General features: G+C 40.0%; 1 protein-coding gene across 1 annotated transcript; it reads left to right on the forward strand.

Annotated features, from left to right (window-relative positions):
* The first annotated feature begins 29,916 nt into the window (after window positions 1-29,916).
* On the forward strand, window positions 29,917-113,746 carry LOC121390537 (G-protein coupled receptor dmsr-1-like). Its single transcript, XM_041522370.1, has 3 exons — window positions 29,917-30,094; window positions 92,056-92,097; window positions 112,502-113,746. Exon 3 carries the CDS (start codon window positions 112,591-112,593, stop codon window positions 113,707-113,709), a length of 1,119 nt encoding a protein of 372 aa, XP_041378304.1. The 5' UTR covers window positions 29,917-30,094; window positions 92,056-92,097; window positions 112,502-112,590; the 3' UTR covers window positions 113,710-113,746.
* The last annotated feature ends 12,406 nt before the right edge of the window (window positions 113,747-126,152 follow it).

Consider the following 126,152-nt stretch of genomic DNA (forward strand, 5'->3'; position numbering starts at 1 on the left):
GCACATTGATTTATTAATCATCGTCAAACATTTGGTAATTTCGACATATAGTCTTAGAGAGGAAACCCGCTATATTTTTCCATTAGTAACAAGGGATGTTTTATATGCACCATCCCACAGACAGAATAGCACATACCGCAGCCTTTGATGTACCAGCCGTGGTGCACTGGGTGGAGCGAGCCAGACTGACTGCGCAAAAGGCGAGCACTATACCACTGGGCTACGTCCCGCCCCCGAATATCAGACCAAGCCAAAGGTCAATATCTTAAGTCTGGTGCCCATAAACTCTGTAGAAGGTAGCCGAGCAGATGCAGATATATTACATTTTCAACTTTACCAACCCACTGCAAACATTCAGAAGTTTTGTTCCCATAAAAGATCTAGTTCGAGGCAGTTCAAGAATTACGTGTTGCAAAACTGGGCATTTTTGAAATCCGGCCTCCCACCCTTGTGGGAATTGTGTAATTATGATGACCCCCCACCCCCCTACAAAAAATACGTAAAGCTCATGAACCCTCACACTGTGACGTACTTTGATGAATAGTATTATATTTTAGTTTATTTTTATATCTTTGTTTGGTTTGGTAATAAATTGAAACTATTTGTTAAAAAAAAACAATCAAACAAACAAACACAACAAATGGCAATGACTAACTGCATTTTATATCATAAATGTTTTTTAAAAATCAGACTTTGTTTTTTGGAAAACGTTATATAACTCTTAACAAATATCCCTTCCCTCCCCATAACGCTTCCTGTGACCCCCATCACCTCCGGGGCGTTACGTAATTGTTGAACAGTTACTTTGTGTTTTTTACGTTCCGTGAACCGGTCTCACTGATGTCGTGTGTTGTGGTTAAGTCATCGGATATAAGGCTTATAAGGTACTGAGATCGCAGCCCGGTACCTGGTCCCACCCAGAACGAATTTTAACGACTCATTGGGTAGGTGGTAAGACCACTACACCCTCTTCTCTCTCACTAACCACTGACCCACTGTTCTGGACAGACAGACCAGATAGCTGAGTGTGTGTGTCCAGGACAGCGTGCATGAACCTTAATTGGATAAAAGCGCAAAAAATAAGTTGGAACGAACGTTCTGCGATGTGTTGCATATTTTATGGAAACCTGCCGCCCACACATGTCTACGCTTCATACCGATTAGCAACAGGAGTTCTATTATATACTGATAGAAATAAATAAAGGAACACATCAAACTGTAGACCATATTTAATTCACAACTAGCGTAGTAATGTCTTATTTCATACCAAGTTGTAATGTGGGATTGAATGTCTGTAGTGTTGAATGTGCTGCCTATAAGTTCCCAGTCAACTTCTGACAATATGAACTGATTTTTGATGCAGTCATTATTTCTTGTTGCTATCTGTGTGATCATTTATTTATTTCCATCAGTATATATAGATTACAACTCGGTGCAGGAAGCTTATAACATATGCTGTCTTGTCTGTGGGAAAGTGCACACAAAATACCTCTTGCTGCTTTTAGAAACATATAGCGGGTTTTCTCTGAAGACCACCCCTGCGTGTGCTGTAACCTCACCGTGGTGCAGGGGTGTAACATTATCTTAGAATGGCCAATACAGCAAAACATTGAAGTTTTGAGTAAAATTCAGTATCCGTAAAATTCTGTGATATTTGTGTTTTTGCACAGTTCTTTACACTGTTTTTGTTTAGGTCTTGAATTTTTATATTGATGTTGATCATCACTTTATTTATTTGCATTACCATAGTTTGACACCCAATAGCCGAGGTATTTTTCGTGCTGGGGTGTCGTTAAACATTCATTCATTCATCATCATTCATTCTCTGAAAACTATGAGTCAGAATTAATGAATGACTAAATGATTGACAACACCCCAGCACGAAAATATACATGGGCTGTTGGGTGTCAAATAAAAGATAAAACATTTGTCATCCAGTTAGCCGATGATTAATAAATCAATGCTCTAATGGCGTTGTTAAACAAAACAAATATTTAACTTTTCTCCAATTTATGTCACATATGTTGTTGTTGTCGTTAAACAAAACCAACTTTAACCCTTTTGAGTTGCGAAGTTACGTGACATGTGGACCTAATCCAAACCAGGCAATGACCACTGTAGCATCGATCGCATTTCTCCCAAGCCAGTGGTATCCCTTCTGTCGGTATTCTGTCTGTGAATACAAAAGACCCCTTGCTACTAATGAAAAATGTACCGGGTTTCCACACTAAGACTATATGTTAGAATTATCAAATGTTTGACATCCAATAGCCGATGATTAATAAATCAATGTGCTCTAGTGGTGTCGTTAAACAAAACAAACTTTCACATTTTCCCCATCATTGTACTCATTAGATGTAACAACAATGACAACAACAACAAAACCAACATCAACAAAAGATACATCTGTTTTAATAACAACGTATTTTTAAGTCAGATAGTTTAACCACTACACCATCACCAGCGTCGGTTGTGAGCTAAGAATATAATATCGCAAGAGGTATAAGGACAATACTAAGCAAAGGTCCATCATACCGCTTAATCGCATAGCTTTGAGCATCTCTTCTGGCCAGCTTTCATCTAAAAGACAATTTTATACAAGTACCCATGTCCAATATGGCTATATCAGCATGACCATTTACACAAAAAGTCCATTATCGTCTACAACTACTGCAATAGCTGAAGGCAAGGGATATTCTAAAAAAAAATCTTTACTTAGGACATTTTTTCTCTCTTTTTTTAATTGTAAATCGGCATTTACACTTGTAATCTAATGAAACGAATCAATTTCCTAGCTTCACCGTGTATGCTTTGGGCTACAATTTCAGGCGTTGTTAATTTTGATGCAAATCGCTGAAACCTGATTAACGCTTAATTGAATATAATTGTAGTTCCTGGACCATGACATCAAAACTGCTCTTTAATTTACAACACTGAGCTGATCGATTTCATTTTAATAATATCAATATTATAAAAAAGCTATTAAAAAAAGACATTTGGGTTAAAGCGATTGTGATTTATGCTTAAAGAGGCCACTACATGATAGCGAATACTAATGCAATCTCAATTGGAAGGCACAGTTCTTTACATTAAAAATAGACTAGGGCGCATCTCTATAAACGTTACTTCTTATAGGTACGTGCGTTTTCAGAACTATGAAAAATGCATTTCTAGATATTACAAACACCAGGATGACCAGTGACACTTCAGATGTTCGACAATGGATAATCTGAACAATGAAGTGTAAGTAATGACTGATTTCAGTTATCAAAACACGACCCTAATAGTATAAAAAAAAAAGTGTTAAAAGAATTATGGTCTGCTACTTTAAGAAAGTAAAATAGACCCCCGAAAATAAAATACCTTCAACATAATTGTGATCAGGCGATCCATATGACGTCAACAGTGTTCCGGTATAACTAGGACACGGAAATTAACGGAAATTGTCGAGAATTATCTATCGGTGTAGTATTTTAGAATAAATTGTTTCTTTGATTTTTAAACAACACAACAAAAACAAAATGATTCCAGTCAACAAAATAATTTAAGGATTTAGCTGAAAATTTACTTTAAAAAAAAATAAAGAACCCAAATTGGTCGATAATTTGATCGAATAACATAAAAGGAGTCGGACGGGGAAAAAAAGAGTTTGTTTTCTTTAACGACACCACTAGAGCACATTGATTTGGATGTCAAAGATTTGGTAATTTTGATATATAGTCTTAGAAAGGAAACCCGCTACATTTTTCCATTAGTAGTAAGGGATCTTTTATATGCACCATCCCACAGACAGGAAAGAATGCCACGGCCTTTGATATACCAGTCTTGGTGCACTGGCTAGAAAGAGAAATAGCCCAATGGGGCCACCGACGGGGATCGATCCCAGACCGACCGCGCATCAAGCGGACACAAACAACTAAAGATGTCATAAACATATAACATAGAGACAGACATTTTTTGGTTGTTAGGACATCACAAACATACTAATGAAAAGTAAAACTAATTTTGACATATAGTCTTAGAGAGGAAACCCGCTACATTTTATTTTCCATTAATAGCTAGAGATCTTTTATATGTATGGCAGACATGATAGTACATACCATGGCATTTGATATACCAGTCGTTGTACACTGGCTGGAACTAGTAATAACCCAATGGTTCCACCGACGGGGATCGATCCTAGAACGCTGTATCACTGAGCTACGTCCAGCTCTACACTGATGAAATAAAATAAAAAAGTTTTATTTAACGACGCACTCAACACATTTTATTGAGTGTTATATGGCAAACGGACATATGCTTAAGGACCACACAGATATTGAGAGAGGAAACTAATCGGAAAGAGTAGCCCATGAAGTGGCGACAGCGGGTTTCCTCCCTCAATATCTATGTGGTCTTTAACCATATGTCCGACGCCATATAACCGTAAATAAAATGTGTTGACTGTATCTGTATCGTTAAATAAAACATTTTCTTCTGTCGCGTCGCGCGCGTGCAGTTAGGATGCGGCAATGGAAATCAATGGTTTCTAAAATAATCGCTCGCATCGCTCGCATCGCTCGCGGCCGGCCGGTTAGGATACAGCTTTAGCGAGCATAATTGTCCAATGGCCGTCTAGCTCTGACGATAGGTGCACTGACAACCCACTGAGCTTCGTCATCATCATGCATGAAGTAAGGAAGCTCATTTCCATTTTACATAATCATAACTGTCGCCGATAGTACCGAGATGACAGCATCGCTCCTACAAGATATTTCAATATAATATCTGCTTCGTACAAAGGCTTTTCCGCTATCTAAATGCATTTGTCAACAGAAAACAAAGGCGAAGATAAAGCATGAAATAAAACCAATGTTTTCGATCGTAAAGATCAGAGAGACAGACCTACCGAACGAGTTTTTTTTATAATCCGAGGACACATCAAATGGAAGTTGTCCATCTGTGTTTTATTATTATGAGGGAATGGTGTTGTAAAGTTCCATCACTTCCGCTTGGAAAGGAAGTGAGAATTTGTTTAACGTCTGCACAATATAAAATATGGCAGTTTGGTGTGTAACGTTTTATTATTTCGATATTTTGTTGAGATAAACAATGTGAAGAAGAGAAATATATATATATCTATATATATATATATATATATATATATATGTATAAACCTGAAACCAGCACACTAAACTCCAAGAATGAACTCGTATCAGCATGTCGACACAGACGCAAATACCTTCTGTGCGCATACCACACATCACCTATTATAGACCTGCATAGTGACGTAACCTCGACGTCACAGAGTCCATTACGTCATCAGCTTTCCGTTGACGGTGTAATTAAATCTACATCTGATGAGTGAGAGCAATAATTCAACTCTCTCACGAAACAAGCCTGTCATGTAGAGAAAAACATACACTTTTTAACGATATATATATATATATATATATATATATTGGAAGGATCTGACATTTTAATAATATTATTATATTAATGTCGATAAACAGTAGTACAGAATAGTTGTGTATATTCGCGTGGACCAGTATTAATTAATATGGTACACACCTCAGTTACAAAACTGAGTAGTTGGTTAATTACGTAATTTGTTTATTTAGCGGTATGTATAATGCTATTAGTAAATGTTAACTTATGAGTCAGTTTACACACGGTGCGATTTCGTCATGGGGCGAAAAGGAAACTTCATAACTTTGAACATTTGTTGTGATATTCACGCGTGACAGTTATTATTCGAAGGACAGTTTACCTGAAAAGACATGTTTGTAATTGTTTGCCAACAGAGGAACAGAGGATTCCACATCGTATTGTCCGTGGTGAAGATGAATAAACTGTGAGAAGACACGTTTCAATTTTGAACGGCCATCATTAGCGACGATTCGTGTTACGGCAATTATTGTCGTTTAATATAGTTATTTACATATGAGATTTTACCGATAAAGTATTAACATTTAGTTATGCAATGTAATTAATTTAAGTAGATGTTTAATAGAGGTAAAACATAATTAATTACCTATTTCTACTTATTAATTATCTATTTAGTAATTAGGTCGTTTTACGGCAACAACTATAGACAAAAAATAGGATCTCCTTGTATGAAGAAATGGCAAAATTTGATAATACCAGCGCATGTGCGATAGCCACGGCATGTGCTTTAATAAGGCTGGGTCAGGTCACCCGCATTGCTGGAATTCCAGCCAGAGCTGATTATTCAGCTGTGCTGGGGTCGTTTTGCATATATAAGCGGTTGTTTGACCAGCGCCGGCAGTGAAGCCACAAAAGTTTATCACGGGTACGTGGGTGTATTTTTTATGTTACAAACTAAAAAATTATTTTAGCAAAGTTACAAAACGAATTATAACGGCTTCACTAATTTTTATAAGATTATGTTAAAAGTAATTTTTTGGTTAGATTACAGGTCTTACGCAATCAGTAATAACGGAGTTCTTTACCGTTTGACAGTGTTCTATTTATAGGGACTAAATTCGACACGCGTGAAGTAAATACAGTACACCCAGAAAAAGTTGTTGTATACCAAAACAAGCATTGAAATTATAGAATGCAGTTTAGAAGATTGACATTAAATACTAATGCCCAACATTTATTGTTCAAATCCTTAATGACAGAAATGATTATTTAGAAAAGAAAGAAGTATAAAGAAAGGGATAAAATACACGTTTGGTATAAAAATAGCATGCAAATTTGCATATTGGGGAAACAACTTCAGTGGTATAGTTTGAAGTAGCTCAGTGTTATTAATTAGTGATAATGTAGAAATTAGAATTAGTTATACAGAATAAGAAAATTTGTTGAGAATACACCAAGATTGAAATATACTGTTTGTGCAGAAATAAATAAACAAATATTATTTATTTACATCTTGTTTGGTTACTCATTTGCCTTTCAAATCATTTATGATTCATCCTAACAAAATGAATTATTATTTCTCTAATGAGAGTTGCTATGAATGTATGGCCACGGTCGTTACAATATATATATATTTCTCTTCTTCACATTGTTTCTCTCTCTCTCTCTCTCTCTCTCTCTCTCTCTCTCTCTCTCTCTCTCTCTCTCTCTCTCTCTCTCTCTCTCTCTCTCTCTCTCTCTCTCTCTCTCTCTCTCTCTCTCTCTCTCTCTCTCTCTCTCTCTGACAGTTGAACTGCATGCTGGGGAAAATCCGACCTTTCCTTTCAAATACCACACCTTCTTCTCATTCTTCTCTTAGCCTTTCACACGAACGTAATGGTTATCTTGATGGTGAGCGCCAATGGAGACATCTTTAGTGCAAACTAGAGATTGTTGATGTCTGGGTTTTCCCTACGGGAATAAAGAATCTCGAAACTCGAGTCGTCTTTTGTCATGAACTAGAAAGGTTTACAAATACAGTAGAGAGAGAGAGAGAGAGAGAGAGAGAGAGAGAGAGAGAGAGAGAGAGAGAGAGAGAGAGAGAGAGAGAGAGAGAGAGAGAGAGAGAGAGAGGAGAGAGAGCTTAAATAGTAATATTTGCACAAATAAACACTGCCACGAATTAGTCTTTATGGGTGTATCACCAAACTCTTGAAAGTGTGTGCCCTACTAATGTTATACAGTGGCGGATCTCTCTCTCTCTCTCTCTCTCTCTCTCTCTCTCTCTCTCCTCTCTCTCTCTCCTCTCTCTCTCTGCTCTCTCTCTCTCTCTCTCTCTCTCTCTCTCTCTCTCTCTCTCTCTCTCTCTCTCTCTCTCTCTCTCTCTCTCTCTCTCTCTCTCTCTCTCTCTCTCTCTCTCTCTCTCTCTCTCTCTCTCATATTTTTGTTCCGAGTTGTCATCATGCGAATGTGCTTTAACGTTGTTTCAATGAAAATGGCCTTGAAGCTGTAAATGCTTACTGCGTATGTAAGTATTAAATGCTCACTCTATATTAGTTCCACTTGCTCCGAAAATAAACCAAATGAGGGCTTTCGAAAGTCCACTTTTCACACAAATTGATAGCTGAAGGCTTGGTAGCGATGCAGCCAGAACTAAATACCATAGTTAATTAATTTTATAAGCTAACCAAATTTGTATGTATTTGTTTAAGTGTATCTGAGCCGTAGGTTGGTAAATGCGTGCGCCAATTTCTGACCGCTTTAAAATGGCGACTTGGTTCAGGTGACGTCAGAAGCCTTGTGAATATGTGCCTACAGACTTTTGTCAAAAACTACTATTACTACTGTTACTTACTACTACTACTACTACTACTACTACTACTACTACTACTACTACTACTACTACTACTACTACTGCTGCTGCTGCTGCTGCTGCTGCAGCTGCTACTACTACTACTACTACTTCTACTACTACTATTATGTCTGCGAATTACTACTAGTACTACTACGATGATGACTGCTACTGCTACTACACTGGCGTAACCAGGATTTTAGATTGTGGGGGGAACCCACTATTGGGGGGGCCAACTAACACTATGTATGTATGATTTTATAAAAATTAATAAAGAAAAAAAAATAGAAAAAAGGTTCGATTTGGGTGGTCCCCGTGCAACCCTACCTCACCCCCCCCCCCCCCCCCGCGCTACGCCACTATACTACTACTACTACTACTACTACTACTACTACTACTACTACTACTACTACTGCTACTACTACTATTACTATTACTACTACTGCTATTGCTACTACTACTACTACTTCTACTACTACTACTTCTACTACTACTACTATTACTACTACTTCTACTACTGCTGCTACTACTACTACTACTACTTCTACTACTACTACTACTACTACTACTACTACTACTACTACTACTATCTACTAACTACTACTACTACTACTACTACTACTACTAGTATTACGAAGAATGAATGAATGAATGAATGAATGAATTAATGAATAAATAAATAAATGAATGAATGTTTAACGACACCCCAGCACGAACAATACATCGGCTATTGGGAAGAAGAAGAAGAAGAAGAAGAAGAAGAAGAAGAAGAAGAAGAAACAGAAGAAGAAGAAACAGACGGGGTATTACAAATCAACAACAGCTAGATTGAACACAGATACATTACATCTTTAATTCACATCAATGTTTTCGTATATTTACCTTTATTTGACTCCCAATAGCCGATGCAATTTTTGTTCCGTGCTATCGTTACACATTAATTAGAACGTGGTTGTTTGCCCGGTGTTCTTTCAGCTGGTTCATTCTTGGCTCAAATTGACATTAGATCCGTCACAATCCATCTAAATGCTGGATCAGGTTCCAAAACAAATTCTTCAAAAAGGCGGAAATTATAATCAATCGGAACATTCTTAATTTAAAAACACGCAATTAACCGAGAAGGCACGTTTTTAATAATTAAACAAAAACAAACAAATCCAATTGTTATTGATGAGTTAGTATGGTGATAATGATGAGTACAATAACTAGCCGCGGAGGTCTTAATTAGATGTAGATTATCTAGCGACCTGGTAAGTAAAGTATTTATTCAAGTAGATCAAGACTGTTTATTCATTAATATAGACTGTATTCCATACAGTTTATATCACATGTTAGTTTCACGCCTTCAAAGATTCACTTTTAGATTGAAAAAAAAAAGAAGAAAGAAATGTTTTATTTAACGACGCACTCAACACATTTTATTTACGGTTATATGGCGTCAGACATATGGTTAAGGACCACACAGATTTTGACAGACAGACAGACCACACAGATTTTGAAAGGAAACCCGCTGTCGCCACTACTTGGGCTACTCTTTCCGATTAGCAGCAAGGGATCTTTTATTTGCGCTTTCCACAGGCAGGATAGCACAAACCATGGCCTTTGTTGAACCAGTTATGGATCACTGGTCGGTGCAAGTGGTTTACACCTACCCATTGAGCCTTGCAGAGCACTCACTCAGGGTTTGGAGTCGGTATCTGGATTAAAAATCCCATGCCTCGACTGGGATCCGAACCCAGTACCTACCAGCCTGTTGACCGATGGCCTAACCACGACGCCACCGAGGCCGGTCACTTTTCGATTGTGTCATAACCGCTGATGCGTCAGATAAAGATATCTTCTTTTTCGCTCCATGTGTCTCTATATTCCTGTCAGTGGTACAGCGCTAGTTCGATGCGCAGTCGGTGTGGGATCGATCCCCGTCAGTGGGCTTATTGGGCTATTTCTTGTTCCCGCCAATGCACCACGACTGGTATATCAAAGGCCGTGGTAATGAGCTTCCTTACTTCATGCATGATGATGACGAAGCTCAGTGGGTTGTTAGTGCACCTATCGTCAGAGCTAGACGGCCATTTGGACAATTATGCTCGCTAAAGCTGTATCTTAACCGGCCGGCCGCGAGCGACGCGAGCGATGCGAGCGATTATTTTAGAAACCATTGATTTCCATTGCCACATCCTAACTGCACGCGCGCGACGCGACAGAAGGAAATGTTTTATTTAACGACGCACTCAACACATTTTATTTACGGTTATATGGCGTCGGACATATGGTTAAAGACCACACAGGTATTGAGGGAGGAAACCCACTGTCGCCACTTCATGGGCTACTCTTTTCGATTGGCAGCAAGGGATATTTTATATGCACCATCCCAGAGAGGACAGCACATACCACGGCCTTTGATGTACCCGTCGTGGTGCACTGGCTGGAACGAGAAATAGCCCAAATGGGCCCCCAAACCGACATCGCATCAAGCTGGGCTACGTCTTGCCCCGTCTTATCAATGGGAACGTCTTAACTGTCCGTCAAAGTATTCGGGCGTGTGCACTGTTAGGTTCAATGGGTACGTGTAAAGCCAGATACACCGAGTTACACCCACTCCATGGGTGCGATTAAGGGAGTGTCTTGCGACTGTATTATTCCCAAAAGGGGGTGATTTCCAGGCAGACACTGCAGGTCTAGCATATTCCGAGCTCGGGTGATTCCGAAATAGCTTAGCCTTGTAAAGTAACTAAATGTTTTTTAAAATAATTTAATGTATTATTTAACGACGCACTCAACACATTTTATTTATGGTTATATTGCGTCAGACATATGGTTACGGACCACACAGATCACTACATCGGCTACTCTTTCCGATTAGCAGCAAGGGATCTTTTATTTGCGCTTCCCACAGGCAGGATAGCACAAACCATGGCCTTTGTTGAACCAGTTATGGATCACTGGTCGGTGCAAGTGGTTTACATCTACCCATTGAGCCTTGCGGAGCACTCACTCAGGGTTTGGAGTCGATATCTGGATTAAAAATCCCATGCCTCGACTGCGATCTGAACCCAGTACCTACCAGCCTGTAGACCGATGTCTGTGGGATGGTGCATATAAAAGATCCCTTGCTGCTAATCGAAAAGAGTAGCCTATGAAGTGGCGACAGCGGGTTTTCTCTCTCAATAGCTGTGTGGTCCTTAACCATATGTCTGACGCCATATAACCGTAAATAAAATGTGTTGAGTGCGTCGTTAAATAAAACATTTCTTTTTCTTTCTTTCTTTCTTTCTTTCTTTCTTTCTACCTACATTTATCATATACTTAGAAAAAGACATAAGGGGACATTCGGTATTGTAGACTATCGGTACAAAGATGTAACTTGGGACTAAACAGACCAGAAGGAAAATATATCTGGAGTGTGGTGTGTGTGTGGGGGGGGGGGGGGTGACACAACCTCTAATGGGGGGTCACAGTTTTAGCTTTATATAGAGGAGGGGAGGAAGAGAACGAAAAAAACAAAACACAAAAACCACACCAAATACCCACCAAACAACGTACATTTCTTTTCCACTATTGGGGGAACACAACTCCCCCTAGCTTCCTAAGAACCTGCTGAATGTGAGATCGAATTTCAATAACACGGTTAACTTCCAGACACTATCTACCGGGTTGAGAGAGAGAGAGAGAGGGACAGAGAGAGAGAGAGAGAGAGAGAGAGAGAGAGAGAGAGAGAGAGAGAGAGAGAGAGAGAGAGAGAGAGAGAGAGAGAGAGAGAGAGACAGACAGACAGACAGACAGAGAGAGACACACACACACACACACATTTCACTTATTTTCGAGCTTATATCCAATTAAAATTTAAAGTTCAAACACGCTGTCCTGGACACACACCTACGCTATCTGGGCTATCCTTTCAGGACAGTGGGTTAGTTGTTAGTTGGTTAGTGGTTAGTGAGAGGGTGTAGTGGCCTTATACCTACCCATTGAGCCCTTAAGAATTCGCTGCGAACCATATACCTACCAACCTGTAATCCGATGGCTTTACAACTGCGCCAGCAAGGCCGGTACACACAGACAGAGAAAGAGAGAGAGAGAGAGAGAGAGAGAGAGAGAGAGAGAGAGAGAGAGAGAGAGAGAGAGAGAGAGAGAGAGAGAGACAGAGAGACAGAGAGAGACAGAGACACACGTAAATTGCTGAAAAAACTATACAATATAGTTAATAAAATATTAAAAGAAATAAACATTTATATGTAGTGTTATATGGTGTCGAACATGTGGTTGAGGGCCACACAGATAACCGTGAATAAGGTCAGCTTTTTACCACCAATTTATTAAAAAAAATTGTAAGTTTTGTTTAACGACATTACTAGAGCACATTGAGTTATCAATCATCGGATATTGGATGTAAAACAGTTGGTAATTCTGCCATATATAATCCTAGAAGAAACCCGCTACATTTTTTCCATTAGTAGAAATATCCTTTATATGCCACAGGGAACTATCCTAAACCGAACGCGCATCAAATTAGCACTTTACTACTGTACTATGTCCTTCCCCAATTTATATATTACGTACAGGAATATACTGTAACAGAAACAGACAGAGAAAAGGAATATACTCTTTGTGTATACTCTTCAAAAAAGATGGGGAACTCTAATAAGAATTTACAATTGACAAAATTGTAAGATATATTAGCTGTTTGGAAATGTTATATGATAATAGTGAATTAATTGGGCAAACATTACAACCGGTAGTTCAGTATTACAGTAGGTTTTATGACCACTAAAGATCTTGAAGGACGATCGGAGTCAAAAGTGAAATTTAAAAGTTTATCAGTAAATCGCAAATTCAAACAACAAAAATGACTAAAAACATAACATTAACAACTGTATGATGAACAGAATGAAAAAAGATTGACAGAAATAATGTTCCACAGTGATTAATCGACCTTCCTGGAAATGGTCAAAATCGAGAATGACACCCCACGCACGTGTACGGGGCATCTGCGTGATGCATGTGCAAACTATGGAATGTGTTTCAGTGTGTTGATAAACAGACCTGAACGTTCTTAAAAAATGTCTGTGGTCAAATAGTATCTTCAGTCTAATAGTTGATATTAACATTAATATTTCAGGTTCCCCTACTTTTTTGAAGAGCATATATATATATATATATATATATATATATATATGTGTATGTGTGTGTGTGTGTGTGTGTGTGTGTGTATATATATATATATTGTATATATATGTGTATATGGGGTGTGTATGTATATATATATATATATATATATATATATATATATCAATGGCGGATTCAGCTTGATGGTGGCAGTAGTCATTTTGCTGTGATAACTGCCAGGGGTGGATTTAAGGTGTGTGACGCTTGAAAAAAGGCATCTAGTGTATTCAAAAGTACACTAACATGTATATATACTACTCAAAAGAATTTAAGGGTCAAAAATTTATAACCAAATAAGTTTCAGAGTGTATTAGATTGATGATGTAAACTACACCAAATTTTTATTTATTCTTCCATATTTATAAAAAACCCACAAATAAACGTCACTGTATACAAGAAAGTCACATGACATACTGTCAAAGTTGAAGGTTGTCAAACATGGATTTTACACATTAGAACATTCGTTTAATAGTGTGTGAATCCACCCCTGGCGCGAATACACTCGACACATCGTTGCCTCATGCTGTTGATCAGACGTCTGAAGAACTCTTGGGGAATGGCCTGCCACTCTGCCATAAGAAGTTGACCCAGATCATGAAGGTTGACCGGAGGGGCATGGTTATCCCGAACTATCCTGCCTAATTCGTCAAAGGCGTTCTCTATTGGGGCCAAGTCAGGCGAATATGCTGGCCAATCCATCCTGGCGATACCTTGTTGTCTGAGAAAGTCCGTTACCACCCTGGCGCGGTTGGGTCTGGCATTGTCATCCTGCAGAACTGCCCCGCCGCCAATCTGCTGAAGGCCTGGGAGAACCAACGGCCGGATAATCTCATTCAGATAGCGGATTCCATTCAGATTGCCATCCACCACATAGAGGGGGGGTCCTGTGGTGGATAGAGATGCCGCCCCACACCATGACGCTGCCACCACCGAACCGGTGACGTTGTCTAACGTTAACGTCAGCGAAGCGCTCCCCAGAACGTCTGTAGACACGAACCCGACCGTCGTTGAACTGGAGACTAAACCTGGAATCATCAGTGAACATCACTCGACCCCACTGAACACGTTGCCACCGCAGATGAAGCGTGCACCAGTGACGTCTGGCCGTTCTGTGACGTGGTAGGTGTGGTGGTCGAACAGCCTGGCGACGGCAGCGTAGATTATTGGCTCTCAGACGATTGCGTATGGTTTGATCAGACACTCGAGTTCCAGTCGCAGTCCGCAGATTGTCGTGTAATCGGCGTGCAGTGGTTGTGCGTTGACGTAGAGCCATATTGGTGATGTAGCGGTCCTCTCTATTTGTAGTGCTTCGGGGTCTTCCCGAACGTGGACGATTTCGAACAGAATTCGTTGCTTGGTACCGTTGCCACAGTCGGCCAACGACACTCTGACTGACACCAAGTCTCAGAGCAACATTTCTTTGCGTATTGCCATCCTGAAGCCAAGCAATAGCCCTTCCTCGATCTTCGATAGTCAGTTGAAGTCGTACCATTGTCGAATTTGAAGTGTGCACCGTACACGAACGCAAGCTTCAATTATACGGAAATTCAGCATTGGGGACATGGAATACACGTGCAAAGCGTGCAAATGAAGCGCTTTGTGAAAAAGCAAGTCATGGGCACTTAGCAGACCTTTCGCTTTCGCCCTAATTTACGTGCAAATGTAAGCATGTTTTCGCCATTAGAACTAGTCGACAGCGTCAATGTCAGTGGATTTTAATTCATTTATGGGTTGCTTAGACCCACTTTCGTCAAAATGGAACAATACCATGCGTGACATTATGGTCTAGCTAATATAATTGACATTCAGAAAATAATGTCGAAAATATCGTCTGACCCTTAAATTCTTTTGAGTAGTATATATGGTTAAATCTATCAAAACTATCAAGCTGATCTCTGTAAACACTAAAATCCAATGAATGCATTAATATCCATCTGCTAATTACTGGATTTGTTTTAGGGGGTGGGGGTGGGGTGGGGGTGGGGGTGGGGGTGGAGGTGAGGGATTTCAAATTTCGGAGGTAGGAGGGCGCACCTGTAACACCTTCCTCCTGAATCCACACTTGTAGTCTCTCGAGAGCTGTGCTTGTTCTCATGGATAACTTGATGGAACAAACTGAATTGAATTTTAAATTGAATTAACCCCGCGAACATTTCATCGTACTTGGCCTCAGACCACAATTAATTTCGCTATATGTTTCTATATAGCCTTAGTGGCTATAACATTTTTATTAATATCAGCAGGCCCGTGAAGTTTTGTATGTACCTTTGCCTGCATGGGGGACACACACCCTGAAAAGGACAACCCCTGTTGTCCAGCTCTTTCTCCCAGCATATTGGTTTAAACAGACACACCCTCTAAACCAGGCCGGAGTACACCCATTTTACACAAAAAGCACTACTTTTGCATGGGCCGGAATTACCACAAACAAGTCTTCAATGTCAACAAGTTACACATGTTTACAAACTACATGCTATCCCCTGTCACTTCAGTCAAACAGTTGCCACTTCATAGCTGTCTGCCATGAAATAATCACAGTCAAACAGCAGACTACTTGCGCGGTGAAACTTCCGGATTTTGGACAACCAAATGGGAAGATAACTGTAATCTGAGGCCACTTGTCGTTAACCAGTACCAACGTGTCACGTGGGCACACACTATGCTCTACGTCACTACATGAAAGTACTGCGCAAGATCGTTTGGCGTGGAGGCGTCGGGTTTCATCGTGTAGCGTTGGCACTGGATAACAAAATATACATGTAATGTTATGACTGGACTCCAGATAAATCAAACTAATGCTGTGTGGCTTCAGTTTTAGGTATACACAGAATTCATCTGCCCCCCCCCCCCCCCCCTCCCCCCCCCCCGACTCTGCACTGTATACTAAAATGATTTATTTATTTATCTATTAACATTGAACAACAACATGTGCACAAATAAGCAATAATAATGATATATATATATATATATATATATATATATATTAATTAATTAATTAATTAATCAATCAGGGCCGCAGCTGGTTTTACTCCGTAAATATTTTTACCTCGGACCTTGACATGGAACTTTCTGCTTTGGTACAATGGAACCTAAACTTGCGCACCAACCACGATACTTATGCTAATGCAGGCCGGTTGCCGAAACGAAGCTCGGCGCCTTTAATAATAGCAGACTCATGCGGTACATTTAACAAAACAAACCGAAACAGTTTGACTCGGGCGGAAAACCGATTACCGGTTTTATGGACGTATAATAATGATCGGTTCAGTGTTGTCTATTTCAGCACTAACCAGGCTGCTGATGTCTGTTTCACTGATGACAGGTCTCGAGATGGGTCAGTGATTAAGTAGATCGTCTGCTATGTACAGCACGCTGTCCAGCTCCGGACACCAATATCGTGTTTAGTCTGGTGAACTTTTCGTTTAACTCCCAAATCACCCGCTTCACATCTGGTGTAGGCCAATTTGAAACCTGAACGAATATCAGAGGCGGATCGTGTGTGTGTGTGTGTGGGGGGGATGGGGGTGGGGGGTGGGGGGGTCCCAAGCCCCCCTAAATTTTGCGATAGTGATAATTTTATTATATATTAATTTTCATTTTTTTTTACGATCCCCTCCAAACCTCCGCCAAAGTTCCCTTGGCATTCCACCTCATGTCACTGGAGCCCCCCCCCCCCATGGATTTTCTGGTTCCCGGGCCCCCCCCCCCCTAAATTTTGCGATAGTGATAATTTTATTATATATTAATTTTGATTTTTTTTTACGATCCCCTTCCAAACCTCTCCCAAAGTTCCCTTGGCATTCCACCTCATGTCACTGGAGCCACCCCCCCCCCCCAATGGATTTTCTGGATCCGCCACTGAATATGTCATTAAAGGTGCCTAATGATTTAAAAATACAACCCAGTACCTAGAATTGAAACCTCCAATAGCCGATGATTAATGAATCAATGTGCTCTAGTGGTGTGGTTAAACATCATCGCACGGCAGTAACACATTTCATTTCATTCATATATACTTGTTTTCGTGCTTGTATCCAATGAAGATTCAAGCACGCTGTCCTGGGCACATACACCTCAGCTATCTGGGCCGTCTGTCCAGGACAGTGGGTTAGTTGTTAGTGGTTAATGAGAGAGAACAGTGGGTAGCGGTGTTCCACCTACCAATTGAGTCGTTAAGACTCGCTCTGGGTGGGAGCCGGTACCGGAAATACGAACCCAGTACCTACCAGTCTTTAAACCTGTTTTCTTTTGTTGTTATTGTTTTAATAGAATACAGCCCTAAGAACTATTCGATTGGTTACCGACGTGGCCATTTGGTTTAACGTGAAGCGCATAAACCAGTCTAGCGGACGTTTTTCTGCTCAGTCTGGCTGAACGCAGCTCCGCATTCGTGTCCGGTAGATCTTTTATCTTAAAATTCGTTCTTTTGTTCGTTGGATACGTTTTGAAACAACTCGTGTAACGGCCACTCATGCATAATAACAGTATGATAACAGTATGATAACAGTATAATAACAGTGGTTTATATCGAAACGGTGGTGTAGTTTTGACATAACAATATAGAGTTTTTAGATTTGCGGGTGTTATTGTCTATTTGATCCCGCAAATGTCATTTTTGACCGAAGCTTAAAACTTAAACATTTGCGGGATCTAATAGACAGTAACACGCGCAAATCTAAAACGAAATCCATATTGTTATATCCATTGTAAACTGAATCGTTTTTCTATGGAACTAACTGTATATTTGGAAAGAAAGAAATGTTTTATTTAACGACGCACGCACTCAACACATTTTATTTACGGTTATATGGCGTCAGACAGAAGAAAAAAAAACCATCAGGTGAATGGATCCACCAAGGTGGTTCGATCCTGCGACGCAAGTACATCAAGCGTGCACCAAACCGACTGAGCTAAATCCCGCCCCCAGTGGTGTAATGGTTAGATCATCGAAAATAAGGCGGGTAGGTTCTGGATTCGCACCCCAGTACCTGTTCCCAAACACAGCCGGTTTTAACGACTCAATGGAGTAACCCCTGCGCGTGCTGTAACCTCATCGTGGTACAAGGGTGTAACATTCTCTTTGAGAATGGCCAATACAGCACACAATTGAAGTTTTGAGTAAAAGTCAGTATCTATCTGTGATATTTGTATTTTTGCACAGTCCTTTACACTCTGTTTTTGTTTAGATCTTGAATTTTTATATTGATATTGATCATCACTTTATTTGTTTGCATTACAATAGTTTGACACCCAATAGCCGATGTATTTTTGTTGCTGGGGTGTCGTTAAACATTAATTAATTAATTAATTAATTCATTCATTCATTCATTCAATGGAGTAAGACCACTAACCACAGATAGCTGATGTGTGTGCCCAGGGCAGCGAGCTTTAACCTTAATTGGATATAAGCACGAACATAAGTGTAACGCCCCAAAGTGTAACGCCAACAACAAAACCCCCAAAATAAACCGGTGATATTGCATTTTTATCAACTACATTGGCGTACGGGATCACATTTTTGTATAGTGGTGGTGGGGGGGGGGGGGGGGGGGGGGGAGGCAGGTGTCTTTTGCCCTAATTAAACGTAAATAATGTCAGAATCTGGATAACATTTATTGTTATTAGCATTACTACCAAACAGCTATATAGTGTAGAAAACCAATCGATACGCATTTTAAAGGGACATTCCTGAATATGCTGCATTGTAAGATGTTTCCGACTACTAATAAAATATTTCTACGATTAAACTTACATGATAAATATATTTTCTTGCTTAGAATATCAGTGTCTGTATATTCAATGTGTTTCTGTTCATCTTAATATTTGTAAGAAGCCAAAACGTACGAAAAAACATATTTTAGGAAATAAAATGAAATTTAACATAGTACAAATATTAGAACGATCAGAAACACGATTTTATGCAGAAAAATATATTTGATATTTAATTTACAATCGTTATAAAGTCTGTTAGTCGATAACATCTTAAAAATTGCAGCAAACTCAGGAATGTTCCTTTAACGTGGAATACAACTAATTTTGAGGGTAGAATGATTGAAATGCAAGGTAAATAGAGGTCTCAGGTTTTGCTCGAATATATGTATCATTTCTGCCCGAATTTGACGGCTTGCTCCAGCACCCGGGAGGCAGTTGCTCCCCCTTCCCCCCTGTTTCGAACGCTTATGATCAACTATGAAGGGTAAGTTATTGCCTACCTAAGTTAAGAATACAGATGCTGATTTTATCATCACCACACCGACTAACCTAGATCGGCTCGTCAGTTTGACAGCAAAACGTTGCTTCTGTTCATATTACTGCACTTCTGGTATTTCTACAAACATACACCTTTTTAAACTGGCTTTCAGATTTCACACAATAAAACCCATAAAAAAAAGTGTACGAGCGTTTGTCAGTCAATGATAGAAAAACTCTCTTCTAGCTAACATAAACATTCACGCTAGAACAAAACGTGGAATTTTGCAAAAATAATAAGATCGTGTAACAAATAGTAGGTAACACGCCATTCTAATGTCCTAAATGTTAGCAATAAAAAAAAAAAAGTGGAAACTGAACACTGGTTGGGTATTTTTGTTTCCTATTTTGTAAGTACGTTGGTGAGAGAATCTGAAAGACAAAAACCACTAGTATTTTTAAAACCACATCTCTGCGAAAGACAGAGTTAAAAGGATGTTTTACGATATACTGACTGTTCCCGTAAATTACTGTCAAGTTTTGCGCAGTTGGCATGACTGTCACTTTACAGGACGAGCCGTCCTTACTAGTTCTTCTGTTGAAAGACTGCCACTTCTCATGACGATCCATCCTTCCTAGTTCTTCTATAGGAGGACTGCCACTTCTTAGGACGACCCATCCTTCCTAGTTCATCTGTAGGACTGCCGCATCCTGGGACGATCCATCCTTCCTAGTTCGTCTTTAAGAGGACTGCCACTTATCAGGACGACCCATCCTTCCTAGTTCTTCTGTAGGAGGATTGACACTTCTCAGGACGATCCATCCTTCCTAGTTCTTCTGCAGGAGGATTGCCACTTCTCAGGACGATCCATCCTTCCTAGTTCTTTTGCAGGAGGATTGCCACTTCTCAGGACGATCCATCCTTCCTAGTTCTTCTGCAGGAGGATTGCCACTTCTCAGGACGATCCATCGTTCCTAGTTCTTCTGCAGGAGGATTGCCACTTCTCATGACGATCCATCCTTCCTAGTTCTTCTGCAGGAGGATTGCCACTTCTCATGACGATCCATCGTTCCTAGTTCTTCTGCAGGAGGATTGACACTTCTCAGGACGATCCATCCTTCCTAGTTCTTCTGCAGGAGGATTGCCACTTCTCAGGACGATCCATCCTTCCTAGTTCTTTTGCAGGAGGATTGCCACTTCTCAGGACGATCCATCCTTCCTAGTTCTTCTGCAGGAGGATTGCCACTTCTCAGGACGATCCATCGTTCCTAGTTCTTCTGCAGGAGGATTGCTACTTCACAAGATGAGCCATTCTTCCTAATTCGTCCACTACCCAGGACGATGCACATCCTTCGTAGTTCGCCTGTAGGAAGACTTCCTCTACCGAGACTGTTAGACAAGTCTAAACCTGCCCAAGACTGAGCTCACTGGACATTTGTGATGTTCCAAAGATCGATTATAATCGAAAATTGATCGGTTTCGCTCTACTGATTTGATGATCGATTATAAAAAATCCATAATCGATTGTGTGGGGAAATGTTACCTGTAACTGTACCGCGAATTTAGTTGCTAGAATTGATTTAAATATGTTGGGGCTAGTGTTTATTTTCATGTCTGCATCAATAAAAATATATTTTAAATAGTTATTAAAGGTAAAATGTACCATTTGTAGGGTCGAGATCTCGGTGAACACGGCAATAGGTACATGGTCCTTATAATTCAAAGCCTTCTTATGTTCATATAATTCTAACTGATTGTATTATCGAAAGTTGTTCGTTTGGTGCAAATCGATTATAACCGATGATCGATGATGAAATTCCTATCGATTCTCGACACTGCTGTTGTGTGTGTTTGTATATGTATGTATGTATGTATGTGTGTGTGTGTGTGTGTGTGTGTGTGTGTGTGTGTGTGTGTGTGTGTGTGTGTGTGTGTGTGTTTCGTGAGAAGAGACACATGTATATTGTACCTAGATATCAGGGGTGCGACTTTGGGTCGTCGAGTTTTGGTATAGCCGTAGTGAATCGAAGTAGGGAGACAAGAGGCCAAGTGACCAATGGGCTCGGCTTTATTTCTGATCAATATTAAAGTTGCTTTTGTATAACAAATGGGCGGGATGTAGCTCAGTCAGTAAAACGCACATCTGAGGTACTGACGTCGTCGGATCGAATCTTCTTGGTGGAACCATTGTTTTTTTCCCATGCCAGCCAGTACCAAACGTTTGGAATATCAACGACCATGCATGGTAGGTGTTGTCCTATATGCACGAACGTGCCTATTAAAAGAAAATTATTCTGCTAGGTCTGGCTGAACGCAGCTCCGCATTCGTGCTATTAATGGAAAATGTAGCGGGCTTCCTCTGATACTACATGTCAGAATTACCAAATGTTTGACATGCAATAACCGATGATTAATAACTCAATGTGCTCTAAACAACCATTAAACTATTAGTATCACTGAACTACATTACATTAATGTTACGGACAACCCCCCCCCCCCCCCCCCCCCCACCTCCCATAATGATATATTAGATCCGCGCCTTATTTTCAGGTTCCTAGCCCACGTTTTGACCGACAGATGTGAGTCGGACATTTGTCAGTATTGAAGCTAAAAGCTTTTATTGTCTGCGAAAAGAATGACTGAATTATCATGTTTGTCATCATCACAATACTAAGGTCGAGATTTATAGGGCCGAATTTACGCAGCTTGTTTTTCTTCAACGCAGGTGTTTAAGCGTTGTAAATGTATTTACGCGTGTAAGACATAAACAGTATTTGTAAATTCGGCCAATAATTTCTATTTTTGCAATCGCTATACTAAAATTCTTCCTGCCTAGTATGGTCGTCAAAGAAAAAAGGTGATGATAATGAAGATGAAGATGACGATGACGATGATGATGAGGATGGTGACGATGATGACGACGACTATGACGATGATGATGATGATGGTGATGTTGTTGATGATAATAAAGATGATGATGACGATGACGACGATGGTGGTGTTATTGCTGATTATGATGATGATGCCGACGACTACGACGATGATGATGGTGTTGTTGATGTGTTGATGATGATGCTGTTACTGATGATAGTAAAGATGATGATGACGATGACGGCGATGGCGGTGTTATTGTTGATTATGATAATGATGATGATGATAACAACTACGACGATGATGATGGTGTTGATGTTGTGTTTTATTGATGATGATGATGATGATGATGAGGTTGATGATACATGAACCAGTCGTGTGAACCGTCCGTACATCACCTAAGGTGTACAGGGTCCCAGGATCGCTCGCTCTCGGCGGACTTGTTTTCCCCACACGCAACAACCAGTGTCACGTGACTGGTGCATCGACAGTCGTGGTATGTACTGTCCTGCCTATGGGAAGGGGTATTTTCTATGGCTGTAGGCGGTTTCCTTTCTTTCTCTTTATCAATGAAATGTTGAAGTAACTTCAGATAACCGTGATTAAACAGAAGAATATGTGCCGGTGTTTCGTTAAATAACCATTTCTTCCTTCCGCTGGAAATATTATGACCTGCACAAACTCACTGAATCTTGCAATCAACTTTCTGATAAGAAAGAAGGAAATATTTTATTTAACGACGCACTCAACACATTTCATGGGCTACTCTTTTCGATAAGCAGCCAGGGATATTTTATATGCACCATCCCACAGACAGGATAGTACATACCACGGCCTTTGTTACACCAGTTGTGGAACACTGGCTGGAACGAAAAATAGCCCAATAGGTCCACCGATGGGGATCGATCCTAGACGGACCGCGCATCAAGGGAACGTTTTACCACTGGGCTACATCCCGCCCATTTCTGATAACAGTGCCCACTGATAGATATATTTCATTTTCCGTTCCATTTTCCATACAATTTCTTCTGCAATAAAACATTTATAATCACTCATCCTCGCTAAACCCGTTAAGCAAATTAAGTGAACATTTCGTGATGTCTGCCACTAAACGCACTTATATTTCGTGTCGTCCGCTTGTGTACAAAAGACGAACGTCGACGAAACGTTGTTAAGTTTTACGATCGCTCCCCATAAGTTGGATGGGCCATCATTTCGTTTTCCCGCGACCGCACGGGCTCATTATTAGAATTGAATGTTGAACCTTGGCCAGTCAACAGACACTTAGTTGTAATGAAATAGATGACCAGCGGACGGTCAATAGTGTTGCCGAGACGAGTTTAGCACGTCATACTGCGCTTACGTGGAAAGAAAAGGAACGGTTAGGAATGGCGAAATGTAAAATAAAGCAAATGAGATGGAGGTGGGGGCAGAGCAAGGCAGGGCAAGGCAGATCAAGGCAAGGCAAAGGAAGGGCAAGGCAGAGCAAGGCAGCACAAGGCATGACAGAACAGGGCAGGGCAGGGTAAAACAAGGCAGGACAAAGCAGAGCAAGGCAGGGCAAGACAGGACATGGCAAAGCAAACCAAAGCAGGGCAAGGACAAGGCAGGGCAAGGACAAGGCAGGGCAAGGACAAGGCAGTGCAAGGCAGGGCAAGGCAGGGCAAGGCAGGGCAAAACAGGGCAAAGTAGAGCAAGGCAGGACATAACAGGGCAAGGCAGAGTAAGGCAGGGCAAGGCAGCACAAGGCAGGGCAAAGCAAGGACAAGGCAGGGCAAAGCAAGTACACGGCAGGACAAAGCAGGGCAAGGCAGAGCAGGGCAGAGCCAGGCAGAATAAGGCAGGGCAAGGAATTGCGTTAAGGAGACAAACGACAAAGGTAGGCAATTCGCGGAGAGGAGAGAAGAGCACGACAAGGCAAGTCAGTGTGGTACGGGGCGGGTGGCAAGGCAAATCAATATGGCAAGGGGCCTTCGAATTCACTCATTGCCTTACCTTGCCTCACCTTCTCTTCACTTATTGACTTGGCAATAACACGATCGAAAGGGGAGATAACGCATTACAAAGTAAAGAAGCAAGGGGATGATAAATGGCAGGACAGAACAATGAGTGAAAGTGACAGAAGACAAAGGGGGTGTAATAAGCGAAGGGAAGAAAGGGCAAGGCAAGTCTATGTGGCATTTGCCGGAATTTAAGGCAAGACAATGAGAAAAGGTAAGACAAAGCCAGGTAAAGCAATGAGCGAAGAGATGGCAAGGCACGACTAAGAAGCATAGCAATAGAAGGTAGAACAAGGCGGTGAGGAAAGGGAAGGAAAGGCAAGGCAATGGATGATGGGAAGGGAAGGCAAGGCAAAGAGCGAATTCGAAGTGGAGAGAAGGCAATGCAATGAGCAAAGGGAAGAAAAAGCAAGGCCACGGTCTAAGGGACGAGAAGGCAAGTGAAGGGGAAGGAGCGGCAAGACAAAGCGCCAATTCCAAGGGGAGAGAAGGCAAAGTAATGAGCAAAGGGGAGATAAGACAAGATAATGGGCTAAGGAGAGATAAGACAAGTCAATGAGCTAAGGCGGGGGGGGGGGGGGGGGGGGGGCAATGTGCAAAGGGGAGATAACACAAGGCAGTGAGTAAAGGGGAGATAAGGCAAACACAAGGCATTAAGCTATGGTGAGAGAAGGCAAGACAAGGAAATGAGAAAACTAAAGCCAAGGAAAGAAATGAAAAGTGAAGATGAAGGATGGATGTGAAGGAGAAAAAAGGGAAAAGAAAGTAATCGAAATAAAAGAAAGGGGTGGAAGGGGGAGGGGGGCAGAAAGAAGGAGAAGGTAAAGGATACATAAAAGACAGAAAGGTCGGGATTGTTAGAAGTGGAGAGTAAGGCAAGTTATATTTGTTTATAAACACCTGGGAACAATATTTTAAACAGTTATACACGTAAGCCTCTAATTGATAACCATTAACGGCCTCGATAGTGTCATGGTTAAGCGATCGGACATAAGGCTGGTAGGTACAGGTTTTAACGACTCGGTGAGTAGGTGTAAGACCACTACACCCTCTTCTCTCTCACTAACCACTAACAACTAACTCACTGTTCTGGTCATACAGCCCAGATAGCTGAAATATGTGCCTAGGACAACGTGCTTGAACCTTAATTGGATATAAGCACGAAAATAAGTTGAAATGAAATGAAATGACATGATAACCATTCCGACAATAGGAAATGAAAGAAAAACAAAATGAACAAAACAGGGTAGCCCATATATACGTCCTTTATATTTAAAGGGACATTCCTGAGTTTGCTGCATTGTAAGATGTTTTAAAGGGACATTCCTGAGTTTGCTGCATTGTAAGATGTTTCCGGCTAATAAAATATTTCTACGATTAAACTTACATATTAAATACATTTTCTTGTTTAGAATATCAGTGTCTGTATATTCAATGTGTTTCTGGTCATCTTAATATTTGTAAGAATCCAAACCTGGATTTTGTCTTCAAATAATTTCGTACGTACGAAAAAAATATATATTAGAAAATAAAATGGAATTTAATCCAATACAAATATTAAAACGATCAAAAACACGTTAAATTTACAGCCACTAATATTTTATGCAGAAAAATACATTTGACATGTAATTACAACCGTTAACAAGTATCTATTAGTCGATAACATCTTAAACATTGCAGCAAACTGAGGAATGTCCCTTTAATAGCTAGTAGCTGGCAAGAAATCTTTGCTGGAATATTGGGGACGCCACAAGTACTCGAGCACTTGAGACGGCTATGTCTCAAGCAGAAATGAAGTTAGTCTGACATTAGTTAAGAACCAAAAGGGGAGACTACTGTAATCAGCAATATCTGCCATTCAGCTGTAGTCACGAGTACCTGCTAACGAATCCCGTTCTGTCGCATCCATTTAACGTCAAGCACCAAAACCAGTCTCGTAAGGTCACGGAGCGCAAATGTTGATTGAACGTTCGCGTTTGTTTTGGACGCAATGGGTGCTCGTGACCTAATACTAGTAGCCAATCCACGGCCGGTGTAAAAGGAACAGTAGTCCTATTGGACCTCCATAGCTTAGGAACCATAGTCCTACTTGGACTTTCATACCTGATTTATTTTTAAGCTGTTTTTATCCTAGGACTTTTATTCCTACGGACTTGCATTCCGTTTACACCGGTCTCGGTAGTGCAGTGAACTTACGGGTGGTAGGTAATTGGTTCGCATCACGGTACCGGTTCCATCCCAGAGCGAGTATAAAGACTCGGTGGGTAAGTTGTAGGGCGACTGCGCAGACTTCTCTCTCACTGAATGCATTTTTTTCTCGTTCCAACCAGTGTACAACAACTTAACAAAGGCTGTGGTATGTGCTTTCTTGTCTGTGGGACCTTGCATATAAAAGATCCCTTGCTGCATTAGGAATAAAATGTAGCGGGTTTCCTCTGATGACTACGAGTCATAATTACCATATGTTTGACATCCAATAGCCGATGATTAATTAATCAATGTGCTCTAGTGGTGTCGTTAAACAAAACAAATTTCTCTCTCACTAACCACTTTAACTTAACCACAAACCCACTGTCCTGAACAGACGGCCCAGATAACTGAAGTGTGTGCCCATGGCAACGTGCATGAACTTTTATTGGATTATAAGCAAGCACTTAAGTAGAAATAAAATGATTATGCGTACAGTGACTTCTCTTTCAATAAGACCAACACTTCTGGAATAACAGCTCAGGGCCATACGCCTGAACATAAATTGTTAATCTAGAAATGGCGCGAGTGCATAAAACCGCAGACCCTAGTTTCAACCCGTAAAAATGGAGACAGGTTTAGTTAAAGGCATATTGTCACAGACCACTGACCTATTACATGGCCTAACAAAGTATTACTTAAAAATATATATATTTGATTTGTCCCTGAATGTACTTTATTCAACCATTTACGTAACCACCATACTCCATTTATTAATGATATTTTGTAATTGAATTATGGCAATGGTCCATAATTCAAAAACTAACATTGCTGAGAGGGTTGACATGGATTTCACTCCATCATTGTGTAGTTAAAGTGATGCAATCGCTAGATTTGGTCAGTAAAAATTAATGTAATTTTAATTTTTTTATTCTTTTTTTTAGAGAAATAAAGTCCTTAAATCTGTGACAGTATGCCTTTAATCTACACACCTGTAACACATTTGGATAAAGTTTGTTTTGTTTAACGACACCACTAGAGCACATTAATTTTTTAATCATCGGCTATTGGATGTCAAACATATGGTCATTTCGACAGTCTTAGAGAGGAAACCTACATTTTCCCATTAGTAGCAGGTGATCGTTTATATATACCATCTCACAGACAGGATAGCACATACCACGGCGTTTGATATGCTAGTCGTGGTGCACTGGCTGGAACGAGAAATAAAACAGTGGGCCCACCGACGGGGATCGATCCCAAACCGACCGCGCTTCAAGCGAGCGCTTTACCACTGGGCTTTGTCTCGCCCCCATTGGAATACGGTTACAACAGAGTGAAATAAAGAGTCTGTGACGTTGAAACAGTAAAATACCCTTAAATATAGACTGAAACTCGACTCCATAACCGTTATAGTGGAGCAGATAAGGGAAGAGGAGGCACATGCGTGTTGCTTTTAAATATGAAAAACGCATTTTGTGGTATTACAAACACCAGGATGACCAGAAACACTTCGGATGTAAGGACATGGATAATCTAAACGATAACATCTAAGGAAAAGCGTTAGTTCAGTTAACAAAAATGGCTCTTATAGTGAAAAAACTTTTTATTGTTTGGAATATCCATTTCCGTACATCTGAAGTGTCTGTGACCGGCCTCGGTGGCGTCGTGGCAGGCCATCGGTCTACAGGCTGGTAGGTACTGGGTTCGGATCCCAGTCGAGGCATGGGATTTTTAATCCAGATACCGACTTCAAACCCTGAGTGAGTGCTCCGCAAGGCTCAATGGGTAGGTGTAAACCACCGGCACCGACTAGTGATCCATAACTGGTTCAACAAAGGCCATGGTTTGTGCTATCCTGCCTGTGGGAAGCGCAAATAAAAGATCCCTTGCTGCCAATCGGAAGAGTAGCCCATGTAGTGGCGACAACGTGTTTCCTCTCAAAATCTGTGTGGTCCTTAACCATATGTCTGACGCCATATAACCGTAAATTAAATGTGTTGAGTGCGTCGTTAAATAAAACACTTCTTTCTGAAGTGTCTGTGGTCATCTTTGAAGCGCGAAACCGACATATTAAGAATGTTCTAAAATATAATAAATAAATAAAATAAATAAATAAACAAATAAATAAAAAAGTTTGTTTTGTTTAACATCACTGGATCACATTGATTATATTTTTAATCATAAGCTATTGGTCGTCAAAGGAAACTAATGCAGGATAGTACATACCACTGCCTTTGATATGCCAGTCGTGGCGCACTGGCTGGGACGAGACTTGAAAGCAAGTTAAAGTTAAAGTTTGTTTTGTTTAACGGCACCACTAGAGTACATTTGGTAATTCTGACATGTAGTCTTAGAAAGGAACCCCCCCCCCCCCCCCCCCCCCCCCCCCCCCCCCCGTTCATTATTAGCAAGGGATCTTTTATATGAAACCATAAAAATGCGTTTAGCTCGTACCAGCCGTGGTGTACTGACTGGAACGAGAAATAGCCCAAATGGGCCCACCGACGGGGATCGATCCTAAACCGACAGCGCATCAAGCGAACGCTTTACCACTGAGCTACGACTCCCCCAATGCCCCCCCCCCCCCCCCCCCGTCCCCCGAAACTTAAAAGAATGAGACTCAGATGCACATATTCTGTCCCGGACCCAAGCCACTGGCTATCCAGAGATTTGGCCCGCGGCAGACATGCTTGAAACCTCTCTCTCTCTCTCTCTCTCTCTCTCTCTCTCTCTCTCTCTCTCTCTCTCTCTCTCTCTCTCTCTCTCTCTCTCTCTCTCTCTGTCTGTCTGTCTGTCTGTCTGTCTCTCTCTCTGTCTGTCTGTCTGTCTGTCTGTCTGTCTCTCTCTCTCTCTCTCTCTCTCTCTCTCTCTCTCTCTCTCTCTCTCTCTCTCTCTCTCTCGCTCTCTGTCTCTCTCTCTCTCTCTCTCTCTCTCTCTCTCTCTCTCTCTCTCTCTCTCTCTCTCTCTCTCTCTCTCTCTCTCTCTCTCTCAAATGCACATATTCCATAAAATCACTAGATTCGGCCCTTGCATCAGATACCATAATTATTCGAAAAACCGAGAATCCCAACGCCAGTTCTAACGGTTAACACCCGGCGCCTCGCGAATGGATACGTTCATAAACGCGGACGTCGAATCCAGTCCGGAAGAAAATCGGCCCTTCTGGCGCTTCAAAGCGTTGACTTAAAACCCGCGGTTACAAAACGGCGCGAAATGGCGCGAGCGTTCCACTTACAGGTGGCGACCATACCTGCGAGCCCTTCGCCAACCAATCACAGCCGCCGATGGATCGATACGAGAGACGAGCTATCTGATAAGGTGTGGGTTGGCAATCGGAACAGAACAAAACAGCACGTGCCGCGGTGATTTGTAGAGATTTTTAATACACTTTCGCTTACCTTACAGCACGGATTATGATACATTTTGTTCACGTTTCCAAACGGAATACGCACAACACACGACTTGCCGCGAAAATAAAAGGTACGTACACATATATGATTATCTAGTGATCAAAATAGTTATTGTCAGGAATTGTATTACCGAGTGTGTTGATTATTAAAAGTAATTAATACACAGTGAAACTTCACTAAACAGGACATGCATGGGATTAAGAATTTTGTCCGGGTTAATAGAGGTGTCCGGTTTTTATGGCTTTGCATTGATTTAAAAAAACAAAAAAACCTTTTGTTGTACTCTGTCGTTTGTTTCCGCAGGTGTCCTCTTCACATTCGGCTATATACATACATACATATATATATATACATATATATATATAATATATATATATATATATATGATATATATATATATATATATATATATATATATATATATATATATATATATATATATATATATATATATATATATGTATGTATATATATATATAGGCAAAATTAAAGGAAGTAAAGTTTGCTTAATGACACACAAAAAAGGAAAGTTAAATAGAGAGAGAGTAGTTTCACATGTTTGTTGTACCAAGGCAGTTGACGATATACTTTGAAAGCGAAAACAGCATTTTGCAGTAGTTGACGGTGTTGTAAGATGGGAAGCCGGGATTGGGCCTTTAATAATACGTATGTTGTAATAAGAAAAGGAAAGGTATTCAATATATAAAATATTGTTATTTCGACGCATCCCTCTGAAAAGGGGCAAGGAATAATTCGTATGCACTTTCTCCACAGACAAGACCTTTGATGAGTTTGTCATTGGGCACTCTTTAGGAAGGTTTATATAATCTATAAAGGGCGATCATTCCTACGACTCATCGCAACTCAAGCGAGCACTTTACTCACCCTCTCCCCCCCCCCCCCCCCGCACACACACCAGATGTCGTTCCTGCGGGCATACTACCACGGAGGTACATTCCTCACCCAGCCTAGTGGTGGAAATCCTCGACCAGACAAAAATTGGATGTGTCGTCATCATACGTCTACGTAAGATGGTTCAGCCTGGGCAGTGGCAGTCCTCCTATAAACCAAACATTGACAGTGATCCCTATAATAGTCACGACCTTGTGAGAGATATTTTAGACTCCGTTTTGTGCCGAGATACTATTTTGAAAGCGTTAAAGGGACATAGCCTAGTTTTTAAACACTAAAGCATATTTGTTTTTACCATTAGAGCCGTTTTTGGTAACTGAAATCATACTTTCCTTAAATTTTATTGTTTACATTATCCATTTGCGTACATTCAAAGTGTTTGGGTCATCCTGACGTTTTTAATAACAGAAAATGCATTTCTCATATTTTAAAAAACGCACGTGCGTCTGAGAAGTAACAGTTATGGAGTCGAGTTTTAGTCTTATTTTAGAGGGTATTTCATCATTTCAAAGTCACAAACTCATGTTTTACTCAGTTGTAACTTTATAAAAATGTGTTAAAGGTTTGTAGATTAACTAAACTTAGTGTGCATTTTCATGGGCTGAAACTAAAGTCTGTCCCTTTAATAGCTTTATCATTCAGATTAAGCTGCCACGTGGGCATGCATATAACAAAGTGGCCTCGTTATAACACCATTAACCAGTATTGGCTACTAGTTACAGTGCCGTATGTTCCGTATCAGAAGATTTCGGACAACCTCTTAAAGGCGCAATCTCGTCTCACTTCATTTAATATCGCTTTGTAATAACAGATACAAACTCAATTAGTTTTTAAAGCCGCCGACCCTTATTAGGTACTGTAAAATATTTTCTGTTATTTCAACAAAACCAAAAATAATAATAATAAAAATTTTAAAAAAAATCATTAAAATTATACATACATGTATCTTAAAACGTTTCAGTGAAATTGTCATTTATTATTATTATTATTATTATTATTATTATTATTATTATATTTAAAACAAGTTTGTTTTACGACACCACTAGAGCATTTTTTCCATTAGCAGCAAAGGATCTTTTATATGCACTTTGCCACAAACAGGAAACTACATAGCACGGCTTTTGAACAGCTGTGTTCTACCGGCCTCGGTGGCGTCGTGGTTAGGCCATCGGTCTGCAGGCTGCTAGGTACTGGGTTCGGATCCCAGTCGAGGCATGGGATTTTTAATCCAGATACTGACTCCAAACTCTTAGTGAGTGCTCCGCAAGAACAGAACAGAACAGAACTGTATTACACTCGGTTCCATCGTTCGATGGCATCAGAGGAATACATAAATAACATAGCATAAACAACATCAAGATGACAATATCTGAATAAAAACGAATAAAATATATATACACAATAGAAGTCTTAGGAGGAGCAGAATTGTTTGTTGATAATAACAATAAATTTACACAATTTCTTAAGGGTGCCAATATTTTTACAACTGAACAGCTTTTTAAATTTATATATATTTGGTCTATTTATGTAGTACTTTTTAATATATTTAGCCCTTTCCGCTGTAAATTTTGCACAGATAAATAAATAATGAAACTCATCCCCAACATCGTTTGTAGTACAATATATACATTTTCTATTTTCATATAATATGTTCCTCCACCTTCCTTGTTCAATTGGTAAAAAGTTATTGGCAATACGGAAATCTAAGGAAGGTGGTGTACATAGTTTTATCCAGAATGTTAAATAAGATTCAACTCAAGTTTATCTTTAAATATTCTATAGGTCAAACCCTTAGATGAGTTTGAGATTTCACTTTGCCAGTGTTGTTGAAATTGGTCTTGAATGTCTTTGTTTGACTAACTTTTTTAAACTTAAGACTGATCTAAAGGTCTGTGTATCCTAAATATTATTAAGACCAAGATTATAAAGATATCTCTAATATATGTTATCCATTTATTTTCATACCACATTGTATATTATCATGATATAATAGATGATAGATCTGTAGAGAGAGTTTGGTAGGTTTTCCCCGTTAAAAGACGAGCCCAATAAGAAACCATACGTACAGATATTGTTAACGACAGTGGTTTCCTACCAACTCTCCATACAACATATATACAGGTGTGCTCTTTCTTAAAGGTACTAGATAACGTAAAAACTGTATATGTACATTTTCTATTATCCGAGTATTCTCAAACCCCAGATTTCACACCCATACAGTAATATTGGAAAAACAATAGCGTCAATAATTTTAGTCGATATTCAATTGACAAACAGCATTCATTCGATTTTTTCAAGATTAAAAACATGACTTTTCGAGCCTGTTGTACTAAATTATTTTTACATTGATTAAATTTGTTAGTTTTTTCGAACCATATTCCCAAATACTTGTATTCATTTACATTTTTAAGGCAAAATTATCTAAATAATATACTTTAGTATAGTCCTTCTTTGTGCCTCCGAATATAATAATAATGGTTTTTGAGGTGTTTATAGATAATTTCCATGTTTTGCAATAAGAGTCATAGGCATTTAATATATGTTGCAGTTCCTCTTCTTTTCTTGCAAGTAGGACTGTATCGTCTGCATATAACATAGTAAGAATATTTATGCCCAAGTCCAGATATATTTCGAAATCAAAAGCATTAATAGTAACACCTTTACACTGTTGCGACGTTAAGAACTCTTCCAAGTCATTTATAAATAATGAGAATAAAAGAGGTGATAAATGTTCTCCTTGTCTCACTCCTATATCACATGCAAAGTAGTTCGACAATTTACTCTCCTTTCTAATACTTGAACCACTGTACATACTATGAATGACTCTAAACATTTTCCCATCAATATTATACTTTAACAGTTTAGACCAAAGCCCTACCCTCCATATAGTGTCGAAAGCCTTTTTGAGATCGATAAAAGCACAACATAATTTTTCCTTCTTCCTTTTTAGCAGTTCAATTATCAAATGAAGTAAAAACACATGAACATTTGTTGAATAACCTTGTCTAAAACCAGCTTGAGCTTCCGATAGCGTATCGCTATTTTCAAGATAATCAGTCATTCTATTATTGAGCACATTAGTGAACAGCTTACTAAAACGTTATAATAGAGTTATAGATCTATAGTTATCAACACATCCCACATCTCCGGCTCAATGGGTAGATGTAAACCACTTGCACCGACCAGTGATCCATAACTGGTTCAACAAAGGCCATGGTTTGTGCTATCTTGCCTGTGGGAAGCGCAAATAAAATATCCCTTGCTGCTAATCGGAAAGAGTAGCCCATGTAGTGGCGACAGCGGGTTTCCTCTCAAAATCTGTGTGACGACATATAACCGTAAATAAAATGTGTTGAGTGCAATTGTCCCCCTCCTAGTGCTGGAGGTAAACCTCAGATTCCGGCAAAAATTACAGAGATATATTGAGCAAAATGTGTAAACCTGAGACCTTTTTACAATGTATTTCAATCATTCTACCCTGAAAATTAGTTGTAATTCATGTACAAATGCGCAGTAATTCGTTTGCAACCTTATATAGCTGTTTGGTTGTAATGCTAATATGAATGAATGTTGTTATCCTGATTCGGGCATTTTCGTTTAATTTGTACAACAGCCAGCCTGCCCCCTAACAAAAATTGGAGCCCGTACGCATATGCCATAGGCTATGGCAGTCTTGAATCAACACACAAAACGTACGTGTATGAAAATCAGACAGAACGTAAACTGTACTTTTACAATAATATCCGTACCGCTTAAAAGGACATACCCTAGTTTTTAAACACAAAGGCATTTTTTCTTTTTACTATTAGAGTCGTTTTTGATAACTGAAATCATTCTTTACTTATATTTTATTGTTTACATTATCCATCTCCGTACATTCGAAGTGTTTTTGGTCATACTGGTATTTTTTATATTTTTAAAAACGCACGTACGCATGGAGTCGAGTTTTCGCTTATTTTTATAGGGTAATTCACCATTTCAAATTCACAGACTCATGTTTCACTCAATTGTAACTTTATCCAAATGTGTTACAGGTTTGTAGATTAACTAAACTTCGTGTCACTTTTCACGGGTTGAAACTAGGGTCTGTCCCTTTAAAGATTCATAGCTTACGGTGGTTTTGCGTACACCTGGCATGATCGCGGTGTCGACGGGAGGCCTTGTTTATTACACAGATACGCGTGTATATTACACAAATATGCGTGTTTATTGCAGGAATGTATTCATGTGTCGTACAGGGAAAATGTGTCTATTTCCTTCGGAGCATGACAACGCGATAAAAATATGCGCCAGAAGCGCGATTCAGTTTCGTTCATTGATGTGATGTAATATTGGTATCTGGTGTATTGCTAACAGAAACACGCGCTCATCAGTGTGTGACACATTATTACAGGCGCGGATTGGGGGTGGGGGGTTGGGGGTTGGGAGGGGGAGGTTGAGGACTGTCCGGACCAGTCCCTGCTCATGACAAAGACAAACAAACAACAACAAACGTTTGTTTCCTCTTATTTTAAAGAGACAGAACCTAGTTTTTAATCACTAAGGAATATTTTTTACTACTAGAGCCGTTTTTGATAACAGAAATCACACTTTACTTAGATTTTATTGGTTAGATTATCTATCTCCGTACATTCGAAGTGTTTTTGGTCATCCTGGTGTTTTTAATATCACAAAATGCATTTGTCATATTTTTAAAAACGCACGTGCGTCTGAGAAGTAACAGTTATAGAATCGAGTTTTAGTCTTATTTTAGAGGGTATTTCACCTTTTCAAAGTCACAAACTCATGTTTCACTCAACTGTAACTTTATCCAAATGTTTTACCGGTTTGTAGATTGTGCATTTTCATGGGTTAAAACTAGGGTCTGTCCCTTTAAAGTGGGTTGTCTATAGATCACCCCCCCCCCCTGCAAAAAATTCTGGATCCTCTCCTGTATTATGTGTGATTAAGAACCTGCCCGTACGAGGTGCGAAAATCCGGAAAGTTATGTAGTATTTTACACGTTTAAAGAGTCAAACGCGTTGTCTTAGGCGGACACCACAACTATTCAAGAATGGCTGTCCAATACATGGGCTAGGATAAAGTTAAATTTTGTTTTGTTTAACGACACCACTAGAGCACATTAGTTTATTAATCATCGGTTATTAGATATCAAACATTTCGTAATTTCGAAATACATATAGTCTTAGAGAGAAGGAAGTAAATGTTTTGTTTAACGACGCCCTCAACACATTTTATTTACGGTTATATGGCGTCAGACATATGGTTAAGGACCACGCAGATATTGAGAGAGGAAACCCGCTGTCGCCACTTCATGGGCTACTCTTTTCGATTAGCAGCAGGGGATCTCTTATATGCACCATCCCACAGATAGGATAGTACATACCACAGCATTTGTTACACCAGTTGTGGGGCACTGGCTGGAACGAAAAATAGCCAAGTGGGTCCACCGACCGGGATCGATCCCAGACCGACCGAGCATCAAGCGAACGCTTTACCACTGGGCTACGTCCCACCCTCTTAGAGAGAAGGTTTGATCATACAACCAATCATCCACGGCGAACGCTCTACTGACGGTTAGGATCGATCCCCGTCGGTGGCCCCATTGGGCTATTTCTCGTTCCAGCCAGTGCACCACGCATATCTTTTGCTGCTAATGGAAAAGAGTAGCCTATGAAGTGGTGGGTGACAGCGGGTTTCCCCTCTCAATATCTGTGTGGTCCTTAAAGCCGCACACCCTAGTTCCATCCAGCGAAAATAAATTATAATTTGGTTAATCTACAAACCTGTAAAACACTTAGATCACGTTTTTATCAAATGGAGTGAAAAAGCAGGTTTTATATCGATAAATGCCATGGGAATCCCCATGTCCCAATTGCTTGAAATAATTTTGAAAGTTAGTATTCTGATGTCACCGGTAGATGTCGCTCGAAGCACAACAATGCCTACGTCACGACAAATTTCACAGAGTGCGCACCTCTCCTGGACATGTTCCAAATGTTCTGTCCTGGTTGTATCCCCTCTCCAGATATCGTAAAACTTAGCAAAATTATTGGTTTTAAGGGTTTGTAACGTTTTGTATTGAGACGCTTACTTGTCTGAACTTTATTGTTACTGAAAATGTTCACGAACTGTGAAGAAAAATCTCACAAATGAACAACAAGCAAACGACAACAAATCGGATGCTGATTGCGCGAACCGTTGAACGCACGAGAAAACAACCACTAAAACCGACCCAAAAATGATAACGGTCACGTGGTATACCAACGTCTGTGACGTTTACACAGGAAGATTCGCTCTAAAAATAGATTGGACCTCGCTTGCTTAACGGTTTTTTCTCGAGTGCACGCCTTTTGTTAAGAAATACAAAAAATGCATTTCGTGGTTTTACAAACATCAGGATTACCAGGATTACCAAAAAGCACTTCAGGTGAATGGAAATGTGTATTCTAAATAATAAAATGTAAGTAAAGTGCAATTTTATTTGTGAAAAAATGGGTTTAATAGCGAAAAACAACGCCGTAATGGTTAACAACTAGCCGTAACTAGGGCGTGTCCCTTTAACCATATGTCTGACGCCATATAACCGTAAATAAAATGTGTTGAGTGCGTCGTTGAATAAAATATTTCCTTCCTCCTATCGACGGAGCCGACTCCCGCCTGTACTATGATGAAAACACAGCACCTACAACGTTAATGCAATTAACGAAACCACTGAGGCGGCTCTAATACAACTGCATACTCGGTTCGTGGTGAATTTAAAACGAAATCCACCACTGACATGAAACTAAGGAAACTAATTGAGTGCGTATTGTTATTTTGAAACTTGTGAGACAGAGAGAGAGGAAGATAGGAGATGGAGAGAGAGCTGAGGAGAGAGAGAGAGAGAGGGAATAGGAGACGAAGAGAGAGAGAGAGAGAGAGAGAGAGAGAGAGAGAGAGAGAGAGAGACAGACAGACAGACAGACAGAGGGACAGTCAGACAGACATATATACATACAAAGAGAGACAGAGACAGACAGAGATATAGACTTACAGAGACAGAGAAAGACAGAGAGAGACACATAAAGAGACACAAAGAGAGACAGAGACAGAGACAGAGAGAGAGAAAGAAGAAAATAAGAGAATTTTGAATTTGTTTGTTTAACGGACACCCACTAGAGAAGAAGGACAAGAGAGAGAGAGACAGGGAGGGAGAGGAGACAAGATAGGAGGGAGGGGGGACAGGAAGCGAAAAAGAGGAACCAGAGAGGAGAGAGAAGGAGGAGAAGAGGGAGAGAGATGGAGAGAAGAGGAGAGAGAGAGAGAGAAGAGAGAGAGGAGAGAATTTGTTTTTTGTAAACGACACCACTTAGAGAGACACACAGAGAGAGAGGAGAGAGAGACAAGAGAGGAAGAGGGGGAGGGAGACGTGAGAGGAGGAGAGAGAGGGGAGAGAAGAGAGAGACGAGAGGAGAGAGGGGGGAGAGAGAGAAAAGAGGAGAGAGAGAGATGTGGAGAAGAGAGAGGAGGAAGAGAGAGTAAAAGGGAGGGAAAGATAGGAGAGAGAGAAGCTAGAAGAGAAAGAGGAGAGGGCAGACGGGGGAGAGAGGAAAGAAGGGAGAAGAGAAGTCAGAGGGAGTAGGGGAGACAAAGAGGGAGAGAAGAGAGAGACAAGGGGGGAAGAGAGGAGCAGAGAAGAGATGGAGAGGGAGAAGAACGAGGGAAGAGAGAGAGGGAGAAAAGGAAGGGAGGAATCGGAGAGAGGGAGAGGGGAGGGGAAAGAGACAAACGAGAGGAGAGAGAGAGGGAGAAAGGAGGGGGGAGACAGAAAAGAAAAGGGGAGGGAGAAAAAGAGAGAAAAGAGACAAGGAAAAGATGGGAGGGGGAGAGAGAAGAGAAAGGAATATAAATAATAAATAGAGGGGGGAGGGGTAGGAATATGAGGAAGAAAAGAGGGAGAGGGAGAAAAGAAGGAGAGGAGGGAGCGAGGGAGGAGAGGGAGAGAGAAAGGGAGAGGAGGGAGGAGATAGGGGGGGGAGGGAGAGAGAAGAACAAGGAAGAGGGGGATAAAAGAGAGAGAGAATTGGGGGGGGAGAAAAGGAGAGAGGGGAAACAGACAAGTTTGGAAAACAACAGAGGGAGAGAGGAAGGGGAGAGAGGGGAGGGAAAAAAGAGGAAAAGGGAGAGGGGGAAAAAGGGAAAAAGAAGGAAATAAAATTAGGGAGAAACTGAAGACTACAGGGGAAAGATCATATGGGGGAGAGAGGGAAGCGGAGGGAGAGAGAGAAGAGGAGGAGAGAGAGAGGGGGGGAGGAGAGAGAGGGGGAGGAGAGAGAGAGGGGGGGGGAAAGGAGGGGAGGAGAAGACGAGAAAAAGGAGACGAGGAGAAGGAAAGAAAGAAAGAGATGGAAAAAAGATAAGGGAGGGGGAAGGAATTTGAGAAAGGAGAGAAATGGAAGGAAAGGTAGGGGGAGAGAAGAGAGAGAGAGGAGAGGAGGGGGAGGGAGGAGACAGAGAAAGAGGAAAGAGAGAGAAAGATTCTAGAGGGAAGAGATGGGAAAGAACGACACCACAAAGAAAAGAGACACAGGGGAGAGACAGAGAGAGGAGACAGAGACAAGGAGGAGGGGGGAGAGAGCGTGAGAGAAGAAAGATAGAGAGAGAGATAGAAAGATAGAGCAATTAGACATAGACAGAGGAGAGAGATACAAGAGAGAATGGAGCCACGGGAGAGGACGATGACATAGAGAGAGAGAGAAAAGATTCAGATAGACTAGAAGATAAGACAGACAGACAGACGAGACATGAGAAAAATGTTAAATTATAAATGGTTAAAGGCATATTGTTATTTTGAAACGTGTGTGTGAGAAGAGAGAGAGAGAGGATCGATAGAGAGAGATGAGAGAGTTAGAGAGATGAGGAGAGAGAGAGAGAGAGAGAGAGATAGAGGATAAGGGGGGGGGGAGTGAGGGAGGAATGAGGAGGGGAGACGGGGGAGACGGGAGAGGAGAGCATGAGCATTAGAAAGAGAAAGAAAGATGGGGACTTTGTATCTTATATTTATTTGGAGTTCACGCACCAGTCTCGTATATCCACAGGGGATCTAAGACTGTGACGAACGTTTTAAGGGGGGGGGGGGGGGGGGGGGGGGGGTCGGTCGAATCATGCTCTCCCGAATCGTGCTCTTATAATCGCATTCTCGTGAACATATCAGTTTGTAACTTATTAACAGTGAAAAGCGGAGAAGAGGTTAACATGTCGATTTGGTTATTGCTGGACAGTTTTATTAAAGACTTGCTGGCGATTTTTTTTGTGTTTTTGCCTGCCCTCCATCCACAGTGTAATGGAACTAGACTGTTCCACGAAACGAACCTGGAAGTGAGCACTACTATCGTCTACGGAAAACAGCTGTGTATGTCCTGTCTGCGGTATGCTGCAAATAAAGATCCCTGTAGGTAGTACTAAACCAAATAACATCCGGCTGGATCAAAGTTCGAGATGCACTTAATTTTTGATAGGAAGGAAAGAAATGTTTTGTTTAACGACGCACTCAACACGTTTTATTTATGGTTATATGGCGTCAGGCATATGGTTAAGGACCGCACAGATATTGAGACAGGAAACCCGCTGTCGCCACTTCATGGGCTACTCTTTTCGATTAGCAGCAAGTGATCTTATATATGCACCATCCCACAGATATGATAGTACATACCACGGCCTTTGTTAGACCAGTTGTGGAGCACTGGCTGGAACGAGAAATGGCCCATTGTCTTAAGATGTAAATCATGTAACCCATATGCACCGACTAGTTGCGTGTCCATGACATCGTGCTTAATCCCAATAGTATAGACACTAAGACAGATCATGTAATCAACATTAACTGGTTCGGGTCCCTGGCGGGGAAAATCCATGTTTCACTGTCGCAGCCATTTGGGTTTTACTACAAATCATGGACAAGAAATAAATAAAACTATCCACGTCCCGTGGGTTCTACTTAGGATAAATTCTACCACACACACACAAACACACACTCACCATCCCAGCCAGTGCTGATATATCAAAAGACGTGGTAACTCTCTCTCTCTCTCTCTCTCTCTCTCTCTCTCTCTCTCTCTCTCTCTCTCTCTCTCTCTCTCTCTCTCTGTCTGTCCCTGTCTCTCTCTCTCTCTATCTCTCTCCCTCCCTCCCTCTCTCTCCCCTCCCTCTCTCTTTCTCGCTCTCTGTCTCTTTCTCTCTCTATCTCTTTCTCTGTCTGTCTCTCTTTCTCTCTTTCTCTCTGTCGCTCTCTATCTCTCTCTATCCCTCTCTCTTTCTATCCCTCTCTCTCTCTCTCTCTCTCTCTCTCTCTCTCTCTCTCTCTCTCTCTCTCTCTCTCTCTCTCTCTCTCTCTCTGTCTCTTTCTCTCTCTTTATCTGTCTCTGTCTCTGTCTCTCTGGCTCTGTCTGTCTGTCTGTCTCTCTCTCTCTAACTCTCTCTCTCTCTCTCTCTCTGTCTCTCTCTCTCTCTCTCTCTCTCTCTCTCTCTCTCTCTCTCTCTCTCTCTCTCTCTCTCTCTCTCTCTCTCTCTTTCTCTCTCTCTCTCTCTCTCTCTCTCTCTCTCTCTCTCTCTCTCTCTCTCTCTCTCTCTCTCTCTCTCTCTCTCTCTCTCTCTCTCTCTCTCTTCCCACGATTATTATTAAACAAATATTCCTTTTCTTCTTCTTGATTACCTTCTGACCCTGACTGACAAATCTAATCAGTGCATATTGCACCCATTGACGAGCGTGAACCTTAGACTAGTAGTTGTAAACACCAATGAGGACAGCGTGCCCAGGACAGCGTGCTTGAATAAAATATTGAAAATAAATTAAAATGAACGAAAGATATTGAGTCGTATACCAACTTAAACAATGGTCTGACATCTAAGATAAAATTTGTTTTTAATAACACCATTGACTGATTGATTGATTCATTGACTGATTTGTTCATCCATTCATCAATCCATCCGTCCATCCATCTATTCATCCATCAATTTCCATTACCACAAACACACTGTCCCATGGATAAACGGTAGTTCTTAAGTACTGCATTGACTTGCATTAAACTTTGTCGTGGTAATGTGCTCGCTAGATGCGTGGTCGGTTGACTATCTCCCGTTCCAGCCACTGCACCACGACTGGTATATAAATTACCGTGGTATGTGCTATCCTGTCAGTGAGATGGTGCATGTAAAAGATCCCTTGCTACTAATGGGTGAAAAAAATGTAGCGGCTTTCCTCTAGTGGTGTTATTAAACAAGACAAACTTATTTTAAGCTTTGTCGGGACTTAGTGAGCGGAGTTTTGTTTAGACGAACGACATCAGCGACATCGGCTATTGGATGTCAAACATTTGGTAATTGTGACACGTAGTTATGAAAGAAAACTCGCTATATTGTTTTTCCTAATGCAGCAAGGAATCTTTTATATGTACTTTCCCAAATCCATGAAAGAACATACCACGGCCTTTAACCAGTTGTGGTGCACTGGTTGGAACGAGAAAAAAACCCAATCAGTTGAATGATCCACCGATGTGGAAGCAGAATGACGTCACTTGAGCAGGCTTCTGCGGATTGCAAAACTAAATCCTGGCAACCCATTTTGCTTTTACTTAAAGGGAATTCCTGAGTTTTCTGCAATGTTTAAGATGTTATCAACTAACAGAGACTTTTTGACGACTGTAATTACATATCAAATATATTTTTCTGCATAAAATATTAGTGGCTGTATATTAAACGTGTTTCTGATCGTTCTGATATTTGTACTAGGTTAAATTTCCTTTTATTTCCTAAAATATAGTTTTTTTCGTACGTAATTAATTAATTATTTGTAGACAAAATCCATTTTGGGCTTCTTACAAATATTAAGACGACCAGAAACACATTGAATATACAGACACTGATATTCTAAACAAGAAAATATATTTCATATTTAAGTTTATTCGTAGAAATATTTTATTTTTCGGAAACATCTTATAATGCAACAAACTCAGGAATGTCCCTTTAAGACGACCAGAGACACATTGAATATACAGACAGTGATATTCTAAACAAGAAAATATATTTAATATGTAAATTTAATCGTATAACTATTTTATTAGTCGGAAACATCTTACAATGGAGCAAACTCGGGAATGTCCCTTTAACCCATCATAACCATGTAAATTGTGTCCTAAATGACGGGCGAACGAAACTATCGTTCGCGCAGTTTTGAGATCCCTGCCGAGCTATTCTTGTCTTCTGGGGTAAAAAGTTAAAATCTTTCTTTCTGGTTTAATTACTGTATAAACTAAAGAAGGAAATGGTTTATTTAACGACGCACTCAACACATTTCATTTACGGTTATATGGCGTCAGACATATGGTTAAGGACCATACAGATATTGAAGGAGGCAAACCCGTTGTCGCCACTTCATGGACTACTACTTTTCGATTAGTTTTCGTGTTAAAATGAATCTGGGAAACAGACTGTCAAATTTGGCTTAAAATGTCAACATGACATTAAGATAATGTAATACTAAAATAAAAATAATTTGATTTAAGAATAACATTCACGTTTCTCTCTTCTATTGCTCAGTGTAACATACATGTATGATCATTATATTATTCTATAATATCTTATTATAAAAAGTTTGTTTTATTTAACGACGCCACTAGAGCACATTGATTTTTTTTTATCTTATCATCGGCTATTGGACGTCAAACATAAGGTCATTCTGACACTGTTTTTTTTTTAGAGCAAACCCGCTGTCGCCACATAGGCTACTCTTTTACGACAGGTAGCAAGGGATCTTTTATTTGCGCTTCCCACAGTCAGGATAGCACGAAACCATGGCCTTTGTTGAACTAGTTATGGATCACTGGTCGGTGTAAGTGGTTTACACCTACCCATTGAGCCTTGCAGAGCACTCACTCAGGGTTTGGAGTCGGTATCTGGATTAAAAATCCTATGCCTCGACTGGGATCCGAACCCAGTACCTACAATCCTGTAGACCGATGGCCTAACCACGACGCCATCGATGCCGGTCAATATCTTATTATCTCCTGTAAAGCCCGTCTCGTCACTGTCAAATATTGTTATTGTATGTTTCTCATATGCCGTTGTGTAACGACCTGGGCGCAATAAAGTTATTTTATGTTATGTTATGTTCTGTTCTGTCGAACGGAAGATCATCGTTCTTAACATAGCTTTGGCCAGTAACGTTTCATTTCAACTTGTTTTCGTGCTTATATCCAATTAAGGTTCAAGCACGCTGTCCTGGGCACACACCTCAACTATCTGAGCTGTCTGTCCAGGACAGCGGGTTAGTTGTTAGTGGTTAGTGAGAGAGAAGAGGATATAGTGGCCTTACACCTACCCATTGAGCCCTTAAGAACTCGCTCTTGGTTGGAGCCGGTACCGGGCTGCGAACCCTGTACCTACCAGCCTGTACTCCGATGGCTTAACCACTGCACCACCGAGACTGGTTGGCCAGGAACAAAAGTCTTCTGAGTGAAGACCTCATTCCAATCAGGCTGCCCAATTAGGATTCCTCCGCTAGTTTAAACAGCATGGACGAGGCGGAAATACCTAGCTTAGGAAACGAAAATTAAGTCTAATCCTCTTGACCACTGTCCAGTGTTGCACGGCGATTGGTCTACGGAATCGTAATTAACAAATCAATCAATGTGGTATCAGACGCTAAGACTCGATGGAACACAAACAATGGGAAGTCGTGCCTTGTCCTTAGCTGTTAGTTTGCTTCACCAATCTCCGTCTGGGCGTCTCGTTCCAGCCAGTGCTCCACGGCTGGCATATCAAAGGCCGTGGTATGTGTCTGTGGGATGGTGCATATAAAAATCCCTTGCTACTAATAGAAAAAAGAGCTTGCTCTGAATGTACACGTTAATTCCTTAGACCTAATGGAAAACAAAAATGTAGCGGGTTTCCTATCTAAGTCTTAATTTCGAAATTACCCAATAAATTGATGTGCTCTAGTGGTGTCGTTAAACAAAACAAACTTTTATATATATATATATATCGAAATTATCAAATGTTTGACGTCCAATAGCCGATGATTAATAAATCAATGTGCTCTAGTGGTGTCGTTAAAAAAACAAAAGCCACACACTTTATTTCGTATAGTTGTGCGTGATATGTACCCACGCAAATTCCATGTAAACAATTAAATGTATTAATCCCAACCTATCAAAACATGAATTAAATATATTTTTACAACAATACAGGCAAAGGACAAACACAATACATCTTTTATTTGATAATGCTATCTGTAATAGGTTGACATCCAACACACAGCTTGATACACATCGTCGGTGATCTACAAAACGTTCGATATCTGACGAAATTGACCACCTGTACATTGCCACTCTATAGCGGTTATCGATGTACATTCAACATTGTCGGTTTTCACAATGACAACTCTGTATGCGTTTCTGCTCTGATAATTATTAACACTGTGCTAGAATGTATCAATTGACACACGGCCAAATTGGACGTTTTGACAATATTTGTTACGGTAATGTAATACTGCAATAGATTTTTGTTGGAAAAAAGAAATGTTTTATTTAACGACGCACTCAACACATTTTATTTACGGTTATATGGCGTCAGACATATGGTTAAGAACCACACAGATATTGAAGGAGGAAACCCGCTGTTGCCACTACATGGGCTACTCTTTTCGATTGGCAGCAAGGGATCTTTTATATGCACCATCCCATAGGCAGGATAGCACATACCACGGCCTTTGATGTACCGGTCGTGGTGCACTGGCTGGAGCGAGACATAGCCCAACGGGCCCACCGACGGAGATCGATCCCAAACCGACCGCGCATCAAGCGAGCGCTTTACCAATGGGACAGCGGATTTCCTCTCTCAATATCTGGGTGGTCCTTAACCATATGTCTGACGCCATATAACCGTAAATAAAATGTGTTGAGTGCATCGTTAAATAAAACATTTCTTTCTGTTTCTTTTGCTCTCAGACGTGTATAAACATACAGTGCAACGTCTTTGGTGTTTTGAGGAGCGGCTGGCGTGTATTCAGAAAGGGTGTTGGGGATACGCCCGCTCCACCCCCCACCCCACCCCACCCCCGAACTATGAAATGCGTCAAAAATTCCAATGCCCAATTACTTACTGAGTTAAAGCTAAAGACACCATTAGAACACATTGATTTACTCACCACCAGCTATTGGATGTTAAATATTTGGTATTTTCGACATATTATATAAAAAGTTTCTTTTGTTTAACAACACCACTAGAGCACATTAATTTACGAATCATCGGCTATTGGACGTCAAACATCTGGTAATTTTGACATATATAGTCTTAGAGAGGAAACCGCTACATTTTTGTTCCACTGACAGGACAGCACACACCACGGCTTTTGGTGTATTAGTCGTGGGACCCTAGTTATGACGGTGGGGGAAAAACAGTCAGAGAATCCTACGACGGAAGCACATCAGGTGACAGCTCTACCGACTAAGCTAAAAACAGTTTGTTTTATTTAACGACACAGCTAGAGCACATTGATATATTAATCATCGGCTGTTAGATGTAAACCATTTCGTAATTTTGACATATAGTCATAGAGAAGAAACCCGCTACATTTTTCCATTAGTAGCAAGGGGACAGATCAGCACATACCACGGCTTTTGATATATTAGTCGTGGAACGCTGTTTATGGCGGTGGAAAAAAAAAAAACAGCCAGAGAAAGGATCCACTGAGGAGATCCGATCTTACGACGCAAATACGTCGAGCGAGCACTCTATCGACTGAGGGACATCGGTCTACAGGCTGGTAGGTATTGGGTTCGGATCCCAGTCGAGGAATGGGATTTTTAATCCAGATACCGACTCCAAACCATGAGTGAGTGCTCAGCAAGGCTCAATGGGTAGGTGTAAACCACTTGCACCGACCATTGATCCATAACTGGTTCAACAAAGGCCATGGTTTGTGCTATCCTGCCTGTGGAAAGCGCAAATAAAAGATCCCTTGCTGCTAATCGGAAAGAGTAGCCCATGAAGTGGCGACAGCGGGTTTCCTCTAAAAAATCTGTGTGGTCCTTAACCATATGTCTGACGCCATATAACCGTAACTAAAATGTGTTGAGTGCGTCGTTAAATAAACCATTTCTTTCTTTCTTTCTTTCAAACCAGACGCAATAATTATTTAACCACTGTCAGCTGTGGAGCGGGACGTAGCCCAGTGGTAAAGCTCTCGCTCGATGCGCGGTCGATCTGCGATCGATCCCCGTCGGTAGGCCCATTGGGCTATTTCTCGCTCCAGCCAGTGCACCACGTCTGGCATATCAAAGGCCGTGGTATGTGTTATCCTGTCTGTGGGATGGTGCATGTAAAAGATCCCTTGCTGCTAATCGAAAAGAGTACCTCATGAAGTGGCAACAGCGGGTTTCCTCTCTCAATGTAATATCTGTATGGTTCTTAACAGTAAATAAAATGTGTTGAGTGCGACAGCGTGTTTCCTCTCAAAATCTGTGTGGTCCTTAACCATATGTCTGACGCCATATAACCGTAAATTAAATGTGCTGAGTGCGTCGTTAAATAAAACATTTCTTTCTTTCTTTCTTTCTACCGACTGAGCTGTAGTGGTTAAGTCGTCAGACATAATAGGCTGATAGGTACTGGGTTCGCAGTCCGGTACCGGCTCTCACCACACCCACTTCTCTCTAACTAACCACTAACAACTAACCCACTGTCCTGAACATACGACACAGACAGCTGAGACAAGCAGGCAGACAGGCAGAAAGGCAGACATGCATGCATGCAGGCAGGCAGGTAGGCAGAGAGACAGACAAGTAGACAGTGATAGCGGTGTCAAGGGACAGGTCCCAAAGGAACAACATACAACCAAAAAAAAAAATCCAAAAAAAAATCCCATTAAAGCACACATGGATGTCCTATCCTCTTTGCGGTGACAGCTACTACAGCGGCGAACACACGGACGGTCGTAATTACGGACTATTTCCGTGCTTGGGTTGACACTGATACCTCGTGGCCGTGTCAACAGGATAAGGTTAAGTCTAAGATCCTTCCTCTCAGCACGCCAGAGACACGTGCTGTGTTTACGTATTATTCAGTTACTGTCAAGAATGCCATGTCATTAGAGACATCAACGTCAGATTGGGGGGTTTTCTGCTGTTTATTTCAAATATGCCCGCGTCGTGTATTAGAAAAGGAAATGTTTTATTTAACGACGCACTCAACACATTTTATCTACGGTTATATGGCGTCGGACATATGGTTAAGGACCACACAGATATTGAGAGGGGAAACCCGCTGTCGCCACTTCATGGGCTACTCTTTTCGATTAGCAGCAAGGGATCTTTTATGTGCACCATCCCACAGACAGGATAGTACATACCACGGCCTTTTTTTACACCAGTCGTGGAGTACTGGCTGGAACGAGAAATAGCCCGATGGGGATCGATCCTAAACCGACCGCGCATCAAGCGAGCGCTTTACCACTGGGCTACGTCCCGCACCCCGGTCGGTTTAGGATCGATCCCCATCAGTGGGCCCATTGGGCTATTTCTCGTTCCAGCTAGTGCACCACGACTGGTGTAACAAAAGCCGTGGTGTGTGCTATTCTGTCTGTGGGATGGTGAAATATAAAAGATCCTTTGCTATTAATGGAAAAATGTAGCGGGTTTTCTCTTTGAAACTATATGTCAACTAATATTTGTCATCCAACCGTGGCAGGGCTATTCGTAGCCATTCGAGGCAAACATGGGACTTAAGCTATTGGACATAAAGCCTGGTAGGTACTGGGTTCGCAGCCGGCTCCCACGTAGAGCGAGTTTTAACGACTGAATGGCTAGGTGTAAGACCACTACACCCTCCTCTCGCTCGCGCTCTCTCTCTCTCTCTCTCTCTCTCTCTCTCTCTCTCTCTCTCTCTCTCTCTCTCTCTCTCTCTCTCTCTCTCTCTCACTAACAACTAAGAACTATCCCATTGTCCTGGACAGACGGCCTTGATAGATGAGGTATGTGCCCAGGACAGCGAGCTTGAGCCACGATAGGATATACAGTAAGCATAAAAATAAGTTCAAATGAATGAACAATCACAATCTGATGCAGAAAAATATGTATGTGACTGATCTGTGTCATTGCAAGGTCGACCTGAGTTAGCCTTAAATTTACGACTAAACCACAGTTCGTATTACTATTAACAATATAGCAAATATAGATTGCAGTTACACATTTCGTTTTGTTTTGTTCTTAAAATGCTCCATCTTCCGTAATGATGTAATTTCCTGCGTCAGACTGATGCCAAACACATGTAAACGTACATGTACAACCAATCGTTAATCATATTTACGATATTTTTTCTGAAATTTTACTTGTGGCGCATATTTCACCACTTTGGCATAATTCAAAGGAAATGGATAGATTTCCTGTAATCCAACATGAATACATTCCAGTAACAGACAGGCATATCTGTGTAATAAACAAAACCTTCTATCAGCACTGTAATGATGAGGTTAGGTGTACGCAAAGTAAAGGAAAACTAGCAGGGCCGTAGCTAGGGGGGGGGGGGGGGGGAGTGTGTGCAAATATTCGTAAAAAATCCGGAAAAAATTATAAAAACTTAAAGAAAATTCTCTTCTTAACCGTTTAAGGAGTTTTAGACTATTAACTACTCGGTTGCCCCCCACTCATTCCCCCCCCCCCCCCACCCCACCCACCCCACCGTTTATCTTGCACTCGTGAATTGATGTTATCCTTCCCGAACCTTTGACGAGTGAAGGACAACATCAATTCACGAGTGGAAGTTAACCGGTATTGCCGCCGAGTAGCGAGTTGGGTATTCTATTTACCTATTATCAATCTTTACCAATTTATGGAAGATTTTCAAACAATATTGCTATTGAAAACACGTTTGTACGTTGAAAACAAGAGACAGCGTTGCGTCATAGCTGTAACGTACGTATCGCTGATGACATAAGTGGTAAAGCGCTCGCTTGATGCGCGGTCGGTCATGGATCGATCCCTGTCGGTGGGCCCATTGGGCTATTTCTCGTTCCAGCCAGTGCACCACGACTGGTATATCAAAGGCCGTGGTATGTGCTATCCTGTCTGTGGGATATGCATATAAAAGTTCCTTGCTACTAATGGAAAAACTATATGTCAAAAACTAATGTTTGACATCCAGTAGCCGATGACTAATAAATCAATGTGCTTTATTGGTGTCGTTAAACAAAACAAACTGGCACCACGACTGGCATATCAAAGGCCGTGGTATGTGCTATCCTCTCTATGGGGTGGCGCATATAAACGATCTGTTGCTACTAATAGAAAAATGTAAATATTTCCTCTCTAACACAAATGTTTGACATCCAATAACCGATGATCAATAAATCAATGTGCTCTAGTGGTGTTGTTAAACAAAACAAACCTTTTTTTATAATCACTGAAAAACTGGTCACGGTCTATTGCTGTGAAATCGTACAAACGTACATCTGACCAACAGCTTCCTAAAATGTCTGACGTCACACACGGACTTTTAGATTTAAATAAGGAAAACCTCAGCAACGCTGAAATGGATCAAAGTGAAAGTTCACGTCGGAAGATTGCCATTTAATATGGAAATATACTCTTCAAAGAAAGTAGGGGAACCTGAACTATTAATGTTAACTATTAGACGAACATAGGTTTGACCACAGACTTCCTAGTAAAGAACGTTAGGTCTGTTTATCAACACACCGAAACACATTCCATAGTTTGCACATATGCATCACGCAGTTGCCCCGTACACGTGCGTGGGGTGTCATTCTCGATTTTGACAATTTCCAGGAAGGTCCATTAATCACTGTGGAACATTATTTCTGTCAATCTTTTTCATTCAGTTGATCATACAGTTGTTATTGTTTTGTTTTTAGTAATTTTTATTGTTTGAATTTGTGATTTACTGATAAAAAAAACCCCGTCAACTTTCAAAGTTCACTTTTGACCCCAATCGTCGTTCAAGATCTTTGGTGGTCATAAAACCTACTGTAGTACTGAACTACCGGTTGTAATGTTCAAGATCTTTGGTGGTCATAAAACCTACTGTAATACTGAACTACCGGTTGTAATGTTTGCCCAATTAATTCACTATTATTATATAACCATTCCCCACAGCTAATATACCTTACAATTTTGGCAATTGTAAATTCTTATTGAGTTCCCCTACCTTTTTTGAAGAGTATATATTGATTAATTTGAAATTCTAAAAACAACGGAGGATTGTGGATTCTGTGGGTCGGGAGATCACTAACAGACGCGCGGGAATCAGGTAGACATGTGGTGTGTGTGTGTGTGGGGGGGGGGGGGGGGGGGATAACAAATCAAGGGCGCAAAGCAAAATGTCTAGGGGTTTCGGGAGTGTGCTCCTCCGTAAGCCGTTAAAAACTAGATGTCCTAAAATGCAATTTCCTGCATTCTACAAGTAAAATTCACCTCTGCCTTGAGATTTACTATCAATAATATTTTTAATTCAGAATTATTGGGGGGGGGGGGGGGGGTCCCCTCAAGCCCCCTGCTTCTCCGGACCTTACTAAACGAATTCAAATTCTAAACGAAATAAGGCAACGGATAAATTTGTGGATTCCTTTGTTAGAGTATTTTTTGTTTCTAATGTATTAAAATATTATTTTCATTTCAATAATGTGTTATCTGTGATATACCTTTTTTCATTTGAAAATGTCCATTATTCTCCCTATACGTGTCTATTCGTCAAATAATGGACATTTATTTACAGTATAATGGATAATTGCAAAAAGGCTGGGGTCGTTTACATACCAACAGCCCAGATATAGTACACTAATAACAAAAGATTACGTCACAGCTATGTTTTAATGTCTGTAAAACATGTATATTGCTGGTATTATATTATAATTTATAAAGAGTACGATTTACACATTGTCGGTATTTCATACACATGGGTTTTAATTGCTGTTTCAAGCTTACGGTGACAGTCACCAGTTTTTAAACGCTACGACATATTTTTTTTCTTTATTAAAGCCGTTTTTGACACGTTAAATTAGAAAGAAAGAAGTGTTTTATTTAACGACGCACTCAACACATTTTATTTACGGTTATATGGTTTTTTAAGTTTGTTTTATTTAACGACGCCACAAGAGCACGTTGATTTTTTATCTTATCATCGGCTATTGGACGTCAAACATATGGTCATTCTGACACTGGTTTTAGAGGAAACCCGCTGTCGCCACATAGGCTACTCTTTTTACGACAGGCAGCAAGGGATCTTTTATTTGCGCTTCCCACAGGCAGGATACCACAAACCATGGCCTTTGTTGAACCAGTTATGGATCACTGGTCGGTGCAAGTGGTTTACACCTACCCATTGAGCCTAGTGGTTAGGCCATCGGTCTACAGGCTACTAGGTACTGGGTTCGAATCCCAGTCGAGGCATGGGTTTTTTAATCCAGATACCGACTCCAAACCCTGAGTGAGTGCTCCGCAAGGCTCAGTGTGTAGGTGTAAACCACTTGCACTGACCAGTGATCCATAACTGGTTCAACAAAGGCCATGGTTTGTGCTATCCTGCCTGTGGGAAGCGCAAATAAAAGATCCCTTGCTGCTAATCGGAAAGAGTAGCCCATGTAGTGGCGACAGCGGGTTTGCTTTCAAAATCTGTGTGGTCCTTAACCATGTGTCTGACGCCATATAATCGTAAATAAAATGTGTTGAGTGCGTCGTTAAATAAAACATTTCTTTCTTTTTTCCCATCTCTAATGACGTCACACGCATACAGTTTATATGGCCTTGTCATGACATTACTATCCCAGACTCTATTAGAGTCTCGAGTCTAGACTCTAAATGTTTTATAAGCGCCAGGCCTGGCCATCCATGTTTTTGTAACATCCTAACATGAATTTTTCATAATTCTAAAAACGCGCGTTCGTCTTAGAAGTCATGGTTATTAAAACAAACTCAAGTTATTTTTAGACGGCATTTCTCTGTTTAAACAACACAGTCTTTAGTTTCTCTCTTTCAATTTTGTGTTTCGTCCATAGTAACCTATTTGAATATCATCTGTGTAGGCGTACCACTGACAGCATACTTGAACCGTAACTCTTTAAACACTTTTAAATGTGCAGGTCTTCTTAAATATTTATCGCTTTTCATTTTGTGTTTCGTGTATAGTAACCTAGTGAATGTCATCTGTGTAGGCGTACCACTGACAATATACTTGAAACTTAACCTTTTTAAACTTTAAAACTAAATATGCTTGTCTTAAATATTTATCGCTTTTCATTGTTTTAGTCCACAGCAACCTATCGAATATCATCCGTGTAGGCGTACCAATGACAATATACTTGAATCTTAACCTTTTTTATTTAACTTTTAAATGTGTTGGTCTTCTTAAATATGTATCGCTTTTCATTTTATGTTTCGTCCAAAATAGCCTAGTGAATGTCATCTGTGTAGATATACCGCTGACACTATACTTGAATCTTAAACTTTTTAAACTTTTAAATGTGCTGGTTTTCTAAAATATTTATCGCTTTTCATTTTATGTTTCGTCCAAAATAGCCTAGTGAATGTCATCTGTGTAGATATACCGCTGACACTATACTTGAATCTTAAACTTTTTAAACTTTTAAATGTGCTGGTCTTCTAAAATATTTATCGCTTTTCATTTATGTTTCGTCCAAAATAGCCTAGTGAATGTCATCTGTGTAGATATACCGCTGACACTATACTTGAATCTTAAACTTTTTAAACTTTTAAATGTGCTGGTCTTCTAAAATATTTATCGCTTTTCATTTTATGTTTCGTCCAAAATAGCCTAGTGAATGTCATCTGTGTAGATATACCGCTGACACTATACTTGAATCTTAAACTTTTTAAACTTTTAAATGTGCTGGTCTTCTAAAATATTTATCGCTTTTCATTTTATGTTTCGTCCAAAATAGCCTAGTGAATGTCATCTGTGTAGATATACCGCTGACACTATACTTGAATCTTAAACTTTTTAAACTTTTAAATGTGCTGGTCTTCTAAAATATTTATCGCTTTTCATTTTATGTTTCGTCCAAAATAGCCTAGTGAATGTCATCTGTGTAGATATACCGCTGACACTATACTTGAATCTTAAACTTTTTAAACTTTTAAATGTGCTGGTCTTCTAAAATATTTATCGCTTTTCATTTTATGTTTCGTCCAAAATAGCCTAGTGAATGTCATCTGTGTAGATATACCGCTGACACTATACTTGAATCTTAAACTTTTTAAACTTTTAAATGTGCTGGTCTTCTAAAATATTTATCGCTTTTCATTTTATGTTTCGTCCAAAATAGCCTAGTGAATGTCATCTGTGTAGATATACCGCTGACACTATACTTGAATCTTAAACTTTTTAAACTTTTAAATGTGCTGGTCTTCTAAAATATTTATCGCTTTTCAGTTTGTGTTTCGTCCATAGTAACCTAAATAAAATGTATTGAGTGCGTCGTTAAAAAAACATTTCCTCCCTTAATTCCATAGTAACCTTGTGAATGTCATCTGTGTAGGCATACCACTGACAGCATACTTGAACCGTAACTCTTTAAAACTTTTAATGTGCTTGTCTTCTTAAATATTTATCGCTTTTCATTGTTTTCGTTCAAAGTAACCTATTAAATATCATCTGTTAGTGATTTCCCTAGAAATTGGGCAAAACGTGGTAGACCAAACACTTTTGGGGCATTTTCACCATTTTCGGGGCACTTGTTTTTCATTAAAAATACACAAAAATTAATTGAAATAAACATTAATGTAATTTATATGTTTGCTTTAATAAATGAATGGCAAAATATATAAAAGGCATACTTTATTAATTAATAATATCTTTTGGGGTGTTTTATAAAGTCAGTTTTAGAATTAATTAGTGAAAAAGGCTTGTTTAATCTCAGGACAGCATGGTGCTGACTGAGGCAAGATGGTGCTAAACTATTGAGGCATGGTGCTGATTAAGGCAAGATGGTGCTAGACTATTGAGGCATGGTGCTGATTAAGGCAAGATGGTGCTAAACTATTGAGGCATGGTGCTGATTAAGGCAAGATGGTGCTAGACTATTGAGGCATGGTGCTGATTAAGGCAAGATGGTGCTAAACTATTGAGGCATGGTGCTGATTAAGGCAAGATGGTGCTAGACTATTGAGGCATGGTGCTGATTAAGGCAAGATGGTGCTAGACTATTGAGGCATGGTGCTGACTGAGGCAAGATGGTGCTAGACTATTGAGGCATGGTGCTGATTAAGGCAAGATGGTGCTAGACTATTGAGGCATGGTGCTGATTAAGGCAAGATGGTGCTAGACTATTGAGGCATGGTGCTGATTAAGGCAAGATGGTGCTAGACTATTGAGGCATGGTGCTGACTGAGGCAAGATGGTGCTAGACTATTGAGGCATGGTGCTGACTGAGGCAAGATGGTGCTAGACTATTGAGGCATGGTGCTGATTAAGGCAAGATGGTGCTAGGCTATTGAGGCATGGTTCTGATTAAGGCAAGATGGTGCTAGACTATTGAGGCATGGTGCTGATTAAGGCAAGATGGTGCTAGACTATTGAGGCATGGTGCTGATTAAGGCAAGATGGTGCTAGACTATTGAGGCATGGTGCTGATTAAGGCAAGATGGTGCTAGACTATTGAGGCATGGTGCTGACTGAGGCAAGATGGTGCTAGACTATTGAGGCATGGTGCTGATTAAGGCAAGATGGTGCTAGACTATTGAGGCATGGTGCTGATTAAGGCAAGATGGTGCTAGGCTATTGAGGCATGGTTCTGATTAAGGCAAGATGGTGCTAGACTATTGAGGCATGGTGCTGATTAAGGCAAGATGGTGCTACACTATTGAGTCATGGTGCTGACTGAGGCAAGATGGTGCTACACTATTGAGGCATGGTGCTGATTAAGGCAAGATGGTGCTAGACTATTGAGGCATGGTGCTGCACCATGCTAAAACAAGCTAGGGAAAACACTATCTGTGTAGGCGTAACATTGACAATATACTTGAATCTTAACCTTTTTTTATAACTTTTAAATGTGCTTGTCTACTTAAATATTCATCGCTTTTCGTTTTGTGTTTCGTCCATAGCAACATACTTGATATCATCTGTGTAGGCGTACCACTGACAATATATTTGAATCTGAACTTTGTTTTAAACTTTAAAATTAAATGTGCTTGTCTAAAATATTTATCGCTTTTCATTTTGTTTTCGTCCATAGTAACCCATTGAATATCATCTGTGTAGGCGTACCGCTGACAGCATACTTGAACCGTAACTTCTTCAACTTTAATTGACCGGCCTCGGTGGCGTCGTGGCAGGCCATCGGTCTACAGGCTGGTAGGTACTGGGTTCGGATCCCAGTCGAGGCATGGGATTTTTAATCCAGATACCGACTCCAAACCCTGAGTGAGTGCTCCGCAAGGCTCAATGGGTAGGTGTAAACCACTTGCACCGACCAGTGATCCATAACTGGTTCAACAAAGACCATGGTTTGTGCTATCCTGCCTGTGGGAAGCGCAAATAAAAAATCCCTTGCTGCTAATCGGAAAGAGTAGCCCATGAAGTGGCGACAGCGGGTTTCCTCTCAAAAATCTGTGTGGGTCTTAACCATATGTCTGACGTCATATAACCGTAAATAAAATGTGTTGAGTGCGTCGTTAAATAAAACACTTCTTTCTTTCTCTCAACTTTAATTGTGCTGGTTTTTAAAAATATTTATCGCTTTTTATATTGTGTTTCGTCTATAGTAACCTAGTGAATGTCATTTGTGTAGGCGTACCATTGACAGAATACTTGGACCATAACCTTTTTAAAAACTTTTAAATGTGCTGGTCTTCTTAAATATTTATCGCTTTTTTAGTGTTTCGTCCATAGTAACCTACTTGATAAAATCTGTGTAGGCGTACCACTGACAATATACCCGAATCTTAACTTCTTTAACTTTAAATGTGCTTGTCTTAAACATTTATCGCTTTTCATTTTTTGTTTCTTCCATAGTAACCTATTGAATATCATCTTTGTAGGCGTACCACTGACAGCATATTTGAACCTTAACCTTATTTTTTCTAAATATCTATTTCTTTTCATTTTGTTTTCATCCATAGTAACTTACTGAATATCATCTGTGTAGGCGTACCACTGACAATTATTATATACTTGAAACTTAACCTGTTTTATTTAACTCTTAAATGTGCTGGACTTCTAAAATATTTATCGCTTTTCAGTTTGTGTTTCGTCCATAGTAACCTAAATAAAATGTAGAGAGTGCGTCGTTAAATAAAACATTTCCTCCCTTACTTCCATAGTAATCTAGTAAATGTCATTTGTGTAGGCATACCACTGCCAGCATACTTGAACCGTAAATGTATCGTAATCTAGGGAACATAAATAAGTATTACCGTATTTATGCGGGCTGCAATGACAGAGCGGCACAGTTATTACCTATTTTGATACCAAGTTTGCCTTTATCTGCAAACAGCATTGATTACGACTCCACAGACGGCTCCCGTGCCGTATAACAAGCCATTCCTCGTCATTTATTGGATCATTTATATAATCACAGGCTCGCGTGCAAGACAAATTACGCCACAGGTGGTGCAGGCAGTTTTATGGGCTAAGTTCATCATCGGCACTCGGCGAAATAACTCATTGCCGACAGCATATGCCGCGCTTCAGCCGAGATCGCGAATCTTTGCAAACAGTCGATTTTTTTTTTTTTTAGATGATCTCTGGAATTCGACATAGGTTCAGGAAAATGTCACTGACTGTGAATGCGTTTAAATACCCACATCAAACGCTATCTCGTGCATCATTCCCGCAGTCTGGTTCAGCTCACGTGCACCGTTTCATTTCACTTTTAAATGAGATGAAAGCTGGTTTTCCCATTATCGATTGGGGCAGATCCAATACTCTGCCATACGAGTACTTAAAAACAGTGACATAAATTCGCCTTTATTTGCATTCCTAGCAGACCGAAACGTAATATATAAATAAAAAACCCCAACAAACATTAATGTTAAGAAATAGTGATAAAGGGTTAGAAACGTAATGTTTGGGATAAGAACGAGGAGTATAAAAGAAAAGGAATAACAACGACCCCTCGACACATTTATGAACACTTTTGGCAACTTGATGTAGTCTAGTAGAAAATGAATTTATTGTTCAAAATTAGAAAAAAAGCACCAAAATTGGCATACTGGTAGCATTAAAGGTCCTCTTTTATTTAAGGGCAGGACACACGTGATCGGATAATATCTAATGTGTAACATATGGCTAATTCGACACGTTGTCGACACATAAGTTACACCTGCCGATAATTAAAGCAGCGAGGGATCTTTTATATGGATTTATCTTTTACCAAAGAACAGAACATACATTGGCGTACGGACTCCCAATTTTGTAAGTGGGTGTGTGGGCAGTCTGGTTTTTGCCCGAATTAAACGAAAACAAAATAATCCGATTCTATTATTTATTGATATTAGCATCACCACCCAACAGGTTGCAAACGAATTGCTACACATTTTGTTTTACATGGATTACAACTAATGCTGATGGTAGAATGATGGAAATATAGGGCAGCAAGAGTAAGGGTGAGGTACATGACACGCCCGTGAGGAGTTCGAAGGACAAACCATAGATATTAATGAATATGTTACGGGTATGATTCAGTTCTAATTATGTGATATTTTTGCAATGGGATGGATGAACAGTTTGTTTTGGACCAACTACTGATGATACTGTATCCCTTGGAGAAGGTACTGTCTGATTAGTGAAGTTATTGTTCTTTATTAGAAAGGAAACGTTTTTTTTTAGCATGGGTACTCTGGTGACACATTTATATTAGTGACCTAGTAATTGTATGTGACACAACACCATCCCAAGTTGTTCCGACATGTGAGGTTTGATGGTCCTGTATGCATCTGTATGCAAGATATGGTCCGGGCAAAAAACGAAAGCTAACAGACGGACGGACAACGCCATACCATAATACGACCCATCATAGACAGGCGTATAAAAAGGTCCCAGGTTAACGCATTTTGCCCGAATATCTCTGTCATGTTCGGCCAAAGTTGAGGTTTTACTCTAGAACTAGGGGCAGTAACCCGACCCGTGTTTCGTACGCTTATGAGGACATTCATGAGACAAACACAAATCTATATGGGGCACTTTGGGGTAAGATCGATAGTGCAGCTTCCTAGAAACGTTACCGTATTGTAGGTAAAATAAACACGGAATATAGACCCTCCCACACACACACACACCCTACACATATTCTAAAGACACGTTTTTCCCTAAAACGAGCACGCACGCGCCCACACACAGATCCATATTTAGGACTTACGATCCCATTATCTAATGTTTGTTTTCTACCTCATGAGACATAAAACAAACAGTTTAAGGGCAGGATTTACGAAGTCTGGTTTTTTTTTTATTAAACGCAGGTGTTTTTAAAGCATTGTAAAATGTATGTAGTTACACGCGTGTAAGACGTAAACAGGTTTCGTAAATTCCATTTCAGTTTGCCACTTCAGTAGAAATTTGTAATTTCCGATCCACGTACAGATTACACACACGCACGCACGTACGTACGCACACACGCACAAACAAGACACATACACAAACAAGACACACAAAAACAAATACAAACACGCAACAAACACACACACACAGACACACACATACAGACACAGACACATACACACACACACACACACACACACACACATACACACACATACACACACACACACATACACATACACATACACACATACACACACACATACACAAACACGCACGCACGCACACACACACACACACAAATACACACACACAGACACAAACAATCACACACAAACAGTCACACAAACAGTCACACACACACACACACAGACACAAAGAAACACACACACACACACACACACACACTCGCACACAAACACACACACACACGCACACACACACACATACACAGACACAAACGCACACACACACAAATACACACACGCACAGACACAAACAATCACACACAAACAATCACATACACACTCACACACAGACACAAAGAAAAACACACACACACACACACACACACACACACACACACACACAAACACTCGCACACAAACACACACAGAAACACAGCACAAAGCACAAACAGAAAACAAGACAAATTTAGAAACCCACAAAAAAGGAGAGAAACAAAGTGTTTGAAACAGAAGAAAAACAAAACAAAACACAACATCAAAGCACACTTTTGGAATATATGCATTTTTCTGTGTATTAAAATAGGTGTTATAAACGAATCATACTTAATCTGCAGATCAGTAATAAACTCTCCTGCCGCCACGCTTGCCACTGATATTTACAAACATTCCATGGAGGCATAAGCCGCCGTGAGTACCGGGCTAAACCCCAGATATCTGAAAATAAATCACACCCGTGGCAGACTCATGCATTTTGAAGGAACAGTTGTAATATTAGTAATCTTTAAAGCGACCGATTCCGATTTTATAGTATAGATCATTATTTTCGTCTATTTCCAACATTTTCTACTATTTGAAATATTACGTAATGTGAAATCTTTTGCTGGTGTGGTGATTATCCGGATAATATCTTAATCATAGCATGGGCGGATCCAAGGGGGGGGGGGGGACCAGGGGGACGCGTCCCCCCAAAAAATTGTTCAAGTGCCCTCAAAATGTCCAAGTGCCCTTTTTGTTTGTAGAATTTTTTTTTTTTTAAGTAAACAATAATTATATTGTAGATAAATGAAATCAAGATTTTCGTGTACATGCGCAAGCTTGCAGATATGTGTCTGTGTTATTGAGTCTCAATGGGGCCCCATTGAGGTTCTAACGCGAGTGACGCCAATTTACTTCATTATTGCTAGTATATTATGACGTAGAACTGTAGGAATTCATATTAATTGTAAATATCAAAACTTGTAGTAAGGTGCCCTTTTGACGAGTCAATATGCCCTTCTTTTTTGGTCCCCCCCCCCCTAAAAATATTTCCTGGATCCGCCCATGCATAGACGGTAGAAGGAAGATGTCTGGCTTGTCATTTTAAAAATATAGATAGGTATTTGCTACATAAGACACTGTGTTGGTCCTGAAAGGTGTTCCGTTTCCATCAGGGCCAGATCTAGGATTGATCCCCGTCGGGGGAGGGGGGGGGGGGGGGAGGGGGGAGGAGGGGGGGGTTAAAGTGGTAAAGTGTTCGCTCGATGCGCGGTCGGTGTGAGATCGATCCCCGTCCAGTGGGCCCACTGGGATATTTCTCGCTCCAGCCAGTGCACCACGACTGTATGTGCTATCCTGTCTGTAGGATGGTGCATATAAAAGATCCCTTGCTACTAATCATCGAAAAGAGTAGCCCATGAAGTGGCGATAGCGGATTTCTTTTCTCAATATATGTGTGGTCCTTAACCATATGTTCGACGCCATATAACCGTAAGCAAAATGTGTTGAGTGCGTCGTTAAATAAAACATGTCCTTCCTTCCTTCTTCCGTCGGTGGGCCCGTTGCTCTGGTGTAACAAAGGTCGTGGTACGTACAAGCCTGTCTGTGGGGTAGACATTTAAAATATTTCCTGCTGCTAATCGAAACGACGGCGTAGGGCAGTGTGTTTTCTCGGTAGTTGTTCTTAACCATATGTTCGACGCTATATATAAGCGTAATTAAACTGCGTTGAGTGCGTAGTTAAATAACACATATCTTCCTCGTGGTCTTTTTCCTTTGTCGTGGGCGACTGTCTGTGGGAAAGTGCATATAAAAGATCCCTTGCTGCATAAGGAAAACATCTAGCGGATTTCCTCTGATGACTACGGGTCAGAATTGCCATATATTTGACATCCAATAGACGTGATTAATTAATCAATGTGCTCCAGTGGTGTCGCTATAAAAAAAAAACGAAAAAAAAAAAAAAAAAAAAAAAAATAACAACAACAAAACCAACTTTGCCTGATATGCATATGTCACACGTATGATCTTACTTAATATAAACGGACAATGAGACAACAACTAAAATTACAATGGCCGATCTTTCTTAAGGCACATGTAGACTGGAAGCGGCGCGTTTGTGCGGTCCGGACAAAAACCAAAATCAAAATACATTTGTTTTAATGAGAGCGTCTAGACTGGATGCGGGCGACAAAAAAAGAAAAAAGAAAAGAAAAAAAAAGAAAGAAGTTTGGTTTATTTAACGACACCACTAGAGCACATTGATTTATTAATCATTGGCTATTTGGGATGTTTAATATTTGGTAATTCTGACACGTAGTCATCAGACGAAACCCATTACATTTTTAATGTATGCACTTTCCCGCAGATAGAAAAGCTAGTTCTGGTGCACTGGTTGGAACGAGAAAAAACCCCAATCAATTGAATGGATCCACCAACGATCATCCAACCGAATGAGCCAAAGTCGCAATAAAATAGTCGTGTACGTATATTGTATATTTGCCTAAAACACAAACCAGACGTATCGGCCTCGGTGGCGTCGTGGTTAGGCCGCCTATCGGTCAACAGGCTGGTAGGTACTGGGTTCAGATCCCAGTCGAGGCATGGGATTTTTAATCCAGATACTGACTCCAAACTCTTAGTGAGTTTTCCCTAGCAAGGCTCAATGGGTAGATGCAAACCACTTGCACCGACCAGTGATCCATAACTGGTTCAACAAAGACCATGGTTTGTGCTATCCTGCCTGTGGGAAGCGCAAATAAAAGATCCCTTGCTGCTAATCGGAAAGAGTAGCCCATGAAGTGGCGACAGCGGGTTTCCTCTCAAAAATCTGTGTGGTCCTTAACCATATGTCTGTCGCCATATAACCGTAACTAAAATGTGTTCAGGGCGTCGTTAAATAAAACATTTCTTTCTTTTTTTCAAACCAGACGCAATAATTATTTAACCACTGTCAGCTGTGGAGCGGGACGTAGCCCAGTGGTAAAGCTCTCGCTCGATGCGCGGTCGATCTGGGATCGATCCCCGTCGGTAGGCCCATTGGGCTATTTCTCGCTCCAGCCAGTGCACCACGACTGGCATATCAAAGGCCGCGGTATGTGTTATCCTGTCTGTGGGATGGTGCATATAAAAGATCCCTTGCTGCTAATCGAAAAGAGTACATCATGAAGTGGCAACAGCGGGTTTCCTCTCTCAATGTAATATCTGTATGGTTCTTAACAGTAAATAAAATGTGTTGAGTGCGTCTTTAAATAAAACATTTCCTTCTTTCCTTTCTGTCAGCTGCTATGATTGGCTTTTCTTGTAGCAACACGATACATGTATGAACTTCTAAACAATGTGTTCCTTCCTGGTCGCTTTGTTAGCTTTAATTCGTGCTCTACGGCTGGCATATAATTAAAGGCCACTTGCGACTGTTCGGTAATAGAAGAAGCAACGAGGAAGTGACTGGTTTCCCTTCTCGTTTTCTGGACCAGGTGTCATATTAACAGTAATATCCGCGCATTAAACAGCGTTCTGCGAGTTTGCTTCCGGAACGTTTTCCTTTTGGGCGTTTAACATTAAAATTAAAACTAGAGTGACTAGACGAAATAATCATTAGTGAATACTATACTTTATTTCTAAAACCGGCCTCGGTGGCGTCGTGGCAGGTCATCGGTCTACAGGCTGGTAGGTACTGGGTTCGGATCCCAGTCGAGGCATGGGATTTTTAATCCAGATACCGACTCCAAACCCTGAATGAGTGTTCCGCAAGGCTCAATGGGTAGATGTAAACCACTTGCACCGACCAGTGATCCATAACTGGTTCAACAAAGGCCATGGTTTGTGCTATCCTGCCTGTGGGAAGCGCAAATAAAAGATCCCTTGCTGCCAATCGGAAGAGTAGCCCATGTAGTGGCGACAGCGGGTTTTCCTCTCAAAATCTGTGTGGTCCTTAACCATATGTCTGACGCCATATAACCGAAAATAAAATATGTTGAGTGCGTCGTTAAATAAAACATTTCTTTCTTTCTTTCTTATTTCTAAAATATACTGTTTCTAAAATAGACTATTTCTAAAATATACGATACTTGAAGGCGTATAATTACACTGATGCTTTGAATATGTCCTCCGGCCACGGTGGTGCAGTGGTTACGTGGACACAAGGCTGGTAGGTACTGAGTTCGCACCCCGGTACCGGTCCAACCCAGCGCGAATTTAACTACACTACACTCTTCTGTTACCAACCACTAACCTATTGTCCTGGACATACAACCCAGATAGCTGAGGTGTGTGCCCAGAACAGCGTGCTTGGTCCTTAATTGGATAGACGTTATTTCGAGGTGCTTGCGTCGTAGGATCGAATCGCCTCAGTGGACGCAATCTCTGAACGTTTTTCCCCCCAACCTAGTCAGTGCACCACAACTGGCATATCAAAGGCCGTGGTGTGTTGTCCTGTCTGCGGGAACGTGTACAGAAACGATCCCTTGCTGCTACTGAAAAAAAAAAGAGTTTAATATCCAATAGCCGGTGATTAGAAGGAAAGAAAATGGTTTATTTAACGACGCACTCAACACATTTTATTTACGGTTATATGGCGTCTGACATATGGTTAAGAACCACACAGATATTGAGGGAGGAAACGCGCTGTCGCCAATTCATGGGCTAGTCTTTTCGATTAGTAGCAAGGGATCTTTTACATGCACCATCCCATAGACAGGATAACACATACCACGTACATACTGTTTTCCGATGGCTTAACCACGACGCCACCGAGGCCGGTTTTAACAAATGATCACAACGTTACTCTGATTAGGGGTGGATAACTGAAGATTTTTTTTGCTTTTCACAGAATATGTTATTGTTGTTTGTTTTGTTTTGTTTTTGTTGTTTTGTTTTTGTTTTTGTTTTGTTTTTGTTTTGTTTTTTGTTTTTTTAACGACACCACCTGAGCATATTGATTAATTAATCATAGGCTATTGGATGTCAAACATTTGGTAATTCTGACACGTAGTCATCAGAGGAAACCCGCAAAATGTTTCCTAATGTAGCGAGGGATCTTTTATATGTACATTATACACATAAAACAAAACGGTTGCCTTAATTAGTAAATACTGTGCGGTGCTTTTTCTATAGCCTATACGTCATCAGATATCTCTCTCTCTCTCTCTCTCTCTCTCTCTCTCTCTCTCTCTCTCTCTCTCTCTCTCTCTCTCTCTCTCTCTCCCCCCCCCGTCTCTCTCTCTCTCTCTCTCTCTCTCTCTCTCCCTCTCCCCTCTCTCTCTCTCTCTCTCTCTCTCTCTCCTCCTCTCTCTCCCCCTCTCTCTCCTCTCTCTCTCTCTCTCTCTCTCTCCCTCTCCCCATCTCCCTCCCTCTCTCTCCCTCCTCTCTCCCTCTGTCTCGCTCTCCCCCTTCTCTCTCTGTAAAGTTGTAAAACTTGTGCATAATTCATTTGTTTATCAAAAGCAATAAAATAGTTTTCAATCAAACCAGAAAATCATTGGATGAACCCAAGCAAACAAAACATTAGTAATAAAAAAATAAAATAAAAAAACGTAAAATATAATAAATCAATGAAAAAAGGCGAAACATTTGCAGAAGACCGAGCGCCCACGATATATGGAGACTTTTATTCACGTGGTTATTTTGGGGTTTTTTTATTGTTGTTTTTAAAAACCCTATGGCATTGGGTTCCAGAATAACATGTATTATTTTGATCTCAACGACAAAAAAAAAAGTCATGATTATATTTAAAATAAGCTACATAGATCGGAAGAGTTACGCAATGATATATCATAGGGTTAAAGTGTGTTTTGTTTAACAACATCACTGTAGCACATTGATACATCGGCTGTTGGATGTCAAACATTTGGTAATTTTGACATATAGTCTAAGAGAAAGGCAGCTACATTGTTCCATTAGTAGCAAGGGTCTTTTATATTCATCATCCCACAGACAGAGTAGCACATACCACGGCCTTTGATATACCAGTCACTGGCTGGAACGAGAAATAACCCAATGGGCCCACCGACGGGGATCGATCCCAAAGCGACCACGCATCAAGCGAACGCTGACCACTGGGCTACATCCCGCCCCGATATATTAGGGACACCAGTTTAAGTGAGCATAAGGAATCGGTTCTAAAGCACATATCAATATTTATAAACGACAGTTCTTATCCAAATAGGTACTTTTTTTATTAGTATTTCTAAGCTTCAAATGAGCACTAAGCTGGCTACGTTCACCGCACGTGCGTTAAAAACTGTAGCCCTATTTCGGTGAGTAAAACGTTTAGTGGTATAGCTTACAGCCAAAACGTTTTACTGTTTTATCAAAACATGTAATTGTTCTACAAAATATGTACTTATAATAATTTATATAAAAAATAAATATTTTAAATATTCCCGAGAACCAATGTTAACAGACAACATTTAAAGACAACGAATATTACAATTCTGATGTTTTGCAATCGTGTTATAAGTTGAGCAAATGAATGGTTATAATGGTAAAATTCTTTGGTTAAAAACATAAGCTGCATTCTGAGTTTTAACAAATATACAAACAGACATCAAGAAAGATATTTATGTTAAAGGGACACTCCTGAGTTTGCTGCAATGTTTAAGATGTTATCGACAAACAGAGACTTTTTAAAGATTGTAATTAAATATCAAATATATTTTTCTGCATAAAATATTAGTGTCTGTATATTAAACATGTTTCTGATCGTTCTAATATTTGTACTGGGTTAAATTTCTTTTTTTTTCGTACGTACGAAATTATTTGAAGACGAAGTCCAGTTTGGGCTTCTTACAAATATTAAGACGACCAGAAACACATTGAATATACAGACAATAATATTCTAAACAAGCAAATATATTTAATATATAAGTTTAATCGTAGAAATATTTTATAAGTTGGAAACATCGTACAATGCAGGAAACTCAGGACTGTCCCTTTAAAACCTATATGGACCATATATTTTTGGCAAGTATCTGTAAAGAGAGTTTTGCCAGTAGACGCCGTGACAGTCGTGCAACTTCAATTACTAGATAGCAGTACAGCTGAGAACAGATAAAAATTGTTTTTAAAATTAAGTTTTCTTTCAAAATACAATCTTTGAAAATCATAGAAAAATAGGTATTAAGAAATGTGCCGTGTTTATGAGTGGGTTGAGACCAATCTTGCTTTCTTTGTTTCGTTTTAACCTTATTTTCACGAACATTTCTGTGAATATGACAGACATTTGTTTACTTTCCCATTGCAAATGTCATTGACGTCAGAAATCCTCAAATGTACGTACTGTTGCGATGCAACCACCGAAACGGGTCCATCGCCGAAACATGTCACCAGACGATAATTAAATTGATTGAGTTCTAAATGTAAGGCTTTTGTTTTTATTGTCTAAAAGAATATATAACATTTAAATGTTTTGGACAAAATGAGGTATCCCTAAATGAGTTATTATTATCTGAGCCGATTGATTTGTAAATTGCACACACAACAAACAATAGTATATTATTGTTATTTTAAAAACACTTTTGCTTTTCTTCATACGTCAAACCAAACTGAAATTATTTACAAAACCCCATGTTTATAGAATGCTGAGACGCACTATAGTTATTCTCATTTTGAAAGTTATTCCACTTCCGTAAGTAAATTCCTCCAGTTAATCCGGAGCATCGGCGGTTCTGCTTCCGGGATTGCCATTCAGCCATTTGGTCAGATGTCAGATCAGGGTTAAGGATGCGAAACTAATTAGCTATTTGGAAAACCATTTGTGTCAGAAAAACAATTAGCACTTCTTTTCGTTTCCGGCCAACCGCCTGACCATGTTACAGCTGGCTTATATAATTATAAAGAAATCTGCGAAATAAGTAGCTCTATCAAATCCCAAATCTTGAGAACATTTTTGATATGAAAATATGTTTTCCAGGCTGGGTTTTTGGCAATGCTTCAAGAAGAAGAAGATGTTTGTTTTGTTTAACGACACCACTAGAGTGCATTGATTTATTAATCATCGGCTATTGGATGTCAAACATTTTAGATAGAAAACCCGCTACATTTGCCATTAGTAGCAAGGGATCTTTTATATGCACCATCTCACAGACAAGATAGCACATACCACGGCCTTTGATATACCAGTCGTGGTGCACTGGCTGGAACGAGAAATAACACAATGGGCCCACCGACGAGGATCGATCCTATTTTTTTTTGTTTTGTTTTCGACACACGTTTAGACAGTGTTACGGGTATGGGATCCTTCACCAGTGCAAAAACCAAAAACAAAGAAAGAAAACGAAACTAAGATGCATTGCACAAACAAATGTTTGACTTAAAGAAACCCAAGCCGGGGATGTACTTGTACAACTGACAACAAGAATTGTAGCGACTTGGAATTTAATTTAGACCATTTAGCAGGAATATTTCTGTAATAAAGACTCTGGTATCCTTTTCTCACTAATAATGATGCTAGATCACGTTTCATACTGTAAACTTTTCAAGATGGCGTTATTCATTTTAGCGTGGCGGGACATAGCCCAGTGGTAAAGCGCTCGCTTTTTTCCATTAATAACAAAGGATCTTTTATATGCACCATCCCACAGACAGAATAGCACACACCACGGCTTTTGTTACACCAGTCGTGGTGCACTAGCTGGAACGAGAAATAGCCAAATGGGCCCACCGACGGGGATTGATCCAAACCGACCGGGGTGCGGGACGTAGCCCAGTGGTAAAGCGCTCGCTTGATGCGCGGTCGGTTTAGGATCGATCCCCATCGGTGACCCCATTGGGCTATTTCTCGTTCCAGCCAGTACTCCACGACTGGTGTAACAAAGGCCGTGGTATGTACTATCCTGTCTGTGGGATGGTGCACATAAAAGATCCCTTGCTGCTAATCGAAAAGAGTAGCCCATGAAGTGGCGACAGCGGGTTTACTTTCTTTATATCTGGGTGGTCCTTAACCATATGTCTGACACCATATAGTTTAAGTAGTTTATTATTTTCCAAAAAATATACATTTTATAGGCATACAAACATATTTACAATAAAATAATACATTGTACACATTGCGGGGAATGGTGAGGTCTACAGGACAGACCTATTAAAAGTTATCACAGTCGATAGTAAAATACAGTAATGAAATAAATACATAAATAAAAACATACTCATAAATCAAGGTTGTCTGTTCTATGTGTGGTAGCAGTTATCAAGTATTTACACAGTTTAATTAACTCTCTTGAGTTATCGGTGGACAGTAGTTGTGTTAATTTCAGAGTTGATGGTTTATTATAATAATATGTTTTAATGGAGAGAATATGTGCAGAAAGTCTAAATTTACTCAAAATACGTTTATATTTCAGGGCGATAGGTTTCTGAAGGTAAGGTTGTAGACAAAAATTATTAAGAATGAATTTGTATAGGAGACACTTTGGAGAATTATTAAATACAGCAAACATAGCCTGAATAAATTGATCTGTCATTCTCTGCTTGAATAATGATAAAAATGTTCTGCTATTTTCTACATTTTGATTGTACCATATATGGCCAAAATCATGAAGTGGCGACAGGGGGTTTTCTCTCTCAATATTTGTGCGGTCCTTAACCATATGTCCGACGCCATATAACCGTAAATACAATGTGTTGAGTGCGTCGTTAAATAAAACATTCTCTTCCTTTATTCAGTTTAGCCAATGTAGGATCATACAAGTAACAGTGTTCAGGACTCGAACTTAATAATAAAAAATTCCCACCAATGGCATTTTTTTTCTCTCAAATTACCGTGGGTGAAACGGCCCGCCGACGGCAATTTTGATCCTGCCTATGGCAGTGTTTTAAAAGGTGACTTTTATAGCATATAAATATTACTTGAATGTTATTTTGTTGCATTGTAGACATATTTCAGATGTACAAATGTTAAATACTGGCAGATATATTCATTTTGTTGCTGCTGAGGAGTTTTAACGACGGCAGTAATTTGTATCTAGCGGCACAAAAGTGCCATCGTTGATGCTCCCAACCCACGGCAGTTTATATCTTAACGACGGCAATTGCCGTCGATGCTATTGTTAAGTTCGAGCCCTGTAACAGGTACGCTTATCGACGCTGGCTGGACGTAGCCCAATGGTAATGCGCTAGCTTGATGCGTGGTCGGTTTGGGATCAATCCCGTCAGTGGGTCCTTTAGGCTATTTCTCGTTCCAGGCAGTGCACCACGACTGGTATATCAAAGGCCGTGGTATGTGCTATCCTGTCATTGGGATGGTGTATATACAAGATCCCTTGCTACTAATGAAAAACAAATGTAGCGGGTTTTCTCTCTAATTAAGACTATATGTCAAAATTCCCAAAAGGTTTGACATACAATAGCAGATGATAAATAAAACAAACTTGGGCGGGATGTAGCCCAAGAGCACGACTGATGCACGGTCGGTCTAGGATCGATCCCTGTCGGTGGGCCTTTAGGCTATTTCTCGTTCCAGCCAGTGACCTCGACTGGTATATCAAAGGTCGTGGTATGTGCTATCCTTTCCTGTCTGTGGGATGGTGTATATACAAGATCCTTTGCTACTAATGGAAAAATTTAGCGGGTTTCCTCTCTAATTAAGACTACATGTCAAAATTTCCAAATGTTTGACACCCAATAGCAGATGACTTGCACTGACTAATAAAATTCTAGGCTTTCCAACGAAAGGTGAACACCAAGAAAAAACCCCGCAAATACAATTTTCAGTTGTAAAATTAAATTTTGTTTTTAGAAAGGGATTAACAAACTTAACAAACATTTTGCAACGGCAACCAGCACTGTTGTCGCCAAACGCCGTTACACAACTAACGTGTTATATCATCTTTGTTCATTTTATTTCATTTCAATTTATTTTCGTGCTTATATCCAATTAAGGTTCAAGCACGCTGTCCTGGGCACACACCTCAGCTATATGGGCTGTCTGTCCAGGACAGTGGGTTAGTTGTTACTTGGTTAGTGGTTAGTGAGAGAGAAGAGGGTGTAGTGGCCTTACACCTACCCATTGAACCCTTAAGAACTCGCTCTGGGTTGGAGCCGGTACCGGGCTGCGAACCCTGTACCTACCAGCCTGTAGTTCGATGGCTTAACCATTACGCCATCGATGCCGGTTCCATCTTTGTTATTACTGGGTATTTACATCGTTATTTTTATATTAAATTGCCGTCACAAGATGACTCAAACTGCCAGGGCTTTGTCGAAGCATTGAAATGATTTATTTTAATTTAAACATTCAGTCGGTTGAGTAATGGCTTGGGGTGCTTGCGTCGTAGGATCTAACCCGCTCGGTGGATCCATTCAATTGACTGTGGTTTTCTCGCTTCAACCAGTGCACTACAACTGGTCAAAGACCGTGGTATGTGCTATCCTGTCTGTAGAAAATTGCATATAAAAGATCCCTTGCTGCTTTAGGTGAAATGTAGCGGGTTTACATATTAAGACTATATGTCAAAATTATCAAATGTTTGACATCTAATAGCCGATGATTAATTAATCAATGTGCTATAGTAGTGTCGTTTAAAACAACAACAACATTTTAACATTATGCAGTGGTCTTTTGGGACCGGCCTCGGTGGCGTCGTAGTTAGGCCATCGGTCTACAGGCTGGTAGGTACTGGGTTCGGATCCCAGTCGAGGCGTGGGATTTTTAATTCAGATACCGACTCCAAACCCTGAGTGAGTGCTTCGCAAGGCTCAATGGGTAGGTGTAAACCACTTGCACCTACCAGTGATCCATAACTGGTTCAACAAAGGCCATGGTTTATGCTATCCTGCTTGTGGGAAGCGCAAATAAAAGATCCCTTGCTGCTAATCGGAAAGAGTAGCCCATGTAGTGGCGACAGCGGGTTTCCTCTCAAACTATGTGTGGTTCTTAAGCATATGTCTGACGCCATATAACCGTAAATAAAATGTGTCGAGTGCGTCATTAAGTAAAACAATTTTTTTTTTTTTTTTTTTGGGGGGGGGGGGGGGGGGCTTTTGGAACAATGGTACAGAATAAAGCAGAACATATAGTTTTAAATACGGCCGGTGTGAATCGGTTCCTGCACCACCTGTAGCGACAAATACTGCATCCAGATGATGTGAGAATCGCTGAAGTAATAAAACATCTTCAAACTGGTATTTATCATTAATGTCAACGAGGACCCGTTCTATTAGCAATCTTGATGTGACATTAACCAATTTAACACGGGTTTCAGTGACGGGCGACAACTGTGTGGTGAGACCTAAGCATTCAATTACATTTATTGTGGGTTGTGACGTGCCGCACAAATATTTGAAAGTGGGAGACACTAGGGGATGGTTATTTGAGGGCTCAAAGGATCTTGACCTGTTGAGAGATGATGGGAGGTAGGGGTGGGGGTGGGAGATCGTTCGGGGGCACGCTCATCCGAAAAACGTTCAGAGCACTTTAAAGGAGGGAAAATTGGGATAACATAACCCACACCCCCCTCACCCCCACCCACACCGTTCCACGGGCCCTGGATATTACACAGAGAAATAAATTTCACATGAGTAGTTGTGTTCACATTAACATTACATACAACAAACTACGTTTTATATATTTTAAAAGCTACACAGCATTATAAGAAAAATCAAATACCTTTAAAGGGACATTCCCGAGTTTGCTGCAATTTTTAAATGTTATCGACTAACAGAGCCTTTTTAATGACTGTAATTACATATAAAATATATGTTTCTGCATAAAATATTAGTGGCTGTATATTAAACGTGTTTCTAATATTTGTACTAGGTTAAATTTCATTTTATTTCCTAAAATTATATTTTTTTCGTACGTACGAAATTATTTGAAGACAAAATCAAGCTTGTGCTTCTTACAAATATTACGACGACCAGAAATACATTGAATATACAAACATTGCTATTCTAAACAAGAAATATATTTAATATGTAAGTTTAATCGTATAAATATTGTATTAATCTGAAACATCTTACAATGCAGCAAACTCTGGAATGTCCCTTTAAGGCACATTTCCATTTGTTAAAATCGCAGATCCTAGTTTCAACCGTGAAAATGGACACTAAGTTTACTATAATCTACAAACTGCAACACATTTGGATAAGGTTATAACAGAGCATAGGCGTACGGGCTCCTATTATTGTAGGGGAGGGAGCAGGCTGGGTTTTGCCTGAATTAAAAAAAAATGCCTGAATCTGCATAACTACATTTATTCATATTAGCATTACTACCAAACTGATATATAGCAATCAAATCACTGCGCATTTTTACATGGATTACAACTCATTTTGATGGTAGAATGATTTAAATACATTGTAAAGAGGTCTGAGGTTAGCACATTTTCCCCGGAAGTCTGCATAATGTTTGCCGGAATTTGAGGTTTTGCTCCATTATCTCCACTCCCCTCTGCCCTCCTGTCTTACCACTGATTCCACCCCTTGTCACTCGGTCTATGATCCCATCATTCCATCCATTAACGCGATCAGTCGATGGACTTCCTACTCCAGTGAGAACCAATGATTTGTATAGTTTGGTCTTCTGTTGTGATATTCCTCCAGGATTTGACAGCACCGAGGTGCTAATGCAATCACTCGGTCACTGATCCAGTCATTATTATCATTACTAATACTGCTCTGCTGTGTCACGGCATTAATTCTATTTAGTTGATCACATATTTGTAAATACGAATACGAATACTGATACGAATACGAATACCGATACGAATACGAATACCGATACGAGTACGAATATGTTTATTTGGCTTGCCGATCATTTCACAGCGTAGTTAACAAAATACATGTACTGGCATCTGTGTTGTGGAGGTTAAACTGTAGGGCATAAGGCTGGTAGGTAATGGGTTCGTACCCCTGTACCGGTTTCAACCTAGAGTGAGTTCAACGACTCAGGTATAAAACCATTACACCGACATCTCTCTCATTAATAAAGGACCATTAACACTGTCCTGGACACAGAGAGCCCTGATAACAGCATGTCCAGGACAGCATGCTTCATTATTAATTGGATACACTCACGAAAAGAGAGAGAGGGGAAAGAGATAGAGAGAGAGAGAGAGAGAGAGAGAGAGAGAGAGAGAGAGAGAGAGAGAGAGAGAGAGAGAGAGAGAGAGAGAGAGAGAGAGAGAGAGAGAGAGAGAGAGAGAGAGAGAGAGAGAGACAGACAGACAGATATATGGGGGAGATGGAAAGGTCTGTATAGTGATTAAATATAAACATTAATAATGAAAACGGATTCGTTGGTTACTTTGCGATGTAACATATTCTATACGCCATCGTTTCCCACCTTCCTATTGGCGATGAACAAAATCACTTTGTTTCATTTTAGATGTAAACAAATTACGAGAAATGTAAACATATACTTGAAGTGCCTTAGAAAAGAGGTAGACACCTGTGATTGGTATGCTACATATACACCTTTACCATCTTGTAGGCCAAAGGGTGGTCCTAAAATGCGGTCAACAGGCTGATGTATGCTGAGGACTAGAAGGTGTGGAAATTATCAAGAACAAAAACAAAAATATAGCCTACAATATGCATATGTCATTAAACGCGGAGAAATGAATATATGTAAGACAAGGTGGTAGACATAAATGTCGCATTTTGCTTTTTAACTAAGGTCAACGAATTGAACGTTTAGTGAAGATAATACGAAACTGCGTACAGTAACTATCGGGTAAAAGAATTGGACCGATATACTAGTGTATAGGAAAGATATATTCTAAACTGCGTTGAGCACTGATAGGGTCAGATAATACGGAACTGTATCTTAACAGTGTAAAGCTGTATCCTAACCGACATATCGGTCTGTCGCGCCGTACGCGTGCAGTTAGGATGCGGCAATGAAAATCAATGATTTATAAAATAATTGCTCGCGTCGCTCGCGTCCGGTTAGGATTCAGTTTTAGGGTCAGTAAATGTCAAAGTATGATACGTTTTGTAGGTTCCATCGGACCAAATAAATTCCTATTGCCGATAATGTTAACGTTTATTAATAAAACTAATTTAAACATCGTATCAACACACCCAGGCAGTGCTTCACTTGATGCGCGGTCCGTCTGGGATCGATCCCTGTCGGTGGACCCATTGGGCTATTTCTCGTACCAGCCAGTGGTGTAACAAAGGCCGTGCATTGTACTATCCTGTCTGTGGGAGGGTGCATATAAAAGATCCCTTGCTGCTAATCAAAAAGAATAGCCCATGAAGTGGCGACAGCAGCTTTCCTATCAAAATCTGTGTGGTCCTTAACCATATGTCTGACGCCATATAACCGTAAAGAAAATGTGTTGAGTGCGTCGTTAAATAAAACATTTCCTTCCTTTACATACCATTTAAAGGGACATTCCCGAGTTTGCTGCATTGTAAGATGTTTTAAAGGGACATTCCCGAGTTTGCTGCATTGTAAGATGTTTTAAAGGGACATTCCCGAGTTTGCTGCATTGTAAGATGTTTTAAAGGGACATTCCCGAGTTTGCTGCATTGTAAGATGTTTTAAAGGGACATTCCTGAGTTTGCTGCATTGTAAGATGTTTTAAAGGGACATTCCCGAGTTTGCTGCATTGTAAGATGTTTTAAAGGGACATTCCCGAGTTTGCTGCATTGTAAGATGTTTTAAAGGGACATTCCCGAGTTTGCTGCATTGTAAGATGTTTTAAAGGGACATTCCTGAGTTTGCTGCATTGTAAGATGTTTTAAAGGGACATTCCCGAGTTTGCTGCATTGTAAGATGTTTTAAAGGGACATTCCCGAGTTTGCTGCATTGTAAGATGTTTTAAAGGGACATTCCCGAGTTTGCTGCATTGTAAGATGTTTTAAAGGGACATTCCCGAGTTTGCTGCATTGTAAGATGTTTTAAAGGGACATTCCCGAGTTTGCTGCATTGTAAGATGTTTTAAAGGGACATTCCCGAGTTTGCTGCATTGTAAGATGTTTTAAAGGGACATTCCCGAGTTTGCTGCATTGTAAGATGTTTTAAAGGGACATTCCTGAGTTTGCTGCATTGTAAGATGTTTTAAAGGGACATTCCCGAGTTTGCTGCATTGTAAGATGTTTTAAAGGGACATTCCCGAGTTTGCTGCATTGTAAGATGTTTTAAAGGGACATTCCCGAGTTTGCTGCATTGTAAGATGTTTTAAAGGGACATTCCCGAGTTTGCTGCATTGTAAGATGTTTTAAAGGGACATTCCCGAGTTTGCTGCATTGTAAGATGTTTTAAAGGGACATTCCCGAGTTTGCTGCGTTGTAAGATGTTTTAAAGGGACATTCCCGAGTTTGCTGCGTTGTAAGATGTTTTAAAGGGACATTCCCGAGTTTGCTGCGTTGTAAGATGTTTTAAAGGGACATTCCCGAGTTTGCTGCATTGTAAGATGTTTTAAAGGGACATTCCCGAGTTTGCTGCATTGTAAGATGTTTTAAAGGGACATTCCCGAGTTTGCTGCATTGTAAGATGTTTTAAAGGGACATTCCCGAGTTTGCTGCATTGTAAGATGTTTTAAAGGGACATTCCCGAGTTTGCTGCATTGTAAGATGTTTTAAAGGGACATTCCCGAGTTTGCTGCATTGTAAGATGTTTTAAAGGGACATTCCCGAGTTTGCTGCATTGTAAGATGTTTTAAAGGGACATTCCCGAGTTTGCTGCATTGTAAGATGTTTTAAAGGGACATTCCCGAGTTTGCTGCATTGTAAGATGTTTTAAAGGGACATTCCCGAGTTTGCTGCATTGTAAGATGTTTTAAAGGGACATTCCCGAGTTTGCTGCATTGTAAGATGTTTTAAAGGGACATTCCCGAGTTTGCTGCATTGTAAGATGTTTTAAAGGGACATTCCCGAGTTTGCTGCATTGTAAGATGTTTTAAAGGGACATTCCCGAGTTTGCTGCATTGTAAGATGTTTTAAAGGGACATTCCCGAGTTTGCTGCATTGTAAGATGTTTTAAAGGGACATTCCCGAGTTTGCTGCATTGTAAGATGTTTTAAAGGGACATTCCCGAGTTTGCTGCATTGTAAGATGTTTTAAAGGGACATTCCCGAGTTTGCTGCATTGTAAGATGTTTTAAAGGGACATTCCCGAGTTTGCTGCATTGTAAGATGTTTTAAAGGGACATTCCTGAGTTTGCTGCATTGTAAGATGTTTTAAAGGGACATTCCCGAGTTTGCTGCATTGTAAGATGTTTTAAAGGGACATTCCCGAGTTTGCTGCATTGTAAGATGTTTTAAAGGGACATTCCCGAGTTTGCTGCATTGTAAGATGTTTTAAAGGGACATTCCCGAGTTTGCTGCATTGTAAGATGTTTTAAAGGGACATTCCCGAGTTTGCTGCATTGTAAGATGTTTTAAAGGGACATTCCCGAGTTTGCTGCATTGTAAGATGTTTTAAAGGGACATTCCCGAGTTTGCTGCATTGTAAGATGTTTTAAAGGGACATTCCCGAGTTTGCTGCATTGTAAGATGTTTTAAAGGGACATTCCCGAGTTTGCTGCATTGTAAGATGTTTTAAAGGGACATTCCCGAGTTTGCTGCATTGTAAGATGTTTTAAAGGGACATTCCCGAGTTTGCTGCATTGTAAGATGTTTTAAAGGGACATTCCCGAGTTTGCTGCATTGTAAGATGTTTTAAAGGGACATTCCCGAGTTTGCTGCATTGTAAGATGTTTTAAAGGGACATTCCCGAGTTTGCTGCATTGTAAGATGTTTTAAAGGGACATTCCTGAGTTTGCTGCATTGTAAGATGTTTCCGACTAATACAATATTTCTACGACGAAACTTACATATTACGTATATTTTCTTGTTTAGAATATCAGTGTCTGTATATTCAATGTGTTTCTGGTCGTCTTAATACTTGTAAGTAGTCGAAACTGGATTTTGTCTTCATATAATTTCGTACGTACGAAAAAACATATTTTAGGAAATAAAATGAAATTTTACCTAGTACAAATATTAGAACGATCAGAAACACCTTGAATATACAGACACTGCTATTTTAAACAAGAAAAATATATTTAATATGTAAGTTTAATCGTAGAAACATTTTATTAGTCGATAACATCTTAAAAACTGCAGCAAACTCAGGAATGTCCCTTTAAGAGATTTGATTAATACTTTTTTTATTAACAACAGTTATTTTTGTTGAAAATCGCAGTTTCATTTTTAGGGGTACTCTGCATTAGTTAAAGCCTCTGGTATATACTGCATAACAACTGTATAATAAATAAAAGTGTATTTATTTATTGCCAATGGGTAATAGTATTTGCACAAATCATCAATATCACATATTACTACCAATCACAGCCGCAATTTTTACTCCTCGAACTTTGACACGGAACTTTCGTCTTTAGTACCATGCAACCTGTAACGTTTGGCTCAAAGAATCATAGACCACTAAGTAGAAGTGCTGAACAGTTAAAATTTGTTTTATTTAACGACACCACTAGAGCACATTGATTAATTAATCATCGGCTATTGGATGTGACATAGTCTTAGAGAGGAAACCCGCTACATTTTCCCATTAGTAGCAGGGAATCTTTCATATGCACCATTCCATAGATAGGATAGGACATACCTCGGCCTTTGATGTCTGGCGGGGATTGATCCCAGGCCGACCGCGCATTAAGCGAGCGTTTTATCACTGGGCTACGTGTTTGAGTAGTGCTGGGTTAAATTAAATATATATAAAAAAACATTTTGAAGAAGAAAAAACCCTTTACGTCTGGCCTCGTTAAGCTGAAAATCTAAAAATGTGTCTGGCAGAATTAAGAAAAATTCCCAGCCAGTGCTACGCCGAATGAGCTGTCATACCTCGGTGGCGCAGTGGTTAAGCCATCGGACTACTGGCTGGTAGGTACAGGGTTCGCAGCAACGTACCAGCTCCAATCCAGAGCGAGTTCTTAAGGGCTCAGTGGGTAGGTGTAAGACCACTACACCCTCTTCTCTCTCACTAACCACTAACAACTAACCCACTGTCCTGGACAGACAGCCCAGCTAGCTGAGGTGTGTTCCCAGAACAGCGTGCTTGAACCTTAATTGGATATAAGTTGAAATGAGCTGTCATGTATGGGTGGAGGTGCATACAAATGCGGCTCCTTCTGACATTGAATTTAATTAATATTCATTGAAACAAAATGCAAGAACATGTTTATCAAATTACATATCAAACTGCAGATACACTTAACACATCCTGTAGTTTAATTCTGTTTAGAAAATGTTTTGGCTTTACATTCGTGAAAGAACAATTCTAAAGAGACTGGGGCTTTTTTTGTGTGTGTGGTGTGGGTTTTTTGTGTGGGTTTTTTTGTGTGTTGCATTTAAAGCCAGAACGTGCTCTAACCTTATACAAGCCTGCATTATTTATGGAATGGTGAACAAAAGAAAAATGCATCTCGAATATTGATCATCAATGTATAAACACAAATTGTTCTTTAATCTATGTAAATGCATTTTTTTCTATAATTTGGCGTGTCACTGCGTTTTAAAATTTGTTTTATTGGAATGTAAATAAAAGAGATAAACGTTGTTTATTTCTATCTTTGCTTTAATGAGCTGTACCCCCCCCCCCCCCCCCCCCCCCGACTTGAAATAATCCATGTTGTAAGACGAATGATGATGGATGTATTCAAAACGTTGAGATTTTTCAATATCGTCCTTTTTTCCCTTTTTTTTGTTTTGTTTTTTGTGGGGGTTTTCGGGGGGGGGGGGGGGGGGTCGAGTGAGGGTATATTTGTTTTTGTCTTGTTTTTTTGTTTGTTTGATTGTTTGTTTTGTTTTGTGTGTGTTTTTGTGTGTGTGTTTTTTGTTTTATTATTATTTTTATTATTATTATTAATGTGTGTTTTTTTGTGGGGGGTTTTTTTTGGGGGGGGGGAGGGAGAGTCTTTTTGGTTAGTTTGAAATTTTATTTTCGTTTTGCCGCCTGTGTTTTTATAGTGGTTACGCTTCTGTGCAACGCAACTCACGCACTACACACAAACCTCCTCCTGTCATTATCAAATAACAATAAATTAACACTGTTAGGTATTTTTGGCAACAAAACCCTACAACTACATATACCGAGTCTGATAACCGCTAAATTTATCTTCCGCCGCGGCCCTCCCCTCGAGCGTGCGCAGTCGCTCACAATATTACCTTCCCGTATCAAGATGGCGGCGATATGACCGCTTGGCGGTTCTTGCTGTTTGACATTTCTCACAGATAGCGCTTTCCCTTACCTCATTTGTTGAGAGAGAAAACAAACACAGATTCGCATGGTTAACCGTTTTTGGAAAATAAATACAAACGTGATACCGAATACAATATTTCCCGGACTGCTAGAGATTTTTCTGGCATTGGATATCTAAATATTACATGTTTTCGACCATGCTGTTTGAAACTTACCACCGAATTGCATACTGTGTAAATATCAAATAAGAGATAAGCGGATGTCAAAAACAGACTAATGTAAACAAAGTGGAGCATTTTGGAGTCTAATTGTTGGCTTGTCAAGCTGAAGAATGAGGTTCCAATTTCTTAGAATGAATAGAGAGATTTTATTCTAATCAATGCCAAAAAATCATGATAAATAGTATTCGTTTTCGGTAATATTTATTTGCTTTGTCAGATTTTGCTAACATATATATTTTAGGCAATAATAAAAATAGAAAACAAACCCCATCAAATTTAAACAATAATTAAAAAAGCGCAAACAGAAACATCTTCTCATAGAAGTTAAAAAGCGTCCTAAAAAACTACACTAAACGAACAGCTTGAAAACATAAAAAACAACAAAAATATTTTAAAATATAAAAATCAAGAGTCCCACCCAAACCCCATTGCTTATGTCATGTTTGCTAATCAAGGCTCCGTTCAGTGCGCAAGTTTTATCAGGAGCACCCACTGACAATATGACAGTTTCCCGTCCCATCGCATTCAGTGTATGCCAAGTCGAAAACCTAAGAAAGCGAGCGCTTCGTAACACCCACGAAAAAAAAAAAAAAAACCCATAAAAACTAACAACAAAAATACACAGAAATATCAATATCAAAATTTCTTCTCCTACCGCATTGCTTATGTCCTGTTTGCTAATCGTGGTTGCGTTCAGTGCGCATGTTTTATCAGCAGCATCCACTGACAATCTGACAGTTTCCCGTCCCATCGCATTCAGTGTATGCCAAGTCGAAAACCTAAGAAAGCGACCGCTTCGTAGCACCCACGAAAACAAACAAACAAACACACATAAAAACTAACAACAAAAATACACAGAAATATCAATATCAAAATTTATTTTACTACTCCATTCCTTATTGTGGTTGCGTTCAGTGCGCATGTTTTATCAGCAGCATCCACTGACAATCTGACAGTTTCCCATCCCATCGCATTCAGTGTATGCCAAGTCGATAACCCAAGAAAGCGAGCGCTTCGTAACACGACGGAACGCGCATTTCAACTGAATTCAAATCTGGGCCTAATTCACTAAACTCTCGCAACTTTGCGATCTCGCAGTGTCATGCTAAAAGACTTGCAAAGAGGATGCTTTGTTGTCTAGCAGAGCCTAAGAGGCTTTTGTGAATTAGACCCCAGGTTCATGGACGCTTGAGGAAATTCAGTAGTAGAGCGCTTGTTCCTGAGGTGCGATGGATTGTTTTCTGTGGATTCGAGTGGTTTCCTACCTCAGTCAGGAATTCATGACTGGCATATCAAAAACCGTGCTATGTGATGTCATATCTGTGGAAGAGTGCATATAAAAGATCCCTTGCTGCTTTATCGGTAGAAATGGCTAATGTTGAAAAAGTGTGTTCCATCCTGTTCCGTCCGTCCGTCCGTCTCTCTCTCTCTCTCTCTCTCTCTCTCTCTCTCTCTCTCTCTCTCTCTCTCTCTCTCGTGTCTGTCTGTCTCTCTCTCTTCTCTCCTCTCTGTCTCTCTATCTGTGTCTCTCTGTCAGTCTGTCTCAAGCTCTCTGTCCGTTTGCCTGTCTTTCTCTGCCCCTCTATCTGTCCGTCCGTCCGTCCGTCCCTCTCTCTCTCTCTCTCTCTCTCTCTCTCTCTCTCTCTCTCTCTCTCTCTCCCTCTCTTTCTGTATGTCTCTCTCTATCTGTCTATCTCTCTGTCTGTCTAGCTCTCTGTCTGTTTCTCTGTGTGTGGCTCTCTGTCTGTCTGTCTCTGTCTCTCTCTCTCTCTTTTTTTCTCTCTCTCTCTCCACCAAGTGACGAAACAGCCATGTTTTAGAAACCAAATAGCTGTTGTTTACAATGTCTTGAGGTATTGCCAAACAAATATTTCTTTCCTTTGCCTTGTTTGCACAACGGATAAAGGCAACTGAGGGAGTCTTAATTCGTGCTCTATTAAGATCATATTTTAGTGTAATAATAATAATTATTAAAAAAAGACAACAAAAAAATAACATTCTCGGTTGTTGAACTAATCGGCATTTGCATGTCGATATATTTCTCTGTAATCGCATGTATTATTTTAACAGTAATTTAAGACTAATTGGCAAGGGTCCGATTACTAATATTAGTAGCGGCTGTCTGTTTCACATGGACAAATTATTGATGTTAAATACCGCTTTTGTTCCGTTAATCAATAATAAATAGTGCCACATAATCCTAAAATTGAAGTTTGTTGTTGAAAACAAATATGCACTTCTGGTATTAATTTTGTATTATGTCATCATGGTAGTTCTGCTACGCCAGGCAATCAACAATGTATGATAGATTATTACGCTGCATGAACCGTAATAAACAATGTAACCGTGCGTTGGTCTAGCCGAGTTCCGCTTCCTGTGAAATTGCATCTGTCAACGTGTTGACGAAGGACTTAAGGTTCCATTAGACCAAATCAATTCGTATTGCCGATAACGTTAACGTTTACTAATAAAACTGATATAAGCAGCGTTTCAACACACCCAGGAAGTACAGCAATAGAAAGTGTGGCACCTCACATCTAATCTAGCTGCAAGAAAATGGGGGGTCACGTATCATTTAAGAGATTTAATTTATGTTTTTAATAGCAACCGTCATTTTTGCTGAAAATTGCAGTTCCATTTTTGGGGGTACCCCGCATTAGTTTCAACCTCTGGTATATACTGCATAACAACTGTATAACAAATAAAAGTGTATTTATTTATTGTCAATGGATAATAGTATTTGCACAAATAGTCAATGTCACATATTACTACCAATCACACCCACAGCTGCTTTTACTCCGTAAATATTTGACGGTGCACGTCGAACTTTGACACGGTACTCTCTTCTTTGGTACTATGCAACCTTAAACAACCAGTGTCGCTAATCTTGAAACCGTTCAAACGTCATATAATGGTGGTCAAACAAGTAGATCACATATTATAATAATAACCTTGATTTACGATTGTTGGGCAGCCAAGGTTAAACAAGTGTAGGCGTTTGTCTGACCCAAGAGTGACCATTATGATTTATTTAACCAATCATGGATGATCGTTTCTTATATATGATTCAGGCTCATATAGACTGGATGCGGCTCGTGCGTGCGGTACGGATTAAATACTTTCGACACACATCAGTTTCAATGAGGAAGGAATGGTTTTGTTTAACGACGCACTCAACACATTTTATTTACGGTTATACGGCGTCAAAAATGTGGTTACGGACAACACAGATATTTAGAGAGGAAACCCGCTGTCGCAACGTCATGGGCTACTCTTTTCGATTAGCAGCAAGGGATCTTTTATATGCACCATCCCACTGACATGATAGCACATACCACGGCCTTTGATATACTAGTTGTGGTGCACTGGCTGGAACGAGAAATTGGCCAGTGGGCCGACAAACGGGGATCGATACCAGACCGACCGCGCATCAAGCGAGCGCTTTACCACTGGGCTACGACCCGACCCTTAATTTCAACAAGCACGTCTAGACTGGACGCAAGCGATGTGTGCATATGGAAACGCACGCGGCCAGTCGCTATTAAATAATCGTATATGGTTTATATGCCCCAGAAGCAAGTCATAGATGTATCAGACGCGACAGCCTTTAGGCAACTCAGCACCATTTGTCGTGCCGTTACTTTGCAGTAGCAGCTTAAAGGGACATTCCTGAGTTTGCTGCATTGTAAGATGTTTCCGACTAATAAAATATTTCTACGATTAAACTTACATATTCAATATATTTTCTTGTTTAGAATATCAGTGTCTGTATATTCAATGTGTTTCTGGTCATCTCAGTATTTGTAAGAAGCCCAAACTGGATTTTGTCTTTAAATAATTTCGTACGTAGGAAAAAATAGTTTTTAGGAAATAAAATGAAATATAACCTAGTACAAATATTAGAACGATCAGAAACACGTTTAATATACAGCCACTAATATTTTAGGCAGAAAAATATATTTCATATGTAATTAAAATCGTTAAAAAGTCTCCGTTAGTCGATAACATCTTAAAAATTGCAGCAAACTCAGGAATGTCCCTTTAATATAGTTCGGTTTAGGAAATAGTCCCTCATTAAAAAATAAAAAAAATAAATAAAAAAATAAAAAATAAACTACAAAATTCTAATATGCTTTTTTGAAGTCTTTCTTTGATGATTACATGTACATTTAAGTTGACCTCTGTAGTATTTAAATAACCCACTGTTATTAAGTAACTTGTTATATGTAGTACTAACTGATAACAACTGTTCAAGTGGTATGGTGCCACTTGTATAGCAGCAACACAATTTCGTGATCGACCTATTTTAATTTTTTGTTATACTGTACTTGTCAGTCGAGAGCTCTCCCTAAAATTAGTAGTCACATGACCCTCTCGACAGTGTTGTATTTTTCACAGAATATATATTCTGACATAGAAGTTGTATTGAACTGTATGGAGTAATTAATGGTGGTGTGTGACCTTTAAATCAGACACCAATTGAAGAGACTGTAGCTAAGATATACATGTATGGTTTTTTTTCCATGCTGGTATTTGCGGGTTCAGGAGTGAAAAGTTAAACTTTGTTTTGTTTAACGACACCACTAGAGTACACTCATTTATTAATCGTAGGCTATTGGATGTCAAACATTTGACATAATTATACACATAGTCTTAGATAGGAAACCTGCTACATTTTTCCATGAGTAGCAAGGGGTCGTGTATATGCAGGATCCCACAGATAGGACAGCATATACCACTGTTTTGATATGCCAGTCGTGGTGCATTGGCTGGAACGAAAAATAGCCCATGAAGACGAATATTCGCTGTGCTGTCCTGTTCTGTGACGTGTTGCCTTGTACTACTCTGTTCTGTGCAGTTGTTTTGGAAATGCGGAGAATGCGCCTAAGATCGACGTGTTTGGACCTTCAGTGGATGTAAGCACGTATCAAATGGGTAGCCCCGTGGTAAGGCGCTCGCTCGATGCGCGGTCTGTGTGGGATCGATCCCCGTCAGTGGACCCATTGGGCTATTTCTCGTTCCAGCCAGTGCACCACGACTGGTGTATCAAAGGCCGTGGTATGTACTACCCTGTCTGTGGGATGGTGCATATAAAATATCCCTTGCTGCTAATCGAAAAGAGTAGCCCATGAAGTGGCGACAGCGGGTTTTCTCTCTCAATGTCTGTGTGGTCCTTAATCATATGTCTGACACCATATAACCGTAAATAAAATGTGTTGAGTGTGTTGTTCAATAAAACATTTCTTTCTTTGTATCAGATGGTTCATTGATTGATTTGAATGTTTCAAGGATTTAGATTTTAAATTCTAGCTCCACGCACACTCAGTATGTCGTGCTTATATCCAATTGAGGTTCAAGTACGCTGTCCTTGGCACACCTCAGCTATCTGGACTGTATGTCCAGGACAGTGGGTTAGTTGTTAGATGGAGAGAGAGAGAGAGAGAGAGAGAGAGAGAGAGAGAGAGAGAGAGAGAGAGAGAGAGAGAGAGAGAGAGAGACAGAGAGAGAGAGAGAGAGAGAGAGAGAGAGAGAGAGAGAGAGAGAGAGAGAGAGAGAGAGAGAGAGAGAGAGAGAGAGAGAGAGAGAGAGAGAGAGAGAGAGAGAGTGAGAGAGACAGATAGACAGACAGAGACAGAGAGACTTTTATGAATCAAGTTACAGGTAAAAAAAAAAAAAAAAAAATCGTAAAGAAATTGTAACATGGATAATTATAAAATAAATAAATAAATAAATAAATAAATAAATGAAAGTTGTAAATAAGTTTTTCTCCAACTCTCTGAACCTACTCACTTCTTTCCCTTCCCACACCATAATAAAACCATCAATATGGACCGGCGTTCGGGCTTAATTATTTAAAGGTACAAACCAGTGCCGCGTATTTGGTTAACAACTGATGAAACGCGATAAGTTGGAAACAGATTCGATCAACATCGCGACTGGGTTTCTGCTTTAAAAGACAGGGCCACTGAGTGCATTTTCGTTAATTTAAAAGTCTTTTCATTACGGCACAGACGCACAGACGACGGAAAAATAGGAAATCAATTGTGTTATATTTACAAGTTAACGGTGACACACAACCCATGTACTTGCGTAGCCGAGTTATTGAATTCTTGTTAGAAAAATTGCATCTCCTATGGAGTTAGTATATGAACACTGCATCAGCTAATAGCTTGGCATTTATTGTCAATGTGATTTGCTTCCATTAAGGCAAGCGCGAGAACGTTCATCAGACAATTCGTTTAAATACATCCCTCCTCCTCGACAGAGCACCCTCCACGAGAGGAACTCACTTTAATGCACCATTGTAAACTGAAGATACTCTTCCTGGGTGTTTTAATTTGAAATATGGTAGTAATAATTTTCAGGGGAAAGAGAGAGAGAGGGAGGGAGGGGGAGGCAGAGAGAGAGAGAGAGAGAGAGAGAGAGAGAGAGAGAGAGAGAGAGAGAGAGAGAGAGAGAGAGAGAGAGAGAGAGAGAGAGAAGGGGGGACGGAGGGAGAGGACTTAAGGAGGAAAACAGAAATAAAGATATACATATGTATATAGAAAGAGATAGATGGATGGATGCATGGATGGATGCGCGGATAGATGCATGGATGGATGCATGAATGAATATATAGATATACTTAAAGTAGATACAGATATAACAAAAATTAGTTATTTAATTAATTAAATAAATAAATATATAAATATATGAATTAATCAATCAATCAATCAAAGAAAAACTAGGTCACTATCCTACCAATCAAAATGATATCGGTTCACCAATCAGAATACAACTCTTTTTTTTACGACACACCCAGATATTCACTAGATTGATAATAAAATGAATTAGGCAACATAAGTCGTCTTTACTGTCATAAAATGTCTACGTCTCCACAGACACGTATTCCTTCAACAATCGTTTCTGTACAGAGAGAACTGGGAATTCAATACAAACAGAGTTCTTAGAATCATAAAGTAAACTCGGTTTATTATCATCAGCTATGTACAGTGTCGTGCACGTGAGGGGCGACTGTAAAATCTGGGTCTTATTGAGCTAGACACTTATTTTTTATTTTTATTTATTTTTATTATTATTATTTTTTATTCGTTGTTTTGTTTTAAAGTATTCTTCGAACTCTGTTTAATATCTTCGCCAATGGCACAGGGTCGCTCCCGGGAAGGGCTGCAGTAAAAACAGGGTTTTATTGAGCTAGACAGTTTTAATGTTGTTGTTTGGGGGTTTTTGTCGATATACTTGCACTTTTCACTTCTCCGTTGTGTTGTGCACTGAATCTGGATTTCGTGCCAGTATCGATAGTGGGTTACAAAGTTGGAAAAATAAGAAAGAAATGTTTTATTTAACGACGCACTCAACACATTTTATTTACGGTTATATGGCGTCAGACATATGGTTAAGGACCACACAGATTTTGAGAGGAAACCCGCTGTCGCCACTTCATGGGCTACTCTTTCCGATTAACAGCAAGGGATCTTTTATTTGCGCATCACACAGGCAGGATAGCACAAACCATGACCTTTGTTGAACCAGTTATGGATCACTGGTCAGTGCAAGTGGTTTACACCTACCCATTGAGCCTTGCGGAGCACTCACTCAGGGTTTGGAGTCGATATCTGGATTAAAAATTCCATACCTCGACTGGGATCCGAACCCAGTACCTACCAGCATGTTGACCGATGGCCTAACCACGACGCCACCGAGGCCGGTTACAAAGTTTGCTTCCGCTGGGTATGGTGGAAAATGTTTTGTTAAAAACCAAACAAAACAAACGACCACTAAGCTGCCATCTGGATTATGACGCCATGGTAATAGTATTTAAATCAATTGCTTATTACATTAATGAATATGATGTAAGTTCACCTGTATTGAGCAGCCATCTTTATTTTTTTTCTTATTTTTTTTTGTATCTTTGGTGCTCTCATTTGTAAGGTTCGAAAAAACAACGAACGATTTGCGGGAATAAGAATAATTTACCGTTATTGAAAAAGGAAAATTGTTGTAAAATAATGTGTTTTGAAAAAAAAACCCTGCAGAAACTATTGTAAACAGACCTGCCTCGGTGGCGTCGCGGTTATGCTATCGGACCTAAGGTTGACAGGTACTGGGTTCGCATCTCGATACCGGCTCCCATCTGGAGCAAGTTTTAACGACTCACTTGGTAGGTGTAAGGCCACTGCACGCTCTTCTCTCTCACTAACCACTAACAATTAACAACTAACCCACTGTCCCGGACGGACAGCCAAGGTAGCTGAGGTATGTGCCCATGACAACGTGCTTGAACCGTAATTGGATATAAGCACAAAAATAAGTTGAAATGAAATGTAAATAGAACTTACAAACCAAGACAAAGGTGAAGCAAAGTAAAATAAAACTATCGGAGGAGGCAATCTAAATTTGTTAAAGGGACATTACTGAGTTTGCTGCACTGTTTAAGATGTTATCGACTAACTGAGACTTTTTAACGATTGTAATTACATATCAAATATATTTTTCTCATAAAATATTAGTGGCTGTATATTAAACCTGTTTCTGGTCGTTCTAATATTTGTACTGGGTTAAATTTCATTTTATTTCCTAAAATATATTTTTTCGTACGTACGAAATTATTTGAAGACAAAATCCAGTTTGGGCTTCTTACAAATATTAAGACGACCAAAAACACATTGAATATACAGACACTGATATTCTAAATAAGAAAATATATTTCATATGTAAGTTTAATCGTAGAAATATTTTATTAGTCGAAAACATCTTACAATGCAGCAAACTCAGGAATGTTCCTTTAAGTAATTGCTTAGCTCCAAGCAATTTTTACATATCCCCTGCTTCTGGTGTAACTGGTGGCTTGATGCAGGGCAGAAGGGTGATAGGTTTCACATCAAAGGGACAGACACTAGTTTCAGCCCATTAAAATGCACACTAAGCTTAGTTAATCTACAAACCTGTAACACATTTGGATAAAGTTATAACTGAGTGAAACATGACTGTTACTTTGAAATGGTGAAATACCCTCTAAAAATAGACTAAAATTGGACTCCATAACTGTTACTTCGCAGACGCACGTGCGGTTTTTTTTTAAAGTATGAAAAATGCATTTTGTGATATTTAAAACAGCAGGATGACGAAAAACACTTCGAATGTACGGAAATGGATAATTTAAACAATAAAATATATAAAGTATGATTTCAGTTATCAAAAACGGCTTTAATAGTAAAAAATATGCCTTAATGTTTAAAAACTAGGGTCTGTCTCTTTAAGTAGTCTAGACCTTGATTCGGTCTTAGTTTTTGTTTTACATTTTACGAGTAAATAGCGAAATGAAAACACACACTTCAAAGCTTGCATAGATAACTAGTCCTTATTGGCTGTTACTGAAATATTACTAGCCATAGTAAGGCATTTCGGACTGTTTCTGATCGTTCCTGTTGATCCATATAGCTGACCATTTCAGGTCATTAGTAGTCATTGTAAGCGTGGTGTGTCCATCTGTTAAGCTGTTTTGGGTCGTCTCCACGAGTGGTTGAAGTGACGGGTCCCGACCGCGGGGCACGCATAATGAGGCACCAGTCTTGTAAGCAGGAAGCTTTGCTTGAAGGCGAACTGATCTGGACACGTGCTAATACAATCCCAAATGGCTCAAACGCAGGGTCAGTCCTGGAGTTCAGATTGCATTAGGTTTTATATGGGAAAATCCCTTTGTAATCTTCTGCCAGCCTCGGTGGCGCAGTGGTTAAGCCATCGGACTACAGGCTGGTAGGTACTGGGTTCGATGCCCGGCACCGGCTCCAACCCAGAGCGAGTTCTTGAGGGCTCAGTGGGTAGGTGTAAGGCCACTACACCCTCTTCTCTCTCTCTCTCTCTCTCTCTCTCTCTCTCTCTCTCTCTCTCTCTCTCTCTCTCTCTCTCTCTCTCTCTCTCTCTCTCTCTCTCTCTCTCTGTTAGAAAGTGACCCATCCCTGGCTCTTCGCAATGCCGTACGGTATATTTATATACTGTCTAAACTTCTTAATAGTCAATATTTTATGTAAGACATAAATTTGAGAAAACACACGTATAACCTAAAACTGAATGCATTTTAATATTTAAATACTAAATTAAAATATATCAGAAATTACAGATTTACGTTTTGTAACTGCAATACATTATACATAATAATTCTCTGAATTGTTGGTTTGGCAAGGACGGTGTTGCCTTTTAAAGTCGCAAACCCTAGTTTTAATGCGTGACAATGGACACTAAGTTTAGTTACTCTACAAATCTGTAACACATCACGATAAAGAGTGAAACAAGAGTCTGTGAAGTTTAAACGTGGAAATACCTTTAAAGGGACATTCCCGAGTTTGCTGCATTGTAAGATGTTTCCGACTAATAAAATATTTATACGATTAAACTTAGATATTAAATATATTTTCTTGTTTAGAATATCAGTGTCTGTCTATTCAATGTGTTTCTGATCGTCTTAATATTTGCAATAAGCCCAAACTGGATTTTAACTTCAAATAATTTCGTACGTACGAAAAAAGTTATATTTTAGGAAATAAAATGAAATTTAACCTAGTACAAATATTAGAACGATCAGAAACACGTTTAATATATAGCCACTGATATTTTATGCAGAAAAATATATTTGATATGTAACTGCAGTCGTTAAAAAGTCTCTGTTAGTCGATAACATCTTAAAAATTGCAGCAAACTCAGGAATGTCCCTTTAAAACATAGACTAGAGCTCAGAGGTACAGCAAACCCCGCAATGATTATTGATAATGTAAACAATACAAATTAAGTTATGTCTGATTTCAATTGTCAAAAAACTACCCTAATTTTGAAAAACACGCCCTAGTGTTTAAAAGCTAGATTGCATTGATTCGACCATACCACAATTTCAGACAATGAGCAAATAATTTAAAGTCCGAACCAAATTGTTAACAACTACGGTAAATGACTCTCCTACCTTTAATTATCATTATATTTTGTCCACTTTTTGTCCAAACATAAATCGCGAAAAGAACATTACAGCGACACAGATTCCACATATGAGACTGTAACAATGTCACCGATATAGACTTCGCTGAGAATGCATATAGGGTAAAATACATGCAATTTACCACCGTCTGCCAGTTTGCTTTTTTGTGCAATACTCTTCAAGGGGGGGGGGGGGGGGGGGGGGGGGGGGGGGGGGGGGGGGGGGGGGGGGGGGGGGGGGGGGGGGGGGCGTAAGTCTCCCAAGTTAAGCGCATGTCATGACGTAGTTAGATTACGTCATATCGACCCACCCCTCTTGAAGAGTATTCCACAAACAAGCAAAATGATAGACGGCAAAAAACTGCATGCAATTTGCCCTATGCAGTCTCAGCCAAGTCGATACCGGAGACATCGTTACAGTCTCGTATGTGGAATCTGTGTCACTGTAATGTTTTTTTTTTCACGTTTTGTATCTGGACAAAATGTAGGAGGAATTTAACGGTAATTAAAGGTAGGAAAGTAATTTATCGTAGTTGTATACAATTTGGTTCGGACTTTAGTTCCATTGAAGGGAGTGTTTCTTTTCTTTGTTTTGTTGTAACCAGAGCTGATATGTCTGTTAGGTAATACAATGTCTAAACGGAATTCAACGCCCATTATTATGTTATAAAAGTAGAGTTGATTCCCGCATCTAGAACAACTGAATGTCATAACATGCAGTATACGATATTGTCTCTCTTCGGAGCACTCGAAATAAAGAGTGGAGGTATTTTAAACATCAGCATTATTTATTTTATTTTTTTCAGAATGTCAGCACAAGAGCTACTCTATTCTCCTAAAGTAGAAAGGTAAATATTTGTTTTCGATTTAATTGCTGCATAGGCAAATGTTTGTATGTTTGTCTATTTAAAAACAAAGTTAATGTTTGTATGTTTGTCTATTTAAAAAGAAAGTTAAAGTTTGTTTTGTTTAACATCGGAGTAGATTGATTAATTAATCATCAGCTATTGGATGTCAAACATTTGGTAACTCTGACACAGAGTATTAGAGAGGAAACCCGCCACATTGTCCCGTTAGTAGCAAGGGATCTTTTATATGCATTTTTTTTCCACACGCAGGAAAACACATACCACGGCCTTTTGACCAGTTATGATGCATTGGTTGGAACGAAAAAAAAACCCCAATCAGTTGAATGGATCCACCGAGATGGTTCGATCCTGCGGCACTGGGCCGACTGAGCTAAATCCCACCCCATATTAAAACAATGAATGAATGAATGAATGAATGTTTAACGACACCCCAGCACGAAAAATACATCGGCTGTTGGGTGTCAAACTATGTTAATGCATATAAATAAAGTGATGATCAACATCTTTATAACAATTCAAGACTTAAACAAAAACAGTGTAAAGAACTGTGCAAAAACACAAATATCACAGAATTTTACAGATACTGAATTTTACTCAAAACTTCAATTTTGTGCTGTATTAGCCATTCTCAAAGAGAATGTTACACCCCTGCACCACGGTGAGGTTACAGCACGCGCAGGGGCTATTAAAACAAATGCTGATATATCTGAACAAGTACGTACATGCCACTGTGTTTAACGTTTCCGATCAACAGTGATTATATTCCCACAAAACTGTTTTTGTCGTTCTACGACAAGTTACGACTGCTTTCGGCGATCAGATTCGTTCCAGCCAGTGCACTACGACTGGCATATCAAAGGTCGTGGTATCTGCTATCCTTTCTCTGGAATGGTGCATATAAAAAATATCTTGCTACTAATGAAAAAAAAAATGAAGTTTTCTCTCTAAGACTAAATGTCAAAATTACCAAATGTCTGGCATCCAATAACCAAAAACGTAGCCCAGTGGCAAAGCGTTCGCTTGATGCGCGGTCGGTCTGGGATCGATCCCCGTCAGTGGGCCCATTGAGCTATTTCTCGTTCCAGCCAATGCACCACGACTGGTACATCAAAGGCCGTGGTATGTGCTATCCTGTCTGTAGGATGCCGCATATAAAAGATCCCTTGCTGCTAATCAAAAAGAGTAGCCCATGAAGTCGCGACAGCGGGTTTCCTCCCTCAATATCTGTGTAGTCCTGAACCATATGTCCGACGCCATTTAACCGTAAATAAAATGTGTTGAGTGCGTCGTTAAATAAAGCATTTCCTTCGGCCAACGGAGCTAATACCCAGCCAATATTAAAACAAATGCTGAGATACCCAAACAATGTTTTCCGATCAAAAGTGATTATATTCCCACAAAAATATCTTTGTCGTTCCACCCCTGCGCGTGCTGTAACCTCACCGTGGTGCAGGGGTGTAACATTCTCTTTGAGATTGGCCAATACAGCACAAATTGAAGTTTAGAGTAAAATTCGGTGTCCGTAAAATTCTGTGATATTTGTATTTGTATTTTTGGCACAGTTCTTTAGACTGTTTTTGTTTAAACCTTGAATTTTTATATTGATGTTGATCATCACTTTATTTATTTGCATTACCATAGTTTGACACCCAATAGCCGATGTATTTTTCGTGCTGGGGTGTCGTTAAACATTCATTCATTCATTCATTCATTCATTCATTCATTCTTTGTCGTTCCGCGACGATTTCCGATTGCTTTCGGCCATCTGCGACGTTATAGATTCGTTCCAGCCAGTTCACTACGACTGGTATATCAAAGGCCGTGGTATCTGCTATTCTGTCTGTGGAATGGTGCATATAAAAGTTCCCTTGCTACTAATGAAAAAAAAAATAAGCGGGTTTTCTCTCTAAGACTAAATGTCAAAATTACCAAATGTCTGACATTAAATAACCGAAAATTAATAAATAAATGTGCTCTAATGGGTGTCGTTAAACAAAACAAACGTTTAACGTTACAGATTTTATATCAACCAAAGAAAGAAAGAAATGTTTTATTTAACGACGCACTCAGCACATTTTATTTACGGTTATATGGCGTCAGACATATGGTTAAGGACCACACAGATTTTGAGAGGAAACCCGGGCTACTCTTTCCGATTAGCAGCAAGGGATCTTTTATTTGCGCTTCCCACAGGCAGGATAGCACAAACCATGGCATTTGTTGAACCAGTTATGGATCACTGATCGGTGCAAGCGGTTTACACCTACCCATCGAGCCTTGCGGAGCACTCACTCAGGGTTTGGAGTCGATATCTGGATTAAAAATCCCATGCCTCGACTGGGATCCGAACCCAGTACCTACCAGCCTGTAGACCGATGGCCTAACCACGACCATGAACCAAGCTTAAAGGCGCAGACCTTAGTTTCAGCTTGTGAAAATAGACACTAAGTTGTGTTAATCTACAAACCTGCAACTCACATTTGGGATAAGGTTATAACAGAGAGAAGCTAAAGTCTGTGATGTTTAAACGGGCAAATACCGTCTAAAAATTAAGTAGAGCTTGTCTCGGTAACCGTTACTTCTCAGACGAACGTGCGTTTTTTTTTAGAATTATGAAAAACGAATTTTGAGGTATTACGAAAACCTGAATGACCAAGGGCCTAATTCATTAAACTCTTGCAACTTTGCGATTTCGCTGTGCAATGCTAAAAGACTTGCAAAGAGGAAGCTTTGTTGTTAAACAGAATAAATGAATGAATGAATGAATGAATGAATGAATGAATGATGAATAAATGAATGTTTAACGACACCCCAGCACGTGTTGTTAAACAGAGCCCATATCCTCTTCAGGTGCACGAAAATTAATATTCTAAATCATGAAATGTTAGCACTTCTAATTTAAATTATCAAAAACGGCTTTAATAGTGAAAAATACGCCATAGTGTTTAAAAACTAGGGTATGTCCCTTTAAGCGAAGCTTTTCGCCGACAAAAATGTCGATCGTGTGAATGCTCCTATAATATTTGCCGTACTTTACCCAATAACGATATCTCGCTACAATGATTGAAACGATTTACATTTACCCTTGCATTTGCTTTTTGGAAATTAAAGTGCATGTCTAACAAACAGAAGCGCTTCCCCAGAGCTCAAGCTGCGAACACAGCGCAGTCGATATGCTCTGAATCAGTTTGTGTTACTCTTCAGTACGTCAGCGTGTGGACCTTTATGGTAAATTTATGGTTGATTAAGAGGTGTAGACAAACATAGCATCGCACGTCTAGGGGCAGGTCCAAACAGTAACACCTGGGAGTAATAGTGGGCAGGGGGGGGGGGGAATCCGGAAAGCATTATATAAACTTAAAGAAAATTCTCTTCTTAACTGTTTAAGGAGTTTTAGACTATTAACTACTCAGTTGCCCCCCCCCCCTCCCCCCCCCCCCGAAAACAAAAAATCCTAGCTACGGCCCTGGTGGGGTGAGGTGGGCGATAGTGTTCCTGTAATCATATTGTCTAGAAGGAAGGAAATGAAGGAAATGTTTTTTTTTTTTTTTTTTTTTTTTTTTTTTTTTTTGGGGGGGGGGGGGGTTTAACGACGCACTCAACACATATTATTTACGGATATATGGCGTCAGACATATGGTTAAGGACCACACAGATATATAGAGAGAGGAAACCCACTGTCGCCACTTCATGGGCTACTCTTTTCGATTAGCAGCAAGGGATAGTACATACTACGGCTCTCTTTTTTTTACACCAGTCGTGGAGCACTGGCTGGAACGAGAAATAGTCCAATGGGGCCACATACGGAGATCGATACTAACATATTGTCTTGGAAGGAGAAAGAAACGAAACTGCGCGTTCAAAGACATCGCAGCATACTTGTAATTGAGTCTGCACATCCACATGTGTGTGTCTTTATTTATCTGACCCCTCCACCCCTACCCCCTCCACATTCATATGTACCAAACATCTAAGTGGATATATTCCTTTGGGCTCTCCTTATCCAATTCAAGAAGTTTGGTTTGTTTAACGACACCACTCGATCACATTGATTAATCAACCATCGAGTATTCGATGTCAAACATTTGGTAAATCTGACATAGAGTCTTAGAGAGGAAACCCGCTACATTTTTTTTTTCATTAGTAGCAAGGGATCTTTTATATGCACTTTCACACAGACAGGAAAGCACATACCACGGTCTTTGACCAGCTGTGGTGCACTGGTTGAAACGAGAAAGAACCCCAATCAGTTGAATGGATCCACCGAGGTGGTTCGATCCTACGACACAAGCACCGCAGCCGAGCACTCAACCGACTGAGCCAAATCCCACCCTTCCAGAAATAAAACCTAGGTGGCGCAGTGGTTAATCCATCGGACTACAGCCTGGTAGGTACAGGGTTCGCAGCCCGCTACCGGCTCCCACCCAGGGCTTAGGGGTAGAAAGAAAGAAAGAAATGTATTATTTAGCAACGCACTCAACACATTTTATTTATTGTTATATGGCGTGAAACATATGGTCAAGGACCAGACACATATTGAGAGAGGAAACCCGCTGTCGACACTTCATGGGATACTCTTTTCGATTAGCAGCAAGAGATCTTTTATATGCACCATCCCCCAGACAGGATAGTACATACCACGGCTTTTGATATACCAGTCGTGGTGCACTGGCTGAAAGTAGGAAATAGCCCAATGGGCCAACCGACGGGGATCGATCCTAAACCGACCGCGCATCGAGCGAGCGCTTTGCCACGGGGCTACGTCCCGCAAATTGGTACGCAATTGGCAATTAGACTTTAGAATAATGGTGGTCCTGTGACGTCAGCAGATTCCGTTAACCGCTGTGTGAACTCATATATGTGTTTCTGTCACTATGTTTCTATCCCCCTATCCTCTCTCTCGGGTTCGGATCCCAGTCGAGGCATGGGATTTTTAATCCAGATACCGACTCCAAACCCTGAGTGAGTGCTCCGCAAGGCTCAGTGGGTAGGTGTAAACCACTTGCACCGACCAGTGATCCATAACTGGTTCAACAAAGGCCATGGTTTGTGCTATCCTGCCTGTGGGAAGCGCAAATAAAAGATCCTTTGCTGCTAATGGGAAAGAGTAGCTCATGTAGTCTCTCTCCCTCCCTCTCCTCCCCCCCCCCCTCTCTCTCTCTCTCTCTCTCTCTCTCTCACTCTCTCTCTCTCTCTCTCTCTCTCTCTCTCTCTCTCTCTCTCTCTCTCTCTCTCTCTCTCTCTCTCTCTCTCTCTCTCTCTCTCTCTCTCTCTCTCTCTCTCTCTCTCTCTCTCTCTCTCTCTCTCTCTCTCTGTATCTTCCTCTCCCGTCCTATGTAATTTGTATATTTGTGACCTTGACGGAACCCGGAAATTGATTATTGATTGAAGATGAATTACAGGACATTGGCTTCTATTTTTTTCTTTCTTTTTCCCGTCTCTTTCTTTCATTTTATATTGCACAGTTCCTAGCAATGATAATCAAAAACCAGATTCCTTTAAGGAAGATTATACTCTTCGTCATACCAACGTTTACGTTTTCGTGAATTACTGTTGCAAGTGGTTTTTGTGGTGCTTCGGCTATGTTGACTATGCACAGAATCCAATTTCCTCTGCATACAATATGTCTTGTGTCTCCTAACGTGCGAAACACAATCGCTGATGGTTTGAAATTTGGTCGTGCCATAACTGGTTAATCAGTGGGTCTCATTTCCATAATTGCGATGAAAATCCCGCCAAAGCCTCCGTGTTTTAAAATTGTTTGACTAAGCAGACGGACAAGGTTTCTTAGACTCCGCGTGCGCACAAAGCGGCAAATTTAAATTAAATTTCTGCCTTCGTAGTAATTGGGGGAGAGAGAACGAGAGGACCTACTATCGCTCATTAGTTGTCGGCACACGCGTGTGCGCATGCGGAACTAAAATAGATCGCGTGGGAGTAAGAGGTAAGACTATACCAAATAAAATCCCATAGGCGGCAATGTTAACGTGTGTGTTTAAAAACACTATATGCAATATATCAACCAAACTATGACCCATAAATATCAGTACTACAACCCCTACCTCAAAGTATTAACTGCAGAAAATGGTACCTTCCACGGCTCATTTTCAGTATAACCCCTAGTTTTGCACAAAATTCGAGTACCTTTTTTACTGGTACCCCATACATGTTCCAGGCACAAGGCTACTTGACACCGTGGCATTCCCAGTCTGGAGCTCCACGCGGTAAGACGTGTTTGTTTCGCTTGTGCACACTGCACGTGCTTTCGTGTGCTCGACTTGGGGTCCTTCATTTCGTTGTTTTTGTCAGCGAAATGAAGTTTTCTACTGGGATGTATGCGGCCATTGGAACTGATTGAACGCTGGAACGCTTCTCGTTTCGACAGTCTGCACCACCAGGTTGGATTCTTTTTCAGCGAGATTCCTCGCCTCCACGTTTTTCTCCGTCTGACTATGTTGACTTGTTTTTTCGTGACTCGTATGACGGCCATTCTGTAGAACGCCACGGTTGTTCGCGTTTAGTCTCTACATGTCCGAGCCTGTCCTAGCAGCACTGGAAGATTGACCGCCCCACTCTAAGAAGAAATAGGAAGCGGGGTCGGCCCCTACTACTCTTTTTCTAGACTTTACATTGTTTTATAGTGATACCATCTCGTATCCTCCGGAGTCGGGCCCGTCCGCACCACTATACCAACCCATGACGACTGGACTATACCCTAGTCTGATACTCTACTCGTTCAGACGGATCCGGCTTCTCAAGATCTGTATTTCAGCACAGCACTACACCTTCAACGTCTATCGACTGTCAATCTAGGGGTTTTCTTGATGGGATGCAACCCATCTCGTCCCTTTAAGCTGTGCACCCAAACGGCCTTAACGAGGCCACTCGCGTGGACATATCGGTCGGACTTTAAACGTTTAGATCTGCGTTCAAAATTTTATGTCGAAATTACTTCTTTTTTGTAATATTATTAAATAGTCCGATCCTCTCTTCTTTCTCTTATTTAATTTTGGACTGTCCTTCTAAAATGCTCCAAATTATATAAATATTCGGCCGAGCAGTCAATTCTTTTTTATTTTTGGCTTGTAACCTTTTTCTTTTTTTTCTTTAATTTATTAACTTTTTTTACTAAGTGCTATTTTCAAAATTCTGCCCATATCCCCCCGCCCCCCCTCCATCCCGAGTCAGGCCACCGATCTTATCGGAGGTCGGACTCGGGATGGGCGTGTTCGAAACCCTAGTGGTATATGGGCACGTTAAACTAGTTATCATCATCATCATGACACCGTGGTACTAGATGAAATAAAATTGCATACATTTTTAGCCCAGGTGAAACTAACAGGACGTGTGGTGTTAACTTCTATATCAAAAGTTCGGTACACCTCGTATTTTGACCCAGCCGGAAGTTATTTGGTTTAGTGCTACCAAGAGAGATTGTCGAGTTTGTATTAAATCAACACTGACTCATTGTCGCCACTGAAGGGTCGCTATAATAATGCGAATGCACACCTCTGTTGCATTGTTCCAGGAAATATATTCACAACGTAATAATACTTTTATTAGTGATTGTTGTTTTAAAGGGACATTCCTGAGTTTGCTGCAATGTTTAAGATGTTATCGACTAACAGATACTTTTTAACGATTGTAATTACATATCAAATATATTTTTCTGTATAAAATATTGGTGGCTGTATATTAAAGGTGTTTCTGACCATTCTAATATTAGTACTAGGTTAAATTTCATTTTAATTCCTAAACATTATTTTTTTCGTACGTACGAAATTATTTGAATGAATGAATGAATAAATGAATGAATGAATGAATGAATGTTTAACGACACCCCAGCACGAAAAATACATCGGCTATTGGGTGTCAAACTATGGTAATGCAAATAAATAAAGTGATGATCAACATCAATATAAAAATTCAAGACTTAAACAAAAATAGTGTAAAGAACTGTGCAAAAACACAAATATCACAGAATTTTACGGATACTGAATTTTACTCAAAACTTCAATTTTGTGCTGTATTGGCCATTCTCAAAGAGAATGTTACACCCCTGCACCACGGTGAGGTTACAGCACACGCAGGGGGGAATTATTTGAAGACAAAATCCAGTTTGGGCTTCTTACAAATATTGACATGACCAGAAACACATTGATTATATAGACACTAATATTCGAAACAAGAAAATATGTTTAATATGTATGTTTTATCGTAGAAATATTGTATTAGTCGGAAACATCTTACAATGCAGCAAACTCAGGAATGTCCCTTTAAGGTAGTCAACGTTTTGGGTGCACCAAATGTTTGATAGAGGAGTTAATACTACACGTCCTGTCATTGGCGATAAATGTCAGTGCGTTTGTTCTAAAAACAAAGGATGAAAGTTTCATCTGGGAAAAACGTGTATGCAATTTTATTTCATCTAGTACCATTATGTCAAGTAGCCTTGTGCTTGAAACCTGTAAAACAATGTGTGTGGAACTATGGTAGTCAATAACGGTACACGTTATCTCTGAAATAAGTAGCGTAACCCTTTATTTTCTGATTTACTTTGAGGGTGGAGGGGTGGTAGTATATATATTTGTGACGTACATGTTGATTGATACACTGCAGTTAGCAGTTTTAGGGTGTATACTACCAAATCAAATCATATAGACGACAATAGTAACATATGTTGCTAAAACTCCTACCTGCAGCGTATCAATCGACATAAACGCCATGGAGATAAATACTACCATCCCTCACCCTTAAAGTGAATCAGAAAAAATTGGGGGTCAAGCTGCTCATTTTTGAGATAACGGGTAGCGCCTATGATTCCCTAGTTCCGCACAAAATTCGAGTACCTTTTGTTACAGGTACTCCATACATGTTTCAAGCACAAGGCTACTTGACACAGTAGTATTAGATGAAATAAAATTGCATATTTTTTTACCCAGATGAAACAATTTTTTTACAACCGACACATTCACATTTATCACAAATCACAGGACTTGTGGTGTTCACGTCTCTATCAAAAGTTGGGCGCACCTCGATCTTTGACCCAACCGGAAGTTATTTGGTTTAATACTACCTGTAGCCACACGTGTTACTGTTATCGTCTATGGGATTTGATTTAATACGGTAGCTTCTACACACTTGAAAACAAAATACGTTTCAAAGAGCATAAAGTGATTGTGTGTGTGTGGGGGGGGGGGGGTTGTTTGTTTTGTTGGAACGGGGGGGGGGGTGGGGGTGGAATGCTAGGAAGAGAAAAAAGTAAAGTTTTCTAATTTTATTTAACCCGACGTACTTCACCTATTTAGAGCACATTGATTTTCAAAAATCTGGTGGCATCATCGGGCTAATGGTATAGTGCTAGTCAGTAAACACTGGTCATTTCTCAATGGTTACTGCATTTGGTAAGACGTGCAATGAATTCTGAAACACTGTTTGTTTTTTTTAGACGCCGGAGACCCATTGATTTTTTAATCTGTCGCCTATTGGACGTACTGACACTGTTTTTTTTACGACAGGCAGCAAGGGAGGGATCTTTTATTTGCGCTTCCCACAGGCAGGATAGCACAAACCATGGCCTTTGTTGAACCAGTTATGGATCACTGGTCGGTGCAAGTGGTTTACACCTACCCATTGAGCCTTGCGGAGCACTCACTCAGGGTTTGGAGTCGGTATCTCGATTAAAAATCCCATGCCTCGACTGGGATCCGAACCCAGTACCTACCAGCCTGTAGACCGATGGCCTGCCACGACGCCACCGAGGCCGGTCTAGAATGTTTATGAAGTCCACTAGCCATAGGATCAGTGATTTTAAAATTTTACTAGCCACAATTTAAAATTCACTAGCCCTACTTTAATTTAAGTTAATACAATATTACTAAATAACAGTAATAATCACATATATCACCTAAAGAGGGAGATAGAGCTTAAAAGCACTAACATTGGGGGGGGGGGGGGGGGGGGGGGTAGGATATTCAAATTTACAAAATAGACATAACTGCAACATTTGGCCACTTTTCTTCCCACTGGCCGTCGGGCAGGGCAGTAGTAGTTATTTTCTAGGCCAACATTGAATATCACTAGCCATGGGAGTGGGGCTACCATACTCACTGTAGCATAAAGGAGCGGGGCGTAGCCCAGTGGTAAAGCGCTCGCATGATGCGCGGTCAGTTTGGGATCGATCCCTGTAGGTGGGCCCATTGGGCTATTTCTCGTTCCGGCCTGTGCACCACGACTGGTATATCACAGACCGTGGTATGTGCTGTCCTGTCTGTGGGATGGTGTATATAAAAGATCCCTTGCTACTAATGGAAAAATGTAGCGGGTTTCCTCTCTAAGACTATATGTCAGAATTGCCATATGTTTGACATCCAATAGCCGATGATTAATAAATCAATGTGCTCTAGTGGTGTTGTTCACCTTTGGGCTACATCTTGCACCTAAGGCTCTGGTTGTCGGAAACTTAAGACCTCATAAATATTTGTATATAGTGATATAAATTTATTCTTAACAGCTGCAACTCGAAAGCTTTAGTACTTTATTGTCCCCACCACCACCACCAACATGTACTGATATTGCATATGTAACAAACAAAAGCAATAATAGATGTAGCTATAAGAAAACTGCATTTGTCACTACAATAAACCCACTCTGAAGTACAAAGACATATCTGGGAGACATTGATTTAATTTTTATAACTGTAACTTCATGTCATTCTGGTGAATTGTAAAGAAGATCTATTGAAATATTGATCGACCGATTGACAAACCAGTATGTTTATTTAATGGAACTGTGAAATACCATTATTTTCTTTATATGGTTCCTGGAACGATTTTCTAAGAATTATTTAACAGCGTGTATTGATCCTATTCTGTACAGTACTTAATATTTGATGCATGAAGCTTTTAAAGGTCCGGTGTTTTGTGTGTGGTTTGTTTCCTGTTATTCACTTCAGCGACATATATCTTTTTCAACAGGACTTTTTGAAGAGCAGGAACCTTATTCAAAAGAGTCAATGATTTGCAAACAGATATTGGATTTCAGAAAGTCCTTTGGATATATATATATATATATATATATATATATATATACTAAATGTCCAATAGTGATAACAAATATATTACTATATAATATATAATATATATATATATATATATATATAATATAATATATATATATATAGGGCGAAGAGAGAGAGAGAGAGAGGGAGAGGAGAGAGAGAGAGAGAGAGAGAGAGAGAGAGAGAGAGGGAGAGAGAGGGAGAGGAGAGGAGAGGAGAGGGAGAGGGAGGGAGAGAGAGAGAGAGGAGAGAGAGAGAGAGAGAGAGAGAGAGAGAGAGAGAGAGAGAGAGAGAGAGAGAGAGAGAGAGAGAGAGAGAGAGATGTATATGTATATATATGTATATGTATATGTATGTATGTATGTATGTATGTATGTATGTATGTATGTATGTATGCATGTATTGCACCTTGTTATATAAGCAGCCTGAAATTTAAATGAATGCTTGCACAATGACACCCGAAACTAGTTTTGGGAATCGGTTGGAATTTCGTCATCGATCATCGATTATAATTGGTTGACACCAATTGATCAACTTTCGATTACACAATCGGTTACATTATATGCACTTTAGAAGGATTTGTTTAATTAATTAATTAATTTAATTAATTTTATTTTTAATAACTATTTAATATTATTTTCTTCTATAAGTCGGGCGGGACGTAGCCTAGTGATAAAGCGTTCACTTGATGCGCGGTCGGTCTAGTATCGATCCCCGTCGGTGGACCCATTGGGCTATTTGTTGTTCCAGCCAGTGCTCCACAACTGGTGTAACAAAGGCCGTGGTATGTACTATCCTGTCTCTGGGATGATGCATATAAAAGATCCCTTGCTGCTAATCGAAAAGAGTAGCCCATGAAGTGGCGACAGCAGGTTTCCTCTTTTTATATCTCTGTGGTCCTTAACCATAATATGTCTGACGCCATATAACCGTAAATAAAATGTGTTGAGTGCGTCGTTAAATAAAACATTTCCTTTCTTCTATAGGTACACATGAAAAGAAACCCAAACATCAGCACATTTACATCAATTTTATCATCTAAACTGGATGGACTATTTCAGTTAAATTTTCCCCACATAATCGGTTACGGATTCTTATAATCGATCATCACATAGAGCGAGAAATAGCCCAATGGGCCCACCGACGGGGATCGATCCTAGACCGACCGCGTGTGAAGCGAACACTTTACCACTGGACTACATCCCGCCCTCGCATCTGAATAAAATTATAGTAGATAGTGCGGCGCAGAAATCTCAAATTTAGAGGGTATTGTGCGTTTTATGGTACTAGCATGGAATTTGGCACAATGGTTTTGTATGCCATAACGGTCATGTTAAGATTGGAAGGTCACGTGTTTTGACCTTGGCGGCCATTACGAATTTTCCCATATGTGATGCGTATTTTTCTATAATATTATACGTGTCATATATAGCTTTGTATCAGATGAATTGGTGCACTTTATAGTCTTTCCCATCATTCTATAAAAATTTTGTTTTTTAAAAATAATTTCACTTGGGTTTGACGTATGAAGAAAAGTAAAACTGTTTTGGAAATACCCCCCCCCCCCCCAAAAAAAAAAAATACCCCACCCAAAAAACCAACAACCCCCCCCCCCCACAAACCCCCCACCCCCCACCAACAAACAAAAAACAACAACAAACAAACAAATAAAAATACCCAACTATGTGTAATTTATAAATCAATCGGATCAGAAATAAATAGCTTCTAGTAAATTAGAGATTATAAAAAAGCTGTTCCCAACTGTCGATGTTAACATCTTCCAAGATCGCCACCAAATTTCATACTTTGATAGACATATAATCATTTGCTAAGTGTTGTTGTAACCAGTTTCTGCCAGCAGATGGACTAGTTCAATATAAGGTTGGAAACCTATGTTAATATGATGTGAATAAAACAGAATATAACTATCATCATTAATGACTTAACGACTTAATGTAAATCAAAATTGCTGCCATTATCCATATTTAACGAAGCATTAACATTCTCACTGATACGATACTTCAGTTATATGTATTAAAGTAGCATTAATGTGGTGCAATAGTTAACGATGGGAATACATGTATAAATTAAAACCACCAAGTACAAATGTATTGTAATTCAGCACAATACTATTACGTGGATAATGAATACAGAATATATTGTGAACGCTACACAATCAATTGGAACGGCTGGTTTAACACACACGTCTGAACTGACACAGCGTAGAAAGTCTTTTAGGTAGTATTTTGCATGTATTTATTTAGTTCAACTTATTTTCGTGCTTGTGTCCAATTAAGGTTAAAGCACGCTGTTCTGGACACACACCTCAGCTATCTGGGCTGTCTGTCCAGGACAGAGGGTTAGTTGGTAGTGGCCTTACACCTACCGACTGAGCCCTTAAGAACTCGATCTGGGTTGGAGCCGGTACCGGGCTGCGAACCCTGTACCTATCAGCTGTAGTCCGATGGTATAGCCGCTGCGCCACAGAGGCCGGTTAGTATTTTTCAATTTCATTATTATCTTTGAGCTGGACAGCTTACGTCAATTATGGAGTGTCACCTTAGTACAGTTGCTTAAATAGAGAATAATATATATATATATATGAGTGGCAGTTAGATACCGTTTATCTCACAACGAGTTGCTTTAAAATGTATCTAACGAGCGAAAGCGAGTTTGGTACGTTTTTAAACAACGAGTTGTAAGATAAATAGTATCTAACGGACACGAATGTATTATTCTATTTATTACATATCCTCAAAAAAAAAAATAAAAAAAATCCCAGGTTTTAAGCAAATTTGGGACGTATGGCATTGGTGACCTGGTTATCACCTAGGCGCAACCAGTCGTATGTCTTGAAATTGTTAACACACGCAGTACGTGTGTAAACAACTATGTGTTATCACACATAACGCATGGTGTTCTCACCAACGGGTGTGTAAGAAATGTTAATAAACGTTGTGCCGTGATCTTGATTAATTTACATCTAATTTGCAAAGTTATGAAATTCTGAATGTATGTGATCTGAAAAATATCACATACTTTGATTACACTGGATATGAACCTTAAGTGAACAGACATATGTGATACAAAACAGTATAAATATATGTTAAGAGCAGGGCTCGAACTTAACGGCGGCACTGACGGCAATTGCCGTCGTTGAGATATAAATTGCCGTGGGTAGATAGCATCACCGATGGCACTTTTGTGCCGTCGGTAAAGCTCAACAATGACGAAATGTATACACCTGGTGTACATTATCTGCCAATATTTAACATTTGCACATTTAAAAAGATGTCTACATATAACAAGATAGCTTTTCAGTCAGGTTTATTTTCTGCAAATGTCACTGTAAAAAAATTTGCCATAGGCAGGTTCAAAATTGCCGTCGGTGGACTGTTTCACCCATTGCAATTCTTTTAAAAATTGCCGAGGGAGACAACTTCTTAAGTTCGAGCCCTGAAGAGAATGCAAACTATATGCATTAAGCGTAGCTATTTCTCAGATTTGAGGCATAGTATAGAAATTTCCCCAAATTCCGTAACTGTTTGGTATTGTGCATATTACACAATTGAATAAGTTTAAAAACGAAGGATTTTTTCAATAATACAGTTTGATGTATGATTTTCTAAAGTCATTATATAATGGACAGACCAATATGAAATGGAATTAATAAATTTCATTAACATATTCTTTTGAACTGTCAACCATATGATATCTCCCAGTCTCAATGAGATGACAGACAGAATTTATTAATAAATGTTCAAAGATGTACAGGTATAAATTTCAACGGATAATATTGCAAAAAATAGACATCAATTAGATTTTTTATAATAAGTACATTTAGGTGATACAACTATCTGACCTCTAATAAAATGACAAAAATTATTTACGCTCGGGCCGTTGCACAACGGCATGGGAGGAATATATACATATAAAATCCATGTGACAAGATAGTTGATAATAAACATATACAAGAACCAAAATTCAATTCTATAAGAACAAGGTGTATAACAAAAACTCTAAATATATATATATTAGATACATGTACATATTTAAGAATATCGTTATATACATACCACAGGTTGGTGTTCATATAAATATAGATATAATCTAGATATACATCGTATATGGCCAAGTACTTATAAGCAAATATGTCTTCGAAAAAATAACAATTATATATTTTTTTTTTTTTTTTTTTAGGGGGAAGGGGGGGGGGGGGGGGGGTTGGTTGGTTAGGGACGTTTAAAGTTACAAATAATTACATTTATAAAATATACTAATTTCTTCAATATTCCGATTCGCTTACTGTTCTTTAATTCTTTAAATTTATAAGTACTTGGTCGTTTATAGTAATATGTATATACTGAACCCTTGAGTTACGAAAAAGAAAATTACAAACAAAAAGATAATGAAATTCATCTCCAATAGCATTGACGTCGCATAGTGTACAAAGTCTCTCGTCTATAGGTATGTCGTTCCAACGACGAGTTAGACGGTGTAAATTGTATGATAAATGACCACAGCTTTTCAAGATGTATAATGATAGTTTCAATTAGTAATTGTTTTTGATATGCATGGTCTAATAATCTTTGTTTAATAACACGCAAGTGTATGTAATCTATGTGTTTGTTAATCTACAATTCACGAAACTCCAACAAATTTAATTCATGTGTTACATGGTATGCTGAATTTGTTTTCATTGTATTCTTCAACACGTTCACATAAGAATAAATAACAGTTTTGTAATATACAATTATTTGCATTTAACATTTTGTGCCAATACCGTATCATATTAAATAGTCTATTAACTTTTAATGCAGGTGAGTCGGAAGCGGTACTGCCGGTATGGCCATGGCCGTACCACGTTTTGGGCCGTGACATTTTGTTCTCTTCATATGGCACTCACATAGTATAGATCTCATCATATAGAGTACTTTCATGGCCGTGCCAACTTGTACTTGCTCCATACTCTCCTGTAATGGCACACGACCAAGTTTAGCATAAGTTATGGAGTTATTTGTAGATCTCTTGACACCAAATAATCTTTTTTATAAAAGTCATAATGAGCTCTTTTTACAGCATTACCTTTAAGAAAGCCCAAGACGCCAGAAGCATAACAAATGATACTAGTGATATAGCAATCAAATAATGAGTGCATACTTTCAGTGTTTAGATACAACATTTTCATTTCGGAATACAACGCAAAAGAAAATTTTCCATCTTGCTCTGCTAAGTGTTTTTCTGCGACTGTGAATTTATTATTCTAATACAAAATAGTACTAAGCCAAATAACTTCCGGCTGGGTCAAAGTTCGAGGTGCTCCAAAGTTATGATAATACCACGAGTCCTGTAATTGATGATAAAGACAGACAGACAGACAAACAGATACTCACCCACAATATTACATAAATACATAAACATTCTTAATAAAATAATAAACATGCCACTCTATATGGAGTTACGAGAGACTAAAACGGAAGAACTATAAAAATAAATACATATTATAATAAAATACACAGTAGACATAAAGATGTTGAAATATATACATATATATGACATGAATTAACCACATAAAAACCATTAACGTCTTTTTAAAGTATAATAAAAGGTTTTGGCGCATAAAACAGACATACGTGAATCGCTAAAAAAAACCCACATACAATTTGTCTTCTTCCGACATTTGATAAAAATCGTTAATTAAAAAACTAGCTTCTGAAAACAGCGGATATCTAAGATCATCATAAAGAGGACACTTCATTAAAACGTGAAATTCATCTTCAATTAAAAGGCTTTTACACATAGTGCATGTTCGTTCCTCTAATGGTAGGCTTTCATATCTATCAGTTTCTATCCTTAAAGGTGCAACGCGACATCTACATTTGGAAATAGCACTTCTATGCATTCCTGGCAAAAGAGTTGACACATAAAATGCAGTAAAATATTCACATTTAAAATGTTTGCATGTTTTAAGTTTACCAGTTTGCCCACTTATCCGTGTATACCAATTAAATACATATTTCATACCAAGAATGTCCATTAATAAATTTACAATAGTGGTATAAAGAGCATCAGTGTTGTAAAAGTGGTCATAACTACACTCTTTAAAAATATTATACACATTAAAATTCCAGTTTTTGCAACGAACAGAAGAACACTTTCCAGCCTGAGTGAAAACCTTCGTATTAAGTCTATCATTATTAATTTTGGTTAATCTATACCACTGCTCTATCACAGCCTTCCTCTGTGACAGCAAAACAGGCATCAAATCCATATCCCCGAGCACTGCATCTGTAGGGGCATACCTCTCCACACCTAGAAAAAACCGACAAACTCTATTTTGAACAGCACCAATACAAGAATATACCATAGTTTCCCAAACAGATGCTCCATAAGTAATAATCTGTAGAAATAAGTTATCGTACAGCTTTCTAAATACATTAAAATTCATGCCACCCATGTTTTTACTTTTAGCAATAAGAAGACCTAGTGGTCTACCAGCAGAGAGAGCAACTGCTTTAGACGTATTACTGTAATCTAAACATTCATCTAGTACAAGACCTAGGTATTTATATCTCTTGGTTTAGTCTAACGTCACTGAACCGCACATAAACACGACTTGGGACAACTGTGTCGATGGATTACGGAAATGTACTGTATTTGATTTTTCTACATTAATATTCATTTTATTATCAAGGCACCATTCACCAAGACAGTTTAGAAGCATATGGAGGTCTTTCAATAACAATATCATCTGCATATAGCAGCACACTGACCCTTTCTCCGTCAATATTAACACCTAATCCAAGACGTTTCAGGGATATAGCTAAATCATTAATAAAGAAATTAAAAAACAAAGGTGATAAAAGGCAACCTTGTTTTGCACCACATTTAACCTGAAACCATTAAGTTTTATTACCATTTACTCTAACACAGCTGTTTACGTTATGATAAATTAACCAGCAAAGCATTAAACATGTTTCCACGGATGCCCAAATCCGGAAGTGTGCACTAAAGAAGTGATCCGTCAATTTGGTCAAAGGCTTTACTAAAATCAACGAAAGAAGTGAATGTAGAAAGCTTCTTCGTTTTCCTTGTTTCGACAATGTTAGTTAGAGTAGATAGATGATCCACTGTACTCCAACCTTTACGCAATCCATTTTGTTCCTCTACAATAAGTCCCGATTCATCTGCCCACTTCGTCAGCCTTTCATTAAAGGGACATTCCTGAGTTTGCTGTATTGTAAGATGTTTTCGACTAATAAAATATTTCTATGATTAAACTTACATAATAAATATATTTTCTCGTTTAGAATATTAGTGTCTGTATATTCAGTGTGTTTCTGGTTGTCATACTATTTGTTAAAAAGCTCAAACTGGATTTTGTCTTCAAATAATTTCGTACGTACGAACAAATTATATTCTAGGAAATAAAATGAAATTTACCCTAGTACAAATATTAGAACGATCAGAAACACGTTTAGTATACAGTCACTAATATTTTATGCAAAAAAATATATTTGATATGTAACTACGATCGTTAAAAAGTCTTTGTTAGTGGATAACATTTTAAAATTGGCAGCAAACTCAGGAATGTCCCTTTAAGTATACTGCAATATAGTTTGTATACACTTGAAGGTATGGTAATGCCTCTATGCAAAAGGGGGTCCCTACGGTCATCTGTGTAGGACTTTGATATTGGCTGTATTATGCCTTTCTTCCACGAATCAGGAACCATTTCTGACAGGAAAAAAAAATAAGTTAAAACATTTTAGGAGGAACCCACACGTAATATCATTACGCAAAACTTGACCAGGCAATTCGTCTCCACCCACTGCCTTATTAGATCTTGACTAAGTCACGGCTTACAACAACTTACTGTAAGAGATCGCGTGATTAAAAGACGGTAAAGCTTTGCCGCGCGTTGTGTCCGTGTTATGTGTATGGTTAGAATCGACGACCTCATTATTGTTTAGAAGATTTTCGAATTCTTTTTTCCATTTGCCAAGCACTATTGACTTGATATGGTACCCTCCTCCAGTACAACAAATATGAGTGTGTTGGTTGTAAAAAAAAAATAACATCTGAGCAAAAACATGTATGCAATATTTCCACTGTATCAAGTACCCCTGTGCTTGAAACATGTATGGAGTACCTGTAAAAAAAAAAGTACTCATATTTTGTACGGAACTAGAGTATCCATAGACGCTACCCGATATCTCTGAAATGAACTGTTTGACCCCTAAGAAATGATGCTGAACGAAAGCGACCACAGGGAAGTGACTGGATGCAATGTTTGGAATTCTCACCCAAAAGCGAATACGATTAAATAACTTGGCCTTTGTTGCATTAGAAGGGAATCACAAGAGATTTTTGCCAGACGTAACGGTGTTAGATTTGGTTTCCGCCCACAACTCTCTTGTGACTTCCTCGGAGCAGGCTGTTAAATCGTTAATGCATATCTCTACCCCCGTGAAGCACTGCAAGCATGTGTGGGTAATATTAAATGTATGTAACTTTAACAAGTGTTGAAACACACGCAATTTCGTGCTTGAAATAGCACCTCGAAATGGTACTGCTTATGTACTTTTCTTTCTTTCTTTTTTCATGTTCTTCGGGGCTGTGTGTGTGTGTGTGTGTGTGTGTGTGTGTGTATGTGTATGTATGCATGCATGCATGCATGTGTGTATGTGTATGTGTATGTGTATGTATGCATGCATGCATGCATGCATGCGTGTGTGTGTATGTGTGTGTGTATGTGTTTGTGTGTGTGTGTGTGTGTATGTGTATGTGTATGTGTATGTGTATGTACATGCATGCATGCATGTGTGTGTCTGCGTGTATGTGTGTGTGTTTTTTGTGTGTATGTGTGTTTATGTATGTGTGTGAGGGGGGAGGGTTTGTGTGGGTTTCGTGTGTGTGTGTGTGTGTGTTTGTGTATGTGTGTGTGTTGTGTGTTTGGGTTTTATGGATGGGTAGGTGTGAGCGCCCGTGCGTGTGCCTGCGCGCGCGCGCGCGCGTGTGTGTGTGTGTGTGTGTGTGTGTGTGTGTGTGTATGTCTTTGTGTGTGTGGTTTTGTGTGTGTGTGTGTGCGATTGGCATATCAAAGGCCGTGGTATGTGCCATCCTGTCTGTGTGATGGCACAGACATATATATATGTAATAATTGTGATTTTATTAAAAAATATCTGTGTTTTTTTACCATTTTTAAAAGTCTAAATAGATTATTTGGTGAAATGTTCTTCTCATCCAGAGCTAGCCATGAGAAATATTAAATATTATATTATCTGAGAAAAGTAACACATTTTCCTTTCGGTTTCGTTCCAGATTTGCCTAACGTCTGGAGGCAGGTTCGCCTTAAGGGTGAGAAGAAGATATGAGCTTGACGTGACCTTGATGGGCGAGACTCGACGCTCATGGAGTCTAATGGTCACGACGTCAACGCCTCCTACCACGATGACGCTGTCTCGTCGGCGTCCGGACTCATGCTGTTCAGCCAGTGGTTCTCCAGCGTGCACGGCTACGCCAGCGTCATCGTGTCCATCTTCGGGGTGTTCACCAACATCTTCAACATCACCATCCTCTCGCGCAGGGACATGCGCACGCCGACCAACATCCTCCTCACGTGTCTGGCGGTATCGGACATTCTGACGATGGTCCCGTACATTCCGTTCGCCATCCACTTCTACTGTCCGCCGGCGTCGCCCTTCGAGACGCCGTGGAAGTTCACCTACTCGTGGATCATGTACATGCTGTTCATGGTGAACATCACCGCCACCACTCACACCATCTCCATCTGGTTAGGGGTGTCCCTGGCCGTGTTCCGGTTCGTCCAGATGCGCTCCACCAGCAGGGGACCCCTCGCCAAAGAGCGGAGGATCAACCAGGCCAAGGTCATATCGCTCATCGTCTGCGTCGTGTCCTCGCTGGTCCTCATACCCAACTACATGACGAACGAGCTCGAGGTGCACACGCTGCCGGACAACACGACGTACTATGTGATCAAGGACCTCAAACTGGCCACCAACGAGACCAAGGAGGTGGTGCTCATTAACGTCGTCACTTACGCTGTGATCGCCAAAGTCGTGCCCTGTTTTCTGATGATCGTCTTCAGTGGCTCCTTAGTCTACACTCTGTCCTTGAAAGGGCGCAGCAGACGCAGGAGGCTCGCCAACACCGGGAAGAAGTCCAAGAAGGATTCGCGGCAGACAACTACGACCAGGATGTTGTTGGTCGTCATTGTGTTGTTCCTCCTCACGGAGTTCCCACAAGGTGTGTTGATTCTGGCCAGTGCGTCCATCCCGGGATTTTACCTGAATGTTTACTGGCCGCTGGGCGACCTCATGGACTTCGTGGCGCTGGTCAACAATGCCATCAATTTTGTCCTGTACTGTATCATGAGTCAGCAGTTCAGAGCGAGATTCTTCGAGATGTACCTGCGCAGGACGGTGACGTTGAAACCCCTCGAGGAAAGCATGACGACAGAGCGGATGTATTTGAAAGAACCAGCGACCAAAATGACTTCCACAGGGTGATAATAATCAAGAGTGTATAAAATATTACCAATATTTATTTTTTATTTTCACATGTGTAGCGACCTCTGTGAGGCACCGCCGCTGGCGTTGCCGACCCCAATCACCTATTCACGCCTCTCCCCTCCCCCACCTTTTATATTCGACTCTCACGGTTCACAAACAATGTTGGTGGCTACAAATGTGTCCCCCCCCCTCCCCCACCCCACCCCCCAATACAACACACTGGCTACGTCAATGGCCGGGCACTAGTAGGATGACAGAGTTTTAGTCTGCTAAAGAAAAGGATGGCACATTTTAAAACTATGGCTGTTTTTTTAATAGTATGGCTATTTCGTCTCTTTGTTGAGAGAAATATATGGAGAAAATCCGCTGTGAATGTTTTTGTTTTTTTTTTTTTTTTTTTTACTATGGCCAATCGTGGGGCACTGATTATCATGAGAAAAAAACAACCCCCACCTATAACGCAAGTCAAAAGAGTACGATCGATGCTGCGTCCCATCGCTTCTCGTCTAACGCATAATCACTTGTTTATAGCTAACCTTTCTACAATTCGTCCTCCCTTCCCTACACCAAGTTTGGAAACCACTATATGTTAGACACTAAATAACGGTTTTTCTAATCTGCTAGGGTATTGTTAGAAACTACCCTTTGTTTTCCATTCATCTATCCATTGGCGTAGCCAGGATGTTGTATTGGGGGAGAGGACAACCGCACTTGTCTTGTGGGGCAAGATAAAAAAAAGAAAAAGATACATATCCCCCACCCCCTTCCCCGCACCGGCTACGCAATTGTATACATAATTATTATTACTATACATAGTACTGAGAAATGAAAAGATAAACAAGCCTAAATTTACAAATGTATGGTTGTTTTCCTATTAATAATCCTATAGTATTATAATCATATCTTAGTACAAACAAATTAAACTTGTAACTCCCTCACCCATTCGTCCAAGAACGAAAACAACAATGATACAAACCAATGAGAAAACTGCTGCCGACCAAGTCCGGAAATGTCACGGAAGTTAATTGGGAAAAATTAGCTAAACCCTATAGGGACTATGAACATGCTTTCATTTGCATAAATATGGCATTGTCGAGCGATGAAATACGAATGGTGCACACTCACTGGGAGCGATGGATTTTGTTTAGCATGTAAAAAGACATAAAACATGTTGATGCGTTTGTGGAAGGGATCTGGCCTCGGTAGTGTTGTGAATGAGTCATGGGACGTAAGGATGAAAGCTACTGGGTTCGCATCCCGCAATGGGCTCCCAATCAAAGAGTGTTTTTACGACTCAATGGGGAGGGGTAAGGGACGGTCCATAAATATCGATGTGTTTTACAATCCGAACAATGTTCGGAAGGGGGTGGGGGGGGGGGGGGATAAAAGCCATGTTCGGATTGCTTTTCAGGTAAAACATCGGCCCATCGAAGGTCAATGTTTCTTACAATTCGAAACAAGGGGGAGGGGATAAACGCCATGTTCTGATTGGCCAGCTTCTCCAGAAGATTCCAACAGGCTAATATTAAAAGTGCACAAATGCACTGTTTGTGGAAAGGTGTTCAGAACGAACTACAAGCTGGATGTCCACAGAAAACTCCTTGGCGACAAACGTCCACTAGGCCATCCCAAGTAGCCTCAAAATATGGACCGTCCCTTAGGGTTAATGTTTTATATCTACCAGTAAATATGTAAAGCCAACAGGTATAATCTGTTAATAAAAGTCATCTTGTAGTACACATTATATCAATGTTTTTATGTTAGGATTAGTGGAGGGGGGGGGGGGGGGGGGGGGGGGGGGGGGGGGGGGGGAGGGGTCAAACCTAATCCTAACATTGTTAGGATTATAAAAACCATTGACATTTATGGACCGTCCCTAAGACAACTACACCGATTTGTCCCTCACTAACCACTAACGTTTTGTGATCGACGAGCGGGATTTAACTCAGTCGGTTGAGTGCTCGCTTTTCTCGTTCCAACCAGTGCACTACAACTCGACAAAGGCCGTGGTATGTGTTTTCCTGTCTGTGGGAAAGTGCATATAAAAGATCCCTTGCTGTATTAGGAAAAATGTAGCGGGTTTCCTCTGATGACTACGAGTCAGAATTACCAAATGTTTGACATCCAATAGGCGATCATTAATTAATCAATGTGCTCCAGTGGTGTCGTTACACAAAACAAACTTAGAAGTTCTTTTGTCCTGGACTGACAACCGCAGTGTGTGCCCAGGATAACGTGCTTGAACGTTAATTCGATGTATGCATGAAAATATTTTAATACAACATACAATGTGCCAGGAATGTGGTGTATAAAGCCCCAAGAAACAAGTGTTACAGTGCTATTATTTATATGTCAAACTATCTATGAGTGTGATGGGGAATGGAGGAGAAAATATTAAAATGAACTTTTGATAGTAAGAATGAGAGAAAGACACACACAGAAAGAGACAGAGAGAGAGAGAGAGAGAGAGAGAGAGAGAGAGAGAGAGAGAGAGAGAGAGAGAGAGAGAGAGAGAGAGAGAGAGAGAGACAGACAGACAGACAGACAGACAGACAGACAGAGACAGGTCAGGTGAAAAGAAAAGGAATATTTAGCGGCAAGTTAGACATTTTAAACTACTGCTCGCCTTATGCGCGATCGATCAAGGATCGATTCCCGTCGGCGGGCCCATCGGGCTATTTCTCGTTCCAGCCAGCGCTCCACAACTGGTGTAACAAAAACCGTGGTATGTGCTATCCTGTCTATGGAATGGTGCATATAAAAAACATTGCTAATTACTAATGAATTTTTATTTTTTTTAGCGGGTATCCTCTCTAAGAGAGTGCGTCGATAAATAAAACATTTCCTTCCTTCCTCTCTCCTACCGGCCTCCGTGGCGTCGTGGTTAGGCCATCGGTCTACAGGCTGGTAGGTACTGGGTTCAGATCCCAGTCGAGGCATGGGATTTTTAATCCAGATACCGACTCCAAACCCTGAGTGAGTGCTCCGCAAGGCTCAATGGGTAGGTGTAAACCACTGGCACCGACCAGTGATCCATAGCTCCATAATTCCATGGTTTGTGCTATCCTGCCTGTGGGAAGCGCAAATAAAAGATCCCTTGCTGCCTGTCGTAAAAGAGTAGCCTATGTGGCGACAGCGGGTTTCCTCTAAAAAAAAAATCAAGTGTCAGAATGACCATATGTTTGACGTCCAATAGCCGATGATAAGATAAAAAAATCAATGTGCTCTAGTGGTGTCGTTAAATAAAACATTTCCTTCTTTCCTCTCTAAGACTGTGTGTGTGTGTGTGTGTGTGTGTGTGTGTATGTCTGTGTGTGTGTCTGTGTGTGTGTGTGTGTGTGTGTGTGTCTGTGTGTGTGTGTCTGTGTGTGTGTCTGTGTGTGTGTGTGTGTCTGTGTGTGTGTGTGTGTGTGTATGTGTGTATGTGTGTGTGTGTGGGTGTGCGTGTGTGTGTGTGTGAATTACCCAATGTTTGACATCCAATAGCCGATTATTAATAAATCAATGTGCTCTAGTGATGTCGTTAAACAAAACAAACCTTAAACGTTTAATCACAAACAATAACCCCTGTTCTGAACACAGTCCAGGTAGCTGAGGTGTATGGCCAGGACAGCGTGCTTGAACATTAATTGAACATAAAGACGATAATGCAACGAAATGAAATAAATTATTAGATATTAGACTTCATATATTTATTGAACTATATGCCTGCTTATAGGATATTTAAGCAACAAGTGAAATATTTGCTGACAAACCACATAAGTTATAACGCATACATATCATATCTTAAATTAGCGTTTAGGACATTTTTGTGCCAGTCCATAATAAGGTTCATGATGTTTTTGAAAACATAGTACAATTTGGGTATAATCTATAATGCATTTGACAATTTCCGGACGTTAATGTTGGTTTTACTGTCGTAAATTGGGTTCAACCCGGAACTGTGAGCGGATATTGTCAACTATAAAGTGGTTATCTCCAGGTTTAATGCATGTACTAGTTCCAGTATTATATTACTCACTTTTATCCTCGGTGTAACGGCCTCGGTGTTGTCGTGGTGAATCCATCGGACCATAAGGTTCGTAGGTACTGGGTTCGCAGCCCTGTACCGGCTCCCACCCATAGCGAGTTTTCACAGCTCCGTGGGTAGGTGTAAGACCACTACACCCTCTTCTTTCTCACTAACCACTAACAACTAACCCACTGTCCCGGACAGACAGCCCTTGTAGATGAGGTGTGTGTGCCCAGGACAGCGTGCTTGAACCTTAATTGGATAAAAACACGAAAATAAGTTGAAATGAAATGAAGCCGCTGTTTGTATCATGATCGATTTTAGAAGAAGAGTTTCTTTTGTTTAACGACACCACTGGAGCACATTGATTAATTAATCATCGGCCATTGGATGTCAATGACCGATTTTAGTTACGATCGTTTGTCATGTGACCTAAGCCTCGTCTCGCGTACGTTGAACGAGATTTTCAGTACTCGAGTTATTTCTATCGTTAATTTCAATTCAAATAATGGTTGGTGTTTTTGTGACCATAAATATATTTATGAATAACAAGAATTAGTTTTTAACACGATAAATGTTACAAGGAAAGATGTCATGAATCGTGTATGACGTCATCTTGCAATATGTCTCTCTCTCTCTCTCTCTCTCTCTCTCTCTCTCTCTCTCTCTCTCTCTCTCTCTCTCTCTCTCTCTCGCTCTCTCTCTCTCTCTCTCTCTCGTCTCTCTCTCTCTCGCTCTCTCTCTCTCTCTCTCTCTCTGTATGTCTTTGTCTCTCTATCTCTGCCTCTCTCTCTCTCTCTGTCTGTCTCTCTCTGTCTTTGTCTCTCTATCTCTGCCTCTCTCTCTATCTCTGTCTCTCTCTCTCTCTCCCTCTCTCTGTCTCTCTCTGTCTCTCCTCTGTCTGTCTGCTCTCCCTCTCTCTCCTCTCTCTCTCTCTCTTCTCTCTCTCTCTCTCTCTCTCTCTCTCTCTCTCTCTCTCTCTCTCTCTCTCTCTCTCTCTCTCTCTCTCTCTCTCTCTCTCTCTCTCTATCGACCATGTATTGATCATATGCTGACATGTTGTTAGTAAAATATTCCATTTCTATCAACACGCTACTCCAGCACGACTAGTTCGAAGTACATGTATTCGTGAATATTCATATTCATTGTAAAACAGTCGGATGTTACTACACGAAAGAATGTCAATTACGAAAGCTGTTCTAAATCTCTTACATAAACTAGTTCGCAGTTAGAAAGGGACGAGTTTAAACACCGATTACTTTCGGAACTAACAAACTATTGATTATGACATTAAATTAGTTTTCTCAAGTCGCGTAGGAATATATATTCATGTTCCGGGGTTTTCCACACAGTTACAAACAGTTAAACGTTTAGTTTTGCTAAACGACCCCAATAGATCACATTAATTTATTTATCATCGGCTATTGGATGTCAAATATTTGGTAATTTTCCAATATGAGAGGAAACCCGCTACTGAGGCTAAAACCTTTTTTTACAGTGTAATATTAGGCTTTTTATATAGGTGTCTAGGGGAAATATACACAGAAGGTTTCGTTAGGTTCATATTAAAACATCCTAGGTCTAGACCATGATACGCCTCTGTATCATATTGTTTTAAGATCCGCTCCCTTCCAAATAGACAGACGGACGGACAGACAGACAGACAGACAGAGAGAGAGAGAGAGAGAGAGAGAGAGAGAGAGAGAGAGAGAGAGAGAGAGAGAGAGAGAGAGAGAGAGAGAGAGAGAGAGAGGAGAGAGAGGCCGAGAGAGAGGCCGAGAGAGAGAGAGAGAGAGAGGCCGAGAGAGGCCGAGAGAGAGAGAGAGAGAGAGAGAGAGAGAGAGAGAGAGAGAGAGAGAGAGAGAGAGAGAGAGAGAGAGAGAGAGAGAGAGAGAGAGAGAGAGAGAGAGATGTAGTAGTCTTACCACTACCCATTGAGTCGTCAAAGTCGCTCTGGGTGGGAGTCGGGACCAGGAAGCGAACCCAGTACCTACCAGCCTTAACCACTACATCACCGACGCCTTTGTCAGGGAACAGTTGTTCACTCAGACTGTATAACAAGACTCGATGGTCTAGTGGTTAAGCCATCCGCCTGACGTAGCCCTGGCTATCTCTGTTATTTGTGCAGGCTGGAGATTAATGGTTAGAGTTTGCTGATTTAAAAATTAAAAAAATATATAAAAAAAATTAATAAAAAAAATAAAAATCCAATGCATTGCTCTAAAACATTCCCTCTGAACTGGACCCCGTTCAGCGAAGCAATGTTAGCGCTACGAAAACCATACACGCATAATGTTTAATGCACTTAAGGCGGTCCTAAATTAGTGCTAAAATTGTTTCGTGGAACGGGGCCCTGGGCTGGATCCGGTAGCGGGAGACGAGCCCAGCATAACCTAGCAAATAAGCCCGATGGTTTAACCTTTACGCCGTCAATAGGACATTGTACGAATGATCTGGGGCTAAATTCACAAAATATTGTAGCTGGACGTTTATGATCAGCAGCTCCAACCTTTCCATGTGTTTCACGCAGGAAATTACGTAATTACAGAATATAGATCGGCACAAAGACGAAAGAAAATTATTTGGATCTCCGCGGTAATTATAAGGATTGTCCTAATCATGAATTTGGAAACCTAGTTGTTTTGCACATAAACGTAACTATTTTACTGGAGACAAAAAACAAACAAACAAAAAACTGTTCCTATAATTACAAATAGTGCAAGATTTAATTATACAGTTCAAAATATACATGCATTATTTTATTATTACCCACTCTCCTTAATGCTAGTCTCCGACTACCAACTGTCACAATGGAGTTGGCCAACTCGCCGATCTCTCGTCTTCTACGGCTGCTCATTTGCTCGATTCTCGTCGTATACAACTCCTACAACCCATTAGTTGTTAATCTGAGCGAACCAGTCATAATAACGCAACTGTCCATTTGGCAAACTCCGTCATGACAGTTGATAGTCGTAACCTAGAATTATGCTAGGCTCAGACTGTTAACTCTCACAACGAAGTTGGTAAACTAGACGGTTGCGTTGGAAGTTTCCCAGTTACTCCCGACTTCGATGGGTGTACTCAGATTAACAACTAATGCGTTATACGACGAGAATCGAGTTGTAAGAGCGCTCAGACTAGCAACTGGACAGTTGTAGAAGTCATGACAAACTTGGCCAATGTTCTGCTGACAGTTGATAGTCTGAGCCCAGCATTTGATACCGTAGCGCATCATCCACATGTACTTTTCTCCGCAAAATAGATACCTGCCAAATACTAGTAAACGTCGGACTGCTACTTGTAAACTTGAAGATACCATGTTTTGTGAATTTGGTACCACACCGAAAAATACGTTCTCCAATATCACATAGCTTGATACAGATTGTTTTTACAAGACACGTAGTGAAAACGCATATTAATCTGGTTGAAATTTATTTTTGCCTCTGAACTATATTTCCCGATATTTTTTTACGGACTCCATTTTGAAATTGACAAAGTTCGTAATACGAGTCAAATTCAGTCAATGGAGTGTGACAGGTTTCGTAAGTAAAACTAATTATTGATTATTTCACTATAAAATAAGTGCTTTTGATATGATAAAAAAATTTCAGTGAAAATACACCATGATATAAGCATTCAACGTAGGACGTAGCCCAGTGGTAAAGCGCTCGCCGAGTACACGGTCGGTCTGTGCTATTTCTCGTTCCAGCCTATACACCACGACTGGTATATCAAAGGCAGTGGTATGTGCTATCCTGTCTATGGGATGGTGCATATAAAAGAGCCCTTGCTACTAATGAATTTTTTTTATCGGGTTTCCTTTCTAAGACGCTATGTCAAAATTACCAAATGTTTGACATCCAATAGCCGATGATAAATAAATGAATGTGCTCTAGTGTTGTCGTTAAACAAAACAAACTGATTTTAACATTGCCTTGGCGAAAATTGTAGATATTATATAGAGTATTGTATAGTCTGCCTAACTGATATGACATTGTAAATATATGTAAATGTACATAAATATATTTAAATATCATCGACTGCTATTAAAATAAAATGTATATAAATATTTTATTTCGTAGAATTTGATCTTTGTTCTTTTTAACTTGTTTGCTTTATGCACATACACGCACGCACGCACACACACACACACACACACAGACACAAATATATATATATATATATATATATATATATATATATATATATATATATATATATATACACACACACACACACACATACATACATACATACACCTGCACACGCACACACACACACACACACACATATATATATATATATATATATATATATATATATATATATATATCTACTCAAAAGAATTTAAGGGTCAAAAATTTATAACCAAATAAGTTTCAGAGTGTATTAGATTGATGATGTAAACTACACCAAAAAATTTATTTATTGTTCCATATTTACAAAAAAACACAAATAAACGTCACTGTATACAAGAAAGTCACATGACATGCTGTCAAAGTTGAAGGTTGTCAAACGTGGATTTTACACATTAGAACATTCGTTTAATAGTGTGTGAATCCACCCCTGGCGCGAATACACTCGACACATCGTTGCCTCATGCTGTTGATCAGACGTCTGAAGAACTCTTGGGGAATGGCCTGCCACTCTGCCATAAGAAGTTGACCCAGATCATGAAGGTTGGCCGGAGGGGCATGGCTATCCCGAACTCTCCTGCCTAATTCGTCCCAGGCATTCTCTATTGGGGCCAAGTCAGGCGAATATGCTGGCCAATCCATCCTGGCGATACCTTGTTGTCTGAGAAAGTCCGTTACCACACTGGCGCGGTGGGGTCTGGCATTGTCATCCTACAGAACTGCCCCGCCGCCAATCTGCTGAAGGCCTGGGAGAACCAACGGCCGGATAATCTCATTCAGATAACGGATTCCATTCAGATTGCCATCCACCACATAGAGGGGGGTCCTGTGGTGGATAGAGATGCCGCCCCACACCATGACGCTGCCACCACCTAACCGGTGACGTTGTCTAACGTTAACGTCAGCGAAGCGCTCCCCAGGACGTCTGTAGACACGAACCCGACCGTCGTTGAACTGGAGACTAAACCTGGACTCATCAGTGAACATCACTCGACCCCACTGAACACGTTGCCACCGCAGATGAAGCGTGCACCAGTGACGTCTGGCCGTTCTGTGACGTGGTAGGAGTGGTGGTCGAACAGCCTGGCGACGGCAGCGTAGATTATTGGCTCTCAGACGATTGCGTATGGTTTGATCAGACACTCGAGTTCCAGTCGCAGTCCGCAGATTGTCACGTAATCGGCGTGCAGTGGTTGTGCGTTGACGTAGAGCCATATTGGTGATGTAGCGGTCCTCTCTATTTGTAGTGCTTCGGGGTCTTCCCGAACGTGGACGATTTCGAACAGAATTCGTTGCTTGGTACCGTTGGCACAGTCGGCCAACGACACTCTGACTGACACCAAGTCTCGGAGCAACATTTCTTTGCGTATTGCCATCCTGAAGCCAAGCAATAGCCCTTCCTCAATCTTCGATAGTCAGTTGAAGTCGTACTATTGTCGAATTTGGAGTGTGCACCGTACACGAACGCAAGCTCCAATTATACGGAAATTCAGCATTGGGAACATGGAATACACGTGCAAAGCGTGCAAATGAAGCGCTTTGTGAAAAAGCAAGTTATGGGCACTTAGCAGACCTTTCGCTTTCGCCCTAATTTACGTGCAAATGTAAGCATGTTTTCGCCATTAGAACTAGTCGACAGTGTCAATGACAGTGGATTTTAATTCATTTATGGGTTGCTTAGACCCACTTTCGTCAAAATGGAACAATACCATGTGTGACATTATGGTCTAGCTAATATAATTGACATTCAGAAAATAATGTCGAAAATATCGTCTGACCCTTAAATTTCTTTTTGAGTAGTATATTATATATATATATATATAATATATATATATATATATAGAGAGAGAGAGAGAGAGAGAGAGAGAGAGAGAGAGAGAGAGAGAGAGAGAGAGAGAAGATATATATATATAGATATATATTATTATATATATATATCTATATATATATATATATATATATACTAGTATATAGATATATAGATACATAGATAGATAGATAGATACATAGATAGATAGATAGATACATACATACATACATACATACATACACCTGCACACGCACATACGAACGATAATATATGTCACACATACATAATGATATACCCAATGCACGCACATGTACACATGCGTATACACAGAAATAACCCATGTCCCCAGAAATAACAAAATCAAAATCGTATCTGTGGAACCTTGAGTCACTGATATTTCGAGGTGTCCCGGAAAATACAGGGCATAGCACAAGAATACTAAATGCATTTATTTTTTTCTTATGGAAAAGGATCTAGCTCAATCGGTAGACCGATTAACCGAGATACTTTGGTCGCGGGATCGAATCTCCTTGGTGATTCTCTGTTTGTGTTTCTCCATTCCAATCAATGCCTTGCGTGGCATGTGCTGTTCTGTTTGAAGGAAAATTATAAAATAGATCTTGCTGCTGCGTGTGTCCTTTGACATCCAATAGCCGATGATTAGTAAAGCAATATGCTCCAGTGGTGTCGATAAATGAATAAAAATTTATCTTTATTTCTTGTTAGGTGAAAATATTTAAAGGAACAGGCTCTAGTTTTTAAACACTAAGGCATATTTTTCACCTAGACTCTAGTTTTTAAACACTAAGGCATATTTTTCACCTAGACTCTAGTTTTTAAACACTAAGGCATATTTTTCACCTAGACTCTAGTTTTTAAACACTAAGGCATATTTTTCACCTAGACTCTAGTTTCAACCCGCAAAAATGGACACTACGTTTGGTTAATTTATAAACCTGTAATAAATTTGAATACAACTGAGTGAAATGCCCTTAAAAATAGACTAAAACGCGACTCTATAATCATTACTTCTCAGACACACGTGAGTTTTTAAAAATATGAAAAATACATTTTGTGGTATTAGAAACACCAGGATGACCAGAAACACTTCGGTTGTACGGATATGGATACCGGTAATCTAAACAATAATAAAACATAAGTAAAGTTTGATTTCAGTGATCAAAAACGACTCTAATTGTAAAACTTGTGCCTTAGTGTTTAAAAACTAGGGTCTGTTCCTTTAAATATTCTCACCCAACAACAAATAAAGTTAAATTTTGATTCGTTTAACAACACCACTAACATCTTCTTCGGCTTGATGTTTTTGGGGACCATTGCCATACATAACACATGTTAGTGTACAGTTGAATATTGTATGTTCCCGTTTTTAAACGTCGCACCACCTCTCTTGGGGAAAACCCTGTTGCATCCGCCCCAGCATTAGCACATGTTTTAACAGTCCATTGATTAGAGATGGCTATAAATTGCAGCTGCTGGTACTCGATTAAGATAAACGCGGAAAATCAGTGATTTATAGCGAAACACCTGAGTATAGCCTTCTGATGTCACACATCATCAACCGTAAACGTACGAGACCGAGAGGGGGGTTGGGGGAGCTGCTGCTCCGCCTCCCCCCCCCCCCCCAAACCCCCAACGGCTGGAGCAAATCCTCAAATTCAAGTAAAACGATAAGAGATATTCGAGCAAAATGAGCTTGCCTGAAACCTTTTCACCATGTATTTCCATCATCAGTATTAGTAATCCATGTAAAAAAATGCGTAGTGATTCGTTTGAAACCCTAAATAACTGTTTGACAGTAATGCTAATACACCTAATATGTTGTTATTCAGATTCGGGCAATTGTGTTTAATTCGGGCGCAAAAAATCAGCCTGTTCACCCCCACCACCACCACCCCTACTCCCATTACCAAATGAGAACAGGTACGCCTATGTCATCAACAGTTAAATCACGGGATGGTGCCTCTAAAAAGATCACTTGCTACTAATGGAAAAATAGAACGGGTTTCCTCTCTAAGACTATATGTCAAAATTACCCAAATTGATGATTAATAAATCAATGTGCTCTAGTGGTGTCGTTAAACAAAACAAACTTTAGTTTAACGGGCATTTTAAACTACTGGTATTTAGTGTCTAATGAAATATGGTTATTTGCCATTATGAATTCTAATATTATATATATGCATTTTCCACAGACAGAACAGTACATACCACGGGCCTTGATGTACCTCTCTTTGGGCACTGGTTGGGGCAAGGGCGGGATGTAGCTACCTCGGTTAAGCGTCCGCCTGTGGTGCTTGTGTCGCAGGATCGAACTACGTCGGTGGATCCATTCAACTGATAGGGTTTTTTCTCGTTCCAACCAGTGTACCACAACTGGTAAAATACCGTGGTATGTGCCTTCCTGTTTGTGGGAAAGTGCATGTAAAAGATCACTTGCTGCTAATGAAAAAACAGTAGCGGG

The sequence above is a fragment of the Gigantopelta aegis genome, chromosome 15 (genome assembly GCF_016097555.1).
Source record: "Gigantopelta aegis isolate Gae_Host chromosome 15, Gae_host_genome, whole genome shotgun sequence".
Taxonomy (NCBI): Eukaryota; Metazoa; Mollusca; class Gastropoda; order Neomphalida; family Peltospiridae; genus Gigantopelta; species Gigantopelta aegis.

Coding starts and splice junctions, on each gene's coding strand:
- LOC121390537 (XM_041522370.1), top strand. CDS start 112,591: ATGGAGTCTAATGGTCACGACGTCAACGCCTCCTACCACGATGACGCT.